This window comes from Rhineura floridana, chromosome 6, assembly GCF_030035675.1.
Source record: "Rhineura floridana isolate rRhiFlo1 chromosome 6, rRhiFlo1.hap2, whole genome shotgun sequence".
In the NCBI taxonomy this organism is placed as follows: domain Eukaryota; kingdom Metazoa; phylum Chordata; class Lepidosauria; order Squamata; family Rhineuridae; genus Rhineura; species Rhineura floridana.
The window spans coordinates 138,471,470-138,593,365 of record NC_084485.1 but is presented as its reverse complement, the minus strand read 5'-3'; the positions used below and the strand labels follow the sequence as shown (position 1 = coordinate 138,593,365).

General features: G+C 43.8%; 1 protein-coding gene across 4 annotated transcripts; it reads left to right on the top strand.

Annotated features, from left to right (window-relative positions):
• The first annotated feature begins 983 nt into the window (after positions 1-983).
• Positions 984-42,094, top strand: LHX9 (LIM homeobox 9). 4 transcript variants are annotated; one of them, XM_061633953.1, is made up of 5 exons: positions 984-1,828; positions 4,750-4,952; positions 8,729-9,096; positions 31,273-31,475; positions 34,212-34,636. In XM_061633953.1, exons 1-5 carry the CDS (start codon positions 1,655-1,657, stop codon positions 34,467-34,469), a joined length of 1,206 nt encoding a protein of 401 aa, XP_061489937.1. In that variant the 5' UTR covers positions 984-1,654; the 3' UTR covers positions 34,470-34,636. The 4 variants fall into 4 exon arrangements, with proteins under 4 accessions (XP_061489937.1, XP_061489936.1, XP_061489939.1 ...); XM_061633952.1 differs by having other exon boundaries at positions 986-1,828; positions 8,726-9,096; XM_061633955.1 differs by lacking the exon at positions 34,212-34,636 and adding an exon at positions 40,523-42,094 and having other exon boundaries at positions 994-1,828.
• The last annotated feature ends 79,802 nt before the right edge of the window (positions 42,095-121,896 follow it).

Here is a 121,896-nt window from a genome sequence, read left to right as displayed (position 1 = left end):
TCAGAAACAGAGAAGTCTTCCTTCGGGTCTGCCTAAAAGTTCTCCTTGGGTCTGCTTCAAGGAAATTAGTTTCTGCACCGCGCCCCAATCTAAAATCCCAAGCGTCTGCCACAAAAACGTCCCTGCCCGCGCGAGTTGTCAAAGCAACTCCCTCAATCCTTTCCCTTTTGGGTGGAACGGAGCGCCCTCGAAGCGAAGGCGGCTGCCTTCAGAGTCGCTGGCTTGCCACCTCTGAGGGCACGATCCCTGGGAATATTGCCATCCACGAGAAAGATGCGCAGCCCAATCCTACGCATCTTGACTCGGAGGTGGACTGGATCCGGTAGGGCTTAAAATCCTCCAACCCCCAAGTAGGCGTGCATAGGATGGCAGCCTAAGCCACGTGCTTATTCTCTCTGCGCGACTCGAGGTGCCTTAAACTTGCTTAACGATGAGTAAATGATTCTTTCTTTCTTTCTTTCTTTCTTTCTTTCTTTCTTTCTTTCTTTCTTTCTTTCTTTCTTTCTTATATTCCTTCCCAGCCTCACCAGGAGCGTTCCTCCGAGCCAAGTTTCATTCAACGAAATCCCCCTTATTTTCTCTCTCTCTCCCTTCCCCCCCTTCCCCATTGTTAAAATGCGTTTTGAACTTGAGGACTGAACGCCGGGCAGAGATTTCGGGAGGGGAGATGGGCTGACGGAGGATGGGCGGGCGGGGGAGCCGGAAGACAATTTGGGCCCACAAGGCAGCCCCCTAAAAAGACCCAGTGAGGTTCCTCTTTCTCTCCCCCCCTTCCCGATTTCCTCGCGCCTGGTGGGTGAGGGGGCTCTGCATCTCCGCCTTCCCTCCCTCCTCTGGGATATTTGTCACCGCTCTTGCCCGTCAGTGTGGGGGCTGAGAGGAGTTTGACAGCTCTTTGTTGTCTGTCTAAGATGGGAGTTTGTGGGGAGGGAGAGGGGGGGGCGAGCTGGTGGCAGCTCCCGGGCGAGAACTCCTCCTCCTGAATTATCCAAAATGGGTTGGCTTTCGCCTCGAACAAATTGGACGGCGCTTCGGCGAGCAGCAGTCCCCAAATCCAACCTAGAGGCAACTGGGAACTTTTCAAGCAACCGGGGATCGCTGCTTTAGGAGAAACTACCGCCGCCCCCTCAAAAAATCCCCCCTTACAACTCTTCTTTGGCTTTCCCTTGTGTCTTTTTTTAAAATATATATATATATATATATATATATATATATGTATATACACACATATATATATATTAATTTCCCCTTTTTATGCCCTAGTCGTTTTGGCTGATCCCCTTTGCCCCCCTCAAAAATATAATCTGCCTTGCATCTCTCCTGTCGCGGAAGCTGCAAGGCAAATCGCCACTCGGTGGGTTGTTGCATAGCCGCCGCCTCCACCCCCTCCTTTTTCTTCTTCTCTTTCTCCCCCATTTTTTTTGGGGGGGGTCCGGCGTCGTTCTCCTTCTGCCCCTCCAGGAAGGCGCCTGGTCCTCGCGCCACGAGGCTGGGGGGAGCCCCCCAAGGCCATCCCTCCTCGCCGGCACCATCCAGCCCGCCTGGTCTCGCCTGCCCGCCTTGCCCCGGAGCCACGGCCGCCGCCTTCCCGCGGGCCCTCCCCGTCGCCGCCCGCCGATTCGGATGCTCTAAGCCAAGACTCTGGGGCCTGTATATGGAAATAGTGGGGTGCCGAGCCGAAGGAAACGCTTGCCCCTTCCGTCCCCCAGCCATGCTTTTCCACGGCATCTCCGGAGGCCACATCCAAGGGATCATGGAGGAGATGGAGAGGCGATCCAAGACCGAGTCCCGCCTGGCCAAAGCCGGCCAGATGAACGGCCGCGAAGCGGTAAGGAGCGGCGGGAAAGGGGGGGGACTCCGGGGGGGGGGAAGGCAGGCATGGATCCCCAGCCTGAGAAGGGCACCACGGTGATGGGAGGGCAGGGAAAAGAGGGGGGGGGCAACACACAAGGATCACGAATTCACCAAAATCTGGAAGGACATGGGATTAACATTCCCAACCGTTTCCACTGTAAAGTCAGCTTTTGGACTTGTTTATATCCAAGCCGGGCTGTCGGAGACCGTGGACAGCCTCTAACTCTCTGAAAGTTGCATTTTTAAAAAATACAACAAACACCACCATTTTTTAAAAATCATATTTCTCCATTTTAAAATCCAGAAAGATTCTTTTCTTCCAGTCGTTTCAATATCTGTTTATTTAGATCCTACCAATACGTAGCCAGAATGAAATCCTCTTCCTTCCGACTCAAGTCTGCGAAGGATGGCAGCCTTATTTTGAATTGGATGCAAATGAAAAGAAAGGCAGGATCTGGCCCAAGTCCCCCACTTCTGAACTGAAGAGAAGCATGGGAAGGCGGTCACCTCGCGTTTATTGAGGCTTACTCCCGAGTAAAGAAAGTGAATCTCCGGCTGCGCGCCCCAATGATTGCCCCCACATGCTGCAGTCTCGCCCACGGAAACCGAGGGGACTCCAAACTGCTTAACATGATCTGGATCATGCATCCATTTTAATGTATCTTCCCATTTTAAATTATATGCACCGTCCAATATACACTTACAGCCCCTTTCTCATAATGCTTCTTTACTCGGAAGGAAGCCCAGAGGCATTTGCGCCCTGCTTACGTTATGGATTGAAGCTTCATTGGAAATCTGGTTTTAAAGGACTTCGTGAGTTTCACTTTCTTCTCTGATGGTGCAGTCTTCAGCAGACAAATTCCAGGGCACCTCGGGAGATTTCCCTCCGATTAAGTCTGATGGGGAAGTGTTTAAGGCAGTCATTTGCGCATCGGCGTACTTTTTACACTGGGGTGCCGCTTCACGATCCTAAACGTGTTTCCTTGGAAGTGTTTAATCTGGAAGAAAATTCCTCGCCGGGAAGTTCGGAGTCCTTTGCGAAAGGCTGAGGGGCCTTTCCAGTCCAAATCGCGATTAACAGAAATTAAATACCATGGGGAGGGTGAAGAGATTTTCCGGCTTTCAAACGAAAACAAAACATTCTTTTAAAGTTATTTGGATGCCGGGAATTCGACTTGATAAATCGCAGCCTCGCTTGGCAGCTCTTAAGGAGGGAGCTTGGAAAAACAGCACACAGACAGAGCGATATCGACAGAACGGGGCTGGGAGCGGGGAAGAATACACGAGTTTAGTGAAATGGATTATTTTTCCGCTTCCGGAAATGGTAATAAAAAAGTCGACTCGTTTCCCCCGGAATCGCATTTAGGACTGCAGACTGAGCCGCTTCCTTTTAGATGGTTTAATTCCCGGGGGGGGGGGTGAATGAGGAAGTTTCCCTTTGCTCCTAAATCTCAGAGTTCCCGTTGAGCACCCACAATGAACCGGAGTAATGGCCTGCAGAAAGGGGAGCGTCACCTCTTTGAACTGGCCTCAGTCCTCTCCCCCCCTTCCCCCACCAGCAGCGCAGACCAAGTTCATGAAGGAATTGAGGAGGGGGGATTACTGACCTTGCAAGCGCTTCCCTCCTTCTATCGCTGGGGGGAGGGAAGAAGAATCCCAAAGAGAATAAAGTTTTTTTGGGGGGTGGGGGTGTAGTCGTTTTAGGTTGTAATTTTACTCTGCTGGAGACTAACCGGCATTTCCCAAAAGATCTAAGTCCTCTCCTCGCTTTTGAAAAGATTTTTGAAAGTCCTCTCCTCCGATTTTCAATAAATAAACTTTGGGAGAAAACAAAAGAAACAATTAACGCCCCCCCCAGCATCCATTCCTATTTTCATAAACCGTCGTATACCAGAAGATCCCCTCCCCCGCCTTCCTGGTTAATAGCATTTGGGATGCAATTTGGGATGCAAAAATCCAGAGGAAAGGTGTGCATAAAAGGGAGACGGGTGGGAGACGACGTTTTGAGCAAACAACACCCCAGGGGAAAAAAAGTTTTTAATCTCTATCTTGCTTTTCCGCCCTTTTCACAGTTTGCCCCCCCCTCCTTTCTTTCAAAATTTCTGCAGCCGAAATCCATAGCTTTTAGGCCCAATGTCATAATCGGGATTTACTTGCCAGTAAACATGTTTTGGATCGGGCTTTAAATCTCATGGAGGACCTAGGACTGGAGCCCGCTCTTGGGGGGGGGGCGTGTTTCCTCGGAAGTAAGTCCCACTTCAGCCAGGATTCACTCCCCGCGCCCGCTGGAATTGCATCGGATCGAGCGTTTAGAGGGTCGGCCTGTTATTAGGTACAGGAGAACGAAAGTCCTTTCGGTTTCCCGCCTTCGTTTCTGGTTTTCAAGGAAGCTTCGCCTTCTCAACAGCCAGAAAAGGGGCATTTTTAAAAAAAAGATCGCTTCAAGGACGGGGGCAGGAGAACAGAGAAGAGTTAAAGCGCTGGAAAAAAGCAGACGCAAAACATTAAAATCCGATCTGGGGAAAATGATTTGATGGCGAACCCCTCCCCCCACCCCTTCCCCATCTATCCCAGTTCTTCCGAAATCTGTGCGTGGAAAAGATCGGCTCCTCTGCCTCTCAGAGGCCGCCTCGCGACGGTCCAAAGTTGGGACCCTTTGAAACTGCAGCGCGTTCGACGGGTCTTGAAAACCAACGCAAACGCTTTCTCCCAAATGAACACCTGGACGGGGGATGAGGGCGCTGCGAGGCAATTGCAAGGGGAGGGGGTGCGCAACCCTTCCAGAGTCTCCTAGCACTAGTCGGTTAGGGGGAGCCGCCCCCGCTCCACTGGGCATGCCGTTAACAGTGCTTCGTTTTGGTTTGATTCTGATGCCCTTTTGCTCGTGTTCCGCAGAGCATGCCCCCCCTGAGCCCCGAGAAGCCTGCGCTGTGCGCCGGGTGCGGAGGGAAGATCTCCGACAGATATTACCTGCTGGCTGTGGACAAGCAATGGCACCTCCGGTGTCTTAAGTGCTGTGAATGTAAACTTGCTTTGGAGTCAGAACTCACCTGCTTTGCCAAGGACGGCAGCATTTACTGCAAGGAGGATTACTACAGGTACAGCACTCCGGGGTGGGGGTTAGGGAGAGGGGGGAAGGAGGAGGGGGAAGGGGAAGGGACCCCATCTGAGGAAGACCTCATGGAACTAGGGTAAGACAAAAGACCTCTTCCTCTGATCCCGACCAGAAAGGTTCCTCCAATCTCGGGGTTTTCTTGGATAAAAGGAATCCACCTGAGCTAGCGAGCGGTTCGCACGTACGTGATTTCTCTTCACTTGGTTACTTGCGTCAGGGTCGCACCTACACGTGCATCGAGTTTCTCAGTCTGCGCTGGCGCTGTTTCTTACAGGCAGGGGTCTCTTTTGACCACCTAAACCGAAAGAGTGACTTTCACTGTGAACGGGCCCTCCTGGCAGATATGGAAACCCGACAAAAACTTCCATAGCTCCTCAGTCGCTGGGTTTGCAGCTGGACTCACTTTGCGCATTAGCGGCCAGTATGGAGAAATCTGCCGGTGCACGTGCATGTGTGAACCAGCTTCGATGCCACAGACTGAGCGTGTGAAGGGCGTCTCTTAAACGAACAACCCAACAAGCATGAGGTGATATAAAAGCCCTCTTGGGTGGCTACTTCGCAGGGGCAAGTCGTCATTTCATTTCACAGTCAAGCACGTGTGTGTGAACCAGGTTCGACCACAGCTTAACGTGTGATCTGACAACATGGAAAAATGTGAGGCTTGCAAGGGGGTCATTCACATATGCAAAGCACCCCTTGTATTATGCACGTGTGAACAAGGCCTTGCTTTGGGGCAAGATTGAGAGAAGTCATAGAATAGTAGAGTTGGAAGGGGCCTTTATACGGCCACCAAGTCCAATCCCCTGCGCAATGTACAAAGCCTGGAGGAGGGCCGTTCTGGTCTCCCACTCCCCCAGTCACGGGCAAAGGCGTTGCTAGGAGGACCAGTCTGACCTGGGTCATCCCAGCATGGGCGGCTGGCCGGGAAAGTCCTTTCCCTTCCACCGATCCCAAGAATGCCGCCTCCCTCCTCCCGAGCAGGCATCGGGGCACAACTCAAAGCACCGGAAGGACGCTTGACAAAGTGCCCAAGGTCTGCGCGGGCCACAGAGGCGCATCCTTCCAAAAGCATCCCTACGAAAAGCTCGTCCCCGCCCAACGATGCCCTGGGATTTGAACCACCGCGGCCATCTCCCCTTCTTGAGACTGCCCCAGCCCGTGCAGGCTTCCTCGGAAGGGAATCCCGCCGTGCTCAGCGAGACCCTTCCTTCCGAGCCGCAGAACGCCTCGGGGGGCAGTCGTACAGCGGGGTTCTCTGCAGCTCTGCGCAAGAAGCAAGTCCGCTTGGGATTTCAACGGAACTTCCAGGCTGCAGTCCTCATCCCGCTGACTTGGGAGGAAGCGCCGCTGAATTCATTGGGCCGCTCGGGTGACCGCTAAACGGCCCATCAGGCAAGCCTTGTTTATGTTTGGCCCGTTAAAGAGACATATCTGGATTTCGCCAGCCTCCTCTCTCCCAATCTTTCCGAGTGAATTATAACACACATTATACACCCCAGCCCAAAGCTGCTATGGAACAATTACCCATTGATTTCCATTTAGGGGGAAAAAACACTGGCTTCCAAGGGAGGTGCGCCTAGAATCAGAGATTCACCCAGAAGTCAGTCCCACGGAGCCCAAGGAGACTTTCTTCTAAGTAGTGGTGATGCTTTTTAAAAAATTATTTACATGAATTATCCATCCATCCATCCATCCATCCATCCATCCATCCACCCATCTTTCTTTCTTTCGAGAGTTTTGGAGATTCAAAGAAAGCAATTCCCAAGGAAGCCTAAACTTAAACCAATGTTAAGCTTTAGTCCCAATGCCCGCCCCCCTCGCCTTCCCTTAAAAGAGCCAATTAGCTGCTAAAGGCACAGATGAGCCCCAATTCGGTGCGTCTGATTGGGCCAAAATCTGGGCCCCCGAGAATTGCACTAGCTTTCCGCTTCCACAGGATTCTTCTTCGGAGAGAATGACCAGTACAAGGGTAATGCTTGAAACTCTTCCTCGGGATTTAATGTGCCAAGGGAGCTTATTTATGTGTGCAGGATCCGGCGTCCTTTGGCACTTGCAGTGTTGGGTTAAATGTATGGGTTTGGATGTTCCGCGGTTGTCAGCGCAGAGTCTGCCGGCGGCTCCCTGCTCGCCTCCCCCTTCGCCCGATGGGAAAGGGGAAGAAACGGATCCACTCAAAAGTCTTAGGCCTGGGAATGTTCTGGCGCTTCAGTTCCGGGTTTACAGCGCTGATAGGGATTTGTCAGGAGTTTCCAGTATATGTAGATTCAGGGCTTTCAGCTTGGGAATATTTTCCCCTCAGAAATAGTATCTTAATTGATTATGTCAGTTTCAGTCGTCACAAAGAGTGCGCCTGAGCGTGTGCAGAGTACAGTTGTCGCTACAACAGCAACTAATTCCCAGGGGCCGGCTAGGAGATGGGGGACGACTTTAAAATTTGAGGCTGCAGCTTCCTTGTACGTTTGGAACCCCTTGCCCTCCCCTCCCCTCCCCCCCCCCCCCGCCATTCAGGAGCAAAAGTGTTTGAGTTAACTCCTTGCGGGGCGTCCTCCCCTTTGCTTCTGCGTGCTTTCAATCTGTTTTATTAGGCACAAGGCTATGGGCTTACGTCCTAAGTAAAGCTACAAAGTGAAATTAATCGGTTAAAAAGATTTAAAGACACTTGCCTATATCTGGGTGCGAATGTTTCCTACAACAACAATTCATGTCTAGTATCTTTTCATACAAAAAGCCTCACGGCCCGGAAAGGAGCCTCGACCTAAGGTGAGGCCTGCAGCAACCACGCCGGCAGACTTCATCTAAACACAGGGGATACTTTCTCCCTCCTTTCAGAGTAATAGTTTCTTCATTTCCAGTGTAGGCAAGATGTAACTAATCAAAGGTCATGCGATTAATTGAAGAAGAGTCCTAGATTTGCTTCTTGAAAATAGATCTGCCATCTTGATAGCATTGCTACAATTATGTCTATTAAAGTGCAGTGCACGAGATAAAGAGAGTGGGGCAAGAAGGGGAGCCTGTTCGGAGAATTTGTTGCGATGGTGTGGGGAGCGATCCAGCCAAAAGGCAAAAACTTCTGAGCCGGATATTTCCAAAGGGCCGTTTGGACTTGCCCCCCAGTGGAAATAAACGGAGGCCTGGCCGAGCAGCCCTTTGCCTATGGACTAAGAAGCAAATCCCGCTGTGTTCAATGGGGTGTACTCGCACAGAACAGGACGCCCCAGGGAAGCATTGCAGCCTGAGACATTTTTTCCTCGGGTTAGAGCGTGTCCACGCTACTGCCTTTTCTCAATTTAACTTTTTTAAAAAAATAACCTTGAGAAATCTAATTTCTCTTCTCCTGTATATGAAATGGAGCTCCTGAAGTCCCTTTCTTTTTGTTGGATTTTAAAAGGCCCTCTTGCTGATTCGGATTTAGGAGGAGCTGAGCCCAGAACCAGGCCACAGTTTCAAAACTTTGACAAATAAATGAAGAAACAACCCCTTCTGTCCCCTTTGCCCAGTTTTTACCAAGACTCACAACTTTACAACCTCACCCCCCTTCATGCGTGACTCTCTGAGCGCATCCAGACAACCTTTTTTTAAAACCCCACTTCCTTAGGTCTCGATCTTCTGAGGCCTTGGCAGGCCGATTCCGACGACCGAGCCAGCCAAGATCAGAGAGCTCTGCGCCCGGGGTGGGGGGATTCTTGCGGTTGTCTGCATGGAGCTCTGTCTGGAGGCTCGCGGGAGGCCGCTAACTCTGTGCGCTCTTCCCTTCAGAAGGTTCTCCGTGCAGCGCTGTGCCCGCTGCCACCTGGGCATCTCGGCCTCGGAGATGGTGATGCGGGCCCGGGACTCGGTCTACCACCTGAGCTGCTTCACCTGCACCACGTGCAACAAGACACTGACGACGGGCGACCACTTCGGCATGAAGGACAACGTCGTCTACTGCCGGGCGCACTTCGAGAGCCTCTTGCAGGGCGCCGATCCCGCTTCCTACCCGCCCCCGCAGCTGAGCTACACCGAGCTGGCGGCCAAAGGCGGCGGCCTGGCGCTGCCTTACTTCAACGGTACCGGCACGGTCCAGAAGGGCCGACCCAGGAAGAGGAAGAGCCTGGCCCTGGGCGTCGACCTCGTCAGTTACAATTCAGGTGGGTAAAAAGAAGTTGGTCAGTTACAATTCAGCCTCGTCGCCTGCGGCAGAGCTCCTCGCGGAAGTGGCAGCCCCAAGCCTCCTGTCCCTTAGGAGCCACTTGCCTCCCCTCCAGCTTGGGTGTATGAGCCTCAACCTCGCCCTACGCGCGTAAAGGCCGCTTCACGCATGATTTCATGGACGCGGGTAGGATGGGGAACTTGCTCCGTTTTCCTGAGGGATGCAGCGCGCAGGTTTCCCCCTCCCTGCAGGGTAGGAGTAAAGTGCAGAGGGTCGGCGCCGTTTACTTTAGGAAGACAAAGAGGGAGGGGAAGCCGAGGAATTCGTGGATGGGCTCAGCTTTTGTGGGTCAGATGCAGTGCAGGTAATATACCCCGTGTAAAGAGGGCACGTTTGTCGGAGAACAATAAATCAAAAGGGATTTAGTTGTTTGAGGAAATTGTGTGCTCCTTTGGAGTGTTTCCCAGCACTTGAGTTCTGTTTTATATTATGGATCCGATACAGAACGAAAGAGGACAGTAGGAAGGAAAACAGGTAAACGAGTTCCTCGATGTAAGAAGGCGAGGATCGGTCTTATTTTCCTTGGGACATTCTGTTTTCGCAAACTCACTTCTTTCTGGAGAAAAATTACTTCCTATTTTACGGAGGAAATAAATAGCCTTTAGTTTAAATTGACTCGATCTGGGAAAGAGAAGTTTGTTTTAAATCAGAAAAAGCTTTTTTCCATTGATATGAGGGGGCGAGGAATGTTCAAAGCCCTTCCCATGCATAATATCTGGCTGTCGTCCTTGAAACGGCCCTGTAAGGTAGGACAGTATTATTCCTACCCCCATGTTACAGAGAAGAAGATGAAAGAGAAGGATTTTTTTTAAAAAAAGGTCTCGTTTGTGGCAGAGGGGAGGCTGGAACGAGGCACCGGATACGTTTCCTTACAGCGGGTACCTCTGTATCACTGTTCCAAAGTAAGTTCCCCTGTATCAAATGGGGCCGCTTCTTTCCCAGCGAAGGGCGTATCGCTGAACGGAATGGGGCCCACTTCGGAGGAGACGAGTGCTCACTTTTCAGCGATTTCCTTCTCCACAGCAAATGGGGAGGCCGCTAATGATGGCTAGGAATGAAGCGGCGGGAATAATGATAATTACTGAAATATCAGTCAAGTCTTGTTAACTGGAGGGGGTGATGCTTGAGGCGAAAATCCTAATGTATCTGAAACGCATTGATCACTGTAAACGAGCTACAGGCATGGCGAATGGATGATGGAGATCATCAAGATGCAGTCGCAGTTAAGCCCCATTAAATCCCATTCATTTTTATGGAAGAGGGAGTTATTATTTCCCCCTCCCCCCCCGCAATCCCGGGTTTTGTTTTTTTTTGAGACGGCGGGTCTGGCTCCTGGTTCAAGGGGCCCTCTCTTGAATCGGAAGCGGGGCGGCAGGGACGAAATAGCCGTCAGCCGGATGTGTCCAGGGGAGAAAGAGCCTCAGCCACAGCAGCAACAGGGCCGGGCAGACTATGCCGCGCGACCTTCGATTTACCCGTGAAATCGCCCTCTCAAAGGCGGTCCCTTGGCATGAAATTTGTGGTTTGCTGTAACTGAGCCACGCTTGTTCGGTTTTGTTCTTGGCGAGATGGACAGGTTGTCAAGGCGCGCGACTAATGCTGGGGGGTGGAGAATCTGAGCCTCTGGAAAGCCAGGAGGGGACATCGTGTCTGTGTGTAGCTGGAAAGGGTGATGGTTGCCGTTCTGAGCTAGATGGTCCTCCCGAATCCGGACCACGCTCAGGAAAGCAAGCAAGCAAGCAGGAGCCCCCTTTTAGAAAACGGGTTAATTCACGGGGAAAACCTATCCCGGCTCTCCCAGCGAACACAGGGACGCGGGAAGCTACGTGATATTCTGAGCCAGACCAATGGCCCATCTAGTTGAATAGTGTCTGCACTGGCTGGCAGCGGCTCTGCCGGGTTTCAGGCAGGACTGTCTCCCAGCCCTGCTTGGAGGTGCCGGGATTGAACCTGGGACCTTTTGCTCGCCGAGCAGGGGCTCTGCCACTGAGCCAGGGCCCTTCCCCCAAACGTGATGCGGGAAAGTCTGTCTGAAGGCTGTGCGCGTGTCTCCCAGCCGCGGGACGCGGGGTCTGCCTGTGGACCGGCAAGCGCCTGCCGCCCTCCTCCGGATTCCGCTCTCTTTCCTTTATCCCCCCCCCCCGCAGGGAAGAGGGAGGCAGTTTCGTGCCTCTGGTGCGAAGAGGAGGAAGCGGAGCGGTAATTGTTCGCTGTTAATTGGAGATGGCATTGGAATCTCCGGCCGCCGCGGCGAGATGGAGGAAGGCAAGAAGCGAGAGTCGGACGAGGCGCCTCTCCTCTCCTCGGGGGCTGGGCGGAACTGGAGGGTGGGCGAGAGACTGGAGGGAGGGCTGGCGGCTGGGCACGCCGCTGGGATTGTGTTCAGAACATGACGTGCATTCACACATACACAAAATCTCTGCCAATACGTTTAAGGCTATTTTAAACATGCATGCGCCAAAGTTTGCAGCGCCCGGAAAAGAGAGGATCAAGGCGCCTCTAGGGCTGCAATCCTATGCACGCGTCTTGGCAAACAGGCCTAGGTTGCCTCCTACATCCCAATCCCACGGGTGGGGGTGTGGCCTCCAGCTTGCATTTAAAAAGAGAGTCAGGTTCTAGCACTTCTAGAACCAGAGTGATGGGGCCAAGGGCACAGACACGATTTTTCTCACTCTTTGGGGGGTGAGAAAGTAGCCCGCTCCCCCATTTCAGGGTTTTGCTTTCGGACAATTCCTGCAAATGCCCAATGTCAGCTCCTAAAACATATTTGCCAGACAGCGAATCCTAATTATTTGAACCGGATTGCACCACGATCCAGTCAAAGTGGAAACTTTTTTTTTATTTAAAGCCCCAGTACGGTGGAGGTTTGGGTTGCAAACCTTGAGACAAAGTGCCCTTGGAAGACGGTGAAAGTGGCATCTCAGGAAACACGACGTTTAACAGCGCGATCCTATGCAGAAGTACCTAACACTGAGTTCATCAGCAGGGCTTACTCCTAAATCAAAGGAGTCGAGCATCCATAAAAGTGCTTCGCCTGGGCTGAATTGTACCCCAGTCCCTATCCCAACACTACTGTTTGAAAATAGTTGAGGGCTGAAGTTAGTGTCGCGGGCGCCCACGATTCGGCGTGGGGTGGGGAGGCCTCTCTTAACTCCACGGTGGCTTCACTCGAGGCTTGGTCGCGTCGAATTCGTTCGGATCATTTATTTTCGCTTCGGAGCTGCTCGGTTTCTTTTCTTCCTTTTCTTTAGCGGCCCGGTTTCTTGAGGGACAAAGCAACCCTCCATTTCCCGGAAGATATCTCTCCAAACGGAGCAGGGGACTTCGTGAAAGGTGCCCACCTTTTCAGAAGGAGGGGAGGGGGAAGTTTAGTGTTTTTTGGAAAATTAAATTAGTTTTGGGGAAAAAGTTAGGAGAGAGAAGACTGCTTGAAAAGGCGAAAAAAAGTGGATTGGGCTAATTTAAGGAGTTTCTAACTTTTCCCCAATTGAAAATCAGCTTCTATTCGTTTCTTTCGGAGGGGGGTGTAGGAGAATTTTAATTTGTTAAAGAAAAGAAATTGGATTGGGGGGGGGAAGAGAGAAGTAATCGAGCTGGCATTGTTCATCTTTTGATGCTTCCTGTAATTTTGTTGGGAAAACAACAGGCAAAAGCCCAAACTATTGGGTAGATTGTCCCTCAATTAGACATCCTGTGTCTTTGCAATAACACCCATTTATTGTGGTGCAGATCAATGTCTCCAAAGGAGTGTGTGTGGGGGGGGGGATGGGAGTTGCCTGGAATGTTGCTGAGTTAATTTTGGAGAATTAAACCTTCATCAACTACTGTACATGCTTACATATATAGAAGTACGTACTATTTATGTTCATTGTGACTTTCTGTCAAGGAAGTGCACGCTGGGTTGCAGTCCTGAGATCCCATGGTTTTCAACAGGAGAATGAAGCACCTTACCTCTTTGCCCAAATATATTAATAGGTCCTTAAGGTTGGCTGGACTGTGTGCAAAATAATAATAGAGTATCTGTTATTGGCAGGTGTAGAAATAGGCAAACTTTATAGTTGTACAGAAACGACAGCTGAATCTCAGCCAGGTGGCACACCAGGGTATACATATAAATCTTCTCCTCTGTACCTGGTCAGGGTTACTAGGAAGGAACTCTTCCAAGCACAAGAGTAGCCTCTGGAGATTAAAGGCTGTAACCCTTCTCGGTAAGTCTTGCTATTGTCTTCACTAGGCCTGGGACTGCAGAGAAACAGCTATGTTTAGTGGAAGGAAAGATGCTGCCTATGAAAGCTCAAGTCAGGAAAGCCAGTTAGCAGCATAATCCCATAGAGGTCTACTCAGAAGTAAGTGCCCTTGAGTTCAATGGGGCTTACTCCTAGGTGAATGGGCACCAACCTTGGAGAATCATAGAATAGTAGAGCTGGAAGGGGCCTATAAGGCCATCAAGTCCAACCCCCTGCTAATGCAGGAATAAAGCTTAAAGCATCCCCTGTCCAGCTGCCTCTTGAATGCCTCCAGTGATGGAGAACTCACCACCTCCCTAGGTCATTGGTTCCACTGTCATACAGTTAGGAAGTTTTTCCTGATGTTCAGCTGAAATTTGGCTTACTGTAACATGAGCCCATTATTCTATATCTTGCACTCCGGGATGACCCAGAAGAGATCCTGGCCCTCCTCTGCGTGACAACTTTTCAAGGGCTTTCAAGTGCAGGATGCCACTATATAAAGCATTTCTCATTTTCCCCACACCCATTATGCAAAGATAAAACCAGTATTGGCCAACATGGGAATTGTGTTTGGAAATGGGTGTCTTCTGCTTTCTGTTCCCCATTAACAAGATTCTGAAGTGCATTCAAAAAGGGGAATAATGAGGTTCCAAGATGCAGTTAGTGGACTGTGTGTGTGGGGAACCCATCTGTTGTCTCTAAGGGGTGACTTTAGTTTTTTTTTACCCATCCCAAATATACACACAGACTGATCTTTACTCTCTAGTGATGCAACCTTCCTGGTAAGACTGCAGGCTTGGGATGGATGCATGCTTTTTTGGGTTTAATGCTGCAATTGACCTAGCCACAGTGACACATGCATTGGTGACATTGAAGCTTGATTACTGAAACACACTCTATGTGGGGCTGCCTTTGAAAATGATTTGGAAATTGCCCTTGATTCAAAATGCAGTAGCCAGAAAATTAACGGAATTGCCGCACAGGGATCATATCACTGCTGTGCTTTATTGACTCCACTGGTTCCCAATTTGTTTCCGGGCCCAATTCAAAGTGCTGGTTCTGACCTTTAAAGCTCTAAACAGCCTTGGACCTATGTACCTGAGGGACCGCTTATGCTCATATGAACTTGCCCATGATTTAAGATGGGCTGCCTCTGCAGGTCTCCTCTGCATGCCTGGAATGAAAGATGTCAGACTGGCAGGTACATACCCTACCCCAAGAAGCCTGCTCCCTGATGGTTTTCCAGAGACTTCTGAAAACCATCTTGTTCCGGACAGCCTTTGAGAGGGAATGAAGGTAGAGCCTGAAACTGATTTTATCCCTCCCTTTTTTAGTTTTTACCTCTTTAGTCCTTTTTAATATCACTCCCCTCTATTTCTTAATTGTATTTTTTGTATTTTTATTTGTTTTAATGTTTTTGTGATTGTATTGGGCATGATTTTATTGTGAGCCTCCCTGAGTGCCCTGTTGTAGGGTAGAAGGGCAGGACAGAAATATTTGAAATAAAATAAATCCTTTACATGCCTACTCAGAAGTAAACTCCATTGAGACCAATGGACCTTGCTCCCAGGTAAATCTGTATAGGATTGCAGCCTAAGTCCCGTGGAATAAAATGGGACATGCTTCTAGGGAAATGTACATACTTCTACTGAAAAGCTAATTACAAGACTGAGAGGACATATACTCTGGTTCTCCTTAAGATCATCATTTTCCTCTGTATTGTGGTGAAGGGCAATGCTGGTTTGAAAGTGCTTCCTCCTAATGTGAAGATCTCCTTTTCATGGCAAAACTCACCTGTCAAGCAGGAAAGAACTTCCAAGTTAATGTGCTTTGTAACCTCAGACTGTTTCCAAAACATAAGGCTCATTTATTTATCTATTGCATGTGCTGTGTTTGCAGTTTTCAAGCAACATCACTTACCTTGGCTGGGGTGTACATTTGATTTTTCAGATGGCTTCCTGCTCTTCTTTCCTCCAGCATTAGAATGCTGACAAGTGGCACACTGTAAGCCAAAAGGCATTCTTGTTGCCCAAACCCTGACTGATTTACTGAGATGAAAATCCCACTGAGTTCAGTGGATCTTCTTCCCAATTAAATGAGCAAGGGATTGCCCATCTCAAGCTGTATGTTCACTTTGAAAGAAGTTTGATGGGGCTTCAACCCCAGTCAATGTGCAGCCTTTTAATCACTTGTGAATGTGCCCCTTTGGTGCTTAGGGCTGAGGAGCGTGTTCCTTCACATGGCTCAAATGAGATATCCTCATGCTGCTTTTAAGATCCATTCCCCATCCCCCAGCCAACTCTCCTTTGCATTTTGGGTCAATTTATACTCCAGGTGCAAAGGCCACATGGCAATTACTGTCAAGATTTTGAATCACTGATGTGCTTTTAAGGCCACAATCCTTTGGATGCTTGTGGATCAGCTCCCTTAAACTTGGTTTCCTTCAGAGTAAAATTTGTGCAGGGCTGGGTTGCAAAGGTGCAGAAATATGAAGTCCTTGATTCAGACCTAGGGCACAATGTTGTCCTGTAAATTTGTATTATATATTAGCAGAGAATGACAGCAGTCTGAAATGTGCACGTGCCAGTGTGTGCATTTACCTGAGTAGCAGGCTTTTACCCTGCATCTAGATCACTGAGACTTAAGAGTAAAATAAGAAAAGCTACTTTATTTATAGAAACACATAGTAGATAGGAAAGACATACCTAGTTCTAGCTAACTAACTAACTAGGAGGCTTGGGAGTTGCCCTCATGGCTCAGGAGAGAGAAAGCAGAGACAAAGGTGTTTTCTCTCTCTTTGACAGTTTATTATTTATTTATTTAATTTGTATGCTGCCCTTCCTCCCAGCAGGAGCCCAGGGCAGCAAACAAAGCACTAAAACACTTTAAAACATCATAAAAACAGATCTTAAAATACATTAAAACAAAACAGAATTAAAAACATTTTTAAAAAAACAACTTTAAAAAAGGGTTAAAAACATTATTAAAAACATTATTAAAAACATATTAAACAATTCTGACACAGATGCAGACTGGGATAGGTCTCAACTTAAAAGGCTTGTTGAAAGAGGAAAGTCTTCAAAAGGCGCCGAAAAGATAGCAGAGATGGCGCCTGCCTAATATTCAAAGTTGAAGAAGAGAAGAGAGGGCAGGGCAGAAGGAGGAGGGGCAGATCAGTTCCCTAAGACATATCAGTCTAGCAATGGAAGGAAGTCAGTCAGAGCAGCACAGGTAAAGGTAATCAAGCCTAGCCATCTGGAGGACCCTAACTCTATCTCCCTTCTGGAGCATAAACAAAAGAACAAACAGGAGTTGCTCTTGCCCCACTCCCAACACACAAAACTCTTTTCAGTTAGCAAAAGTGGCCTAAATCTTCTTTTTCCAAGACAGATGTTTCTCTTTGTGATGAATTAAGGGGTTTAACTGAGGGTAGTCTATCCAACGCAGTCCAACAGAACAGAAAGTAGAGCCAATGTGAGGTGGACTGGATTTTTTTTAAAAAAATAAAGGCCTTGCTGGACAAAATGTATGTGGCAGTTGATCTCTACTCCCCCCCAAGTCCCTTTTTGGTGTTGTAGCTGAAACAGGAGCTGTAACATTTTCCACCAATAAAAATCTGCTGTCTCCTCCAAAATTCTAACTCCCGACTGTTGGGATTGTCAAACAAATGTAGCAGTGACCTCTGGTGGCTTTTGAAGGAGAAGCCTTTCTCAGGGAGAGGAAGCAGAAGATTTCTTTTAAAAACCCTTTTTTGGCAGCGGGGATGGGAAGAACTGTCTGCTGCTGCTGCTGTGTTTGGCCTTAAATGTGAGAGACAGTAAAGTAAAGATGACATATTTTAATAGGACAACTTTCTCTCCTTTGCCAAGCTTCCTTGTATTCAGATCAAAATTTAGAAATAAACTGGATTTGAGGCTGCTGTTTGTTTACACTCTGAGGAGTTCATGTGCTTTTCCAGGGTTGTCTAGAAGGACTTTTTTTTGCCAGATATGCCCCCCCTCCATTGTAGTGGCAAGGCAAGATGGGTTCCCTAAAATTCAGAGGAAGCTTCCTTTCCCTTAATGAGTTAAATTCCTACTTTTCCTTTCCCAGTAAACATGGCTTGATTCAGACAGAGTTTTAAAATGCACATTTATAATGCTCCTCTCCAGATCAGATCGAGAACTCTGGTTGGCTAGTTCATTTGATCTATTTTTCAGCATGAGGAGGACAGTGTGGCGGCTGTGCTACTTCTCTTTCTAGGATGTGAAAAATTTAATTATTTCTTTTTAAAGAGAAGTGTGAGTTAAGGATTGGAGGGAGAAAGATAAGCTAACACAAGGCACCGGCCTATTTGTGATGGAGCACTTCCCTGCCATCTTGGGAAGGGTGCATATCATTCCTGACAACATTCTGACCACGTTTTCTTAGTTCCCCATCTAGATTTTGTGATTTATCTTATGGTTGCTTTGTGAATAAGAGATCTCTCTGGTCAAGGGTTTGTGAACCAGAGTGCAGCTTTTATACATCATCACCAAGATAAATGGTTTGGGTTCTAAGAGCATTTTCACCCATGGTATTGGGATTGCAAACTGCCCTGGCCCCTTCCTGTGCCTTTTAAACTGTACCTTCATCTGAAGCTTTTCAAGGCATGAAGAAAAATATTATTACCTGCTAATTGCTGCGGATCAAGCTTCTGTTATAAAGGGGCACCTGAGGGCTGGAAGGCCCAGTTCAAAAGCCATCAATCCTATATAATGCTCAAAATGACTTTCCTCATATTTATAATTTGTACAAAAAACTAACCTATAGTAGCTAGAATATCCATTTGGATATAAAAATGGTCCTTTCCATCTATTGATTCCAAATGAACTCTGTGTGTGTATGTATAATAAATAAAAAGCATGAGAGAAGCTCAAAGGTGCTTCCTTGAATAGAAGCACCATTCATGTGTAAAAACATTATTAAGGCTACAATCCTGTGCATGCATGTTCACTTGGGAGTAAATTCCTTTGTGCTCAGCAGAGCTCACATCCAACATATTGCTTGCATAGCTGCAGCCAGTGATCATTTATTTACCTTGTTTGTAAACATATTAGGCTGCATTCCTAACATTACCTGCGGGTAAGCTCCACTGAATTCAACAGGATTTAACTTCAAGTAGGCATGGCTAGGATTGTGCAGTTGCTCTCTTTTTTCATGAATTTTTTTTTTTAAGTAAGGTGATCAGATGAAAAAGCAAACAGGGCTCCCACTGGTCACCCTACTTTGAAAACTCTCCTCCCCATATGGTGTAAGATAAACCAATTAACGCGCCAGCCAAAGACTAAAACCGACAGCAGGAATGCCGATCATTTATGAGCTTCTATGTACAAATGTTTAACCTGGTAGAAGGAATTGGGCAAGCAGGTAGTTCACTTGCTTAATTTTTCCCTAGGCAGTGGGTGGGAAAGACTTTAAGTTAGGTAGCAAGATGAAAGATAGGCCAGGATTCCTGAATAGTTGTGCTGAAGAGGGAATTTCAGTAGGTGTAGCTTGTTGTGCAAGAAATCGCATCTTCCACGCAATTATAAAAAGTCCAGGAGGCCTGTACTCAATTTCACCTGGTCACCACAAAGGACCCTATCATGTTCTCCAGTGAATCTCACATTAGAAAAAGAGGGAATAACAGGGCATGTTCCACCCCACCCCACCTCTTTTTCTGATCTGAGGGAGTTGGGAAGTCACTTTCACTAAACTCAGTCTTATATACTATATTAGGAGTGGCTGGATACACACCAGATGTTTAAAGCACGTTCTGCACTCCCAAGAATCCTGGAAATGGTAGTTTACCCCTCACAGAGCTGTAATTCCCAGCACCCTTAACAAACTATAGTTCCCAGAATTCTTTTTTGGAGGGAGAGATGTGCTTTAAATGTATGATGAACTCATTCTCTGAGCATGAATTATGACGTAGCCAAGAACAGCAGCATCTAGACACAAGAAGGGGAGGGATCAGTAGGCTTGGGGAAAACCCAAGGCTTGTAAAAGTACAACAAAAGTTTAGAAAAAAAACCCTGAGTGAGTGTGTGTGTGTGGAGACCTACAGAGTCCAAGGCAAACTGATAATGCTCAGTAGCCATGGAATGCTGGCTCACTGTGTGCGTGGGGAATGGGATTGAATGTCCTGAAAGAAAGATTGGCTGGAATCCTGGACAGGAGCATTCCACACAGCAACGTTTTGTTGCAGGTCATGCTAGTAGGATTAAGGAAGTGCATATATGATCAGGTGGCAAATATGGTAGATGACTTTTAAATTAGGCTTTCCTCCACTTTCTGTTTTAGTTCTGATATTTTTAAAATGGGACTTTTTAAATGAATCATGTCTTCTAATGAAGGGAAGATTCATTACTCTATAGGGATGAGACTTCGTGCTTAAGGACCCATAAATGGCAGAAACTAACTGGTATTTGGCTGGCTACTGTTGGTGACAGAAGATCAGGTGGACTTTTGGTCTGGTCCAGCAAGACAATCCTTGGGGTCTGATATTCTTATCCATTATCTACACATCTGTAGTATTTTTTCTAATCTTAACTACATCATGGAGCTCAATTGCAGGCATATCTACCTGGACATAACTAAATGTGCACAGACTCTTGAATAGATTTTCTTACAGCTGCAGTCCAAGTGACTTGTATTCAAATGGACATCAAGTGGTTTCAATGGATGAATATGGGCAGGGAAAATTGAAAGGAAATTGCTGGCATTAGATTTTACTCATCATGAGTTCTGAATTTCAGAAACTCATACTGCTGTTTAGGAAGCTATGGACATCATCCAGACCTTTTTATTAAACAGAATGCAACACATTTATTCAGTGAGCAAAATATAATTATGATGGAAAGTGTGTGTGTGTATGCGCAAATGAGAAGGCAGGACCATATAGTCTCATGCAGTCTGATCTAAAGCGTCTTTGCTCAGAAGTTAGTCTGTCTGTTAAGGATTGCAGTTGCAGGTTATATTCCCCGTGTGTGCAGCCTTTTCCAATTTTTGGGTCCCCAGATGTTGTTGGACTACAATTCCCATCAGCCGGAGCTGACATGCCCAATGGTCAGGAATGATGGGAATTGTGGTCCAGAAACATCTGGGGACCCAAAGCTGGGAAAGGCTGCTTTCAAGGAAGGGTTGAGATGAATGGGGGGGGGGATCAAATGGAGGTGGTTTAGATTGCTCCCTGCAGCGCCAAAGTTGTTATGCAGGGGAAAGCTGACATCCCATAGTGGGGAGAGTCTCCATGGTGAGGAAGGGTCACCAACCTTTGAGCCTGCCCCTTACGTTCTGATCAGCAAATGATATCATATCAATTCATTTGATATCATAGCAAATGATAATGTTTTTCTCCATGCCACAAAAGGTTTCCATGAATAATTTTTGCAACTCGGAATGGCTGTTAATGGCACAAGAGCAGGGCAGATCATTTTTGTGGGAGGATGTCAGCTGGCTCTAATTGCATGGTGGAGATTTTCAGGGCATGGAGAAAGTCACTCTGCCTTCTTGGCCAGACTCTGAGCACAATGAGTTCAAGTGAACTTAACTCTGCAATGGAATGTGGTCTTCCACTATTGTACACTTGTGATGTCAATGTTAACTTTTTCTGTGATATAGTGTGTGTGTGTGAACACTAAGCATACATGTAAAGGCTCTACCACATTATGTTATGCATATTATCTGTAGTGTTTTCTTGGAGCCTATGCATGACAAGATATTGTCCAGGGCTGAGGAATCATTGTCAGGCAGAGTAGACCTTACTGGTCTAGATGTACAACAGATGTCTGAGCTGGCATAAAGCAGCTTCCTGCCTTTCTGTTCCTGATGCCAAGTACCAAAATAAGGCAATTGGTAGTGGCACATGTGGTGTGGCAGAGACCCTCTCTCAAAACCAGCATTGTTGTTGGTTACCTAGACAGGGCAGGGGAGTGGTGAGGTGGGAGCCATGTGGGTGCAGCAGCGGGAGTACCCCAGTCCAGCACTCACACTCGTGCACCCACACAGCCCCCAACCTCACTGCCGTCCAACCCCATCCAGGTAAGGAACAATGCTGGAGTTGGTAGGGGGGCACCATCTCTTGATGGTTAACTCATTGCCAGCATTTGACTGATGGCCTCTGTTTACTTTTAGGAAACCACAGAAATGATATTTCCTCTTCCTGTTTTCATAGAATAATTAAAGCGGTTCCCTATTTTTTTTAAAAAAATAAAAGCCCTGTGGGGGTCCCAATGAATTTGTATTTACAATCAGCAGGCTGTTTGTTATTAATGCTACACTATAGGGTTGGGGAACCTGTGACCCTCCAGATGTTGTTGGACTCTAGGTCCCATCATCCCTGCCCATTGGCCATCCTGGCTGGGCCTGATGGGAATTGGAGTCCAATGATATCCAGAGGGCCACCATCACCCTCTCAGTCCTGCTATAGTGCATCTCATCCATTCCTAGGACTTTAGCATGGCAATTCTGTGAGTGGAACCATGAAATGTTTTGGACCCAGGGAAGGGAAGCTGAGAAATGGTGGCTTGTTTTCCCATACTCTAGGGGAGGCCAGCACAATGTGTGCCCCTCTCACTTGAATGCAGCCCACCAGCAGTGTCATGTGTGGCTTCACATCTCCTCTGTCCTTGCAGTCCCAGGCAGCAGGAAAAAAAGAGCAGGCGAAGGCTTTGGTGGACTGCCACACATGGTTAGTGGGCTGTGTTCTGCCTGGGAAGCCTGCACTTGAATATTGATGGACTGGCACTTGAACGTGAGGTGCCAGATTCAAAGCCAGAGAACATTCATAGCTCAATGGTAGAAAGTCTGCTTTGCATGCATAACAGATCTCTGGCATCTCCACATAAAACTGGGAAAGCCACCTGTCTGAAATCCTGGGGACCCACTGCCAGTCAGTGCAGAGAATATTGAGCTAGATGGGCCAAGGGTCTGACTCAGTAAAAGGCAGGTTCCTATGGTCCTATAAGTAATATAGTGGCAAATTCAGAAGTGCAGGGTCCCTTCATGTTAGTCACAGCCATGCCCCCCACTTTTGCTGCTGGCTTAAGAATGAGATCCTTTTTAAATGTCCCACAACAACAGATATCCCTAGGAGCCAATCAGCATGAAAGGGGAGTGTGTTAGCTGCTAAGAAGAATCATCTCAGTGGCTGACTCATCTGCTTTCACTCTGATTGGCTCCAATCATCAGGAAAGGACAACGAAGCATGTTAGAAGACTCTTCTCAGTGACTAACACACTCCCCTTTCATGCTGATTGGCTCATAGGATGCTGTAGACATGGGGACCCTGCTGAGACCTTGCACCAAAAAAGTAAGGAGTCTAAGACACCCCCCCAAGACCCTGGATAACTACGCCCCTGCTTCCTATACATCTTTTGGTCCGTCTGTGTGGCCAGCCCCAGCTTCTCTTGCCCATTTCCTCCCCAGCCTTGTCGTCTACCCCATTCTCACACCTCCAAGTGCGCTATGAAGTGAGCAGGAGGAGGAGATGGATGTCAGAGCTGGGGAGGCGATGGGCTGGAGAAGCTATGCCTGCTTTCTCGCCTGCTGCATGAGGGGACTAAAAGGCATATGAAAGTCTCTTGCTTTGATTTTGAACCATGATTCCCTTCCCAAGCACTCTTATCTTCTGGACTTTAATTATTAAAGGGGAATATATGGACACCACTGGGGGACTGTGCCTAGTTCTTAATTTTGGAGGGCGACTGACATGGTGAAGTTCAGCCTACCCCAACCTGGTGCCCTCTAGGCATTGTGGACTACAACTCCCATCAGCCCAGCCTCGTTGGTCTAGTGACTAAATTGTAGTCATTGGTTGCTGGAGACCTGGGGATAAACATTGTTCACCTATAACCTCACTAGGTAGCCTTGGTGGTCAGTGTGGGATGCTTCTAAACAACACAACGTGTGTGTGACTAATTGCTATAAAATAGGGATGGGCTCTTCAACACCCATCATCCCCAGCTATAATGGCTAATGGTCAGGATTGTGAGAGTTGGAGTCTAACAACTTCTGTAAGGCCAAGGTCCCCCATCCCCAGCTGTAGAAGCACTAGCCTGGTTGCAGAACATGCAACTTGGTGCCCCCACCTTCTTTTAAAAGAAAGCTGGGGAAAATGTGGCTGCCTCTTTGAACGAGAGTACTTGCCACATTGCTGCTGCTGCTGCTAGTGGCAATCCTGCTGGCCGCTCCCTTTACGTATCAAGACTGGAGGCTTTTTGCCATTGTAGTTCTGTTGCTGCTTCTCTGGAGAGGAGCAAGTCATTGGGTTGTGTAGCAACTAAGTTCTACTCAGAGGAGACCCAAAGAAGTGACTGGCCCTTAGACATGTCAATTAATTTCAGTGGGTCTAACTCTGAGTAGAGCTGAGAGACGACATATAACCCACTCGTTCCTTAATTAGAGTTTCTGCCAGGCAGTGCTGCCAAAAAATTTCCCTCTGCCTACCCCTTAAGAATTCTGATACCATTCTTGCTGTTGCTTTGGAGAGGGAAAAAAAAAAACCTTTGCCATGTTGTGCACACTAGCACTGAAGTGAGGCTCCTGGACATTGTCTGTATCTTACTTTAAGCAGTGAAACTGACAAATCTTTGCTCCCTTTGCCTTGGCAGGGAGTCCTGCTACAGTTTCAAGGCAAAAGGAGGCAGAGCTGACACACATGCATTTAAAAGTGGGGCCTGAAATAAAATGCAATGTGGTGTGTTCCTGGGCAGGGTGCCAGCCAGCAAGCCATGTCCTTTCCTGGGATACATAATTCCATCCCCCCTTATTAAGGATGGGGACAAAATTGATTCGCATTGAATAGTGAACCTGCCAAAGCTCCATTTTCTGAAACAGTACATGAAGTGAAGCACAGCCATCCTTCAAAATGTGCACTTCTCCAGTTTTTGCAATGCACACACAAAATGCATATACTAAGATAAAGTGTGTATAAGAAAGCATATATTTTATGAAAATGACATACAAAAATACATTAGTTTAGGGATTTGGCTCTGCAAAAATAAGTATATTAAAGTTACATGCAAAAACGTGTATATTAGGAGAAATTCACACTCAAATAGTGCATGAGGACTTTAAAAAAAGAAAATTCTCAAGCTGCCATGGACACGTGGAGAAACTGAGAGCTATTCAATGTTAGTCCAACTCAGGGTAGACACACCGAAGTTAATAGACATGAGTAACTTAGTCTCATTAACTTCAAAGGGTCTTATAGAATCGTAGAGTTGGAAGGGGCCTATAAGGCCATTGAGTCCAACCCCCTGCTCAGGAATCCAAGTTAAAGCATCCCTGACAGGTGGCTGTCCAGCTGCCTCTTGAATGCCTCCAGTGTTGGAGAGCCTGCCACCTCCCTAGGTCACTGGTTCTATTGTCATACTGCTCTAACAGTTAGGATGCTTTTCCTGATGTTCAACCAAAATCTGACTTCTTGTCACTTGAGCCCATTATTCCATGGCCTGCCTAATCCAGGCTTGGAGAATGAGAATCAACAAAATCATCATCATTTAGCCTTCCATACCTATGTCTCAAGGAGATGAACAATAAAAACAGCTAAAAACCAATTAAAAACCAATATGGAAAACAACTGCAGGTAAATTTAAAAACAACACAGAGTAGACACCCAGGGCAGAGACCTATTCATCCAGCTAGGAAAACTTGTCAATTGACAATATTCTTACACTGCCATCCAGCCATAAGATCCCCCAGGTGTCTTACAGCTCGTCAGATTGAACATTATTATCTTTAAAATAATCCATGCTCAAAGATCCTCACTTTAAATACTGTTTTAAAATGCATTCCCCATCCCGTGGGGAAACTGTGGAGGGACATGCTCTGGTTTTATCTCCAGGAATTGCAAAGTGGGACGATAATATTTTTAATGTTCACCGCCCAGAGAGCTGTTGCTAGTCGGGCGGTATATAAGCTTAATTAAATAAATAAATAAATAAAATATCACATTAGTTCAGACCTCAATTGATTGGTCTATGGAAATCCGTTGTTGTTGTTGTTGTTATGCACTAAAAGTCAGTAATGCAACAATCTGGGGAACAGAGAGGCATTGGATTAGAACCTAGAGTGGATTTGCATTCTGTACAAAACCAGCCACTGCATCACAGAACCATAAAGTGTATTCTAAATGGGGTTAGGTCTTTGGGAAAAGAGATATATTACAGACCGTTGCCTCATGGGTGTTTAGCTGCTGCAGAGACTGCAGCTGTACTTGCACAGCTTAAAAAAAAACATGAGGCAGTAACCTACAGAAATTACTGGTATTCTAACACCCTGATCCTATTATGTGGAAAGAATCCTTGTAGAGATTGACAGGACTTGATACCATGCAATGCGTTTAGGAATTGGGGTGGGATTTGTTTTAACTATTACGCTTGGAAAATTATATCGCTTTTCAGGATCTGTTTAACAGAAGCAATTCAATCGTGTGGGAACAGCGAGAGAGACTTCCATGGTCCTGCTTATGTCGCAGAGCAAACAATGCAAATTAAATTTAATTGAAATGATTGGTTTTAAAGGAATTTAATTAGTCTGCATTTAAAGCATGTGTGAGTCTGTCTGTATCATCTGATTTGCACACAGAGACACCTTGGCCTACTTCCCAACAGTTGGCTGGATTTATTCACAAAGCTTAAGCCAACCCCCACCCCTGAGAAAATGATGGAAAAGCATCCATTATACTCTGCACATTACATCAGTCCACATGGAGACTAAAATGTCACAGTTTATATATTAAAAAGAGGCAAAGCATCTTATATTTGCATTTACCTTCTCCTTCTAGAAAGAAAAAAAGTTGCAGGCTCTAAATGCTATTTTCTCCACATCACTGTGAAAGGCAACTCAGCAAGTGCTAGTTCAGTGCCTTGTGCATTCAAGGAATCCCTAAGACCATGATAAAAACTCTTTAAAGGAAATGCTGAAGAGCCAGAGGTTTCTAAGATGTTTTCACTACATGAAGAGGCAAGCCATTTTAAAAAAATAAAAAATAAAATTTTTTGAAGCTGCTCGCTTCTTCAGCAGTCCAGTGGAAAAATTAAACATTAATAGAAGGGTTATTTAATGAAAGGAGCCAAGTGGGTTGCTGGAAGCTGCTGGGCAAGGGAACCTTTGTGGGACCTTCCCATGTGATGGCCAGAAGGTGGTCCACAAATAAAAGCAAACCAAAATAGTGCTCCTCAGTATCAAGTTTAAGAAGCATTATGCTATTTCACATGTTTTTCTGGAGCCACATGATGTCAGTGAATCAAGTGAACATTCAACCGTGCAACTAAAAGTGGATCAAACACAGTTCTTCTGAGACCATCAATTATTACTATTGTTATTATCATGAACATTTATTACCTGCCCTTCACCCAAAGATCCCAGGATGGGTTACAACCATTTTAAAATACAGCATTAAAAGCAATTAAACCCAACCTAAAATCACAAAATGGTGTGGGTTCTAAAGATATACATCTCAGGTATCAAAGACCAGGGTAAAGAGGTGCATCTCTTAGTCGCCATAGATTATGTCCACGATCCAGTCTACCTGTGTTAGGAATTATTATTTTACATATTGTATTTTTTGTTGTGAAGTCCTTGATCACAGAGGGATGGACTAGGAGGAATGAAATGCATTTAGGACCATGGAATGGCTGACTGGAGCATGAGTTTGTTGAGTGACATGTTGATCAGCCATTCAAAGTTGACAATGCTATCTCTTTGCCATTGGTATTCCATATATTCCATATATGTATCTTTAAAAACATTAAAACAAAGCATCTTTAAAAACATATTGAAACAAAACATCTTTAAAAAACATCTTTAAAAAAAGCTTTCAAAACATCTAAAAACATAATTCCAACATAGATGCAGACTGGGATAAGGTCTCTATTTAAAAGGTTTGTTGAAAGAGGAAGGTCTTCAGTAGGTGCCAGAGAGATGACAGAGATGGTGCATATTTAAGGGGAGGGAATTCCAAAGGGTAGGTGCCACAACACTAAAGGTCTGCTTCCTATGTTGTGTGGAATGGACCTCCTGATAAGACGGCATCTGCAGGAGGCCCTCATCTACAAAGTGTAGTGATCGACTAGGTATATAAGCGGTAAGACAATCTTTCAGGTATCCTGGTCCCAAGCTGCATAGGGCTTTGTACACCAAAACCAGAACTTGAACTTTGCCCTGTAGCTAATGGGCAGTCAGTGATTTCCATGGTTTCATCATTAATTTAAGTAGCAGTTTTAGGCTGCAGTTCATGCATACTTACCTGGGAGTGAAGTCCCATTGAACTCAATGGGGTCTGAGTAGATATGCATAGGGTTGCACTATTGTGCATAAACTAACTTTCTAAAACTTTGCACAGTCATCCTGCATGGTGGGTTATTTTCCTGTTTTACAAATGGTGAAAACCAGGGGTGTAGTAGTCCAGGGTCTTGGGGGGGTCTCAGATCCCTTACTGTTTTTGGGAGCAGGGTCCCAGCAGGGTCACTCTGTCTCCAGCATCCTATGAGCCAATCAGCATGAAAGGGGCGTGTGTTAGCTAATGAGAAGAACCTTCTAACATGCTTCCTTGTCCTTTCCTGCTGATTGAAGCCAATCAGAGTGCAAGGAGGTGAGCAAGCCACTGAGAAGACTCTTCTCAGCAGATAACACATTCTTCTTTTATGCTGATGGGTTCCCAGGGACGTCTGTTATTGTGGGAAAAGGCATGCACAGAAAGGACTGAGGAGTGTGGAGATGATGATGGAGAGCAAGTGAGTGAGGGGATGTGGCTATGAGGAGGCATGGCATGATTATCATGAAGGGATCCTGCGCTTCTGGATTTGCCACTACACTACTGGTGAAAACGGAGGCTTCCACACTGGCCCTTTTCTCAAGTATTGCTATGCATTCACTCATGAATCCAGAGTACTAATCACCACAATAAGCACCCATCCGGAAGTGCCCCCAGCCCTATCTTCAGATGCCAGGCACTGATCCTTGAGTATTTTGCATGCAAAGCATGTGCTTTGCCACTGTGCTACAGGCATTCCTGAAAGAATTCCCTGGATGGGAATCAAACCTGAGCAATAGCATTGAAAGTGATCAGTCCTAGTCACTAGACCACCAGGCATGGGCACATCAGATCCGGAGTTCCCAAGCTGTGGTCCACAAGCTTCATTCAGGTGGTCCATGGGCTTGTCTGTAAATTTATTTATTTAACAAATTTCATATACCACTTAACTATAAATAAAACCTCTATCTGGTTTACAAAATGCACTTGAAAATTATAGAGCATCTAGCACAGTGCATTACAATTGGTACAACAGGCAAAAAAATCATTATGTGGTCCACCAAGATCCACAACAATTTTCAAATGGTCTGTGGGGGAAAACAAAGTTTGGGAAGCATTGCATTAGAGCAGAAGATGCAAGACAACCCATACGCATATACCTGTAAGTATGTTGGCTTCACCCATCAGATCAATCCCTGCTGGAAAAAGGAGGGACAAGAGTGAATGAGACTTGTGGGTGTATGTGGAGCTCACGTTGCAGATTATGCTCCATATGTGGCAGGGAGGAGACCCAGGACAGAAGATTGCTTCTGTGCTTGACCAAGTGTGGCTGCACTCTAATACATGTCTACTCAGCAGAAAGCTCCATTTGATTGAATGAGACTTACTCCCAGGTAAGCAGTAGTGTAGTGGCAAATTCAGAAGTGCAGGGTCCCTTCATGATAGTCATGGCCATGCCTCCTCACAGCCACACCCCCTTCTAAGATTACACAGTATTCTAAAATTATAGAATAAACTGGCCAGGTTGGAATACAGATTTCTGCTCCTTGTTAATCCCTTCTCCCACAACAACAGAAGACCCTAGGAGCTAATCAGCATGAAAAGGGAGTGTGTTAGCTACTGAGAAGAGTCTTCTCAGTGACTGACTCGCCTTTCACTCTGATTGGCTCCAATCAGTAAGAAAAGACAAGGAAGCATGTTAGACTCTTTTCAGTAGCCAACACACATCCCTTCCATGCTGATTGGCTCATAGGATGTGGGAGACAGGGACCCTTCTGGGACCTATATGAAACAAGTCTTCATTATTTGGAGATCTGCCTGGTTTATTATGAATGTAAGCAAGGGGTCCAGAATTGGAATCTGCAAAGAGTAAGATTACTTTTTTGTTGTTGTTACTGGGTGTTTTATTTTTTAAATCCCAGAGAGGCAGCAAAGCAAAAGATGTGCCCAGCTCCTGATGGGCTGTCATAAATGGCAGCCAGTCTGCACTTGGCATCCAGGCTTATACATTGCACCGACCTGAAGAGCAGCTTATTCACACTTTGCAGAATTCCTATTGACAGCACTTCAGTTTAGGTCCAGAATGTAACTGCATTATAATCTGAGATGCAGGGTTTTTTCTACTTAGAGTGCACCCATGCTGGGGAGCTGTGGATCGTCATGTGTGCATGAAACAAAACAAAACAGTACATTTTCAGTCCTCAGACATGTGACAGTCTAAATACTGGATGCACAAAAACTGCTATGCAGAAGTGCTGTTCATGCTTGTGTATGAGAGAGATGGGGAACCTTTTTTCAGCCCAAGGGGCCCCATTGCCTTTTGGGCAACCTTCTGGGAGCCACATACCAGTGGGGGGTGGGTGGGGTGGGGTCAGAGGCAAAAGTGGGTGGAGCAGCTGAATTTTCCCTGTGTACAGTAGGCTAGTTTCTTTCTACCCGAACTCACGCTTCCCTCTCTATCCTCTGCCCAGGTAAGCAACATGATCAGAATTCAAGGTCACATACCAGTCAGGCCAAAACACTCCCGGGTGTGTGTGTGCAAAGCAGGGTCAGTTAGGGGGGTGGCCTGGAGAGAAGAGGCGTGGCTTGAAGAGAGTCCCAAGGCTGAGACTTGGAAGGTTCAAAGACTGCACCTTCTGCAATGGACTCCTGTACAAACGTGGATGTGGCGTCTCTTCTGGGTAGTGGTGGTCGCTGTGCCGGCTTCTTCTCTGAGGCAAATCACCGCCTCCTAGAGATGATGGCTCTCGGGATGTCAGCAGCGCATGAGGGTTCTTCATAACATTGTTCTTGTCACAGTTGGTCAATTTCAGGGAGTGAAGTTTCTCTCTCTCTCTCTCTCTCTCTCTCTCTCTCTGTGTTTTGCTTTAAAATAATAAGTGAGGTTGTAAACGATCCCTTGGGAACACACAGCAAAGCTCTTCCTTAACCCCCCCTTCCCTGAGAAGAGGTTTGTCTTTAAAAGTCACACAAAAGGAGTGAAACCTGGCAGGCTTGCTCTCAAAATACCAGGTCCCTTAGCTGATGTGGAAGCAGGGAACGTAATCAAGGTTTAAAACAGAGGAAAGGCCAGGGTGACCCCATTTGCACTTTTGCTTACATAGCACCTCTCTACCAACCACCCCAAATTATTTAGCTTACCATGCAGGATCACTAATGTGGAATGAAATGGTAAAATTCTGGAATGTGTCACTTCAGTCTTAGCATTATGGTGGGGTCTCTCTCTCTCTCTCTCTCTCTCTCTCTCTCTCTCTCTCTCTCATTTTTCAATGCTTCTCCATGTAGAAAAACCCTCCCAGCATCAGAGGTCTATATTAAATCTTTCCCTCTGATACCATAATATCCAGGCAACTTCTTTTTATTATTTTCCACCTGGAGGAGCATTCAGAAATGTAGTGGGACAGTCTGAGATTTGACTGCTTCATTTGGTATAATGTGTAGATGGGCTCTTTGCAGAGGCTAATAGTACTATTGCATCCAGACTATGCAACATACCATGGTATTACATGGGCCTGGCAAACATGTTTTACAACAATGGAGGGAAAAAGGCGAGTCTTAGGATGTAGATTTTGATGTGGGATCTCCAGCCAACTCTTTGGGTGTTCTCTCTGGCTTTTCCAAATAGGTTGCAATGAAAATGAGGCCGACCATCTGGACAGAGACCAGCAGCCTTATCCCCCATCTCAGAAGACCAAGCGCATGCGCACTTCTTTCAAGCACCACCAGCTACGTACCATGAAGTCCTACTTTGCTATTAACCACAACCCAGATGCCAAGGACCTCAAGCAGCTTGCCCAGAAGACAGGCCTAACTAAGAGAGTTCTGCAGGTAAGAGCCTTCCATTGCAAATCTTCCCATTTCCCTCCCACTTTCCCATGTTGAAGTAGCATATCCCTTATGTCCAAGGTCTTCCATCTCCCTTGTGCTAGCTGAACAGAGTTGTGTCCCTCAGTAGATACACAAAGGGTTAAGGGCAAAACACTTATATTTTCAGATCCAAATGCACCAAGGGAATGCTCAAGTGAACATGATGCTACCCTCCGGGGGGCTACATCTCCCAGCACTGAAGGAGCATCCAACCCTCAGAAGAGCAGGTCTTCTGTTCTGATCAGGGTGGGACCTCCCCGTAGTATCCTTCTTAACTAAAACAGGAACTAGTAGGCTTCATTTAATGAAAATGAGTTACAGTCCTTGGGCACCCAGTATGATGAGTGCAACCTTCTGTTTCCCCCTGCTTATATGAAACACGGTTTGGGTTATTGCAATTTTTCATTACTGAAGGTCCCCATTTTTTGTCAGTCAAAAGTAACCTCAAGGGGCCTCTCTATTAAACAGAACTGAGGACTGCTATGCATGATCAGCAAGCCCATGTGATACATCTGTTACTGGATGGTACAATTTGAGAATGCACGTGGAGGATAAAATGTCTCAGTGTTCCTCCAGACAAAACCCTTGTCAACATGTATAAAGCGAGCATGTGAGGCAGAGGAATCTAACCTGGCCTTCTCCCTGACATGCTAGTTTTCACTCTGTAGGGAAAGTTTTTTTTTTTTTTTTACATGAGGTGCATCAAACATTTGATCCTTCTTCAGCTGAGGCCAGAAGTGTTGTAGTCCAGCAACAGATGTATCACACAGGTCTGCTGATTACGTACACAAAATACATTTTTAATTTGTTCACAAACTGAGCATTTATTAGGAATGCACCCAACTGATCAACTTTGGATCATTCTCTGGGATGTGATAAAACTCAGATGTTTATTGGTAACTCCACTGAAAGGAATGATCCGCATGCAACGATAATATGTGAAAGTCACCTCAAGGTGACTTTTTCCCATTAAAAAAAAAATTAGGCACACCTTTAAATCACCCATTGTTGCTCATAACTTATATGCCAGCTTCATAGATGCCATCAAAAAATGAACAGATATTTAAGTGAAAATTAAAGATAGTGAAATTAAGCCAAGTATATGCTACAGGAAAGCAGAGATCGAACCAAAGCAAGAACCAACGCACCTACCTCTCTCCTGTCCCCTACTGCTGTGTGTGCTGCATGCACAGGGCTACCATAAACTAAGATGGCGGTGGAGGCTTCTCTAAGGGGCTGATGCCCCTGCTGCCATCTTGGTTGATGGCATGCATGTGGGGTATGCTACATGCATGCACGTGCCTGCCATCAACCAAGATGGTGGTAGGGGCATCAGCCCCTTAAAGAAACCTGTGCCACCATCTTGGTTGATGGCAGCCCTGCATGCACAGCACACACAGCTGCAGAAGACAGGAGAGAGAGGTAGGTGGAGCAAGAGAAAAGGTGGACGGCATGGAAGCTCCCTCCCTGTGATCTGCTTCAGGGACTCTGCCATGGATTGTGGCAGGGGAGCTCTATTCTCCCACCTGTATAAGGGGCCTTCAGGGGCCCTTGGCCAGGACCCAACCTGGCCAACCTTTGGCACCGGCCCTGGCAGCTCTTAATGGTTGCATCCAACAAAGTTATCTAGTTAGTGCAAGGACTTCTGCTTGCACAATGAAACTTCCCCTCCCTCTGCTGTTCCAAATCTGATCTGAGTTTTCCCCCAATCCTCCAGGCAGATTTTGGGGGAGCACAGGGGGAGGGGAAAAGGAGGGGAAGCTCCACTGCGCAAGCAGAAGTCCTTATGTACTGGATACAACCCTAAGCATTGTGTTTGGGTAGGGAAACCAGATGTTGTGGCAAAGATGAAAGAAAAGCTAAAGCATCTTGTCCATCAAGGCTATGCTCATTTGGAATGAATGGTTGAACAGAATTTCCCAGATCAGTTTTTTTAGAAGTGTTTCACAATATCCTGGAGAAATGCATTAATTAGCAGCTATAGATTTAGGCCTAGCATGTAAATAGGGCAAAGCAAAATCAAAAGGCAATGATTCAAAGGATGGCATGGATCAGTGGTTTGCCAGCTGTGTCCTGGGGAACCTGGGGTTCCTCAGAAGATTGTCAGGGGTTCCTCAAGGAGAAGATCATTAATGGCAGACAAGCTTTTCTGAAAGGCTGCTTGCCCACCACTATCAATGTCTCTCTGGAGTGCACAGCTATAGGAAGGTGTTGTATTGGTGTGTTTGAGGGTACATCATTGTTACAATGTCCAAATGATACAGGAGGTCTAGTGGAGGCATGATTTGAGCTATCATTTTTAGATTAGCTAGGAAGTAGGTAGGCGGGGCTTGCAGGTTTCATTTAAGGGCCCTCCTTCCCTCCTCTGTATAATTTGAGCACTGCCCTCTCAGTTCAGACAAGGCAACAATGACGCCCCAAAGGCCTTAGCAGTGCTCTATGTGAACTGATGCTGCCCTAGAATAATCTTGTGTTGAGTTCCACACAAGACCTGCAAGCATTCCTTAAAAGACAAGTTAGCGTCAAAAGAGTCCTTTCATGGTAGAAAGTCTGGAAACCACTGGTATAGATGATTTACCCAAAACCCCCACCAAAAACAACTCTTAAAATGCATTCAAACAAAATGAGATAGGGAGAAATAAAACCAACAAAAAAAGTCAAACATTGGTAAAGAAATCAATTGGGATTGGTTTGCAGGTTTGGTTCCAAAACGCAAGAGCCAAATTCAGAAGGAACCTTTTGCGGCAGGAGAATGGGGGTGTCGATAAAGCTGATGGCACGTCGCTTCCGGCACCGCCCTCAGCAGACAGCGGCGCTCTCACTCCACCCGGCACTGCGACCACTTTAACAGACCTGACCAATCCCACTATCACTGTAGTGTCATCAGTGACTTCTAACTTGGACAGCCACGATTCCGGGAGCCCCTCACAAACTACCTTAACAAACCTTTTCTAACGTTTGACTTAAAAACAAAAAAACATTATTCTTTTCTTCTTTCTCCATTATTATAGTTATATTATTATTAATAATAATATTATTTGCAAGACTTTTTCATTTTTTTAAAAAACAAACCCACAAAATATTTGGGAAAACCAGCTTGGTCTGTAGCATCCACAGCCACTTGGCAAATGAGTTTGCATTAATACTTACTCTTGTCTATAAATTGTCTTTGGATTTTTTTTAAAAAAAACACTGCCTAATTAAAGGGAAATGATCGAAATTCTATTAAGTGCCTCTTAAAATTGTATGTTCCTTATTTCCAGTTCTTGGTGGGGGGGAGAGGATGGTTACCATGGAAGTCAAAGAATTGTGTTTCCAAAAGAAAAGAAAAAGTCATGGATTGGTATCCTCAAATTATTGGCACCTTAATCTTAAAGAACATACACATGTAAACAAGTCCTACTGAGCAGGGCTGGCCAAGGTATTTTGGTGCCTGAGAAAGAAAATGCAATGCTGCTGCACAGGCAGTAAAGGTAAATCAATTCAGCACCCCAAAAAATCTGCTATTGACATCAGTAGAACGCACTTCTGTGTAAATTAGGGACAGACTTGCAGCCTTAAAAGCTGCTTCTGAATCAGGGATGGGGAACCTGCGGCCTTTCAGATGTTGTTGGGCTGCAGCTCCCATCATCCCTGACAGATAGCCATGCTGGCTAGGGCTGATGAGCGCTGGAGTTCAACACCATCTAGAGCAGCCTTTCCCAACCAGTATGCCTCCAGATGTTGTTGGACTACAACTCCCATCTTCCTGACCATTGGCAATGCTAGCTGAGGCTGATGGGAGTTGTGGTCCAACAACATCTGGAGGCACACTGGTTGGGAAAGGCTGATCTAGAGGGTTGTGAGGTTCCCCACCTCTGCTCTCAATTGAGACTGCATTCCTTTATAGAAGTGTAGTCGGGCAGCTCTTGTGATGAAGACTGTGATGTCAGGAGCATAGACCTCCTACCTGCTTGCAAGTTATGGTGATGTGTCGGATGGCTGAGCTTGTGTCTTTCCCCCCTTCCTCTTTAGTCATTGGTGGCTCCCTTTTGTGACTCTTTCCCACTCACAGAATGGTACCCGGGTGATGGTGTGTGCTGACATGCCAAACTGGCATGCAGATGCTTCTTTTGGCAGCAGGCTTCATGACTGATGGTGCTATTCAAAGGGAGCCACCAAAGGCTGGAGGGAAAAGTAGCCACCGCACAACCAGAGCTTGGAAAAGTTACTTTTTTGAACTGCAACTCCCATAAGCCCAATCCAGTGGCCATGCTGACTGGGGCTGATGGGAGTTGTAGTTCAAAAAAGTAACTTTTCCAAGCTCTGAGCACAACCACATATTATGTGAATTGGGGTGTATACAGATGACCAATGACTAGAAGCTGATTAGAGAACCAATACCTCACAGAGAGCTCTTTCACCCTGACATCATTTCCATATTACTTGGAAGAATGATTTTTCCCAACATCAGGTGCAGATGTGTGGTAAAAGAATTGTCTGCCTCCACCTTCCAATTTGGGAATATCCTGGTGGTAGGCCTGAATCGCAAGTAGGTGGGTGTTTAAACCCTTCAGATATCACCATTTGTATCATGAATTGTGGACGGTCTGTGCATTTAACATCCTGATGTCAGACATGCCCTCAGTCTGGCCTAGTACAACTATCTTCTATGACCAGGCCCTGATCCAGTTTTTTGAGGATAACTTGCTCCAGCTCATTTTTAATCAACACCCGTGTTTCACTGCTGAAACACTGTATGGGAATGACTTGAGTTGTAGACTCCTAATCCTCTTTCTGTGGTAGGGGGCAGCCAGAGGAGTGTCCAACTACATCTAAAGGGTATCATGGTAGCTACCCCGTTATAAGTAGGACATTTTAATTTTGTTCCTTTTTATTTTCCATGCATAAAAAATACCCCAACCTTGTAAGATTGTTGTTCATTCATAATAGCAGGAACGAGGGGTGGAATGGCGGTTTGTGCAGTTATTATTAGGCCTAATGTAGATGAGGATGGAGGAAGAGACTCCTAGGTAACGTAGACTAAATCCAATAAACTGGAAAATGCCTTTGCCTATTAGGAGTCGTCGTTGTGAAGTCCTATAGACTTCCTTAGACAGATGGCTGCTCCAGTGCAGGTGATTAGCTGGTGGCCTGAAGGCCAGACCCAACTTCCCAAGGAACATTATTTGCCCTTGTTGGTGTTACCACATTTTCATCACAATCTTGTAGAAAGTGTCACCAGAGTTTCCTTCAGAAGGAAAAAGCAACTTGTTTTCAAAAGTGGTGTGTGTATGAGAGAGTACAACTCCACACTTCAATTATACAACTCTTTGGTATGTATTAATGCCCCAATTGAGTATATGCACTTCATCAATGTGAAGTTTCTAGTGCTGGACAGTACCAACTTGACTATGTAGCCTGTAGTTGTGTTGCTACTGGCCTGCAGGCTACTGTCTGGAAAAAAGAGCAGCCTCAGAGAATATGAAAGGTGGCTACCCATCCTCTAATGCATCCATTTGAGATCCAAACACTCTGATCCTATGCACACTTGAGAATAAACTCCATTCAACTGTGTGGCTCTTACCTCTTACGTAAAGGATCCAGCTTTCACTGATTTTCAGTGGAACAAGTAATGAGTACAATCCCGATCAAATTAAACATTTGAATTCCATTGATTTCGGTGTGAGAGTTAAGTGTGTATGTAACTGTCTCCCATGGAAATAAAAGGGTCTTCAAACTGTTTATCTTTGGCTGGATCGCATCTGATGTGTTTAGAATCGGGGTGACAGTGAATAGGGCTTGCATCACCTGAGCAGCCTGAGGACAACATTGCTTTGTACCATCCCCCAGTACTATTAAAAGGGCTACAGTCCTCTACATGCTTGTTCTGGACTAGTTCCATTGAAATGAATGGGACTACTCTGGGTTAAATGACTTGGGAATTGCTGGTAAACAACTGAAGGTCGAAACTTTCTGCCCCCCCCCCCCCAAATTATGAGTACAGGCCATCATGTGTGAAGCACTTTTAAGTCTCAGTGGGACTGGCTGGAACATATCTGGGTTTTTTAAAAATTTTTTTTACAAAATCGGCAACACAATTCTGGTTTTAAAACATGCGTGTTCATATCCACTATTAAGGTAACTCTTGAAATTTCAATACTTTTAAGAGGGAGATGGAAATAAGCAAAATATAATTTCTTAAGACGTTTAAAAGTTGATTCCAGTATCTTGTATTCATGGCTGTTTTGAGCATACGTCTGATTTTTTCCATGAGATGGGGTCTGTCAGCCACTTTAATGTATTATGGTCAAAAGGCACAGACCAGCAAACGTTAAGGCTGCAGTTGCCTGGAAGTTGACCCATTTGAACTCAGTGGAGCTTACTTCCAAGTAAACATGCATCAGACAGGGTTACACAAGTCCCATTAAAATCAACAGAACTTCAACTAGTTGTGACTAAGCTCTATTCCGTGGCTTTCAATGGGGTGAGAGTCATGACAAACCTTTGCTGAATAATGCCTTCTACAAATCTTTTAGTGTATATATATATTGTGTGTGTATGCACACACAATGACACACATTAAGCTCATTGCCATGTACCCTGATAGACATACTGGCAGCATTGACACATAGCCAAGCATGCTGAACCCATTTAAATTAAAGGGCTCAAGTGTGTTTAAGTGTGTATTTGATTGTGGCTCCCTTCTAGGTTTTTCCTTAAAAAAGGGGGAAATTGTATAAGGAGAGAAAATGTGTTAGGAAAAACAAAACAAGAACAACATAGGGCTTTGAAGCTGGGAACCTCTGAAGCCTCCAAACTCAGAAGCCTTGTGGATGCATTGCTAATTGGAAATACCTTTCCTAGTTTACATTTGCAAGTGTTTGTTTTATTTTTTTTATTTTTTAATTATTTAAGTGAAAAGTCTGAATGGTCTGGGCAGTGGTGAATGTTCATTTGTATCTTTTATTCTTGTAAAATCCTAATTAGACACGGGAGACACTCCAGCACCACACCCAAATTCGTCAAGATCCTGGTTTGGGTGGATTGTTAAGAATAACTTTTGCACAAGTATTTTGCATTTTAGGCCCACCCCCTCACTTCCCTTCAATCAAATTTCTTTTTTTCTTTTTTCTTTTTTATTCAAAAGTGGCTGTTTGAAAAGAATTCTTTTTGTTGTTTTTCTACTAATGTGTGGATACATACTGACAGTTCACTGCCCACATTAAAGTGCATTATTGTAACTTTTGCTCAGGGTTTTTAGAAAATTAGCACAGAAAAGTAGCTTATTTTTTAAAAAAAACAATGGAAGAGATGTTAACACTGTAACAGAGGAAAATGTGTCTTTGTCGTTATATATTTAGCAAGTGTGGTCATCATCTTCTAGAAAGCTTAAGGCTGCTGACCTAAAGCGTATTTAGATGGAAGTAAGTTCAATTGACTTGAGTGGAATTTACTTCCAAGTTGATACATTTAGGATTGAGGTGCCAACCTTGGACTTTTCCTGTTTCTATTACCTTATGGGCATTTACCACTAACCAGACCAAACAACCTTGGAAAGGCTGAGATCTTTATTAATACACTTTTACAGGTACAAAATAAATATTGATACTTATATTTTGTTCTTTGACAGAACAACTATATGGTACTATAGATCTACTTTATTAAGTAGACTAATTATAACTCAGTTCTACAATGTGCCTTATGCTATAACTTGGGAGTAAGCTTGTCGGGAAAAAAATCAGGATATATATGTGTTGTTTGTTAAATTAACTGTTTTAAGCCCTTTTGACACCTCACTAGTTTTGTACTGTTTACCTCTTATTTCTGAAACTCTTTTTATGGTGTATATCCTGGTAGAGGGGACAAACATGTCATAGAAAGCAGTTGTGCACTCTTTCGGATATAGTTGATAAATTCAATAATCTTATATATTGAGCTTCGTGTTTATAGTACAGTTAAGTGGTCTAGCAAACTTGTCCATGTTTCTTTGTTTTATTGAGAAATGCATTGTATAGAAACTATTTCCCCTAAATATTTATGGACCAAACAATTGTGATATATCCTATTAAATTTGTGTGAACAAACCACTTTGAATTGAAGGAGTTTTATTTACCATCATTTTTTTTCTTTTTTAAAAATTTGGAGTCTTACCCGTGGCAGTGTGTTGTGTTGCTTTTACTCTATGTGTGTGTGTGTGATGGTGGACACAAAAATGGGCATCTATGTTAAAACAGGATCTACTCTTTAGTTTTAGCTTCAGAGTGCATATACATGATGCAATTTAAGCTTTTTATTTTCCAAAAACAGAAAGAAAGAAAAGTAATGCCCCACTGATTTGATATTACAACCCTGCCTTAGGCTGCAATGCAAAACACAATGGCTTTGATCCAATAAAAATTAGTTGTGCTTAAGTCCCATTGAAATGAAATGGATGAGTTAGTTGCAACTAGCTTAAGTCAAGTTCCAATGAAAGCAAGTGCAATTAACTTTGGGTGGATTGGGGCCAATTACTTGGAAGTTTATGTTTCATTGAAAATCATTGGGACCTACTTCCAAGTTATTGTGGGATACAATCCGAATTGTTACTCACAACTAAGCACTATTGAACTCAAAGGGACTTAAGTTAGTAATTATTTAGTTCCATGCCAATGCATTTAGTGGGACTTAGTCTGCAATCCTATACGCACTCATGTGGTAGCAAGCCCCACTGAACTCAATGGGACTTACTTTTGGGAAGACATGGATAGGATTATGCTGTAAACCACAACTAACTCTTACTGGATTGTGGCCTTTTGTGTTCAGGGTCAGGTTGATAGTTTTCTTTTAAAAGCAAAAAAAATTAAATAAACCAAACCCAAACCCCAGGCAATTTAGAAGCGGAAGTAATTGCATGAAAAATATAACTAATTATGATGAAATGCATCACAATTTAGTTGTTAGGTGTATTGAACACAATCTAAAAGTACAGACCCCTAAAAGCCAGGTTGCTCTGTAGTTTAATAAATTGTCACTATGATTTCTTTCAGGGAGAACAAATCTTGGGGCATTACAGCCAAACATCCCGACGTTTGAAAATTCCCTAAAGTATTAAAAGAAGGGGAAAGTTTGATCGGATATCCACTGCAGTGAAGACAAAGACAATATTAGGTTATGATAAACCATACATTTAAAATTTATTGAGCCAAAAATAATTTTTTAAAAATAGACTCAATGTCATTTCCTGAATGTTAACACATCATATGTTATTTGACGGTGTCTAACTAAAAATCTGAAGGCTGTGTATGGCATCAGAGCAACCTGGCAGTACCACCCACTCCAATATGAGAAGATTCTTCCTTTAAATTTTTTTTAAAGAACTCACATTTGTCAAGCAAAAATCCCTGTAAAATAAAATCCAAAAATTGAATTTCATTCATCTTGCTTGCCAATGTGTATTAGTCAAATATGTTCAATGGCATTTTTGTAAATTCAGAGAAGAACATTCTCACTAATTCAAGACAATAGGGATCAAGATTAGTATTCTTTGCTTTCTGACTTAAAAAAATAAAAATAAAGCAATCTGCATGCACTTTTTCATACCTAGAGTGTACTTTTTCTGTATGATGCATTTCGCTTTGATGTTTCTTGTACAGTAGTTTCATTAATAAACATTTTACTTGATGCAAACCTAGTTGACACAAACATAACTGTTGAAATTAATTTAATTTTTTTTACAAAAATGATGCTACAATACATTCCCTCCCACAAAGAAATAAATAAAAAGTTTTATATAGCAAATGAAGGTTGTTGCACAATGTAAAATTACTTCCTTGAAATTCTTCCTGCTCCTCATTTCCTTCTCGTTTCATGCTCTTCTTCACAATTCACATAGATAATGAATCTTCATTAAGAATTAAGAGCATGAACCAGCCAAATTGCACCTCACATTTCTGTCATTGAAATCTATGGGACTTCAGAATGATTCATTTGGCTGGATTGTACCCAAACAACTTTTAAAAATATAAAATCCCCCCCCCCAGTTTAGGAGCCAGTGAGATTTTCTAGGAGCCAGAGAGAACCAGGGGCTAGAGGGTGAGGTGCGGGTGGGGAGATGCATCCTGATTTCTCACCAGTGTTTAAGGCGGCAATAGCTAGTGGATTTTTATCCTCCTGCTAAATTATTTTACCCATCATTTTTAGGAAGGCTTATACAGTACAATATGTAATACCATTAATGGTAACTAAATGATCCCTAATAAGTTTACATTTTCACTATGCAATGTGGAAAATCACTTAACAATTAAAAATAGTAATAATAAAAACAGAAGACCTGATCTGGGGGCCATCCAGTCCATCGCTGAATTTCAGCTACCAAAGTTATGATGCTTTCAATACTACTTCAGAAATGAGGGACTGGTAATTGTTCAAAGGCAACCTCTCTTGCAGAAGATGTTGAAGAACTATATTCCTCTTGAGCTGTACATCCAAAGCATATGTTAATTTGTTTTAACAGGCTTGCCAAAAACAAAAGAAGGAAAAATAATCCCTTTTCATTTAAAATGAAATGTTATTATATACAAATGAACCCTATGTAAACAATGTAACTTTTATGAATATGAACTGACATTAAAATATTTCTCTTATGTGTGTATGCTCAGCATTTTGAATGTTTTCTTAAGTTTCTTTGGGTTTCTGGATTGTGGGGGGAAATTCAGAAAGAAAACTATGGAGCACCAAATTAACATGCAGATTAACTTCGGTAATGCTCTGAACATCAGTAATGAGATTGTAGCTGTTTGTGATAACAGTTCTCAGTTACTAGTTAACATTATGGACAAATTGTTTCAATAATATTTTACTGTGTTAAAAGAGCCCTGTTGAAAATGTGACTATAGTGAGATTAATCCTGATCAGCAAGGTGAAAAACATAAAGTATACTGCACACGTTTTAGGCTTTTTTTGGATGATTCAAACTGCAATCCTCTACCCAGTTTCCTGGGAGTCAACTGTGACGTCCTTCCCTGGCTCTCCCTGTCAGGTTCCCAACTGCTTGTGGCTACTGCCTTTCACTAGGCACCACCAGGGACACCACCAGTCAGGACTGTCCTTTATATGGTTTCTCACTCCGCTCTAGCACAGATCTCACTAGATCCCACTGCTAGGCAGCACCATCAGTCACTTCCTGTAACCAATACTCCCAGAGACTTTGCCTAAGTCTCTCTATAGCTTGTTACTTTGTGACTGTGTGCCTATGCTGTTCCCAACCCCCTTGTATCTTTATATATAAAGCATACAACTCTGGGTTGCTCTGGATACTTGACTTGTTACAATATCTCCCCTCACCGCTGCCACCATTAGATACAGTTTCTGTTCAGCCTTGGTAATTACCTTGCCCTCCCTTCTGGTCTGTATATTCCCCCAGCCAAGGATCAGGCCTTTGGTAAACCAAACAAGTATTTATTTACTAATAACAGGAAATAACAAGATTACTTTAGGAATGTTTCACAAGTGTATGGTTTCATATATGGTCACTCTTTATGTTTCTGTTCATATATATACTCTTTAAATATCAGCCAAGTACAATCGAAACTTCCCTCAGAACTCTGCAAACCAACACTCACCAAACGACCTCCCTCCCTCCAACTCAACAACTTCTCCCCCTTAACCGACTCCCCCCTCTCATCACTCACAAACCTGCATTTATACCTTCAGCCAGCCAGCCACTCAGCCCATCATCATCCAGCATACTTCAGCTTCTCACCCATGTACTCCCCCTTTCTCTCAGTCAATTACCATACATCACCTAATAGCCCTGCACTTTCCATATTTACAGATGCTTAACCTACAGGAACATCACATCCCCCCCTTAAATAACAGCAGAGTATTTCTCCTGTACCCAGGACTAATACATCGCGTTTATATACAAGTGTCCATCACTTTGGGGTAAAGTGTCCTTTATATGTTACATTTTGCTCACTTGATTGTAGTATCCGCCATCTGCCTCGAAAGTCCATCTGCCAACACGTTGTCCTTTCCCTTGATGTAAACAAAGTCTATCTGGTACTCCTGCAGTGCCCAGGACCACCTTTGCAGCATGGTGTTGCTATTTTTCATAGTGTCTAGCCACAGCAATGCGCAATGATCCGTGATGACTGTGCACTTCCGTTCCCAGACGTAGGGTCTCAGCTTTCCCAGGCCCCACACGACTGCCAGGCACTCCTTCTGGACCGAAGAGTAGTTTCTTTCCCTTGATGACAGTTTGCGACTTAAGTAGGCAATGGTGTGCTTGATGCCCTCTTGCTCTTGCATCAGCACAACTCCAAGAGCCAAATCAGATGCATCTGTTGCCACTATAAACGGTTGTTCAAAGTCTGGAGCTATCAATATCGGACCCTGACACAGCGATTGCTTCAGCTGGTCGAAAGCCTTTTGGCACCGTTCATCCCATCTCACACATTCAGCACACCTTTTCTGTGTTAACCCATGCAGTGGGGTTGCTATCTCTCCAAAACCAGCCATACCTAAAAATGCTCTCCCTTGTTTCCTGATTTTCTCAAGCACTCTTTCATTCTGACTCACTTGTTTGTGTAATGAGAAAAAAATAATCGGGCTTGGCTCCTTTAAACTACTGGGATGCTTGGGTAAGATACATGTTATGTCTGCACCATGAGGCTTTTTAACCCCATGATCTAGAGTCATTAGGATTTTTACTTCTGTAGACAGACTAGTGAAGAAATCCTTCAAGAACCTCAGGGTATCCTGATCAATATTGAGACGAAGTGGCACTAATGACACTCGTAAACAACACTCTTGTGATCTGCCCGACTCAGGACACACCTGCAATGCTTTGACTGTCAACATATTAGAATGTGCCTTTCTAAACATTTCTTTACTACAGTAAAGGTATAGAAATTTATTCATCTGAGATGTATCCAAATGATCTCTGTTCTCAAGATCTTGAACCACAACTACTTGACAAGAAACTGGTTGCTTTAACAAGTTGACCTCACATTCTTATTCGCCAGATGGATATACTTCAGGCTTGAAACTCACCCTGCTTAATTGTATTTCCATCAAGAAATCTGGGTTCCTTCCTCTTCCCCCACAGACTGTATTACTCCCATGCCTCGCGGGTGTGTGAGAAGGAGAATTCTGAGGACTAATGTTGTTTTTAAGCTGAAGATGTAGGTGGTGCATTTCCAAAGTCCTTTCCCCCATAAAGGTACCAAATGGGTGAGGTTTCTTTCACAACATAGCACACCAATGGAATAGGAAATCTCAGTGGAGCTTTTGTTTTTACCCCACTTTTCCCCACTTTGTGACATACCATACTTGATGAACAATATTGTTTGACATCTTCAGAAATGTTTGGCCAATAATAGTGTGCAGCCAATTTTTTCTTGGTCTTCTTTATTCCAAGATGCCCTGAACATGGGACATCATGGGCTACCTCTAGCAATCTGGCTCTAAATTTGCTAGGTACCACCAATTGTTTCACTGGTTAACAGTGGTTCTCCCGTTCATTAGGCAACCACAGCATGTACAGCACACCATTCTCCCACACAGTTTGATCCCTCAGCGTTTCTGTGAAGGGGATTCTGTTTTGGAGGGCTTTTTCCTTCATTACATTCAAACTGCTATCATTTTTCAGCTCCTCTCTGAACTGCTGTGTCTCTGTGGCAGACCCCATTTGTAACAATGTTTCATTCACTCTAGGCATACTAGCAGTTGTTATGGCAACCTCAGGTTCAATCACAGGTTCCACCCTGTTTTCTTCAGCCTCTGACAAAATGGCATTTGCTGCTTTGCCAAGTTGTTGTCTGGTCACCACATAAATTTTTCCTTCTGCCCCCATAATATCTCTGCCCATAATCACAGGTTCTTCTTGCTGAGCATTGATACCCACTTTGTAAGTTTCCTCCTTTCCCCTCCATTTTAGTTTTATTAGGGCCATGGGAATTCTTTCTGGTTTGCCTCTCACTCCTTGGATTACCAGCTTTTCCTGAGGTAAATTTTTTCAGATTTTATTAAATCTGGCCTCAGTAAGGTCTGAGCAGCACCAGTATCTAGCAAAGCCCAATATTTTGCCCCTTGCACATACACTTCTTCTCTCAAGCTTGAGTCCAAATCTTGGACCTTTGACCAGCTTATTTGACAGAACTGTATCTTTTTCGGTTCTCCCTCTCTCAGTTCACTCTTTACTGTCCTTCCTTGAACAGGATTACTGAGGGGGTTTACACTCTCACATTGAAAACACAGATGGCCTGGCTTCCCACATCGGTAACAGATTTTCTCCTCTGTTTTAGGGAACACAGACCCAAACTGAGGTGTCTTGTGCCCTTCTGATTTTATTTGAGGGTTTACTCTCTGTGGTGCCACATCTTTTCTGCCATTGTTATTTGGTCTAGCTTTAAAATCTCTTAGTGGTTTTGCCATCCACCCAGTTCTGTTTGAGGCAAAATGATCTGTCAGCTCCGCTGCTTCTGTTACAGTTTTAGGGGAACGATCTTTCACCAGCAACCTAATTTTGGGCAGCAATTGATGGTACAACTGATCCAATATCATGAGGTTTTTCACCTCTTCCACAGACTGAGCTTTCGCACTTGTCAGCCATTTCCCAAATATATCCATCAGTTTTGCCCCCAGCTCCACGAAAGACCTCCCTGTCTGTATTTGGCAGTTTCTGAAAAGCTTTCTAAAATAATCAGGCCCCAGTCTGAATCTTTTAAACACTGCTTCATTGTATTCAGCATATATTACTGGCCTGTCTGAGGGGAAGTACTGATACACTTCAGCCAATTCCCCTTTAATCAGATTTGATAAATACTGCATGTATTTATCTTCAGGTAGCCCCCACATCTGAGCTGCCTTTTCAAACGTTGTGAGGTAAATTTGAGGATCTTGACCAGGCTCATAGACAGCAAAGTCCTTTGGAGTAATTTTTATTTTTGCTCCATCTCTCTCTTTCCTTGTCTCCTCAGAGTGAAATTTCTCTCTATCCAATTTTAATCTTTCCACTTGTACCTCAGCATCCATTATCACTCTTTCAGCATCCATTCTCAACCTTTCAGTTTCCAACACACATTGCTTTTCCTTCTCTGCAGCTTCAAAGACCCACTGCTTGTATTTTTCCTCAGCCTCCTTTCTCAATTTTTCACTCTCCATTGTCAATTTCTCAGCCTCCAATTTTAACTTCTCTCTTAAATACTCCACATAAGCAGGATTACTTAAACACCCTTCTGTGGTTTCTTCTCTTGCAGGTTCTTTGGTTTGGATTGTCGTATATGTTATTAATGCCACTCTCAATTCATCCACCCCTTTACCCTCATGAGGTAAATGGTACTCTATACATTTTCCCACCAGCTCCTCTTTTTTCATCTTTATGAACTCAGCCATGTTTCTTGGAGCTCACTCACTCTTTGCCACTCACTCACAAGTAATCTTTATATGTTATTCCTTTATAGTCACACCACTGTTTAGGACTCTCCTTTTGTTTGTATCCCACCTCTCATTTTGTTTGTATCCCACCGCTACAGCCACCACATGTGACGTCCTTCCCTGGTTCTCCCTGTCAGGTTCCCAACTGCTTGTGGCTACTGCCTTTCACTAGGCACCACCAGGGACACCACCAGTCAGGACCATCCTTTATATGGTTTCTCACTCCGCTCTAGCACAGATCTCACTAGATCCCACTGCTAGGCAGCACCACCAGTCACTTCCTGTAACCAATACTCCCAGAGACTTTGCCTAAGTCTCTCTATAGCTTGTTACTTTGTGACTGTGTGCCTATGCTGTTCCCAACCCCCTTGTATCTTTATATATAAAGCATACAACTCTGGGTTGCTCTGGATACTTGACTTGTTACAATATCTCCCCTCACCGCTGCCACCATTAGATACAGTTTCTGTTCAGCCTTGGTAATTACCTTGCCCTCCCTTCTGGTCTGTATATTCCCCCAGCCAAGGATCAGGCCTTTGGTAAACCAAACAAGTATTTATTTACTAATAACAGGAAATAACAAGATTACTTTAGGAATGTTTCACAAGTGTATGGTTTCATATATGGTCACTCTTTATGTTTCTGTTCATATATATACTCTTTAAATATCAGCCAAGTACAATCGAAACTTCCCTCAGAACTCTGCAAACCAACACTCACCAAACGACCTCCCTCCCTCCAACTCAACAACTTCTCCCCCTTAACCGACTCCCCCCTCTCATCACTCACAAACCTGCATTTATACCTTCAGCCAGCCAGCCACTCAGCCCATCATCATCCAGCATACTTCAGCTTCTCACCCATGTACTCCCCCTTTCTCTCAGTCAATTACCATACATCACCTAATAGCCCTGCACTTTCCATATTTACAGATGCTTAACCTACAGGAACATCACATCAACCCTGTTGAATTTTTGCTAAGGCATGTATTGAAAGGCACTATAGGCACTATAGAAAACCCCAAACCTCTTGATGTCTTGAGTGAACATAGATTGTTAGCTCTTTATGGCAGGGACCTCTTCTTCTTGCTTTTGTTATTCTGTAAAGCATCATGTATGTTGATGACTCTAAACCTACACTAAGAATCCAACGAGAAAAGTGTGATTTTTACATCCCTACATAATGGAGAAAGGCTGGCCCCACTCATGTTTCCTACATTTTAGAAAGAATCCAGAATGTGCAATTCAGAGCTGGGAGGAGAGTGCAATCCTTTAGAGAGCTTTAATCCTTTAAAGTAAGGGTCTGATCAGATGCTGGTATAATGTGGATCTGGTGCTTTTTGCAGATCCTTTATTTATTTATTTATTTATTAAATTTATATACCGCCCGACTAGCAATAGCTCTCTGGGCGGTGAACATAAAATTTAAATTTGGACCGTTTACATGACGTTTTTGCCAACACGAGTTCATTCAGCTGCATTTGCCTTTAAATCCGGATTAAATCAATGCGCTAAAAGCATGAATTTGCTTTGAAAATCCGCACCTGCTTCGATGCGCACCTACTGTGTATTAGCCTTTCTTTGCTGTTTTTTAGATCCTCCCTTATTCCGCCCCTTGCACTGCCTATGGGCATCATTTTGTTTCCTGCTGCTGATGAACAAACTTCCGGTCGCTCTAGCCTTCCTTTCCCCCACTTTCCCCCCAGTAAGTTCCCTCCCTCAGTCTTTTAAACCAGCTATGCGCTCCATTTACTCGCTATTTTACTTTACGACCTGGGCGGGGGCAGCAAGGGAAGAGAAGGGGTGCTGTGCTGCCCCATGCCTCTCTCTGTGGGGGGGAGGAGGAGGAGCCGCTTTGCACTGCACCAGTTTGTGGGGAAGAGACAGGTGGATATTTAGAGCCGGTGCTTGGGGCATGGGTGGGTGAGCAGCCCCTCCTCCCCTCCCCTTCCCTTTGAGGTGGTGGCAGTGGCAGTAGCAATGGGGAGCAGTCCTGCTGGCTAGAGGGCAGGACTTGCTGCGGGATGTGCCAGGGTGGCCCTGCTTGGTTTTCTGGAGGGGAAGGAGAGGGGGGTCAACCCGACCCCCCCATCTAACACTTTCTGGCCAGGAAGCAGCCATCTCATTCACAAACACACAAACACTAAAATATATACACTGCACACTATAAACATTTCATTCCTTCTTCACAAAAAAGGGCTTTGTCTAGAGGAAATGAAACTGACAACAGAAAAAAATAATTTGGTGTCACTTGCACTCCCCACTGTCTCCCGGCTTAGCATGAAATTGACAGAAACCCCTCCCCTTCTCAATTAGCGATGTTCCAGAGGGAGTTAACATTTAAATTGGGGGGTGGGGCCACAAGGAAACAGTGATACTAATAAAAGTGAACGTGTCTGAACAACACAGCAGATTGCAAGGTAGGGAGGACGGATGTTTGTGAACCATGGAACTCTATTGCGAAGGGAAAAGCTTCAAATTCAATATGGATTTTAGCTCTCATGTGAACCTGGCCTAAAATGGAGGGGAAAGCTGCAAAGGAAATGGGGAACCATGCTTTCTGTTCACCTTGACTTTTTAAGTTACATGACTGCTCCCTAGATTTCCTCTCAATTATGATTTTCAAACTGTGTTCCTAAGAATACTGGAGTTTTCCAGAAGGTTATGAAAGATTTTCTTATTGAGAAGACCAGTAATATACAAACGTCCCTTTTTTAAACAAAATCAATCACTTCCAATCTTCCCCTGAAACGTGTAGGTGGAGTTAAAAGGTGCACTCTCAGTTCATGGCTAGGCAATGGTGAGGCCTATCTGGCTGGCCCAGAGCCAGTTCTAGGTTTGACGCTGCCCTAGGCAAAGTGAATCCTGGCATGCCACCTCCTTGGTCAGTGGACTTACCTGGCAGCACCAGTGCTGAGTACAAGCAGCACAGAATGGCAGAATATGTTATATATTTATTTTTAATGGGGGTCTAGTCCCCATTAAAAAGATTCTCCATGGCGCAGAGTGGTAAGCGGCGGTAACACAGCTGAAAGCTCTGCTCATGGCCGGAGTTCGATTCCAACGGAAGGAGGAAGTCAAATCTCCGGTACAAGGGGTTGAGGTCCACTCAGCCTTCCATCCATCAGTGGTCAGGAAAATGAGTACCCGGCATACGCTGGGGGGTAAAGAAAGGCCAGGGAAGGAACTGCCAATCCCACCCCATATATACGGTCTGCCTAGTAAACGTCGCAAGACGTCACCCTAAGAGTCGGAAATGACTCGCACTGCAAGTGCGGGGACACCTTTACTTTTAGTCCCCATTAAATTGTTGGGAGAGTTGCAGTTGGGTTGCTTGGGTTTGTATAGTGGCAGAGAGTGTAGGGTCAACGCTGGTTTATTATTTTGCATTTAGATGATGAAAGGATGGCGTTAGAGTAGGTATATTTTAGGTGGGTAGGTTTAGGTTGGCAGCTGTTCAAGGAGGCCAGGTGCTCACACTGGCCAGTTCCCCTTGTGAACTGAAGGTGCACTCTAGGATATACTCCAGAATTCTTTGCAGCACACAGGGGTTTTGCTGTCACCATAGGGGTTCCTCAGTGGATAGGTCAATGTTCCTTCAGCCACAGAAAGTCTTAAAATCACCGCTCTAAAGAACTCAAGCAACTTCACAAAATGGTGTGGAAACAGGACACAGTACATCCTCCCTTCCTGACCTACCTTGGCACTGGGCTGCTGCTGGGAGGAAGGGTGCGATATAAATTTAATAACTAACTAACTAACTAACTAAATAAATAAATAAAGTCACAAAACACGACAGTGACGGAAGACAATGAAGGGATTTGGGGGAGGGGGAAGTAACACATTATGAAAAGCTTAAGGGGAATAATATGTGGTTTCCAAAAAGAAGTAAGGAAGGCATTACTATTATTTCTTTCTTTATTTTATTATTTATTATTTGATTTATATCCCGCCCTTCCTCCCAGCAGGAGCCCAGGGCGGCAAGCTATTACTAGTGTCCAGGATTCTTTGGAGCAAGGCATGTGCTTTAAATGTGCTTTAATTCTTGCTTCTGTATAAGGAACAAAATGTATAAGGAACAAAATGGGACTGGGTTGAAGTTAACATCCACAGTGGGTGGAGGTCTTCTGTATCTTTAAAAGTTGTGCAGGGGGAAGGGAGAATTCCACCTTGTGGTTTTTCCCATTACAGTGTTGCAAGAACACCTGCACTTGGCTGAAGTTTCTCTTCTCTTAAAGATACAGAAGCATTCTGAGGCCCTGAGCCTGGCAACCCTAGCACATAAAAAGTCTAGCTGGATCAGGCCTACTAGTCCACTCTTCTGTTCTTGCAGTGGCCAGCCAGGCACTTATGGGTAGCCCTGCAAGCAGGTCCTGAGTGCAGCACTCAGCACTTTGCACTGAAGCACAAAAACCAGAAATGTGCAAAAGCTTTTCAGGCATTCTCCCCCCATGCGTCATGAAGAGAATGGTGCCACGTTCACTAGCTCCACCCCTTAGTTGCATATCCATTGGCCAGCAACACCACACCACTGAGGAGGGCGAAAGACCTAGGGGAAAGGTCTGAAATAGGGTCTTCACAAGTAGGCTGTCTGGGGGATTGAAAACCTCGATGGTGAAAACTCCTAAATTTTACTGTTTTAGGCTCACACATCAGTTTAGTCACGAGTATCATTTTCAAACAATACTCCTAGTAATATATCTATGGAATGCTTTTAAAATTCATTGTGATTTCATTAGGATTAATTTGTTTTTTTCCCTGCGTATGTAATATATTGTAAATTTTAAAAGAGAGGTTTTTTAAAGCCCCCCTTTCTCTTCATATAGCTGGAGCAGTACCAGTTAAAAGAAAAAGAAAAAAGCCAGCAACCCTAGTGAGATTCTTGGTCTATTATTTGCAGTAAAGAAGGTTGCCCCCACCACAACCAGTAAATAATTACCAGAGTGTGCTTTCCTCAGAAGATTAATGAAGGATATATATAATGAAGGCTACATTACAAACAGACTGTATATTGTGTTTATACTTGTTTAACAGTCTTGTCTTTACAAAGAATGTGTAGTTTATTGAGGGTGCTGAGAATTCTTTACCCCTGTTCCAGAAAAGCCATTGCTCCTACACAAGAGGCCTAAGCATTCCTTGGGGACAAAGAATGACTAGCTTAATGAACTTTCTAGGAGAACAATGTAAGCTTAGGTCACAGAGTCCTCTTCAGGCACAAAAGGGAATAGCATTGTACAAAATCAGCCTCTGTGATTGGTTGGCGGTATGAAGCCTCTAGATTGGTCAGATCTGATATATATGAGTTTAGCCTTCTGTTCTTGCCTGATCAACAGAGCTTTAATTTCTGCATGCTGCACTTCAGCAAGCATCCAGTCCTTAACCCCCTTCCCCTCAGCAATTTTGCCGAAAGAGCCTACTACAATGTTGGATTTCAGTACAGATACCATAGCCCCAGCCTGATTCTGAGAGGAGGGACATGCTGGCACATCCCAAACGGCAAACTGTGAGTAAGATGGCCTCCCTCAGAACCACTGAACTAGCATCTTTCATGAGCATTAAAACAGACTTTGGAAATCTTCCTTCCCCAAATACAGAGGAGAAGTTATATGATTGGTATTTCCTGGTACAGCTACAGTGCCAGAGAGCTTACCTAGCTCTAGAGCATTGATGAGCAATTATAGGCTTTTTACTTGACGCAGACTTCTCCGAACACATAACCTTATATGCATATTTTACAGGCTTGCCATCAGATACTCAGAATGTACTCATGCTAATTGAAGTCATTCAAACCACAATAAAACTTCCTTACACAGTGTAATAAAAGCTGTACTTTTAATGTTAGACATTTCCTTTTTGCTCTACAGAAAAGCATTGCTAAAAAGCTTAGATGTTTTGAACAAAACATTTGTATTTGTATAAGATTACCTTTTTTTGACAACAGACTAGAAAGTATTCATTCCAAGAGTATTTGTCTGCTGTTTAACCCCCACCCCCCACCCCATGTCTTACACACCACACCTAGTACAGTCTCTTGAGTTCAATATTATAGTGGCAAGGGAGCATTTGTCAGCACTTGTTAACATTACCATTCAACTCTTTGACAAGTAGAGCTAATGTGTGTTCAGAAAGTCAGTCTTTTCTGAATCACCCCATTTCCGGGCAGTGCTGCTTTGCCTGTTTGTCTGCCATACTTGTGCCTTTCTATGCATTGGCAAGCTGGAGTGTGGAGGGGGGCTTTGAGTTCAGGATGGGGTGGGAGGAGAAATTTGTTTGCTTCACATTTTAATGCAAACCTACCAAATTCACCCTTCCCAAATCAATATATAAATGTAGTCATCCAGGGTCTCAGGGTGGGTGGGTATTAGATCCCTTACTTTTTTGGGAGCAGGGTCCCAGGAGGGTCCCTATGTCTCCAGAATCCCACAAGCCAATGAAAAGGGAGTATGTGTTAGCCACTGAGAAGAGTCTTCTAACATGTTTCCTTGTCTTTTCCTGCTGATTGGAGCCAAAGGCTGGGAACTGGAGACACACAGAGAGGCTGGCTCCCTGCACCACAGCTTTAGGATGCCTCCTATAAGTTTGATGGAAAAGCAAGATCTATTGGACTGAATCCCTCCATCTTAAGCTCAGGTTGGAATGTGTGTAAATAAATAAACCATATTTCCTAAAGACACCACAGACTCCGTTGACTTCTTTCCAAGGAAACCAAACCCTGGATAAGCACAGGGACCCCTGGAGATGTCTCACCACTCGGAGATTGGGGTGGCACGCAACAGTATTATCTTTGGAGGTTGCTGGTAAAAAGGGTAAATTCCCCTGATGAAATAATTTCTTAATTTCAAAACACATTGGACACAATAAAACATTCTGGCATTTTGAGAATTTGTTCTCTCTGTTTTGTTCTTTCATCCAGTGTGCCCCCCCCCCTTTGGTTTTGGATCATAAGATTCAATCCCAAACTCCACCTTTTCCGATTACAGATTTTAACCTCTTTTCTGAAAAGGCTTCATAGTCACAGCTTCAGCATATTCATTTTTAATTGTATTTTTATTGCTTCTTTTGTTTCTTTTATTGTATCTTAAAGTATTACCATTTGAATTCTATGGAATGCAAATTGTAATACAATAAAATTCAATATAAGAAATAAAAGAAGCAATAAAAATACAATAAAAATCATACAGCAATGAGCACAGTGCATTACAATTGCTACAACAAACAGAACAATCATTGTGGTCCTCTAAGATGATTAACAATTTTCAAGTGGTTCATGGGGGGAACAGTTTGGGAACTCATGAACTAGAAATTGTTCAAAGTTCTATCACAAAAAGAACATTCACATCCACTGAATTCACATTCCATTCACCTGACAATTATGTGAACTACTTTCAGGTACAGTTCAGAGATTTTTGAACAATTTCAGTGAATTTTGTTGAACTAGTTCATTCCAAGCACTGGGTAGGAGTTATAGAAATCTGGAACACAAAGAATGGTGAATTGGTTATTCACAGGTCTACGATGTATCTCAGATGAATGAGTCATGGAGAAAGATGAAATGAGTGACCTCCCTGCTGTCTTCAAGCCCAGTGGCTAAGGAGGTGGGGAGAACCTCTTCTTGAGTGTCAAATTTGCGTAAGATTCAATGGTGCATTCAATGTGACTTCTGGGAAGCCACCAGGTAAGTCTAGCCACAATGGTGACTAGAAGGTACAGAGTACAGTAATGCTCAAATTACAGGAGAAAGGGTGGAGATAGTGGTGACTGGCGGCTCTGTGTCAGGGGGCAGTGGAATCTGCTCTGGGTTTTAGTCTGAACGTTCAAGGAACATTCAAACTCTTTGAAAATTTGGACTAAAACCCAGAGCAGATTCCATTGCCCCACTGACATGGAGGCACCAGCTGCCACTAGATAGAGGAAAGCTATTCCTGAAATCCACAGCCATTACCTCCTTTCTCCCCTGGTTGTTTGACAATGGGAACTAAGCCCCCCTTTCCCCCTTATTTATTTCAGTTGGGCAATTTAAAAATGGCCCAAGCACATTTCTCATTAACTGTCAAGATTTTAAAATATACACAGTTTGGAAACGAAGACCTGCATATTATGCACTGTGACATGAGGGGAGCTACCTGCCTCTCAGGTAGCAAAATGACTTGGGTTGGCCTGCTCCCCCTGCCATTTTAGCCAGATCATGACTCCCTCATAGTCTTCTAAAACCTTTCTCTCAGGGAGGCATCACAAGGTGATGAAGCAGCCCCCCCTGCCCTCCTATAATTCAAGCACAGGAGTTTGGGGCTCTTATAACTGGAATAAGTATGTCAGGGGTGGGGAACCTCAGGCCTGGAAGCTGAATGTGGCCCTCTAGGGTTCCCAGATATTGTTGGACTACAGCAATGCAGCCAATGGCTAAGGATGATGAGAGCTGTAGCCCAACAACGTCTCGGGACCCAAAGTTGAGGAACAGTGCTCTAGGCCTCTCTCTGGCTCTTGAAACTCATCCCAGGCCACTCCCTCTCTTCTCCAGGCCCCACTTGTACCTGGTCTTGTTTTGCACCCTCCTTGAGTGTTTTTGCCTTGAACTCTGATAATGGCTGTTGCTTACCTGGACAGAGGATAGAGAGGTGTATGTGAGAATGTGAAGAAGCTAGCCTACTGTAGAAATATGACATTTACATTCTTTCCTCCGCCCACTTTTGTCTCTGGCCCCACCCACCACTGGCAGGTCGGTTGTCCAGAAGGGAATGTGCCCCCCTCTCAGCTGGAAAGGTTTCCTAACCTCTGAAGTATGTAGAAGACAGATTTGGAGCAGTGGAGCTTCTCATGCCACAGTGCTGCAGGCATTAAGAAAAAACAAATCTGTCCAAAGTCCATCTGTGGAGCAGGAGCTTTGTGTTCGCCACACCAAATACAGCATAACCAGAGCTTGGAAGATTACTTTTAAAAAGTAATAAATTACAGTTACAGTTACATGGCCCCCAAAAAGTAGTAATTACAGTTACAATTACAATTGCTCTGAAAGTAACTGATTACTTTACTTTTACTCAAAAGTAATTGCTACAATTACATTTTAGTTACTTTTTTTCAAAAAAAATGCCTACAAGGTGCTGGCCTTGGCTGCTGCACATCTAAGTAGCCTAAAACAGCATTAAAAATAAGCACACATACACAGAGGGTAGTAGAATAATCATTTTTTATCTGTAAGATTAACAGAATGGCATAACAGAATCTCACATCCCCTCACCCCACCCCCAGCAATGATGATACCCCAACACACATATATATATTGCCTCCAGCTCTTTTCTCCTTCCACTCCTGTCAATTTTTAAACAATTGTTTTTTCCACGTCGTCTCACTCTCCACCTCCTCCCTAGTTGCCTCCTAAGCACCCATAGAGCATGAAGGAAGAACAACGCTGCACAGAAGCCCAATTTGAAGCACATGATTTTTATTCACAAATCAGAGGAGCAGAAGACTTCCCCTGTTCCCCCCAAGTAATGCACAAAAGTAATGCTGGAAACATTACAATTACTCCTCAAAAGTAATGAAGTTACTACTCATTCTATTACCAGCAAAATGTAATGAAGTTACCCACTCGTTACTCAAAAAAGTAAGAAATTACAAGTAATTCGTTACTTGTAACTAGTTACTTCCAAGCTCTGAGCATAACTAGCTTATAAACAAACTTTCTAACAATCATTCTTAAGGAGAAACAAAGTAGCCCACCTGACCGCACAAAAGGGTGCTGGAGGCCAAGAGCTCACACACCAGCCCTGCCCACAACATCCCTGTGCGTGCCAGCTCTGCCCTCCCTGTGCATGCTCCATTCCTGATCTCGAAGGTTGGGAATGGAGGAGTGGGGCTGTGATGCACAGGGACATGGGGTGTGTGGTTGGTGGACCCACATTTTGCTCTTGCGTGGTCAGGCTGAGTGCCTGATGAGGGTTCATGTAAAAGAGTGTTCCATATTTAGCCTTAGCCAGCCTTAATTCTATCATAAAAATTACATATACACTCCACTCCCCCCCAAAAAATCTCTCTCTCTCTCTCTCTCTCTCTCCCCCCCATACATATTCAGAAAAGACTTTGATGTGTTTGTTGATTATAGCATTCTTCGCTATGCTAACATTTTCTTTGTTGCCTGCTCGAAGAAAGTTTTCTTTCAGAGGTGAATGACATGTTGTTTTCTAAATGTCAATCCAGCCCATAAGAAAGCTGAGCTTCAGAATATGTTAGAGGCATTAAAAAGAAATGGGACTGTTCAAGCTTTTATTATAGTGGATAAGAGGAATAAGGCAGAGAACCAACTTTCTCCTTTTCACATTTTTGTTTAAGGGAGTGTCCCTGGAAATGACACAAATGAGAAAAATCAAATTATGTGTAGCCAGGATCAATCTAGGTGATCTATATTGCTGTAGTACGAATCAGAAATGACATCAGCTTATCTGCTCTGGTGACGTAGAGGCCAGCAAAATGTGACATTTTGCTGTATTCTTGGGACCTCTTGCCAGTCATTTTCCATAGGCCAAATTTGGAAAGTTACCACAAAGTTTATATGAATCTTATCAAGTGCTATCTAACACATGTCTGTCATCACAAGGTGAATGACAACACCGCAATATCTATTGCTAAGAAATATACAAATAACATGGCCAGAAGGGAAATGCCAAAAACCAGGGATCAAGAAATCATTCTGTGGCTTGGGCCTTTAAGAGGAATATTTTACACCAGGAATAGCCAATCCGGTGCTCTCCAGATGTTGGACTGCATTTCCCATCATCCCTAGCTCATGAGTTCACAAGGATATAAATCTTTCTTAGATCATGATGTCTGTGGTTAGCAGACAAAAATCCCATGGAACAAAAGTCCCAACATGGGGAGCAACTCCAAGGTCAGGTTTCACTGCTTTTTTAAATACAGACAAAATCTAGCTCATCATCCATTTATGACAGCACATCAGAATGGCACCAGAGTAGAATCTTGGAGATCATGGGCAAAGCCTGGCAGAATGTTGGGTTCTGGATAGAACCTGTTGGATCTAGGGCTGGGGTTAAACTCTGTCAAGTTAGTTCTGAAAGTTTATTTAACGTCATACTGATGTCTAGCAGGAATGTAGTGTCATTGGTCAGATTGATACAATAACAGCTATCTGGAAAGCATGCCTGTCAATAGCTCATCATTGCCATTGAGACATGAATGGAAGAAGCTGGTGAAGTTAAATATTTAAGCATAGACCCATCTACTCATGTTTCTAGAGAAAAGAGGAGACTAGCAATGCTTCTGTAGGGAATCAAATGTGCTGCAGCCTACTCGCAGGAATGAATGACAATAACATTTTAAAGAACAAACAATCCGAGTTTCTTACATGCCTCCTCAGTAGGATAGCAGCTAGTCCAGAGTGTAAAGTATCTGTTGCATGGTGATAGTCAATATAAAATGCAGTTAGAATAATGCTTCTGTTGGTACACATGCCAGTAACCACATCACCGTTCTCCTGTTCAACCTCAATGCTGACATATGTCAAAGGAACAGCTACTGTTCTGTCTCTGACTAATGGGAGAGTGGTTCCTGGGGGAGCAGTTAAAGACAAAACAAAACTCTGTAAGGCCAATAATAGTCTTGTTCACAGAGATCTTATCTTCGCAGATCCCATTAACATTGTGTCACATTTCTCCACATAATCACAATACATGCCCCACCTCCTGACTCTGCTGATCAAGGGCATGTTTACTCGTCTTCTGCAAGAACCTTTTGTATGGGATTGATTGTTTTTCCCCACTCCATGCTCAGAAATGCACAGCTCAGACTCATGTATTGCATGGAACACAACTAACTTACTGCAAGGTATAATTTTGGAGAGCGTCACATTTTGGAGCATTCAAAGCACATTGATTGGCATCAAGGAAATCACAAAGCAACTCTTTGCAGGGTGTGTGTGTGTGTGCATGAGTGTGCATATTGCAGTTTTGCAGGAGTGTAGAATAAGATCTTGGCAGCAGAATCTAGCCTCCAGAAACTCATTTTGATAGCAAGTGTCTTGCTCTTATTGGCTGAAAAAAATAGATGTCAACGTTTGAGAGATTGCCTGTTGAAATCTCAGAAGCTGAGGGTGTGTGTCTGTGTCTGTATAAAATGTCAAGGGGTTAGCAGTGTAGTCTCAGTAAAATGTGTAGCTCCTTGTCCCCTCCTCCACTAAAGAAACTAGAATAAGTTGTGCAAGATATTAAAAATGCAGAATAAAAATACTTCCTTTCTGGGCTACATCCACATCAGTGCTTGGCATTGGTAGGGAAAGGGCAGAGGAATTGTCTGCCTTGACAGCATTGCCACTGCCCCAAAGCTGGATGATTCTGCCTGAGAGGAAGTACTTTTTTCTTTCCAGTCATCTCAGGGTGCGAGCAGTGCCAGATCCCAGAAATTGATAGGATCTGTAAACAAGGAGGGGGGAAAGTGTTGCATTCTTGGGACAACAGGAAATTCTATACAAACTCCATTGAAATTCTTCTCCATCAAAGTTCTGTAGTATTTATGAAGCACCATAGCTCAGTGGTTAAATACCTGGTTCAATCCTTGTCATCTGTAAGAAGATTTGTCTGAAACTGGTGAACCACAGCCAGTCAGTATAGAAAATTGATCTAGATGGAACAACGGTCTGATTTTGTATAAGACAGGAGAGGGATCATTCAGGACATGACTGCTTTGGTGAAAATTAAATAACTAAACTTTTTAAAAAATCGCTAATCATAATCTGATGCAGGAACTATATTGCTTGTTAGAAACAGAAGTCAAATCTCCAATTATCCTTTTTTTAAAAAAATCACTGCTTCTTCTCATGAAGTCCTTTGAAAATTGACAAATATTGTTAGTGAATTTTTACACCTAGCAGCTGAGTATAGATATTAATGATTTAGTTCATAGGGCTGTTATCACAGTTAACAGAAGGACTGTATTTTAAAAAAACCCAAAAGCATTTCCCTCTAAAGAATGCTTTCAAAAATAATTAACAGTAATGTCATACAGGGCCAAGTTACAGTCTTGATAACCAATCTCATGTAGGCAGCTTCTATCCTGTAATCTAATAAATTTGATAGAATCCGAAACTTTGCTGTTGACATGCCTTGCCTGTCTCTCTCCTCCTCTTCACCTGTCTTGGAGCTTCTGTTTTCTCTGCTGTCCCCTCTGATTTCTTAGACACTTATTAGCTTCTGGTTAGATGTTAGCACTAGGTGACATGCTCAGCCATAAAAACAAATAATTTATTCGGAAGGCTGGCCACCCTGTAGTGCGGCATGCTGTGGGGACGCGGCGCTTGAGCTGTTCATTTCCGTGACATCTGCATCATCCGTCGTCTTTGAATGCCTGTTAACGGGAATAAAAATGGCACGTAGCCTCTTCTCAAAATGTCCAAAACCCTCAAACTTTTAAAAAAATTGTTGTTGGTAGTTTGCTTGCTCATTACCTAGGGTGGCGCTTGGGGCCATGAATGGCACTCTTGTTTTTCTTTTGACAGCCACATCTGAAGGAAGCAAGAAATGTAACTGGTCTCCTGATAGTGGCCATTCCCACTTATGTTACTGTGGAGGCAGTTGTCAGCCTGGGTAAAGGTGGCTCCTGAGCAGGGCAGGAGGACTGCCGCAGGGGTGAGACTGTGCCGGGACTATCAAGGGGCAAACTTTCCCACCTGCCTTGCCCCCTCACTCCTGCTCTTTCAGACATCTTTCTGGGGATTGCCAGGAAGATGAATGTTAAGATTTTATTATTGTACAAGATCTGAACAGGGTGGTTCATGACAAATGCTATTGGAGGCCACTGATTCATAGAGTCGCCATAAGTCATAATTGACTTGAAGGCACATAACAACAACAACATTTTCTGTAAACTGTATTGTATTTTTTCTTGCTTGCATTTTGTATTTGTGTGTCTTCTTTGCAATCCGCCGTATTTATTTATTTATTTATTGCATTTGTATACCGCCCCATAGCCGAAGCTCTCTGGGCGGTTTCCAACAATGGGGCCTTTTTAGCCAAAAGGCAGCCTACAAATAAAACATAACAGGAGACCATAGAAAGGTTAAGAAAGACACTCCCCCCCCATGCCACTGCTGGTGGGCAAACTTCTCCTTTTTTTCTTTTCTTTCCAAAGGGGAATGAGAAACAGCTTTCTGGGTCTTTGGTATATCCTGGTCTAGATAAGCTGAGTTGATCTCAAGCAATGACTTGAAGAGAAAGAAGAGCAGAAAGCTAGTAATCTTGCTTTTGTGCCCCATTGCTGTGGTGGGGACTGGTCCCTGAGGGTCAAAATACATGTTATGCTACCTATGTAGCTTCACCTGTAAGGGCAGAGTAGTTGGGGTTGTCCCCCCCCCCAACGGCCAGCACAGGAGGCCTGATCCAGTCTGGAACTGAGGCATGGCATAGGGGCTTTATGCCTTTGCCTCTGCTATGATCTCAACCCAGATTGGGGTTCCTGCACCTGCCATTTGCACAGGGGGGGGGAAATTCCAACCAAAGTGAATGGGGATCCTCCATGCAAATTGCAGGCATGCTCCCCCCCCATCTTGAGCAGGATCACAGTGGCAGTGGTAAGGTTAAATCTCTCATACTCCCATGGTTGAGTGCCAAGCAAGTTCAGGAACCCTGCACTGGCAATTTGTGTGGTGATGCATCATCATCCTGCACTTAAAGGCACAGTTAACATAATAGCTCCTCCCCTCCCTGCCTCCTTCCCTGTTTGGCTGGTGTTAGGAGGAAGTCTGAGATGTCCTCATACATTGAACATGAGGTTACCCAATCAGCGGGAAAGGCCTCTGCCTGAGACCTTGGAGAGCTGCTGCCAGTCAGAGTAGATAATACTTGGCTAGATGGACTAATAGCCTGATTCAGTTTAACACAGTTTTTGATTGGCAGCAGGTTCAGGAAAGACAAAAAGAGAAATAATTCTCCACACAACAATTTGTCCTTCTTTAGTGATGTATCTGCTATAAAGAAAAAGACCAATTCCAATATTTTAAAACTTATGCCATGAATATATCTTCAAACCAGAGAAGAAGAAACTGGCCCCGTGCCTTGTAGAAGTGACAGGGCAAATGGTACCCACACTGGGCTATCCGACAATGAGGCCAGAAGGGGACAAGCAAATCCAAAAGTGGACAGAATTTTCAGTTAGTTCCAACTTAATCAACCAGCAGCAGGCTCTTGTTGCAACTAAACCTTACATAACCTGTTGCTCAGCTAACCCATCCACTGCTGAGGGTCTCACTGTTGTTGTGTAAATTTGTATATTTGTTAAGCAGAGAACAACAGCAGTCTAAAATGCGTGTGTGCCACCGTGTGCGTTTACCTAAGAAAGCAGGCTTTTACCCTGCATTGAGATCACTGAGACTTAAGACTTAGTAAAATAAGAAAAGCTACTTTATTTATATTATTTATTTATTGTATTTATACTGCCCCATAGCTGAAGCTCTCTGGGCAGTTTACAGTAACTAAAAGCATTAAAAACAAATATACAAATTCAAAACACATCTTTTAAAAACAATTTAAAACACAATTTAAAAAATTTAAAACAATTTAAAAACACATGCTAAAATACCTGGGAGAAGATGATGACAGTCCTTATTTTAGAAATGCAGAAGCTGGTGGGATTTAAAAGGTCAGTCTAAGTACACAATGATCTGATAGCATTGCAAGCCATTGCCAACAAAGGGGGTCATACTTACATCACACCAAACAGGACAGCTTCAGATGTGCATCCATAATTACCCAACTATGTGTTTTTCTGTGTGTGCCATTCCCCATCTGTGTTTAAATGGATTTAAAAGTGCAAGGGCTCATTCAGGGTGACACTTTCTGGTACAGCAGCTTTTCATAGCATGTGCAGACAAACTGGAATGGGTTCAGAGGAGGACAACAAGGATGATCAAGGATGATCAGGGGACTGGAAACAAAGCCCTATGAAGAGAGACTGAAAGAACTGGGCACATTTAGCCTTGAGAAGAGAAGACTAAGGGGAGATATGGTAGCGCTCTTCAAGTACTTGAAAGGTTGCCACACAGAGGAGGGCCAGGATCTCTTCTCGAGCATCCCAGAGTGCAGGGCATGGACTAATGGGCTCATGTTACAGGAAGCCAAGTTTCAGCTGACCATCAGGAAAAACCTCCCAACTGTATGACAATGGAACCAGTGAACTAGGGAGGTGGTGGGCTCTCCATCATTGGAGGCATTCAAGAGGCAGTTGGACAGCCACCTGTCAGGTATGCTTTAAGCTGGATTCCTGCATTGAGCAGAGGGTTGGACTTGATGGCCTTATTGGCCCCTTCCAACTCTACTATTCTATGATTCTATTATTTTTAAGTTTGTTTGGATGCTCTAGAACTGATGCTGTCCAGTGGTGTCCCAACCAACATTGAGGAGATGGGTATATATTGGTGCCAATTTATTTTGCCTGGTACGATGGGAAACAAAACCAGCCATAATAAATGGTTCCTGAGAACAGGACTGAGGAATCTTTGATCTGCAGGCTCCAGGCTTTTTTGTCTGACCCTCAGGATTCTCCCCAGGCCACGTCCCTCAGCAGCCTAGCTCTGCACCCTCCTTGGATGTTTTAGTGGGCTGAAACGCGCCCTTGAACTGTGACAATTCTTGCTTTCCTGGATAGAGGATGAAGAGATGTGTGCAGAAAACGTCTGACTTTTGCCTGGCAGGAATGGAACCTATTGTGCAATGGGGAAACTCACATCAGTAGCTGTGCTCGCTTTTGTCTCGACTGGCCCCACCTATCGTTGGCATGTGGCCTCTGGAATGTTACCCAGAAGGGAATGCAGAGCTTGGGCTGGAAAAGGTTCCTTCCCCCTGGGGTGGAACTAGGCACCTAGGTAGTTAGCACTGTGTGATCAATGTCTAAACAGGCCTGTGCAACATGTGACTAGGGATGGGGGAATCTGACAGTTTTCGTTTCCCTCGGTTTCTCATTTTTACAATCTTATGTTTAGTTCTTCACATGTCCACATCAGTTTGCTGGGTTTTTTAAAAAATCCTCATGAAAATCCACCAGCATTTTAGTGGCCACATCAACACCATACATTTATTCCACTATTATTCCAGTTTAAACAGCCATGGATTCACTCAAGGAATTCTGGGAAGGATAGTTATGAAGGGTGCTGAGAGTTATTAGGAGACCCCGCTTCCCCTCACAGAGATACAGTCACCAGCGTGGTTTAACAGTCAGTCCCTCTTCCCAGAGAACTGTAGGAATTGTAACTCTGTGAGGGGAAGAGGGGTCTCCTAATAACTCTTAGCACTCTTCACAAACTACACTTCCTAGGATACTTTGGGGGGAACCATTGCTGTTTAAATTGGAATAATAGTGGCATAAATGTATGGTGTGAATGTGGCCAGTGTGAATTTCTCCTAGTATACACATCTTTGTATGAAATTTTGTCCAATATAAAGCAATTTTCACTGGCATTTCTCTGCACATTTTACCTAGTATGTGCAGTGTTGAAGACATCACTTGTCTGGAGAACCACACTGCAAAAAACCTGGAGCTTTCCAAGAATGGCCATGTTCTATTTTGTATTGTTTCAGAAAGTGTGAGTTAGGGAGGTGCGCCTATAAGGTGAATTGAACTTCTGCCCCATCTCTACTTGTGACCCACCAAGCACAATGCAGCCTGCTATCCAGGGATGGGAGCCTGCCGGAATTAATAAATGTCCTGGCATCCTGGTTTTTGTGTTTTGCAATGTTGCTTGGATTGCAAGAACAAGGGACTTGTCAGAAACCACAATATATAGCTGTGATAGGCTCCATTCATCTTGCTGGATCACAAGCCCATAGTAAGCATGGGGTAACAATTATACCACAATTATACCAGTAAAAAAACCTCCAAACCACAATGATAATCTGAGAAACCCTGCAGTGTGACGAATTATGGCTTCTGCAATCCTCATTCCATCTTTCGTCCTGTGAGTGATTAGTGGTTAAAGTGTAAGTCAGATTTGCAAGCTCTGATCTCATTAGGTTCAATTATTTGGCACTGTTAGAGCTTAACCAATAAATGATAAATTCCATTTGCATTTGGCACAGAAGACTTATTAAAGAAGACACAGTCTCTGTCCTAAGGATTTTATACATTGAGTTAGTTAACCAAAGCTCATCGTCATTAAGTCTGAAGCAAAAAAACCATTGTTATCTTAGAGAAGAGCTTTGCCATATTCTTCTGTATTTCATTTCAAGAGCAGCCCTTTAAAGGGTCATTTCCCATGTGAACAAAGAGAACTGGGAGATCTGTGGTGCTTTGTTTATTTTACGAACATGCATCATGAGTGGCTAAGAAGCAATGTGCACACACAACTATAGGTAGTCCCCCAAAAGCAACAGCACAGCCTTGCACACTCAAAGGTTAATTCTTGCCAGCCAGAAACTTCCTAACAAGCTGTCCAGCAAGCTCCCAACTCAAAGGATATTTTAATTTTTCTTTCTCACATTCATACTGAAAAAATGATTCCTTCCATGCCCACCTAGGCACACACTGTGTGGCACAAATTCCAGAGGCTTGGAGGAGTCTTTGGCAACCAGAAGCCATTAATTTGGAGACTCCTGTGGTCCATTAGGTGATAGGCTGTCCAAAAGCCTAGCTACAGAGGGCCACAAGCAACAATTTGATTCGGTTTGTATTTAAAGGCAAATCTACCTAACTCACACTTTCAGAAACAAGTTGTCATCCTCTGAAATTTGCACTTCTCTGAATTTTGCAGTGCAGTTCTCCAGCCAAGTAATGTGCACAGAATGCACATACTGTAGTGAAGTGTGCATACAAATGTTTATATTAATGAAAATAACATAACAAAAATGCACGCTGTTAGGGAAAATTGCTTTGCAAACAAGTGCATATTAGGAGACATTGCCTAAAAGCATGGGTATATTAGGAGAAATGCACACCAAAATGCTGATGAATTTTCATGAGGGCCTTTTTTAAAAAACAAAAAAACTCACAAACTGATGGGAAATGTGCAGGACTGAATTTAACGAGAGCCTGAGAGAAACTGGAATGGAAGGATTCTCCCATCCCTACTTGGGGCATGGGGGCCTGTCTAGGCCTTTCTATCTGTCACTATCAGGGGAGAGCCCTGGGCCAGATCCCATCCTCAGTCACTCCCCTTCCTGCTTTTCACTTCTCTCTGTATTGCAGGGCTGCCCTCCAGGGCTCTCTGTCTGACTCTTGGGACTCTTCCCAGGCCACACCCCCTCCCCAATCACACCCTCTCTGTCCAGGGCACACAGCTTACTCCTCCTAGAGTGGTTTGCCTGGCTGGAATGCGTCCTTGAACTCTGACAATGGCCCTTGCTCGCCTGGATGGAGGATAGAGAGGGGTGGATGAAGAAACTAGCCTACTGTGCAGAGGTGAGGTGTGCATACATTGCTTTGCCCACTTTTGCCTCTGAACCTGCTCACTACTGGCATTTATTTATTTATTGCATTTGTATACCTCCCCATAGGCAAAGCTCTCTGGGTGGTTTACAACAAGCTCTCTGGGTGGTTTACATGTGGGCCCTGGAGGGTTGGCCAGAAGGGAATGGGGACCTCAGACTGAAAAGTGTTTCCCATCTTTGCTATACAGTATCCATGCAGAGGCAGCTGGTGACCCAATGTCAGTGGGGCGGTGGAATCTGCTCTGGGTTTTAGTCCAAACTTTCAAGGAGCTGTCCAAGGTGCAACTTCAGACTAAAACCTGGAGTGGATTCCACTGCCCCATGGATTCACTAGCAGCCACTGTATCCCTGGGCTTGTTGGCTTGTTCCTAACCCAGTGATTCTCATCATGTAATTAAAGAGCACCCTGCCTCCACTCCATGTGGAGGCCACATAATTTGGGCTTCTGATCATGGGTTTTCCCCCTTGAGGAAAAAAACATCATGCATACTGGGCGTTTGAAGAGGGCATCTGCACCTTATATTATGTGTAAACGCACTAATCCAGAAGCAGCTCCTGTCCCGTTTAGAGCCGAGGAACTCAGGTGCACACCGTTCAGTAAGGTTTTCTTTTTTTTTATTAATGTTTCAATCTTAAAAGCCTTACTACTCATCCAACTAACTACACTTTCTAGGAACTATTTCCCTGACTGATGCTGTCTATACTTCCCTCCAGTCACAGACATTGACTCAGCACCCCCTCCTTGTCACCACCCACTTAAGTAGGTTTCTCTTTCACATGCAAATGTTTGTTCCTTTGAACGGCCTGTCGTTCTTCACGCCTCTGGATTCTATGAGAGTGGGGGCAGAGGGGCTGGACCTCAACTTCCCCCTCTGACTGAGGGGGCTGGTAGCCTGGGCAGGTGTGGGGATCTGCTGGATGCCCGGCTGGGAATCTACCAGTTGGTCAGGTGGTTCCTGCGCCACTGGAGAAGGGGGCGTGCTCTCAGCTGTGACTTCTGACAGCTGTCTCTGCGCTTCCAAATGGAGAGTGGGAAGCTGGGGATGCTGCAAGCCCTCCTCCCTCAAACCCACAGTCAAGTCCTCCAAGTCAGAATCCTCCTCCCTGTCCTGGGTCTCAACAGCTGCAGGGTTAAGAGAGCTTAGAGCCCTGGGGAAAGTACTCTCTGTCAGTTGTCTCCAGAGGGTTTATGTGGCAGCAGTACTCCATATTAATTTCCCACTGTATTAATTTCCCACAATGCCCCAGAGCAAGGGGATGCCAGGGGTATTGTGGAAACAAAAATGGTGGCTAGAGCCAGCTGCCTGGCACTGCTCGGAGTACCAGGCCAGAAAAAAAGAGTAAGTATTAGCTATAGGCCCTGCCAGGATGTTGTGTCTGGCTCCCTGCCATCTGCCCAAGGATCTCAGGTATTGATGCTGCCGCTGCATCAATGTTCAGAGGAGTTTTGGACTGGCTAAGCATCCATATCAGTCCTGCACTGGATCCATTTCATGAAGAAATACCGAGTAGTTTGGCTGCATGCCATGTGTCCAAGACATTAAATTTTCCAGTCTAGGTGGGCCTGTGAAAGCATAAAGCTGCGGCACCTGTTCTTTCAAGCACTGCCAGAACACAGAGATGCATCACTGTGCTTACGTTTCAGTTATTTAAAACCATTTTTAGACAAATGGTGGACAAAGAGAACAATTATTTTCCCTCCTTTACTGTTATCCTGTTAAGTATCTGCAAAACTGTCAACATATCCTTCCTTAATTGTCTGTTCCATAGGCCAGACATACCCAGTGTGTTCAGCTTTCCTTATGTGACTTGTCTTCTCATTTGTTTTGTTTAATTTCAAGCCTCCAAGTTCCTCCCCTGCAAAAAAATATGACTTTGTAAAGGGAACAAGAGGGAAAACTGTTGGCTCTCCACAGACTTAGCTGGCACAGAGCAAGATTCACTGGGTTGTCTTCAACCACCAACCAGTGTGCATCTGTCTTGGAATTGTTTTTAGATGTTTTAATTGTTTTAATGTTTGTGTGTGTTGCTAATTGCCATCCTAGGCTCCTTTGGAAGGAAGGGTGGGATATATATTTAATAAATAAATAACTATGCAAGGATTTTTCTTGTTCTCCATAAAGTTGCTCCAAGAACAGATAAATGCCATGTTTTAATAAAAAGGAGGGGCACTCTGAGCTCTGGGACGGAGGAACACACGGTACTTTCCTCCTCAAAATTCTCATCTTCAAATTATGACTTATCTGACACTGGAAATTGTGTGGGTAGCCAAATATATATTAAATGCTTGGAGCACAATCCATTCACACTACAGCACTACAACTGAATATCCCAATTTACTTCTAATATCTTTCATGGAAATGAAGACAGCTAAACCAACAGAATGAAAATGACATTTCTTACTTAGTTTATCTTCTCTATTTTATTTTAAAAGTTTGTACCCAGCCTTTCTTCCTATATGCCTTCAAGGCATTTGGCTCCATGGTCGTAATTCCACTTAAACTGTAATCCTATGAACTTTTACTAGGGAGTAAGTCCACTTAAATAGTAATGGAACTCTCTTATGAGTATCCCTGCATAGGACTGGGATGGAAGGAGGGGCGGGGGAGAAATTTCATTCATTTCACATTTACAGGCTAATCTAACCTAATTTACTCTTTCTGAAACATTATGCAAACCGAAATGCACTCATCCTTTGAAATTTTCACTTTTCCAAATTTTGCAATGCAGTTCGCCAGCCAAGGAATGTGTACAAAAATGTATATACTAAGGCAAAGTGTGCATAAAAAATACATATATTAGTGAAAATCACATACAAGAATGTATTATATTAGGGAAAATATAAATATTAGGGAAATAAGCTTTGAAAAATTGGGCAAAATTGCAGACAAAAATAAGTATTTTTTATTAATTTTTAATAGCAAATTTAACAAAAGAAAAAGAAAAAGAAAAGTAAAAGGAAGGGAGAGAAGCAATAACAAAAAGTATTGTCAGTTCACATTAAAGATACAGTAACCATCAATACACCATAAATCGCAAGTAAGGACTGATGGAATCCTTCCATATCTGTTTGGTTTGGAGAGAGGTACAAGACAGGACTGTCCTCTTTCTCCATTCATTTGTGGTCTATGTTTCGAACTGTAGGCATCCACAATTAGATAGAACAGGGAGATTTCTGGTTTTGATCATGAGCATGTAGAATTTAAGTTAGCTTTATATGCGGATGATTTATTACTATTTGTTAATAGACTTGAAACATCTATACAAGAATTAATAAAAATAATTAACAGTTTTGGTAGAATTTCAGGGTATACAATTCACTGGTTAAAAACTGAATTAATGCCAATGGCCAACTGTAAATAACCTACTTTGTGTACTAACTGATTTTGCTGGTGCCCACGAGCCATATCATATCTAGGGGTGCAATCCAATTCACCTTTCCACTGGGCTGGGGAAAGTTGGATGCTATGGACCCCTGGCTGCACTGGTACGCCCTTGGTGCCACCAGGCTCCACGAGAAGTAGACATCCACCAGCTGAGATGTGGCACTGCCAGGAGTGGTGCCACCAGGGATCTGTCGGGGACTGCCAGCCTGATGGATGGAGAGCCAGCAGAAGCTGGTGGAAGCCTCGATAATGGAATGTTCCAGGGGTGTGATGGGTTTGGAGCTGCAAGGGGGGACTTGTGCAAGATCCTCCTCATATTCAGAGCCCTCCCCAGGTCCTGATCCACCCGGAAACTCCATCATCCAAAAGGCCAGCGCAATAAAAACGTTTCCATGGTGGCCAATGGGGAGTGCTTCCACCTCAGGAGACCTATTCATGAGAGCTGGCACTTCCTGGCTGGCTCATGCATGCAGCTCATGGAGCTGGCAGCTCCCAAGCAGGCTTTACACCGGCTCCTCCTCTGCTGACCCCCTTCCACTGGCTCTGTGTCATTTGGATTGTTCTGCCTGGGGGGTATTCAATGCTAGCCCTACTCAGAGTAGACCCATTGAAAGTAATAGATATTGCTAACTTAGGTTCATTCATTTCAATAGGCCTACTATGAATAGGACTTAGATGAATACAGTCCTAGGTATTGTAGTTCCAAGGGATATCTCTCAAATGATTAAAATAAATTTAAATAGGTTGATAACAGAGATTCACTTAAGATGAATATTTTGCCATGGTTAATATAATCCTTATGTGCTATTTCTTTATATATTCACCAAGTGTATTTTTATTTATGGACTGTCTGCTTTGAGTGCTTTGGCGCCTCCTGAACTGTTGAGAGGAATTATTAGATCTTCACAGAAAGCTAAACCTATGACTGCTGTTTACAAATGCTTCTTGGCTGTCTGTTAAAGTAGATGTTCAGGAACCTAGAGTGGTGTGGAATAGGGAATTAGAATGTGCTATACTACCTAAACAATGGAAAATTTATTTAGAATCTATATGGAATGTTTCTTTAGATTTAAAATTAATATTGATCCAGTAAAAATGAATGTTTTGGTCTATTGGACTCCACAGTGTCTCTATAGGAAGGCACTGTCAAATTCAGATAGATGCTGGAGGTGCAATGCTGGAAATGCCTCTTTGTGGGTTTTATGCAGGGAATACGATGTGGACTTGTCCAGTGATACATTCTTTTGAGTCTGAAGTTGTCTGTATTAACTCTGTGCCGGCAAAATCATTGATATTTGAATGGTCTTTCAAATGACATTCCTGTAATGTGGGGATTAATGGGAGGACAACAGAAGTGGATTTTGCGAGCCCTCATGGTTGCTAAGAGACAGGCAGAGCAATCCAACTCAGGGGAAGCTGGTGTAAGTTGGGCCGACACAAAAGAAGCCAGCCTAAAATTCTGCCACATCCAATTGCCATTCAGGAGCTTCTGGGTTGGCTGAACACTGGCTCAGCTGGGAGCTGTGCACAGGGACCAGAAAATAACATCCTGCTCTCCCAGATACCCTACTGGGGAATAAGCCCTCACCATTAATAGTATTTATTTTCTTAGACTGACCTTTTCCCCAGCATAACGTTTGCCTGAATTCGGACCTGCAGAAGCGCTTGGAACACAAGTTGGATGTTTCTATGGATAGAACAGATAATGACAACCCTCTTTACTGCAGCACTGCTATTACTAGCACTACGTGTGGCTGCTACCATCCTGCTCATGCTGTCATGATAAAAGGACACTACCGCCGGTGGAGTTTGTTTTGTGATTTCCCCCCACTAGGTTTATGGAGCTCAAAAAAAAGAGAGAGCTGGCAACAATGCAGCAATGCCAGTGTTGATGTGCCCCCCTCCATGTGTGAGGCCCCCCTCATATGTGAAGCCTGGGTCGTTTGCCCCCTGTGCCCTCAATTTAAAAAGCCCTGTCTTTGACTCATATCAGTGTTTGACCTGGCACTGTTACATGCAAGTGATACCTGGCTCCTCCGGAGGTCCAAAAGAGGGGGTGAAAGAAGAAACAAGTTCCTCAGGAATGCCAAAGTCAGTCAAAATGAAGTTTTTTAAAAAATTATCAAACAGGAACTGTTTATTGAAGTCCTGAGGACCTTCTTTCCTCTTTCCCTCCCATCTTTGGTGCCTCCCTCCTGTGTTGTTTCTTTCAGGAGGTCCATCACTTAAGAATGAGCCATATTGGTGGGAGCCTTTACATGTATCCCAACCAGCACGTGATAAACAGTGAAGGCAGTCACATCCACACATGCCAAAGTTCACATATATGTGACCCTCTGCTGCCTCTGGGAAGGAGGTTCTAGAGCAATTACTGTAATGCTAGAATATGCATTATAGTTACCACAGCTCTGCCACTAAACATGGCATCTTAGTACCAAGTCCTCCATTCCTGCTGTCACATTCAGAATGCTTACGAAATGAGTGGCCATCCTATTCTGGAAATCTCCTGTGTTTGACGTCAACCAGGAACATGAAATGGTGTCATAGAGAATTTCCCCCTGGTGATACCTATCTGCATTGTGATGTGCCATCCCTTTAAATCTTGTCCTACTTTGCAGTTTTCCTTCCTCTTTCCCGTCTCACTTTTAGTTCAGTAAAAAGCTTACCATGCCTGTTGGGCTCCAGTGAATAACTTTAAATGAGGTTGCATACATAACATGCCTGGTAACAGGTTTCATATGCTACGACAGGGGGTGGAGAGTTTGCAACAGGACAGCTGGCTCTGGTGGCATCTCCATGGTGATCAAACTATGTGCCTGCCTCGTCTCTGCTATGTACATGCATTTATAATTGGGGGTTGTTACTTGTTTTATTGTAATCTCAGCAAATCAGGATGCTTCTGGGTTTTTGATTTTCAGGATGCAGGAAAAGGGGGATGGCTCCTTGGAAGCTTGGTGTGAAATTGCAACATAGTGGCTGCCTTTCTTCTGAATATGGCTCTCTAGATTTTGTTGGTGTTAATTCTTTGTCATTTTAGAGCAGGGGTGGCTAACCCATGGTTCCGTCTGACCCCCACCTCCACCCCAACAGTACAATAGGCTGGGGTCCAGCCATGGAAAAGTCAGAGGTTTCTACACAAATCTCTCCATCCAGGCAAGCAAGACACATTATTTATTTATTTATTTTTTATTTCTTACATTTATATCCCACCTTTCCTCCAAGGAGCTCAAGGCGGTGTACATAGTTCTTCCCACCTCCCCATTTTATCCTCACAACAACCCTGTGAGGTAGGTTAGAGTGAAAGACAGTGAGCTTTGTGGCTGAGGGGGGATTCAGACCCTGGCCTCCCAGGTCATAGTCCAACCCCTTAACCATTACACCACACTGGCTATCACAGTAAAAGGATTCAGTCCAGCATTGGAGGAGGGTGCAGAGCAGGCCAGGGAGGGATGTTGCCTGCAGAGAGTGAGTGCTCCCTGGGGAGAGTACCAAGGCCTGGCTAGAGAAGTCTGGAGGGCTGTAACCAGGCTCGAGGTTCCCCTCCTTTGTTCAAACCCACCAGTGGTGGCTGTGGCCCAGTCCATTGGGTCTGATGGGGCAGAAATCAGAGACCAACAATAGGTGGAGCCAGAGCCAATGACAGGCAGAGCCACCCCCTGATTGGCTATAAGTAAGAAGGCAGACAGTGGTTGGTGGGACAGCGGATGAGCGGACACCCTAACAGACGAACCTCTACTGCTAACTTCTAGACCACACTTTTTATTTATTTTTTTATTTTTATTTATTTATTGTACTTTTAGACCGCCCTATAGTGACAAGCTCTCAGGGCGGTGTACAGCAGAATAAAACCACATTAAAATACAAGTGAGTGTGGGTACAATATAACAATAAAAACATTTTAAAAACACGGTTGAGACCAAAATTAAAATAAAATTACAATTACAATTACAATTAAAATGCCTGGGCAAAGAGGTAGGTCTTTACCTGGTGCCGAAAAGATAACAAAGAAGGCGCCAGGCGTATCTCGTCAGGGAGGGCGTTCCATAATTCGGGGGCCACCACTGAGAAGGCCCTAGATCTAGTTATTGCTTTCTGGGCCTCCCTATGAGTTGGGACCCGGAGAAGGGCCTTCGATGTCGAGCGTAGCAAACGGGTAGGTACATAGCGGGAGAGGCGTTCCACCAGGTATTGCGGTCCGATGCCGTTAAGGGCTTTATAGGTAAGAACCAACACTTTGAATCTGGCCCAGAAACATATTGGTAGCCAGTGCAGTTGGGCCAGGACAGGTGTTATATGGTCAGATTTTTTAGTCCAAGTAAGAACTCTGGCCACAGCATTCTGCACCAGCTGAAGTTTCCAAACCGTCTTCAAAGGTAACCCTATGTAGAGTGCATTACAGTAGTCCAATCTAGAGGTTACCAGAGCACGGATAACTGTGGCGAGGTTCTCCCTGTCCAGATAGAGTCGTAGTTGGGCTACCAGCCGAAGCTGGTAGAATGCATTCCGTGCCACCGAGGCTACCTGAGCCTCCAGTGACAGGAGCGGATCTAATAAGACCCCCAAACTACGGACCTGCTCCTTTAGGGGGAGTGTAACCCCATCTAGGGCAGGTCGAACATCAACCATCTGGGCAGAGAGCCCCCCCACCAGCAGCATCTGAGTCTTGTCAGGATTGAGTCTCAGTTTATTAGCTCTCATCCAGTCCATTATCGCGGCCAGGCAGCGGTTTAGTACATTGACAGCCTCACCTGAAGAAGATGAAAAGGAGAAGTAGAGCTGCGTATCATCAGCATATTGCTGGAAATGCACTCCAAATCTCCTAATGACCTCACCCAGCGGCTTCATATAAATGTTAAAGAGCATGGGGGACAGAACTGAGCCCTGCGGGACCCCATATTGGAGTACCCAGGGCCTCGAGTAATGCTCCCCAAGCACCACCTTCTGGAGATGATTCTCGAGGTAGGAGCACAGCCACTGCCAAGCAGTGCCTCCAACTCCCAAGTCCGCAAGACGTCCCAGAAGGATACCATGGTCGATGGTATCAAAAGCCGCTGAGAGATCAAGGAGAACCAACAGAGTTACACTCCCTCTGTCTTTCTCCCGACAGAGGTCATCATACAGGGCAACCAAGGCTGTTTCTGTACCAAACCCCGGCCGAAAGGCCGATTGAAATGGATCCAGATAATCAGTTTCATCCAAGAGAGCCTGGAGCTGGCGAGCGACCACACGCTCTAGAACCTTGCCCAGGAATGGAACATTTACTACTGGTCTATAGTTGTCAAGGTTGTCAGGGTCCAAGGAGGGTTTTTTTAGGAGCGGTCTCACCACCGCCTGTTTCAGGCAGAGTGGTACCACTCCCTCTCGTAAGAGGCATTGATCACCTCCTTGGCCCAGCCGGCTGTTCCATTCCTGCTAGTTTTTATTAGCCACGAGGGGCAAGGATCCAGAGCAGAAGTGGTCGCCCGCACCTGTCCAAGCACCTTGTCCACATCCTCGAGCTGTACCAACTGAAATTCATCCAATAAAACAGGACAGGACTGTGCTCCGGACACCTCATTAGGTTCAACTGCTACAATGTTGGAGTCGAGGTCCCGGCGGATGTTCGTGATCTTATCTTGGAAATGTCTCGCAAACTCATTACAGCGGGTTATTGATGGTATTATTGCGTTCTGAGGACCAGAGTGTAAAAGTCCCCGAACAACTTTATAAAGTTCCGCTGGGCGGTTAGAAGATGACTGAATGGAGGCAGCAAAGTACTGCTTCTTCGCTGCCCTCACCGCCTTCACATAGAGCTTGGTAGAGACCTTCACAAGTGCATGGTTACAGCCGTTGGGAGTTCGTCTCCATTTGCACTCAAGCCGTCTCCTTTCTTGCTTCATCACTCTTAGCTCCGGGGTGAACCAAGGAGCCAATTGAGCTCTGCAAAGGAGAGGGGGCATCGGGGCGATCGTGTCAGCTGCCCGGGTCATTTCCGTATTCCACAGAGTGGCCAGGGTTTCAACAGGAGCATCAGTTTTATCAGCCGGAAAACTCCCTAGAGCCTTCTGAAAACCCTCAGGATTCATTAGTCTCCGGGGACGGACCATCTTAATTGGTCCTCCACCCTTGCAGAGGGGAGAAAACATTGTGAGTCTAAACCTCAATAGGCGGTGATCTGTCCATGACAAAGGAATAGATGTAAAATCCCTCACTCCCAGATCACCATCCCCTAATCCAGTGGCAAAAATCAAGTCTAGAGTGTGCCCCGAAATATGCGTAGGGCCAGTAACAAATTGAGACAGCCCCATGGCTGTCATGGCGGTCATGAAGTCCTGAGCCACCCCAGACAAAGCGGTCTCGGCATGAATGTTGAGATCCCCCAATACCAAAAGCTTGGGGGATCGCAACAACAAATCCGCGACCATGTCTGTCAGCTCAGTTAGGGAGGCTGTTGGGCAGCAGGGTGGATGGTACACCAACAGTATTCCCAGTCTGTCTCACTGACCCAACGCAATGTGGAGACACTCCAGACCATTAGCCACCTGGATAGGGTGCCTAACAAGAGGGATGGAACTTCTATAGACCACAGCGATTCCCCCTCCCTGACCCTCGGATCTACCCAGATGCTGAACTGAGTACCCAGGTGGGCACAGCTGGGAGAGATTAATGCCTCCCAGATCGCTCACCCAGGTCTCGGTAATAAACGTCAGATCGGCCACCTCATCCACAATTAAATCATGGATGAGGGAGGTTTTATTATTTACCGATCTGGCATTAAAAAGCAGCAACTGGAGATCCAAGAGTTGGCTGGTAGAACTACCAGCAATCCTGTGGATGTGGGGAGGACCGGAACACGGCACAGCCACCAATTGTCTGGGTCGATTTCCCCTCGACTGGCATGTCCTCCTCACAACGCCATACCTCCCATTACCCATCACTACGCTGACTTCCGTTAGTAGGTAATGATTTTACTAATATATTTCTCACAACACATTAGCAACAGTTTTCTCACAACAAATATGTTGGGAATTACAGCTATACAGAGAGGATGGGGGGTATTACCCACAATCCCCCTTTTTTAGAGTTGTCCAGATTACTCCAGTCTGTTATTCTCAGGTTAAAGGGTTGAATTAGCTGGTGACTGACTGGAGACGTTATTAGTTGTTCACATGCGTGTTAATGAACATTTATTCTCCTTTCCTATTCATAGGATTGAAAGTGGAAAAGAATGAATAAAGGCAAAACAAGCAGTTGGTGCTGTGTTGTCATGAGGGGATGTTAAAAATTTTCAACAGAGGACAATCAGGTATAGCAGGATGAGAAGCTGGGAAACAAATTAAGAGGCAATAAAACAAGATGGAGGAAAGTTTGTGTCGATGTGCTGTGAAGCACAGGTGGCACTGGGGAAAAGGTGTGTTTGGTTGGGACTGTGAGGTGTCCTGGAATCCTTTTTCAGGAGATGTAGATAAAGAGGTCAACTGCATGGAAAAGCCAGCCATTAACTGCATGGAAGAAAATGGAGAGAATCGTAGAGGAGTACTCATCACTTTCAACTGCATGGAAGGTGTGTTGTGAATCTGTCAGCATGTTTTCAGTCTGTGTTTTCCAGATGAAACAGTACAGCAAAACAGAACGAACTTCACTCATTTTTGTCTGATACCCCCCATTCCCTGGAAGAAACGGCAAGCTTATTTTACATGGTTTTTAAAAATTACCATTTCCCCACACCCCTGTATACTTTTGTTTTCTCTGTTAATTGCAGTTTTCGTGGTTTTTTTTTAAAAAAGAACCCAACTGCTAGATAGGATTATCACCTTTTTGTTCCAATAGTCTTTCCAAGCTGCCTATACATCTGGCGTTCTCCTTTATAATATGAATTTGATCTAGTTTAGAATGCAAAACACCCCCTTTTCTTAACAACTCTAAGTCACTCTTAGGCTGAAATCCTATATAAATTTACCTGGGAATAAGTCTCACTGAAGTCAGAAGGGGTTACATCTAAGTAGATACTGTTGCATGCACCCCAATCTCTGAGCTGTGTGAGATTTCCAAGGGTTCCTGTGCTTATCCAGATTTTGGTTTCCTTAGAATGAAGGTCAGTGGAGACTGAGGGGCATTTAGGATATATAGCTTTATTTACACATATATACAAACTGAGAATAAGATGGAGGGGTTCTCAGCATTAACAGTCCAACAGATCTTGGTTTCCCCATCAGGCTTCTAGGTGAGTCCTAGCTTGTTCAACAGAGAAAGCAGGGCAAGCCTCTCAGAGTCCTTCAACTCAGACTAACTCAAAATGTACCTTCTGCCCCAACCTGGGAATGGGGGAGGGGCTGCCCTCATTACTATGGCAACACATTGCTCTCCTGGCCAAATCCTTACACATGTTAAGGGAGGTACTTGACAGATTTGGCCAGCCCCATCAGCTTATGAAAGGAACTGGTTCAAGCAGTTCAGCAGTCCTTTCTACTGCATAGTCCCAGGCTATGGTCTGAAGGCACATGAGGCCACCACCTTGCTGAAGCTAAGCAGGGTCAGGTCTGGTCAGTGCCTGGATGGGAGAACGCCTGGGAACCACATGTATGCCACCTTGGGTTCCATGGTGAAAGAAAGGCGGGGTATAAATGTAACAAATAAATAAATAAACTTCATCCCTACAGATACAGAATTATAGGCTGGGAAGAGACTCACAGATATTATCCAGACCAACCCCACAATCCTGTAACACTCTGTATAAATATTGCACTAGCCCCATTCAAGTATTTTATGTGTATGAGTAAAGCAACATGTTAGGGGCTGTGTCAAGCAGCCCACCTCCAACATCACTAATGCTGATTTCCCCTCTCTCCCTGGTGTCCATGCGTGCAACACAAGCATCTGTATGGAGGGGGCAGCTCTATGTGCAAAGACTCCCCTCCCTTCAGACATTTGTGCAGACACCAGGGGGGAGACTCCACTCAGTGCACATACTACTCAGCATGGCCCCTGTCCTTACTTACATGTTGCTTTTACCCTTAAGTATAACTGCCTAAATAGGGCTACTGTTAGACTACAATCCTTTCCATATAAGAAGTCCCATTGAATACAGTGAGACTCCCTTTGAGCGAACATGCAGAGGATGGTGCTGTTAGCCTGTAATCTAGTCACACTCCCAAGTTCATTAAAGTCAATGGTTCTTACTTTTGACTACTACTACTACTACTACAACTACTACTACGACTACGACTACGACGACTACTACTATCCTGCTCTTCCACTGCCATCTAGGCCCAGCCAGCTCAGCTGACACTGGCTCAAGTGGAGCCAGCGGAAGGCCTGAAAAAGAGGCTTTCTGGGTGTGTGTTGGGAGCAGAACTGAGGGGAGGGAGACTTATGCCACATCCTAAGCACATTCAGCTTGGTCCTGCAGCCCAAAGTCCCAGTAGACAATATGCAGGAGAAAAGAGTGGCATAAGGAAACATGCACTTATTTTCCTGCCCCTGAGCTCTGCTGGCACAGCCAGTGTTTTCCTGCCCAGGGCTCTTGATCAGAGGTAGGATGTGGCAGAACCTTACGCTACCTTCCTTTCTGCCGGTTCCACGTACGCCAGCCTCCTGCAAAAAAATCCTCCTGAAAATTGTTCAACATTTTAGAGCGAATGTCTCTGAAAAAATACAATTTTGCATGCAGTTTTGACTAACTTCTCCTAATATAATGCATTTTTGTAAGTTATTTTCACTAAGATGTTCATTTTGTGCACACTTTCTCTTACTATATGCATTTTTGTAAACATTGCTTGGTTGGTGAACTGCGTCACAAAACTCAGGTAAGTATGAATTTTGAAGGATGGCTGTATTTTGGTTCTCATGTTCTCATATTGTTTTAGAAAGTAAGAATTTGATAGATTTGGCTTTGAATGCAAATGGAATTTCTCCGCGATCCCCAGTTATCACAGTGTCATGGGAAAGAGCCATGCTGCAGTGGCTTTCACCCCTCTGAGGTAGTACTGTACCAAAGTGCAGTTCTTGGCAATCTAGCATTGCCCATCCAAATCGATTTGCATGTGAACAGCAACATGACACCCCACCTTGCAGAATGTTATTTGGACTAATGTCCATTCCCACTGCTCAAATGAGACAGAAATTTGCACCACGTACTTTTGGAAACTGAACACTGGTATATATAAGGTACAGGGTATCCTCTACAATACATTTACTACAGATGCAATGAACCATTTTTATTAGTGTTGTAACTGTTATTTCACATTTTGAATCTATAGTTTTATTTTTTTATTAATCTTTAGATGTATGATGTATTAATGCTTTTAAATCCTATTGGATGTGTGATGTATTAATGTTCTTCTGTATGCTTTTATTTGCTGTGTCATGATATTAAACTTACTTAATTACTTACACAGATGCAATGATGCTGAATAGAGAGGAATCTGCTGATAACACCCATCTAAAACAGCAGAGGGCATCTGCTGAAATCTAAGGAATACAAATGCTTTTCTTATGGGAATGAACTGAAGTCTAACAGATAATTTTCATAACCATGATGGAATTTATCATTACATAGCAAGGGCCTATCTTCACATTCACAATGTTGTCTGTATCTCTCACTCTATATTTTTTAATTCAGAGTTTGTAGGCAATTGTTGGACACCTTGGAAATAATTGTGGTGAAACTTAAACTTTCTGATTCCAAGAGATTCGATTCAGAGAATTATTATGTCATGGCTCATAGAATGAAACTTGCAACATCCTGTTATCAGATGTAGACATTGTTTAATAAAAAACATCTATAGCCCACCTTTCCATTAAAAATGCTTATGACACCTTATTATGACATGATCAAAACATTAAAAAAACCCAAAATGTGTCGGCAGATAAATTTTAGAAGGTGATATGCCTTCTAAAATCTACAGCAACTCAATAGGTTCTGCTGAAAAAGGAAGGACCTCATGTGATGATGATGACCTCATGCCATGCCACCAAAAGAGGCAAAATTAAGCACCTTGGGTTAGAAGTTGGCAGTTTGGGTTTGGCAACAAAGAAGCCCCTCTCTCGCATCCTAACACATCACAACTCAGATATCGGTGTGAAGTAAAGGGCAGCCTCTCCAGAAGATCTTAATGAGTAGACAGGTAGAATATTGAAAGAGATGGTCCTTTAGGTATCCTGGCCCCTAGCTTCCATTTCCTAATTGGCCTGAAGCTGGATTGAAATAGATCTAGATAAACCATATCATCCAGGACAGTTGGAATTGAGTTGCCACCACCTGATCTAGAATTTTGCACATGGAATGCTAGAGACTGGCTGGAAATTTTCCAACTTGATGGGTTTCAAGGGGGGCCTTTTTAGTAGATGTCTCCTCTCACTGTCTCCTTCAGACTTACTGGAACATGGTTCATTAAGGCTGCAGCGCTATGACCATTCACTTGAGCATAAGTGATTTGGGTATTTCTGGAGGGCAGGGAAGAGGGGAAATTTTGGGAGTTCCAAAGGTCAAGCCTCAGATCTTGTCAACTGATGACCTATGTCCTGCTATGGAAAAGATCCTGCTGAGAATGGTGGTTTTTGAGCAAGTTCCTTCTGGTGATTGTAATGCAGTGGCCCTGTGGGGAGATGACAAAAGTGGCAGGAAGAGAAGAGATCCTGTTGTAGTGCAAGGAACCAAAGCTATAAGAATTGTGGCCAGGAGAAACTGCTACTGGTTGGTGGTGCAGGGGGGGGGACTAGAGGAGACTGAGGATGAACTGGAGCAGCTTTACCTCTTCAACATGGGTTTCTACCTTCACTGTGGAATAACACAAACGGACGTAATTGTCAGGCAAAGGCCAGCATTAGGGGTTGGTATTATTGAGCAGAGACCATGGTCCATGCCTCACAGGGGAGGGCAGCACTAACTCTCATCTCATGCCCTTCAGATATTGTTGGCCTCCAACTTCCATAGGCCATGATGATGGGAGTTGTAGTCCAACAACAGCTAGAGAGCACCATATTGACTTCCCCTTCGTGAAATCCTTCTGGTCCTGTTGTTCCTCTGCCATGCTGTTGGACTACAACTCCCATCATCACTGACCACTGACCATTTCATCAACCTTTTCTGAGTGAGTCAACAGTAGCAGGAGTAAGGAGAAGGAGCAGCTGTGTGGATTGGGCCCAGAGAAAGAGGGCAAATGCATAAGGAGGGTGAATAGGACACTGTACCACCCACTCCACTCTGCCCGCCTTCAGACTTTCAGCCAGTCCGGAGGGGTGACACTGCCTGTCATTGGCTCTGGTTTCACCTATTGTTGGTCTCCCTGTCTTCCACCCTACTAGTCCCAGTGGGCATGACAAGGATAGGGTGGGGGTGTTCAAAAAGGGCAACCTGCTCAAGGGCCCTCTGCAGCCTGGAAATGCTGGAAATAGTCTTGGGCCCAAACTTTGCTTCTGGGACATCCGTGAACATTTCTGCCCTTGTGGGTTCACCCCAATTTCCTCTAGGCGCTCTTAATGATGATTCTAGCAATTAACATTGTTCTGTTTTCCTGCTTCAGTCACAGGAAACCTATCAGAAGCCTGCAAGTGAATCCTTGCAAATGCTGGTGGGGTACAATATGTTTGCAACACTTGCTGATCCAGTGTAAGGGGAGAGAACGTTTTATGTGGCTTTTCAAATGAGAGATGTCGGGGCAGGTTTTTCAAAGAGCAAATTAAAACTCTGCATTAGAGAGTTATGGCTCAAATACCTGGTCAAGGCTCTTAATTTTTTTACATCTGTTGTTTGATCACACTGCGGGGCCAGAGAAGATGCTGATGCATGTGTCTCCGCAATGCAAAACATATTGTTAAATTTCCTTGTCTAATCAAGGAGGAGGTGAGGCCTTGCATGTATATTTAATGACAAACAATCCCACTGAAGGGAAGGTGGATTATTTCCATAGACATATCCTCGCAGAAGGGCCAGTGCTGAGTTGTATTATCCTTAGCTGCCTCCGGTGTCAGCAGCTCTGATCTCTCCAGATACCTTGAGAGAGACGGTTGAATAATAATTACTGAGACCGTTAAGAAAACAGCAGTTTCCTGTGGAATCTTCGATTTGGGTTTCCAGGATTGTCATCCTTTGTCTTGTTCAGCAACTGAACAAGAAAGGCAGAACGTCTGCTCAGAACTATGACCTACCCTACAAACCCACTAACACGATACTGTTCATGTCATGGTTACTAGTGTCGGCTGTCAGCATCTGATTGGACTGAGCTGCATCTGTGCTGTTCAACCATTAAGACGTATTTTTCTTGCTTCGTTTGTCAAAGAAAAGACAAACAGCCCCATTTCTGTAAAGTTCTTTCTTGCATTATCTTGTACATACTGGTCCTGTGAAGATAACCTTCTGTCCACAAATGGTTAAAAGCACTGCACAATGGAAACCTCCAAGAGAGCTTCACAGAAGCCCTTGTATTTAATACCTATATTTAAAATGGTAGGCCTACGGCCATTCCATTTCATTGGCCCGGGTGTGAGGGGACATGAAGTGGCCTATGGGGGATTGCCTGCCTTTTTCTTTCTCTCCTTGATATTTTTGCTGGTCCTTTTTGAAGGACTGGTAATATTGGGACAGACGTGTGTGTGTGTATACCAGAGCTTGGAAAAGTTACTTTTTTGAACTAAAACTCCCATCAGCCCAATCCAGTGGCCATGCTGGCTGGGGCTGATGGGAGTAGTAGTTCAGTAACTTTTCCAAGCTCTGGTGTATACAGGGGGTGAGGGGAGAGATAAAGACTCACTCCCTGGCCAAGACCAGATTTCAAGTACCATCTCTGTATCCAAGCAGGTAGCATGGATGTGACTTGGCCAGGGCTTGGTTGAGACTTGTTAGATACCGCGGCTCTCAAACTGGGGACCCTCCCAGCAGAGTCAGGGGATTTACTCTCTGTGTCACTGTTCTAGCTTGCCAGAGGAAGGAGCTACCATCATGCTTTTGCTTGTACTACAGCACTACCACTGCAGATGACCCGAAACTGATACTGCAGCTATCAATTAAGTAGGGTCCTTGTGACGTAAGGGGCTCTCGGGGTTATACTGGTCCTGCAATGCTGCTGACTCTGGCGTGGCTGTTTCAGATGAGCTACATGTTACTCTGACATCAGAGGAGTGAATCTGGAATGCTTGCTTGTGTCCTTGGCCACTTGTTTCCCTCAAGACCACCAGCTCAGAGAAGGGCATGTGAAAGTCTAGTTTGAATTCCTCAAGACAAACCTGGAGCAAATCCTTTGGTGTTCATTTTGCATTTCTGGAGTTCAGGTGCTCCATGCTCCAGAAAGGATACAAAGATCAGTCAGTGGGACTAACATTTGGTGAAGGAAGAGTGTTTTCTTTCATCCCCTGCCCATTGCCACCTGAGAAACAGCATGACTCCAGAGAAGAAGCATAAATTCCTCAATCCGTGTTTCTCCCCTAGGAAGAGATGTATGGTTCTTTCATAGCAGATGCTAGTGTTGCCAACTCTTTGGATTTTACCAGAAGACTCCAGGCTTTGGGGGTCCTCCCTGGGTCTCCTAGGGATTCACCCTAATCTCTGGGCAGGTGAGGGGTTGAGGGTTGCACACAGGGCCGGTTCTAAAGGGCGGCCAGGTTGGGCACTGATCTGAGGGTCCTGGAGCTACAGGAGCCCCTGAGGGGCCCCTGAGGAGCCCTCCGCTCCCCTTCCATGATCCACACCCCCATGCCCCCCACTTACCTGTCAGCCGGCTTTTTAGCATTGCCCTTAATGAAGATGGCGGCTGCAGCTTCCCTAAGGTACTGAAGCCGCTGCCGCCATCTTAGTTGATGGCAGAGATGTGCGCGCGTAGCACGCACATGTGCCATCAACAAATATGGCGGCGGAGGCTTCATTCCGCTTAGGGAAACCGCGGCCGCCATCTTCATTAAGGGCAATGGTAAAGACTAGACAGGTAGGAGGGTCGTGGGGGGCATGTGGGGGGGCACATGTGTGCGTGCATACACGCACACACACACACTGACCGGGGGGCCAGGGCAAGCTGATGCCCAAGGGCCTCCACATGCCTGGAGCCAGCCCTGGTTGCACAAGGGGTCACGGGATTGCGAGAAAGGTGGCAGCAGCAGCAGTGAGTGAGCCCAGGCCTCCCCAAAGACTGAGCAGGAGGGAGGCCTGTAAGCGCCCAACACAGGGTGCCGATGAAAGAAGGTAGAGGGGGGTAGGAAGGAAAGTGCCTGGTAGAGTGAGTGGGGTGTGGAAGTGAGTGGGGTAGGAGGTAGGAAGGTGCCTGGGGGGATGAGAGGGGTGGGGGTAGGAAGGTCCCTGGGAGAGTGAGTGGGGTGTGAGAGTGAGTGGGGTGGGGGTAGTAAGGCGCTTGGGGGACAGAGTCGGGTGGAGTGTAGGAAGGTGTCTGGGGGAATGAGTGGGGGAATAGGAAGTTGCCTGGGGGACTGAGTGGGTTGGGGGGTAGGAAAGTGCCCAAGGGAGTGAGTGGGGTGGGTAGGAAGATGCCTGGGGGAGTGAGTGAGGTGGAGGTAGGAAGGTGTCTGGGAAGTGAGTGGGGTGGGGGATAAGAAGGTGCCTGGGGGAGTGACATCACTAAGGCCCCACCCTGTGATATCACTAGGGCTGAAATCTCAGGGTTTGAGATGCTTCTGACCTGGCAACCCTAGCTGACGCAAACTGCACACACCTCCTTGCCAGGGCCAGCCCTCCCTTTAAAGAGAGAGAGAGGGAGCTGCCTCAGGTGGCAGATCATACCGAGGGGCAGGGAGTGCTGATGAGATGTTGGAGGACATGTGGCCTGTGCTGTGCCCCCTAAGCTAGCCTGTGGCCCTCAGATGCCATGGAGAATGCTGTCCTAAGGCCAGTGTTGGTGTCAGCTGGTGGGCTTCTGTATGTGAAATTTGGGTGTGTGTGCACTGCCTTGTTCTTTGCTTCAGGCAGCACAATGTCTTGGGACAACCCTGCTCCCTGCAGGTAATGTGCCTGTCTCTCACATCTAAAATTGTGGGGAGAGGGGGAAGTGCAAAGCCAACCAGGCCTCTTCTCTTAGCTCTTCTTTGGAATCTTGCAGCAAAGAATAAATATTCGAGAGGATCTCCTCTTGAGGGGTAGAAGATTGGGGTTATGAGGAAGGTGTGTCCCCCCCCCCTCATTTCTTCTCCCATTTCATTAAATGTGTACAGAATTTGGTCTTGGGCTAAAAGTGCTACCATAAAAAATAAGTCAAAATAATGTATCCAGGCACTGAAGGATGAAGGCCTTTGGAAAAATAAATCAAGTGCCCTCCAGCCTTTCTGTGTTAGATCTGAAGGAGATAATCCTCTTACTGTTCTGCTTCCTTCATTAGACGAGATTTTTAAAAATGAAATTTGAATCCTCTTTTAGCCACAGGAAAAGTGCTTTGCCTATCAACAATTCAGTTAATTGAGGCAACAGGGATGAAAGGGTAGTGGTTTAATAATTCCATCTCCACACCAAATTTGAAAGTGGACACAGTGGAGTTTGAAAAGCGATTATACATTTTTAAGTTAGGGGTGATATATCTCCAAGTGTAATGTTTCCTGACACGTTTCAAGAAACAAACGCTAAGAGAGGGTGTAGAGAAGACACAATTCCTAAGGAGTGGAGCCATTTACAAAAATTGGCAGTGTCACCCCATTCCTTTTCTTTGTCAGATTTTGGCTAAATCTGTGGAGAAAGTAACTTCTCTTAAAGCTGTCTATGAGGTGGTAAGGCATTATTTTCAGTTGCAAAATGAGTGTGTCTCTCCTACTCTTTCACATCTGCAACTCTATTCTTTCTATTTATATAGCACCTACGATGAGGTGTTTTACAAATTAAAGAAGGGAAAGCCCATAGCTCAGTGGTAGAGCATTTGCTTTGCTCAGTATCTCCAGGTGTGGCTGGGAGAGAACCCTATCTGAAACTCTGGAGAGCCACTCCCAGTCACGGTAGATGACCCAGAGCTAAACGGACCTGTGGCTTGACTTACTATAAGGCAGCTTCCCATGTCTCCTTGAGGCTTATGCTGCTTGGAGAACTTGCAGGTTCTGATCAGCTGAGGTGGCAGGGTGGTTTCCTTCCCAGTCACGTGCTTGGGGAGGGCAGGTTCAAACGACACCCTCAGCTGATCAGAGCTTGTAGGTTCTCATTTTGGTCGTACTTTTCTGCATCTATTCTGGCTCTGCCACATCATCAGCAGTCAGAACTGTACACAGTATTCCAAGTGTGGTTGTATCATAGATATGTACAAAGGCATTATGATGTTGGCAGTTTTATTTTCAGTCCCTTTCCTAATGATCCCAAAGTGTACGCAAGAGTCTTTGGTGAGAAATTTTATCAAAACCCTTTTGAACATCAAATAGCATCTATTTGATCACCAGTGGTGGCTGCTATCCACTAAACTTGGTGAGACAGCTGAAAAGGTCTTTCCAGTTTCAAATTCACTTCTCTACATTTCAAAATAGGGCTTTTTACAAAGTCAGGAAATGAATCAGTAATTGTTTTAGTGTGACATTCTTCTAATGTACACCTTTTTGTATGCAATTTTACCTAATATACACATTTTTGCAAACTAACTTTCCCCAGCATAATGCATGTTTATATAGATTTTACCTGAGTATATGCAGTTTTGTATACATTACTTGGTTGGAGAACTGTACTGCAAAATTAGGAGAAGTGCAAATTTCGAGGGATGGCTAAGTTTTGGTTTATGTACTGTTTTGGAAAGTGCAAATTAGGTAAATTCACCTTGAAATGTGAACTGAACCGAAATTTCCCCCAATCTCTATTGGAGACAGGACCAATTTGTTCTGGTTTTCTCTCATCCTCCTCCTTTGCAAAGATACTGTGGGCAGATAAACAATGCAGAAGTAAAAATAGTGGTTCTTTCCCCACCTTGCCCTAGTGACCAACCTCCCATGTTGATCACCCCTACACGCTTGCTTCTTGACCTTCTCAATAGAACTCTCAAAGGTTAGTTACACAGGATTAATTTTGCAGAAGGCATGCAGCTACTTCTTCAGCAAGGCTTTGCACTATTTCTGCCTGCCTGTGAGGGCCTTGTGTTCTTCAGACAGTGGCCCACCGTGTTACATGAGGAAACCACTTTGACCACTCAGGAGGCTCTCAAAAGCAGTTTGTGTTTTGCAACAGCAGATCTCCTCCTGCACCAGCAGCACAAAGTTTAAAAAAAATCCCTCGGGATTTGGACAAACCCTTGGATGCACTTTGGTTTGTAAATGTTTAAATGCTGACAGTGTGCGCAGAGACACCCCAAAGTGGAGAGAGAGGCAAGGTTAGCAAACAGAGGGAAGAGTCATGGGCAAATGACAGGAGTAACAATGGTTGACAAGGGGCTGACATTGCAGACAAGGGCTTAAACTCACCCACTGGCCAACTGTTACAGTAGGGTGTTACGCTAGGATCCAGAAAACTTGGGGTCTAATTTGTCCTCAGTCAGGAAGCTTGTTCCAGCCATAATCTTTCAGTCTAACACTCACAGGTTTGTTGTGAGGATAGAATGGGGGGGGGACGACGACGACCATGGAAGCTATGGAGGAAAGGTAGGATATAAATGGAATTATAATAATGTAGGCATATTTTATCATCCAGTTCACATTCATTCATAGCAAGTATGAACATCACCTCATACTGCAAGCAGAGCAACTTGGAGTTCATTTTCAGCTAAGCTGTTAATTCTACAAACAAAACCTGCAGGAAAATGTTGCAGTGTGGAACACTCTCATTCAACCATGCCCTCTATTCCATTCCATTTCCCCTTCTTCTCTCAATAGTCAGCCAGCATTCCTTGACCACTGACCATGCTCAGTCCTCATAAGGCTGTTTGGGGAGTCCTCCCCCCTAAGATTTTTTGGACTTCTTCAGACCTTGGGGTTTTCCCAAGCCTGTTGATGCTTCCTTTTCATGCATGGATGGTGCTGGTTTGGCTACATAAGCATCGGCACTCACCTCTGAACACTGGAAAAAGAGTGAATGTTTAAAAGTAATGTACTGAGAACTCTTAAAGTTGTAGAAGTCAATTTTCCCCATTAGTCCTATAAACATGATTAAAGGAGAAGGAAAATAAATTCCAGTACTCCTCCCTCCTAGTTGTTCATCACAACCTGAATGCTCAAAAACTTGAAAGTTCACTTTACAGAGGCAGATGGAGCACTGGAAATAAAATAAGCGACCTTTAGACGAAACCCTCTTTCAACAGGCAGATTTGATGCTTGAGGGATGCATCATAGCTATGCGCCACAGTGAGATCCAGTAGTTGTTTCTGCCATTCAAAAAGTTTTTAAAGCTCCCTGTTTCATCTATATATACAGTGTTATTGGTTGAATTTGGTTTTAATGATCCAGTTTTTCCAAGCAATTTCTTCAACAACTTTACAGTGGGGAAAGAGCAAGCATTAAAGTGATTCTGATGTGACAGCCATTAGAAGGGATGTTTCCATCCTGGCTTCATTTCTAAGTGGCTATACATGGACGTTTGAAATCAATAAAACTAGCTCCTACATAAATAATTTCGAATGGGATGTCTGTGTTAGAATCTTCAAACCCCATTGGTGCCACAAAGCCTTTTGCTTAACCTCTGGGGGCCAAGCTCTGTGCTGCACTGAGTCATGCGCATATGTAATGTGTCAGTTTTCTTCAAAAATAGCAGCAGTGGGTGGCATCTCATTAAGTTCTACTCTGACTAGACCTATTGAAATAATGGACTTAAACTGGTCAAATATTCCTGAGTGGACAGGAGTGGGGAATCATGACTGGGGCCATGGCATGAGTGGAGGGAGTTATAACTTTTTCCTTTCATGCTGTGCCTCCTACTCACCAAAATTATATTTGAAGTTGCTATCCACACATACATCAAAATTTAGCTTAGGTGCACCTGGGGGGCAAGGGCTTGACCATTGTGATGATTGTGAATGGGCCGATTGCTACTGCTTTTCTTGGTAGCAATGAATGGGTTATCATCCACTTAACACAAGGAGGATACCAGGATCCTTATATTCCTGGAAGCATAGTGGGGGTACTTACGTTCCTGGAATTTATTCCAGTTTTTGGGATGTGATACACCCAGGATTCAGAGCAGGGCAGGAAGATAGCTAGAAGCAGTTTGGCCATTTCAATCAGGATACAGACGAGTGCAGTCAGTTAATTACCCCTCCCCTGAGTTGGTTCAAATGATTAATCTTTGGGATGCTGCTGCTCATTTGGGAAATCTGATGAAACAGATTCCTTCTCCAAAATAGGGGGTGTTTATCCTGCTCAGCTGCTGATTGTATTATTTTAAAGGATGACATTTTTATATTTTTTTAAATTTCTATTTCTAACATAATATGCTAGTGTTGTATCTTGTTTTCTGTTTGTAATGTTTTTATGATGTGTGTATACTGCTTAGAGATTTGCCAGAAATGTTATGCAGTATACACATTTTTTACAATAAATAAATAAATAAATATTACAAGGGCACCAAAATCTTTCAGGATCTTCTCCCGTCCAAAGGAAACTGAACACTGTAGCCCTGATCTTGACTTTTTTCTCACTCAGAATGCCCAACATGATTATCATGAATTGTTACTATATTAGCTTGCTTACAGAACAGATAACACTGAAGGATTGCATTCCTCCTGAATGATGCTTTGGATACCAAGCATTGTTGAGAATTAGACTGTATGTGAGTGTGTTTGCCTGACTGTGTGTAGATCGGGGATTGGCAGTGGGGACATTTTGTGTGTGTAGATTGGGGGTTGCACATTTTAAATTTTGATGAAATGCCATGGGGTGTGTGGCATAACACAAAATAGCGGCAGTGGGACTGTGGCACCATACAAAATGGCTGCCATATTTAAAAGTGCAGAACATGAGACAGGATCACAAAATAGCGTGACTCCCCCCCAATAGAGAAAAAGATACCTATATCAGCCATTGTTGTGCCCACTCCCAAAGAGAAGCTCTTTGCGCTTCTCTGCTTGGAATGGGAGGGTGGGTGTCTAAAGCTGGTGTCAAATGTGGGCATATTTAAAGGGTGTGTTCAAAGGAGAAGCTGAGCCAGTGCACACAGGAACTGAGCAGGAAGAGCATACTGTCTCTCGTGCATTGTGGATTTCTGAGGAGATTTTCCCAAGAACCTTTGTGGGCACCATAGGATGTACTGATGGGCACATTGGCAGGAGCCAGGTGGGCAACCCCCTAGTGTAGATAGTCAGATAGTTTTCTATCCTGCCTTTCTATGTACAAGTGCCTTTGGTAGTTTACAAAAATAAAATATAATACACCAGAATAAACAAATGCTGCAGACTAGCATTCTTTAACATTAAGTTCTACCAGGCTGTGGCATGGCCGCAGTCATCATTATTGTCTTTATTGCTCTAGCTTTGGAGCAGTGTGAATTTACCCCCACCCCTGATCAGAGCTTGGAAGTAACTCGTTATTTTTAATGAGTTACTTGTAATTCGTTACAATTTTAAATAACGAGTGGGTAATTCCATTACATTTGGCAAGTAACGGAACGACTAGTAATTTCCCTACTTTTCAGCTGCAACTTTAACATTTCCACATTAGGTTGCACGTTACTTGGGGGCGGGAACAAGGGGAAGACAGCTCCTGGCTGTGATTGGTTAACACAAGACATGTGCCTCACACTGATTGGACCTCTGTGCAGACTCTCTCTTCCCTCGTGAACTGTGTTAGGATGCACGAGGGAAGAGGTGAATAGGCAGGGCCTGCTAGCGTCTGAGAGGACAAAATGGACGCCGGAGGAAAAACCCAGGGCAAGGACAATGGAGGAGAAGGCAGCAGCAGAATGGCGAAGAGCTGTGGAGGTGAGTGACGATGATTTGTGTGTGTGTGTGTGTGTGTGCCCCCATGGCATTTTTGCCCCCCCGCCCCCTGTGGCATTTTTGCCTCCCCACCCCCCACGGCCCCTTCTGCCCCCCCACTGCCTCTCCTTGCCTCATTGCCACCCCCTCCATCAATCACAAGGCACTTCTAAAACTTCGGCCTACACTTCTCTTCCTTCCCCCCCTTTTTGAACTCTCCCCCTTGTTCCCATGTATACCTGTGTGCTGTATTTATCCAGACAGAGCACTCCTGCCTTTTAAAATGCCGGCTAGCTTTTTATTGTATATTTATTTGAACTCCATCTTTCTTTTTATTTGTATTTTTGTCCTGTTTAATCACAAGACTGAATTGTATGTGGGACAAAAACTGTCTCAGTAATAGTAATAATAATAATAAAAATAAAAAATCATTAGGCGTATAATAAATGGCTTAAGGCTGATTTTTTTTGTTCTTGGCAGAGATGAGGTGAGAAGTAGGGTCCTTGCAGCTCCTCCTTTCAGTCCCCCAGCTCTCAAACTCATGTTCTGTGAGAGAGAGATTCCCAGTCCCAGAGAGAGATAGACTGTTGACAATCTCTGCTAATATCTATACAAATGTACATAACATGCATCGCCTGAACTCACATGATCTAGAGTTACCTTAGATCTTGCAAGATTTGCAAATGAGAAGCAATAGGGTTTTATATTAGTTCTGATTGTCTATTGGGCTATCATAGGTTATATGTTTTTTTCATTTTCTATGGCAAAAACTCCAACTTCAGTGGAATTTATGTGATGTGTTCTAATCATTTGAATTTGGCTAATGAATGCTTTATTCTTTCATCAGAACTTTAGCAGTAGTACTAAAATATTAATAAAAAAGAAAAGGGAAAGAAAAAATACTTTACATACATCATTCAGCTGTATTGCTAATTATAGATATAGATATAAAAGATAAACGGCATTTTGTCAAAAGTATTTTTGTCTACATTTTATACCTCATCCTTGGTTTTCCAAGCTTGGCATGGAATGCTTCTCATACAGAATTAATTTGAAATGCTGCATATTTATTATCATCATCATCATATTCAAAATAAAAAATATATGTACCGCCTTCAAGTTGATTCCAACTTATGGTGACCCTATGAATAGGGTTTTCATGAGGCTGAGAGGCAGTGACTGGCCCAAGGTCACCCAGTGAGCTTCATGGCTATGTGGGGATTTGAACCCTAGTCTCATTTTGTTCTCACAACAACCCTGTGAGATAGTAGGTTAGACTGGCCCAGGCAGGGTTATTCAGTGAGCAAAAATGATGCAAATAGGATCTCTTTTAATTGTGCTATCGACCTGCTTACTTCCACTCTGACTGGGGGATCTTGCAGCATGGGGAAGAGATGGGGGCACATCACAGCTGAAGTTCACCCATATAGGAGCATTATCTCTTGTTTATTACAGAGACGCCTGTTGCAGGTTTTGCTGCTGAGAGCAGCAGTCAGTTAGTGCGGCCACTTGAGTCACAGCTTGTTGATCCTGAGGAGGCAAAACTAGAAAGTGAAGTTCAGAAAGGAGGCCCTGTGCACGAGGAGGAGGAGGGCATGAAGCAGTGCCAGTTGCCCACAGCCACATCTGCAGAACAGCAAGTACTATGGTTTGGCTTTGAGAAAGCTTATACATTTGTGAGCCAGACTGGGAAAAATGTTGTTGTACGATGCAATTACTGCCTTCCAAGGATCAAAAATCTGAGATCAGCTGTTTCCTCCTCATCCAATGTGAAGAAACATTTTGAGGTAAGCCTTTGTCATGCTGGTCCTCAAAGAGTGTCCATTGTTTATTTATGTTTAAATTGTGAAGTTCCTCTTCCATTTTTTCTTGGATTCATGCTTTGTTCTTCTTCCTCAGAGGGCACACCCTGAGAAGCTGAGAGCAATTGAAGAAGCAATAAAGGCAAGGAGACGTGGCCTTCCTGAACCAATGCATGACACCCCTCCTCCCAAAATGCTGAAGCAGCAGCAGACAACCCTTGAGAGGTGGGGATCTGGCAGAGAGCCTGTCACCCAGAGCAATTTCGACAGGAGAATCATTGATTTCATTGTAGAGGAGATATTACCACTTCAGACTGTGGACAAACCATCATTCATTAATCTGGTTCGCATTGGACTCCCCAAAGATCTCACCATCATAAGTGCCAAGACTCTGAGAGACAGAATTGAGAAGAGAGCATGCCACATGAGAGTAACTCTTGCAAACCGAATGTGTGCTGTGGCATATATAGCAACCACTGCAGATTGTTGGACCACTGGCAAGAAGAGTTACTTTGGGGTAACAGCCCACTAACCTGAGAGGTGGCCCTAGAAAAAGATTTCTGGATCCGCTGATTCAAAAGAATGAAGATCTAAATGAAGCTCAGATAGTAGTATTTCTTTTATCCACAGACCAACCTTACATAATGATGTCTACCGCTAATTTTGCTCTGGCGGCAAAGAATCTTAGAGCCAGGCATATTAAAGCTTCCAATTCATTTAGGCGCTAAGTTTATAGAATTTTTTAAACTAAATATGCGTGTATAGTACTACTAAATGTTTTTTGTATTTTATTGATGTTTTTTAACTACTGTGTTCCTTCTGTAACAGCCAATGGCTATGCACAGATTTAATAAACTACTATATATAACCTGAGAGGTACACATACTGTTTTCAGCTGCTGAGAGGTGTGCGCGAAGCCCTAAGAAAGCGGTTTGCAGCTATCTGGGAGGACAAGAGGCTTCTTCTGGCAGCCTGCCTACACCCTCGCTTCAAACTAGATTGGCTGGAATCGTGTCAGGCCGCCACCCATACCAACAAGTAAGAACATTAGGGAAGCCCTTTGGGTGGATTACTCCAAGGGAAATGTTGTCTCAAGGGAGGCATCAGAGGGCTTAAGGTGGTAGGCAGGGGCTGGGCCTTTTCTTCCTGGGGCTCCTCATCACAACCTTGGGTTGCTGCAGGTAATCCTTAAGGGTCTGCTGTGCTGCCCCATGAGTGTGGTGACTTGGTCACCTTCCTACCTTCCATGTCATCATCCACAGGCTCAGGCTGGACCCTGAACCAGGGGACATGACAAGCATCAGGAAATGAAGAGCAGATGATGGTTTCCTAACATATATGTGTTAACATATCCTCTCTCTTTCTTAGATACACAATGGAAGCCTTGTTGAAAGCTGAAATAAAGATGGGTGTACTTAATGAGGACAGTGATCAGTCTTCAGATAAAGACCAGGAAGGAGATGACTTAGAAGATGACTTCTTTAACTTTCTGCCCAGGGCAAGAAGTCAGCAGTGGACACTGCTGAGGAGGAACTGGTGAGGTACCTGAGGTCTCCCAGCAGGGAAGTGTCATCACTCCATGGCTTTCCACGTGTGCTGCGGTGTTTTTTGCAGCATGACACAGGCATGCCTTCAAGTGCCGCAGTAGAACGCCTGTTCAGTACTGGTGGCAACGTAATGACTGTGAAAAGACATTCCTTGTCTGACATGATCTTTGAGCATCTTGTTCTTTTGTGACATAACAGAAACATATTATAAAAGCATTTCAAGTGTAAAATTTGATTTCAAGAGTTGGGGTATCTTCATTGCTTGGGGGGATGTGAGATTCTGTTATGCCATTATGTTAATCTTAAGGATAATTTTTTTTATTCTACTACCCCCTGTGTGTGTGTGTTTATTTTTAATATTGTTTTAGGCTTCTTAGATGTGCAGCAGCCAAGGCCAGCACCTTGTAGGAGTTTTTTTTAAAAAAGTAACTGAAATGTAATTGTAGTGATTACTTCTAAGAAAAAGTAAAGTAATCAGTTACTTTCAGAGCAATTGTAATTGTAACGGTAATTACTACTTTTTTGGGCCAAGTAATTGTAACTGTAATTTATTACTTTTTAAAAGTAATCTTCCAAGCTCTGCCCCTGATCTAATAGGACTGAAGAAGTGTAGAAACTATTGCCCGTAGGGGCTGCTGCCATCTACAGAAAGTTTCTCTTACAACTGGGATCCCTTCAATCCCATATTGCCATATTGGGTTACGATAGCAGTGGTAGCATGGTTTAATAGACCAAAGACAAAGACAGGCTGGAATTACTGAATGAAAATTGAGCAGCGGTCTAAGCTACAATCAGGGTGAAATTTTAAGTGGTCATTGATTAATAAACACACTCACAGACAGTGTCAAACTAATGCCATGTTCCCTTGTGTGCCTATTTTTTTTAATGCAAACAGTAGCTAGCAAACTGGCATGCCTAATTGAACATGGCAATAATACTTCTAATTGAATGTTGTTGTATAATTAGCAATGCCCCTTCAGGGAACAGGGGCAGCAGGTTGAATGAAGAGGAGGCAGAAGCTAGGAGGTAAACAGGTAAGGAATAAGGCGGCAGCAGCAGCAAACTGGGATGTGCAAGAACTAGGACCATTTTATTTTATTTTTTAAAATTTTATTTTTGCAGATATAAGTGAGGGAGAAAGAGGGGGAGAAAGGAACATTATCAGCCGACAAAAGCAATACAAAATTCCATCAATCCTGACTTAAACAAATACATTGAAGTCGAATCTCCGGTAAAAGGGGTCGAGGTCCACTCAGCCTTCCATCCATACGTGGTCGGTAAAATGAGTACCCGGCATATGCCGGGGGGTAAAGAAAGGCCGGGGAAGGAACTGGCAATCCCACCCCATATATATACAGTCCGTCTAGTAAACGTCACAAGACGTCACCCTAAGAGTCGGAAACGACTCACACTACAAGTGCGGGGACACCTTTACCTTTTCAAATGTACAAAGGGCAGTTGTAGTAGTACTAGTAGTAGATGGGGGATGTTCATCCCTCCAGCCTTGTGGTATGAGTCTCTTTGCAACTACAAGGGCTCTCAGGGTCCACTTTTTTTTAGTCTCCACTCCACAGGTATATAATGTCAGAGTCCACAAATATCAAGGATGTTTCCAAAACAAAGTTAATGTAAACAATAATTTTCAACCAAAAAAAAGACACCTCAGGATGCACCAACATCATTCCATCACCAGCATCTTTCTGAACTAACCATTCCCTTCCTATAGAGTTGCTGTAGAGTCCAATATACTGTACCTAGAGAGCGAGGGTGTTTCAGCCCAGACTGATGTAACTGGGAGTGGTGACCAGGGGCTATAGAATGGTCATGTTAATACATATCACCAGTAGAAATGCCTAGTAGACCCACAGCACTATGGTGTGGAGGGCATTTTAACAGAATTGAAAAGCCTTCCGTCATGACAGGTGTCTGTACGTGTGAGAGTTGAAAGGAAATAAAAATGTTTCATGACTGCATTCTTAAAGGAGGTGGAAGTGTTTGTTGTTATTTGTTTTTATATAGGGTGCAGGCCTGCAAGGGATTTGTGCCATTGTCTCCAGAAGAACTGCTCCTTAATTTTAAATGGGTGGGATGAAATTTATTATTATTATTATTATTTGATTTATATCCGGCCCTTCCTCCCAGCAGGAGCCCAGGGAGGCAATTTTGTGGATGCTCAGATCCAAACACATTTGAAACCTGTGGAGGGCATTGGGGAAGCAGCTGTGGGGCAATTTGGACCAGGGATGCCATAGCTACGGGGAAGACTAGGGTCACGGGACCTGAGTCAGACAACAGGTCCATCTAGCCTAGTATTGTCGACACTGACTGGCAGTCACTCTCCAGAGTTTCAGACAGGAGTCTTTCTCAGCCCTAGCTGGAGATGTCAGGAACTGAACCTGGGACCTTCTGCATGCCAAGCAGATGCTCTGCCTCTGAGTTATGACTCTTCCACTTAACACCTCCAGTTCCTGAAGCTACTTTTATATCCTTTTCTTGAGGGCCAAAAAGGAGCCACTGGAGGGTTTGTTATACTCATTCACTTGTAATGTCTGTTTTGACCCTTTTGAGGGAAAGGCTCAGAGGGTGATTTTATTTATGATTATTTGATAGTTGTCTGTAAAGAAGCATAGCCACCGATGTGAGCAGCTGGTACCAAAGGGCATAGTGAAATGCTGTAAGGCCAACAGTACCTGGCAGTAGGGATGGGGGAGAAATTTGGACCAGTTTGCATTTCAATGCAAGCACTCCTGAAACAAGAGTCACACTGAAAATGCAGCTATTCTTCAACATTTCCACTCCACTGAATTTTGTGATGTGGTTCTCTAGCTAAAAAATGTGCACAAAAAAGTGCATATTAGGAGAAAGGTGTACATCAAACTCATAGCTTAGTGAAAAGAATGCACAAAAATGCTTTATATTAGGGGAAATTGCTTGTAAAATCGGGCAGCAAAATCACAAACCAAACTGCCTATCAGGAGAAATGCACCCAAATGCTGACAGATTATCACAAGGATTTTTTAAAAGTTGCATGCTGTTGCAGAAATATGGCAGATTGAATTTAAGACTGGAAAACTGAGAAACTGATATAAATGAAAAGATTTGTCCACACTCCCCTGGAAGTGGTTTTTTTTAAAAAATTCACATCACTGCCAGCAGGTAGAAGACTCAGCACGCACAAGCCTCCCCATGTTCCAGTGTTGGGGGCAGGTGCTGTCACTGCTGAAGACAGGAAGGCAAGATGAGATGAACAAGGCCCAGCTTGATCCAAACCTCTCCTTACAGTCCTCTCTAAATGGCAGCAATAGCCAGGCAGTGTTTCCACCATCACTGAACAGGAAAACAGGCCATCTATTCCAACTGATTGCTAGATGCAGGAAACCCAAAGCTAGAGGATCTCCCAAAACATGGCTCTTCAGCCTCTGCCTGAAGAGACCTTCACCACAGAGGGAGGGAGGCAGGGAGGGAGCTACCCTTCAAGATCCCCCATCCCTGCTCTAATGCTATGCCAGTATTAACCTTGTCAATGCCTGGTGGGAATTTAATATAAAGTGATTCTGGACTTCCACAAAAGAAAGCAGAGTAAGTGTAATAGAAGCCAGCATTTTTGCTTTAATTTCTGCTTAGAATCATAGAATAGTAGAGTTGGAAGGGGCCTACAAGGCCATCAAGTCCAGCCCCCTGCGCAATGCAGGAATCCAAATCAAAGCATTCCCGACAGATGGCTGTCCAGCTGCTTCTTGAATCCCTCGAGTGTCGGAGAGCCCACTACCTCTCTAGGTAATTGGTTCCATTGTCATATGGCTCTAACAGTTAGGAAGTTTTTCCTGATGTCCAGTCGAAATCTGGCTTCCTGCAACTTGAGCCCATTATTCCATGTCCTGCACTCTGGGACGATCGAGAAGAGATCCCGGCCCTCCTCTATGTGACAACCTTTCATGTGCTTGAAGAGTGCTATTATATCTCCCCTCAGTCTTCTCTTCTCCAGGCTAAACATGCCCAGTTTTTTTCAGTCTCTCCTCATAGGCCTTGGTTTCCAGTCCCCTGATCATCCTTGTTACCCTCCTCTGAACCTGTTCCAGTTTGTCTGCATCCTTCTTGAAGTGCAGAGACCAGAACTGGATGCAGTATTCAAGGTGAGGCCTAACCAGTGCTGAATAGAGGGGAACTAATACTTCACGCAATTTGGAAACTATACTTCTGTTAATGCAGCCTAATATAGTGTTTGCCTTTTTTGCAGCCACATCACACTGTTGGCTCATATTCAGCTTGTGATCAACGACAATTCCAAGATCCTTCTCACATGTATTGCTGAGCCAAGTATTCCCCATCTTATAACTGTGCATTTGGTTTCTTTTTCCTAAGTGTAGAACTTTGCATTTATCCCTGTTGAATTTCATTCTGTTGTTTTCAGCCCAATGCTCCAGCCTTTCAATGTCCCTTTGGATTTTGTTTCTGTCTTCCACGGTATTAGCTATGCCCCCCAATTTTGTATCATCTGCAAATTTGATAAGCATGCTCTGTACCTCCTCATCCAAGTCATTAATAAAAATGGTGAAGAGTACTGGACCCAGGACCGAGCCCTGTGGTACCCCACTCGTTACTTCTGCCCAGTTTGAGAAGGAGCCATTGATAAGCACTCTTTGAGTACAATTCTGGAGCCAACTGTGGATCCACCTGATAGTTGTTCCATCCAGTCCACATTTAGCTAGTTTGCTAATCAGAATATCATGGGGCACTTGGTCAAAAGCTTTGCTGAAGTCGAGATATATTATGTCCACAGCATTCCCACAGTCTTCAAGGGAGGTTACCGGATCGAAAAATGAGATAAGATTAGTTTGGCAGGATTTGTTCTTCATAAATCCATGTTGGCTCCTAGTAATCACTGCATTGTTTTCAAGGTGCTTACAGATTGATTGCTTTATAATCTGCTCCAGAGTTTTTCCAGGGATTGATGTTAGGCTGACTGGTCTGTAGTTCCCAGGTTCCTCCTTTTTGCCCTTTTTGAAGATAGAGACAACATTAGCTCTCCTCCAGTCATCTGGCACTTCACCAGTCCTCCATGATTTCGCAAAGATAATAGACAGCAGTTCTGAGACTTCTTTAGCCATTTCCCTCAATACTCTAGGATGCAGTCTATCGGGCCCTGGAGATTTGAACTCGTTCAAAGTGATTAGGTATTCCTTGACCATTTGTCTATCAATCTCAAGCTCCAATCCTGCCCGTTGTACTTCATGTTTCCTGGGAGGGTCACAGACCCTTTTTTTGGGAGAAGACTGAGCCAAAGTAGGAATTGAGGACTTTTGCCTTTTCTTTGTCATCTGTTTGTCATTTTGCCATCCTCATTGAGTAGTTGTGCCACCGTTTCTTTTCTCTGTCTTTTTCTATGGATGTACCTAAAGAAAGCTTTTTTGTTGCTTTTAGCATCCCTCACTAACCTCAGCTCATTCTCAGCTTTAGCCTTCCTGACACCATCCCTGCACTTCCATGATACCTGCCTGTACTCAGGGCCGGTTTTAAATGGCGGCCAGGTTGGGCACTGGCCCGACGGCCCCGGAGCTACAGGAGCCCCTGAGGGGCCCTCCACTCCCCTTCCATGATCTGCCCCCCCCGCCCCCCTGCGCGGCCCCCCTACCTGTCTACAGTAGTCTTTACCATTGCCCTTAATTAAGATGGCGGCCGCAGTTTCCCTAAGGTACTGAAGCCGCTGCCGCCATCTTAGTTGATGGCAAAGATATGTATGTGTAGCACGCACATGTGCCATCAACAAAGATGGCGGCGGAGGCTTCATTCCCCTTAGGGAAACTGCAGCCGCCATCTTAATTAAGGGCAATGGTAAAGTATACTGTAGAGAGGTAGGGGGCCGCGCGGGGGTGCGGGGGTGCGCGTGTGCGTACGCACATGTCCGTGCACACACCCACCCACCAGGGGCCCAGGGCAAGCTGATGCCCAAAGGCCCCTGCATGCCTGGAGCTGGCCCTGCCTGTACTCTTTCTTTGTGGCCTGGCCTTCTTTCCACTTCCTGTATATGTCCTTTTTTGTTTTCAGGTAGGGTTGCCATATTGCCTGGTTAGCTGGGTTTTACCTGGATTCTTTGCATGCCACCCAGCTCCTGTTTAGCCCCTTAGGTGGCCTGGATTCTCAGTTTTAATTTTTAAAAAAGTAAGTTTCTAGGTGGTCCGGTTCTCGAGATATACATCAAAACATAAGCCACCCCCCCAACTGTTAAATCTTTCTTTAAACAGTACTGTATAGCACTTCATAGCTTTAACCCCGCAGGATTGCAGCCAATCAGTGAAGCCAGGGTTGCATTTGGTTGACCTGAGGCAGTGTCTAGAAAACCTCATTGCAATGCCAGAAAATGGTGGTTCCCCCCCTGTTTATCTGAAAATCTCATAAATTGGGTAAGTATATACATTTCAGTTTTTTTTCCTCTTGTGTGCAGGAGTCAGATCCTGGGCAGTGTTTTGAAAACCTTCCCAATACTTGCTTTTGTAAAAGCAATGCTAATCCCATATGCCCCCCACCCCCATCATGAAAGACCCAGTCCTGGGCTCAGAAAGAAAATAAATATCTGGTCCTCTTCAAAGTACTCATAAGCCTCTTGTTTTAATTAAAATAATAATTATAAATTCTTGCTCTTATCACTAATGGGAGTTAATTACCTTGCATATGCTGCTGTTGCTTCTATGGCTGTAGCGGAGTGAGGTTAAAGATAAGTGCAATGCAAATAGGAAGAAAACAACACAAAAGGCAGTAACACTTTCCTAAATGTAATACCATACCAACCACAACAAGATTCCTATGAGTAAGGCAGAAAACTCAGCATCCCACAACCAGTCAGGATTCATAACCAAAAACCCAAACTAAAAAAATCCTAGCAGCCAGTCAGCCAAGGTCACAGAAATCCCCATGCAGCACAACCTGACCTGGGGACTGTAGTTAATGCAGAATGCTGCAGCACGATTACTGACATGAGTGAGATCCTATCAGCACAGTACGCCTCTGCTCTGAAATCTGCATTGGTTGCTGATTTGCTACCAGGCCAAGTTCAAGCTGTGCTTTCCATGTTATGGGTGCCACATATTTGCCGTGGGGTGCTGCAGGGTATCATCTTGTCCCTGTTTAACATCTGTATGAAGCCCTTGGGGAGTGGTCATCAGGAGATTTGGGGCGAGGTGTCAGCAGTATGCTGATGATACCCAGCTCTATTTCTCTATAACATCTGAATTGGGAGAGGCTGTCCAAGCCCTGGACCGCTGCCTGGACTTGGTGGTGGGCTGGATGAGGGCCAATAAACTGAGTGTGAACCTTAGCAAGATGGAGGCACTGTGGGTTGGTGGTTCCTGAGTTTGGATGATTGGTTGGTTGCCTGCTTTGGATGGTGTCGTACTCCCTCTGAAAGAGTAGGTCCATAGTCTGGGGGTGCTCCTGGATCCATCTTTGTCGCTAGAGGCCCAGGAGACCTCAATGGCTAGGAGTGCCTTTTACCAGCTTCGTCTGGTAAGACAGCTGTGGCAGTTACTGGACTGGGATAGCCTGACCACTGTTGTCCACACACTGGTAACCTCCAGGCTGGATTACAGTAATGCGCTCCCTTGAAGTTGGTCCGGAAGCTGCAGCTGGTGCAAAATGTGGCATCGAGACTGCTCACTGGGGCAGGGTATTGTCAACATGTCACCCCGCTGCTGAAAGAATTATACTGGCTACCTATTAGCTACCAGGCTAAGTTCAAGGTTCTGGTTTTGGTGTACAAAGCCCATACAGCTTGGGACCAGGATACCTGAAAGACTATTTTATCCCTTATATACCCAGTCGATCACTGTGCCTCCTGCAGATACCATCTTATCAGGAGGTCCGTTCTGCACAACACAGGAAACAGACCTTTAGTGTGGCGGCACCTACTCTTTGGAATGATGGGGAATTTTGTAGTTTGTTGGACTGGGGGTCCTTGAGTAAAATTGAAGAACACAGGTTTGCAGCAAAAAGGTAGGCCTTTATTGGATGACAAGCATATGCTTGGTCAGTCTGCCTCCAGAGCTTGGAAAAGTTACTTTTTTGAAGTATAACTCCCATCAGCCCCAGCCAGTATGGCTACTGGATTGGGCTGATGGGAGTTGTAGTGCAAAAAAGTAACTTTCCCAAGCTCTGTCTCCCTCATAATGAGTGGAGAACTGCAACCTGGCACTGGTTGCCTGGGGTTTTATATACATTTCAGGACAAAGACTTTAGCATCTACCAATCAGGAGGTTACACATCAGTATGACACAGTATGACACAGGCATTACAGTATTGCAAAAGGCATTGCACAGGTATTGCACAGGCATAATGGTCTAGTGAATTTGGCAATGTTCAGTACTTCACATACAAGTACATTTTCGCTATGAGCTGTGTACTCCCGCTAATGAGCTAAGCAATTTAGGTAAGCATTTTAGCTACTGCAATTTTCCTACGTTTTGGAGAGTTCAGTTTCTGTGCAGTGTTATCTCGTTTCCAAACAAACCAGCACAGTCAGGGAAGACAGCTCTAAGAAGAAAAAGGGTTCTGGCTGGCTACTAAACTTATTAAATGTTAAACTAAACTATTAACATGTTATAAACCTTTATAGCTTTATAAAAGAATATATTTTGTTTATTGTTTGTATATAAATAATTTCCTCAACAGGAACTCCCTCACATTAAATATTAGGGCACCACTTCTGCTATTTTTTCGGCCCCTACTGAAGACCTTCCTCATTCAACAAGCCTTTTAAGTAGAGACCTTACCCCAGTCTGCTTCTGTATTGGAATTGCTTTTTAATATGTTTTTAAACCTTTTTTTTTTTAAAAAAGATCTTTTTAAAGCTTGTTTTAAAAATGTTTTTTAAAGATGTTTCATTTTAATATATTTTAAAGTCTGTTTTTATGATGTTTTAAAGTGTTTTTAGTATTTTTGTTTGCTTACCTGGGCTCCTTCTGGGAGGAAGGTCAGGATATAAATCTAATAAATAAATAAATAAATAAATAATGTACTCCCAGGGCAGGTTACAACCATTTTAAAAGATAGCATTAAAAACAATTGCTTGGAGGAAAGATGAGATATAGTATAAAATAAATATTATATACTGACTGGCAGGAGTCTCCAGAGGTTCAGACAGGGGTTTCTCCCAGCCCTACCCGGAGATGCCAGCGATTGAACCAGGGACCTTCTGCATGTGAAACAGCTGGTCTACTAGTGATCTGTGGCCCTTCCCACAGGGAACCCCCATGGCTGAAGGTGGTCTATGATCCTCCAGAGCAATGATAGTTTGTTTCTTCAAGCCACAAGGGATGCCAAACCAGCTGCATGCAGACAATATGTAGATTCCATGGCTAAGCAAAGAAGAAGAATCCGGTTGTTTCAGAAACCCACATGCTCTTGAAAAGTTCACCTGGCTTCACATTTTCTACTACCATTTACTACCAAGAATAAAAGCTTCTTCTGAACTTTTGGTTCATATTAGAAACCAAACACAAGAAACATGCGTGTGTTTTGCCAAAATCATTCTACTGAAATTTGCTGTGCTGCTTATGTTGTCCTCTGTGCTGTAGAAAATGATCTCTCACTCCCCCTTCATGTAAATCCTGCAGTGATGTCTGATCATCTCTGCATTTTGCACTCATTTTCATTTGCCTGTCAACAAAACATTTAAAAAATTATTAAAAACATCCAGATGTAAAAGCCCTGACAGTGCATTTTTATTCTTTTACTTCCCTGCCTCCAAATTCACAATCAACGAGTGGCTGGCAACCCTGATGCAATCTGAAAATTGATCAGTTAGTCATTAGTAAAGCGCAGCAGTGTTTTGCACCTTAGACAACAATGTGATGTTCATAGGAAGCTGTCTTGTACCAGGTCAGACTATATGTGTACATTGCAGAAGGGGTGGGAGGCAGACTTCAGGATTGGGGATTTTTTTTTTATTAGAGCCATGGGACCCACCAACCATATGGTTAGCATTAAAGAATTCTGAGCCCAGGAATTTGTTCTGAGTGCCAGAAATGAACTGAGCTCACAATCCTTCTGTACAAGTTACCCCAAGCTTTCTTTCTTTCAGCCATCTAATTGTGGGGTTTTTTTTGGGGGGGGGGAAGAGTCATATGGGATGCCTTCACTGTCACTATTTTGCTGGAAATGTAGGTCTGTGCAATTAAAGTGTACTGAAGAGTTCTGTTGTCCTAGCACAACAAATCCATTTTTTTTAAAGTCTTTTTGCAGTTAAGAAAGTGCTGGGGAAAATGTACTGAACAAATGACTAGAGGAAAAATGTGTACCTCCTGATAGGGCTGGGAATGTCCTGCATCTGAGGGGAAGGGATGTAGGTCAGCAGTAGGGCTTTTGCCCTGCATGCAGAAGGTCCCCAGTTTCCAGATAGGGCTGAGAAAGACCCCTGTCTGAAAAATAAAGACTAGCCATTGTCTGACCTCTACCTAAGCTTATGCAAGCAAATCATCTTATCAGGAGGTCATAGGAAACGGACCTTTAGTGTGGCGGCACCTACCCTGTGGAATTCCCTCCCCTTAAATATTAGGCAGGCGCCATCTCTGTTATCTTTTTGGTGCCTATTGAAGACTTTCCTCTTTCAACAAGCCTTTTAAGTTGAGACCTATCCCAGTCTGCGTCTGTGTTGGAACTGCTTTTAATATGTTTTTTTTAAAAAACCTTTTTTTAAAACAATGTTTTTTAAACCCTTTTTATTTAAGATGTTTTCAAAGCTTTTTTAAAGAATGTTTTTAAAGTTTTTTTTTTAATTTTAAGGTCTGTTTTTGTGATGTTTTAATGTGTTTTTACTGCTTTTGTTTGCCGCCCTGGGCTCCTGCTGGGAGGAAGGGCGGGATATAAATTAAATAATAAATAAATAAAATAAATGAATCAGGATGAATGCTAAATTAACAGGTCATCTAGAGGAGCCCTTAGTTGCTGCTATTACTCAGCAATTGAGACTCAGAAGCCCTTGCCAGTCCACTGTAAATCACCCAGAGATCTACCCGCAGATCCTAGTCTGCTCTCTGGGCCCACCCCAATGCATCAAGGCTGATACTGTCTAATAATAAGGCTGACCAACAAAGGGTTCTCCAGAGTTCCAGGCAGAGGGCTTTCCCATCACCTGTTACTATCTGATCCTTTTTTAAATAAAAGAAGGCATGTGCTCTATCACTAACCTCTGGTCCCTCCCCTCTTGTGCTCCAGTCCTGTGCTTGGCTCAAGATTCTTAGTGGTTCTTAGGCTTTGTGAAGGCCCTCTTAAACCTGCATCAGGTGTATTGTGCAAAATGCTAATTCTTCCACACCACGTTTGACCTACTGTGTGCAAAGTGGGAATGGCAACACTGTCGGGGTGATGGACCCTTTGCCAATCTTGGAGCACTGGCAAATGCCCAATTCTGAACATCTTCAGGAGTTGGTGCTGCAACAGAGAATATTCCATCTCACCCCAGCAGCTGCTTCTCACATAGACACTTAGCTGCACTCCTCTGCTGCATACTTGTGTGCTTGAAAATGCCTCTCTGGCACATTTGACTCTGAGTGGGCTGTACAACCACATCTAGGAACTGTGATGGACATCTGTGATGCATATGCTTAGCTCTGTGTGTCTTTGTGTGGTTTCTGCTCAAATTACAGGCTTGAAGGGAGTATATTTGGTTAAAGTGGTTGTGGCTTGCATATATTTACAAAGGTAGCTGCCCTGCCCGCCTCCACAGTACAGCTGCATCCTTGTTCGGAATAGTAAAACCAATCTTGATGATAAAATATTATGATTAGGTACTGTTAGATATTTGCTATCAGATAAGCTTTCAGTGATCTTTTTCCAAAGGGAACCAAACATGGAGTGAGGTGGATTTAGGACTACAAGTGGTTCTGCAACAAAAAGTTGCAGTGTGGAGTGCTACTGCTTGAGGTTCCAGCCAGTCTGCCATGCTGTCTCCTAGGACACGCTATTCCATATCTCCTCCCAACAGTCTATCAAGTTTTTGTGGCCACTGAGCATACTCAATCCTCATAGGGCTGTATTTGGATTCCCTTGTCTTATGGCTCCCTTCCCCAAGATTCTTTGTACTTCTGCAAACCTTGGGACCTTCCCCTGCAAGCCTTTTGTGCCTGGATGATGCCATTTTGGCCACTTAAGGATCTACCCTGTGAGGATGTGTCTGATATTAGAATACAGGATGGTGAGGTTCAGTGGGAGCTTTTCTTCTTTTTTAGCAGAGGTCTTTACCACTGCCTCCTTCACATTTGCTGGAACATGGTTAATTAAGGCTGTAGTCCCATGCCATTATTCCCATGGGAATAAGTGACACTTGGTGTTTCTGTAGGCACTGTTGATTCAATTTCCAGTCTGGTTGGCTTTTGAACATGGAATGGGGGTGGCACTGTCTTGTACTTTGCCTCAGGCAGCAAAATGTCTGGGGTTGGCCCTGTACGTATATACGTGATCACTGCATGTAGTCATCATGTTCCTCCCATGCAGGAAATCCATAGCTTTTGAAGCAGCTCCAAATCATCCTAATTATCCAGTCAAATTTCACAGCACAGAATTTCATGGTGAAGTGCAAATGTCAGCCTCATTAACAATCATTATTAACTGTCAGAAGAAGAAAAAGCCTTGGGGGAATGCTAATTTTTTGTTTATGCAGATGCATGCAGATGTTTGATTTGTATATATATTTCTTCTGTTCTCATTTTGACTGTAGTCTTCTGAAGCAGATGCAAGCTGGGTGACTGAGAGCATGACGTGAGACATGTGTGGCACTTAGGCTTGTAGCAGAAAGGGTTAACCTCTTGGCCTTGTGTAGAAATGATGTCATCAAGAGCAAGCAACCTTATTTGGGAAGTTAGAGCCAGACCTGTCTCAACTCACTGGGCTAATAATACAAGACCTTCCACATATGAGGTAGGAGATGCCGAAAAAGTTAAGTTGGCTGTATCAGAGATGCTCAGATTCCTTAAAAGATGACAGATTGTGGGGGAGAGATGGTCTCAATATGGCAGGGCTCTGGAACCTCAGGCCTGGTAGTTAAATATGGTCCCTTAGGCCTCTCTGACTGGCCCTTGGGACTCTTCCTGGGTCAAATGCCCTCCCCAGCCACACATGCATACCCCAGGCTGCACCACTTACCGGTTCTCCTTTGCACACTCTTAGAGTGGTTTTGCCTGGTTCGAATATGTCCTTGAACTCGGAGAGTGCTTTTTGCTTGTCTGAACAGAGAATAGAGGGGTGTGCAGATTGAAATGAGCCAACTGTACAGAGGTAAAATTTACATTCATTGTTCTGCATACTTTTGTCTCTTTCCAGACCCATTACTGGCATGTGACCCCTGAAAGGTTGCCTAGATGAAAATGCAGCCCTTGGTCTGAAAAACATTCCCCATCCCTGTTTGAAGGCACCCAAAGCAATCAAGTTCACATGCCACCAAGGACTATATGGGAATGATGCAGTGAGACACTCCCATAATAGATAAAATAAATCCACATTCTCATGCCACTCTGGGCAGTAACAATTTTACAAAAAACAACAACACCTGTTTCCAAACAGACCAAACTCACATTGTATAGCACTCAGATCTAGTGACTAGATGGAAATAATGTAACTGTCAAAGAATCCATGGCTTTTACACACCTTCCTACCTTCCTCTGGCATTAGAGGAAAAGATTAAGATTTCCCTCCCTGCATGAGTCCAGCTCTGGTCTCTGCACTTCAAGAAGGATGTAGACAAACTGGAACAAGTTCAGAGGAGGGCAACAAGGATGATTAGTGGACTGGAAACAAAGCCCTATGAGGAGAGACTGAAAGAACTGGGCATGTTTAGCCTGGAGAAGAGAAGACTGAGGGGAGATATGATGCAAAATGCAAACATGGCAGTCTCTTAGAGAAGTCTCTGGGACCAAAATAATGTTTTATAACAAGAATCTTGTGGGATAAGAAAAATAAAAACATAAACTTGCACCCTGATCCTCAGTGCAATTCTACACATATCTACTCAGAAGCAAGTCCCATTGAATTGTGTGGCATATTCCTAGGTAATTGGATACAAGATTGCAACTAACTTAAAAGTAAATTCCATAATAATAATAATAATAATAATAATAATAATAATAAACTTTATTTCTACCCCGCCCGTTTTCCGATAGGACTCAGAGCGGCTTACAACTAAAAACAACACCATTAAAACATACAGAAATATACAATTAAAATAGAATTAAACTATGAGCATTTTGGTACTACTTGTATCTAACAGAAGAGTATTTTTAACTGCAGTCATGCCACCCAATTTGAAGCATATTTACACATAACTAATTCCCACTGAGAACAAAGTAACTTCACTGAGGTGAATGGAACTTATGTTTTAGCAAGTGTGCTGTTTCAGCCTTAGCATGCTATGTTTATAAATCTTTGTACCCAAGTGACAAACTGGTCCTAAATATGAGGTGAGGTTTAGGAAAAAGTCATTTCTTTGCTCTAGTCTTGAGAGAGGCCATTTCCCTCCCCTTGCCCCCAACTTTAATTTTGCAGAAATTGCTCCAGGCTGTGAATGGTACACAAGCTAATCAAAGCCCAGGAGGTGAGTTGCCTTCTGGCATGCAATTAGAAAATATTTTTCAGACACCTATTCCATTTTTTAAAATTGCAATGACTATTGTTGGTACTGAAATAGCCTCGAACCATCTCTTTCTTATACAAACACAGGATTGAGGGTTCTTGTGTACTCCCCTAGTTTGTATCGACACAGACAACTTTTATGACAAATGCTGTGTTCACCTGAGCTCCAGTGGTTTTTGCTAGCAGGTATGTCTAGGAGAACTATGGTTGAGGTCCCACCAAATAACATACTGAGGTTTAGGGATATCTCAGGAAAAATCATGGGAATTCAACAGCGGAAGGATTTTTAAAAATCATATATTTATTTGTTCTTTATACATTAATTACACAAATACAAGTACACGTGTCTCTGGCTTCAGCCAGTAAATCAGAATCATATAGGTCAGGTTCAAAGTCCTGACTGGTTATACGCACATAATGGCATAGAGTGGCCTTAGCCAGTAGCCCTCTTATATATTACTATTCAGCATTATATATTAGGCTTAAACATCAGTATACATTTCAGTATACAGTTAATATATCTTAAAGTATAAGGTTCTATTAATTTATAATTTATACAAATGACATTGCAATATTTATGAAGTTATATTGCAAGGCATCAACATCATGTAAGTTACATTTCCCTGTTAGTACATTTCAATACATTTCTATCTCTTATTCATAAAGGAATTAATCTCACCCACAGGGAGACAATCCTCTGTTATCAGCAATGTAACTTTGCAGCAGTGTGTCTTCAGCTCAGTCTCCAGCAGTGAGCTAGGCAGCAATTGTTGGATCAGTCAAAAAGACTGATACTGAATGCAGGAACGTCTCTCTTTTATAAGAATTTCTCAAGGTTGTGACCTTGGTCCACAGCTGTGTTCTTCTCAGTTGCCATCTCTACATACCTCCTGCCAGAGACAGTAAATGCCTTGTCATGCTGCCTGCCAGGGACAGCAAACTGGACTTTATCATAACAGCTAGTCAGTTTTACCAGAAACAGATGTTGTCTACGCTATATAAGGAGCTTCTTCCTATGGCTCCTACATGTCCATAGGCAGCTGGAGCTTGTAGCGACATGCCATTACCAGTACTTTCTGACCACCCAGAACTAGACAAAGGAGGGGGGGAACAGAAAAACCTCTTCCCTTTTGAACTCTTTAAGGCTATAAGGAGGTCTGTATATCTGGACATATAATATCCTATACATTAGAATTAATACATATATTATAAAGACTCTTAGATGTGAAATACATATGCATTGAACATGGAGCCAGCCCACAACAGTACCATTTTTATTTGGAAATGCATTGTGTGAAGCCCATACGAAGATTGCCTTTGGGTTGATTACATGCAAAGTAACTTCAGAGAAGTGAACCATCCAATGAATGATTCCAGTGAAGCAGAATAAACAAGAAGTGCTTTCAGGGAACTGATTTCTGCTTAGAAGTAGCAGAAGCTGACATTGCAAGAAGATAGCTGTGACTTGTCGTAGCAGACTTGACTTATGCATGGCAGGTTCAGAAACCTGTAATTGAAGGGGAGGGATGGTGGATGATGGAAGAAGGGCTGCTTAATCCTTTTCTCTTCCAGCCATTTTCTCATTTAGAATCCCTCTCCCAATGTGCTTTTTCATCCACAGGGGAAAAAAGCAGCTTGGAATAGGGGAAGTTTTGTGCAAATAAAAATGTAAAATGGCTTCATCTGGAGAAAGTGAACAGAGAAAAGTTTCTCTCTCTCTCATAACACTAGAACTTGTGGACATCCAATGAAGCTGAATATTGGAAGATTCAGGACAGACAAAAGAAAGTAATTTAGGTAGTGGTAGAGATACCCACCAACTTAAATGGCTTGAATAATGCTGGTCATTGACCGAATAAACTACTGTTATTAAATGGCTTGAATAGAACATTAGTCAAATACATGGAAGATAAGGCCTGAAATCCTGGAGAGCTGCTGCCAGTCAGTGTAGGCAATATTGAGCTAGATGGACCAATGGGTGTGACTCAGTATAAGGCAGCTTTCTATGTTCCCAATAAACAGCTGGCATTGTATAACCTCCCTGTAAAATTTGTGCTAACAAATCAGGATGAATCCTCAATGAATAGGTTATCTGGAAACATCCTTGAAGAATGCATCTTCTTCAAGGTTTCTACTTCCCATTATGAGAAAACAGAATATTAGCACTGTACAATTTGTATAGAAAGAGCTTGACTGAAATCGAGTGACTGAAGTCAAGCCACATCTATGAAAAGTGCATCCATCAATGCATGCCTTTATACAGAAGTTTAGATGTGCCTTCTAAATGACTGGCAGAGGAAATCAGGTGAGCGTCATTTTGAATTCCACTACCTGAGGTGCCACTATGGAAAAGATACTAGATGGAACACCTTAGATGGAACATGGAAGAAGGTCTGTCTCATGAGTCTTAAATGGCAGAAGGTGACAGATGACATAGAGAATAGCTGGAGAAAGCACTTTATGTGCTGCTTGCACTTCTACAGGGGAACAGGAACTTCTGCCAGCATGTCACCACTGGCATTTCAGGTTGTTTGTCATTTCACAGTTGACATTGAGAACTTGGCAAACCAATTTTTCCAGAGGGTTAAAGAGTCTGCAGACAAGACTTGGACAATGGTCACAGTTGTTTAGGCCTTATCCTCCATGTAATTGTTTAATTCTCTTGTAAAGACTTTGTTTGCTGTCAGTCAAGTAGGATTTCATCATGGAATGGGAAATAGGGTTTTTAGGTGAAAGACAAATGATGGAACCAAGTAGATTTGCTGCTACTTGATTTTTCTTGCAAAAATAACTTGTAACCTCCTAATTCAGTTTCTACCTTCCCAATATAGGAATTATTAGATACAGAGGCTGTTTTGAAAAGATGGCAAACTGTCACTTTACTGTGAGTGGAACTACACTTTATCTCTGCAAAACTTTGTTCCCAAACCTATAGCTCTCTAGTTAATACAGGGTCATTTATAGGAGAAAACTGGGCAGGAAAAGTCATACTTATATCCCCTCTCTTAGGCTGGTTGTTCCTTAAACCCCACCTAGACTTCTAGATTTGCAAGCCAAATGGGGAAAATTATTTTAAATGGCTTTAAAGGAGGGTATCTTCAGAGGAGAATCATAGGTGATGAAAGAGTTAAGTGTCTCCAATGTTTTCCTTGTTATGTGTGATTTTGTTCTTTCATGCTTAAAAGGAAGATTCAGAGTTCAGATACATAACATTGCAAAGGAATGACGGGATGGAAACTGATGGAGTCTTTTGTGGGAGGGAGTAGCAGCTCAGGCAACCAACAGTGCATGTGTAGCCTCACTTAACACAGATTAATTATGCCTTAACTGTTAAAACATCCTGATTATCTACTCTCACATTGTAAATATAACATGCAACAGCTTAATGCAGAGATTCTACGGGAAAAAGCAGGCCACTGAAGTCAGCCCATCCCTGTTGTAGGTACCAGCTTGAGGGTTGACTGGATTTGCATTGGTCTTAACACAGCAGCAGTGCTAAAACCCAGTCATACCATTACCAGGAGACCAAAGTAGCTTTGGGAACATACTCTCAAACATCACTTTCTCCCCAGAATATAACTTCACTTTGTTTCCTCAACACCAAGAATTACAGGTAATTTCCACCACCACTTCCTGTGGAGTATTTTGAATAAGCAAGAAATATGGAACCCAAAAATGATTCTTTCACAGAAGTTACATTTTGCAACAAATACAAACTTGGCCTTATACAGAGATTTGTTAGCATCTCTGTACTATGTACTTTTATGTCCCATCTTTGAACTTCTAAAGATCACAGCAAATCCCATAATTAGCATATAATTGGGTTACATCTCTTCTAAGTTGAATAATTATTTTAATGACTGAAGTTAACAGTATGTCACCTAATTTCTCAGTGTGATTGCAAATACACACTGTTAAACTCCATGCCATATCCTATATTTTAAATTTAAGGGCATGAAACTTAATTTTGCCTGTAGATCTTCTATGCTGCTTGTCAGATGTGTACACTTCAGCATCATCTGTTTGCTTTATTTTAATAGCTACATTATGACAGGCTCATTGTTCTTTGTGGGGAATAAAATATCCCACATTTGGCTTATGATTCGAGTTGGCTTACAAAGAAAATATATTTTAAAATCCCTATGAAAACTCTTAACGCAATCACTTTGAACTTGATGGGCTTCCTTGGCTGATTTTTAAGGATTGCATTTTTTATTTGCAATCTCTTATTAAAGAGCTGGTGTACACATGCATGTTCATCAAATGATGACCACAGCATTAGGTGATGGGTTGAATGTGTGAATGAGCTACTGTGCACTCAACACCACAGATAGCACTCTCCTATCATTTCACACCATCTCTGACAACCCCTATATTAGACTGAGAAATTGTTTTCTTTTACTTTTGCAGAAATTTGCTTCTTTTGTCCTTAACATTTCCTAAAGTCCATTTGGGGCCTTAGCTAGTTAGTTAGCTAACTTTCCTCTTGCAATCACTATGTGTGTTACTTTTTGAAAGATATGAATGCATTCAGAGAAGTGACATCTGAGCCTACAGTCACATCAAAGTGTATACTGTAAGGCAGGGATGTTGTTGGAATCCAACTTCTGTCAGTCCCAGGCAGCATGGCCAATGATCACTGATGATGGAAGTTGGTTCAACATCTGGAGGGCCAAAGGTTTCCCATCCCTGATGTAAGGACTGGTTTATTCATGCATGGTTTTGTTTATCACTCCATGATTCAGCATCAAATGAAACTAGCGTGTATGAACAAGCCAAGACATAAAGGGAAGCAACTGGTAGAGGACACCTCCCAAGTGCACTGGAACCTGTTCACTGAGGCCCAGTATGTTTCTTGTTCTTCCTATAGTTGATTCCTATGCATCTGTAAGGTTTCCTCCATTCTGGTATATGAACAAGACATTGCAGATCAAATGTTGAATAATCAAACAATGAGAAATCAAGTAGCGCATATGAATGTGAGAACTGACTGTGTTAAATCAGAGGAAAAGGCATTAAAAGATCAGGGATTCAGATTGCATCTGTATATCTTTGCTTTGCAATAGGCCAAAATTGTAAGGCAAAAGAATTCAATCTTTGAGCTCAGATCTTAGGTTTTCATATAGTTTCAGATACGGATGTGGGTCAAAAGTAAGGGCTGATTTCCACTATCTGGCACAGACATTGATCCACCTCAACTGAAAGGGGATTTTCTTACTTATTGTATATATTTCATGTTCACATAATAATGGGTCTTTTTGTATATTTCACAGGTTCATTTCTATGTAATAACATTGGGGAAACTATGCCAACAAGTGATATGTGTGTGCCTCCTGTTAATAGTACCAGGTTTGTCTCATTAGCAACATTCCCACAGTAAACTTGTTTGTGAAATTGCATGACTGTGTGAACAGACCTTCACCTGACAGATAATATTTGAATACGCTTTTGGTAAATAAATATTTTATTTTATATCCCAGACTAAGGATATAATGAAATTCATTCAGGTATGAATTCTGAGATCCACTCCCAAACTAATATAAATGAAAGGATACTTTATTTCGTTGTTTTCCCTCCCAAATGAGTATTCTAAAAGATGTAAAGAGTTCAAAAAGAAGTCTTATGTATTACCTTAAATAAAATAAGAAACCTGTGTTGTGTAAATATGCAATTTAAATATGCAGTTCTTCTATGGAGCAATCTATTGCAACTTACAGAGTAATTTTTAAATAAAGGTTTGCAATTATTACACATATGTCAGACATGAAAAAAGCATTAAATATTTTAGACATGAATCTTTGCCAGATTTTCACCTTACCAGGCAGTCTTTGCCTGGAGTTTAACCATCTGAACCAGGGAGCATTATCTTCAGGTAAAGATTTTTCTGGTATAGTTCATTGCTTCAGTTCCAACTTCTGCTTTTTCTTCAGACTTTGCAGTTTTTAGGACACATTCCAGCAAGGTGGAGGATGAGGGGGGTGGGACACCAAAGCTGATCTGTCAAAAGGGAACATTCATATTATAACGCAACATTAACATTTTGGTAATTAACATGGCAGTTAATGCTTTTAGCAGATGTAACAACATTAGACTTGTAAATTTTAATTAAAGTTAATGGTTCACGATAGCTGTAGGGATCAGGCATCCTCTCTGGATACTGAAAACATGTCTAATGTGATTAGAAATACTAATTGAAGAAAAAGGGCTGCAAGAGTAATGACTGTCTTCCTTCATAATCTTGCTTCATCATTACAAACCTTCAGCGATCTTTTAAAAAAGCTTTAGTGGAGGTAAAAAACCCAGAGAGTAAAATATTCCCCTTGAAGATTTTGAAATGGGGTCAATGGAAAATCCAGAGGGTTCGTGTGCACACAAAGCATTAAAGTAAAAGTCAAATAAGATAAAATAAAATAAAGTATTAAAAAATTAATTTGTATAACCCTTTCCCATGATTAGCCTCATGAGATCAAAATCCCAAGTAATACTGTGAACATATCTGGTCACATTTCACACTATGTTTGTGTTTAATTAGGAAATGAAAGTATTGCTATTTCCCTCAGAGACTGTAAATTCAAACGGCGGGCAGTGTGATGGAGTCATTCCCCACAGCATGATTCCTTTCCAGGGCAGTCTGCCTTAAAAGCAAGGTAGATGAAAATCATAATGTGGAAATAGTTGACTCATGTCCACCTGTACACCACAGAATCTGGGTGTTGGTTTGCATACTCAGGAGCTGACTCAGAAGTCTCATCAATTTCCCAGTAAATTTTTTGTCACAGACGTGAATTGTGGGAGCAACTCCTGTGATAATTTATAATGGTTATCATTACCTGGGGATGAGAGATCAGATATGGAAAGCCATTTTTTGGTCATAACATTATATTATATCTAATTTCATGAACAAAAAATGACTTTCCACATTTGATTTATTATCTCTTTATAATTTTAGTACAGGAAAGGACTGTAGATGAATGGGAGAACACATGCTTGGCATGCCATGGGTCCCAGGTCCAATCCTTGACTCTAAGTAGGGCCTGTCTGAACACCTGGGGACTCACTGCCAGTCAGCATTGACAATACTGAGTTAGATGTACCAATGGTGTCACTCGATATAAGCAAGCTGGCTCAAGATATTTTGCTGCCAGAGGCAAAGAACAAGATAGCAACCCCCCTCCCTGCATTTCTTCTACAGAATGGAATGGGCTGACTGGACGGGGCATTTATTTATTTAGCAAGTTTTATAGTCCACTCAATACACAAAAAAATCTCAGTGGTTTACAAAAAATAATATAAAATATTAAAATATTGTTAAAAACAAATTGGCATAAAAATTGTCACGATATAAATGAAATCAGCAGTTTTAAAACAAACAGAATACAATTACAGTTTAACATTACATGTCAGACTTGCCTAAACAAGTAAGTTTTTAGCATACAGTAGAACCTAGCTATAATGCATCTTGCTGAACCGCGGATTTGGATATACAATGTCCCCCGAATAAAATACTGTTTATAGAATGCAGATTTCTCTATAATGCGGGTGCATCCTTTGTCCGCTCACCCCCCGCAAGTTATAGCTGTCAAGAATAGCTAACTTTGGTCAAGCTGAAATGGATCAACCAGAGAGAATTCTGGGAGTCTGTGGATCCCTGGGACACCCTACTGAGGGAGATCTGCTGCTCAGAGCCAGACAGACAATTTGCAACATTGCAAGAAGATGCAACTGAACCTTAGCTGTTATCTCTTATCAGCTTCCTGAGATCAAAAGTCAGGAAGAGGGGGTGTTGTAGATCAGGACCCCTGGGTGGGGCTGTCTAGCCCCCTTATCTTCAAAGGAATTGATCCCAGCAGGGGCAGAATATGGCTATTTGCACCCCCCCCAAGGTGCCTGCTTAATATTAAAGTTGAATCTTACTCCAACACTGGTAATGGGGCAGCATTTCCCACCACACCTGAGGGCAGCAGGGAGTTTAGCTTAGGGAGTGCAGGGGTACCACATGGCACACACAGCCACTCCTCATCACTCAGAATCTGCCAACTGAGGCAGCTGTCTCACCCTGCCTAATGACAGGGCTGTCCCTAGATATGAAGCAGCTTCACGTACAGAGACATTCATTACAAAATACTGTTATAGGATTGCTGGGTTGGTTTATAGATGGTACCTTATCCCAGTTAAATTTAACAGAATGAACAAGACAACAGCTAACACTTGCTGGACATGTACAAATGGGAATGCGTTATTTCCATATGTTGCTGCAGGGTGTCCTAAGCCTGTGGGTGATTGGATTAATGTGGTAGAGATTCACAGGGACATTTCTTCCCACATGCTTCTGTCATATTTATATTTGGATATATAAGACCTTGTAGAATTAGGTTTTTGAGGATTAATTACTAATTTAACATTGTCAGTCAAATTGAACTAGTTTGTAAATGGAAACCTATAAAAGGGTTTCTCAGTTGAAGATCGAGAAAATAATATCCAGAATGATTTATATATAGTTAACACTGATTAGATTTTGAAAGAAGAAAATGAGGACAAGTTTAAAATTCACTGTCAGTACTTGGATTTGTTACTTTGATACTGGACCATTTAGGGTGCTCCTGTTCAATTTTGTCATTTTGACGTAGACTATAATTTATATCCACATTCTCTGTATTTTTATTTAAAATAATTGCATAATAATCTAGGAGACAGCTGTAAGTGACTGCCTGAAAACGAACATTTGCTATCATGGTAGATAAGAGTAGATTCTTCTCTTGGTCCTACCTTTGTGGGAATTGGGGAGAAATTTGATTTTGTTTGCATTTCAATGAGAAACTAACTAAGTTGTATTTCTTAAACTGATATGCTAGCCTAAACACAGCTATCCTCTGAAATTCTCATTTTTCCAAATTTTGCGATACTTTTCTCCAACCACACAATGTGTACAAAAATGCCTATTTTAGGGAGATATGTGCATAAAAATACATATATTAGTGAAAAGTACATATAGTAATCATTACATTAGGGGAAACTGCTAGCAAAAATGTGTATATTAGGCAAAACTGCATACATAAATATGTTTATTAGGACAAAATTGCCCTAAATGCTGCCATTTTTTTAAAATTGCATATTGCTGCATAAATATGGAGAACTGAATTTAAGACTGGAAAAAAGAGAAATGGAGACAATAGAAACCAACAGATTCATCCATCTTTACACTGTTGTGTATCTGCTTCTGCCATTCAGGAAAAGTAGGGGTGAAGGAAAGTCAGAAAGAAAAAGATATTACAAAGAGTAAAAGAAGCAGAAAAGTGACAGAAGGAGAGGGCTAGATGAGTCACACCTACAGCTGTAGGATGAAGCTTGACATCCCCTTGAAATCAGTGAGATCTACCTTTAAATAAATGTAGTTAGTATTGGCCTGAGGAGGGTAGGGTACATGCCCCCAGAACTAGCCCCAGCAGATGGATTGATTGTGCCCCCTCCTCCCGCAGTCCAGAGTATCACCTCAATGTTTTTCTTAGGGTGCTGGAATGCCCAGAACCCACTGCAAGCATGTGGCTATCTTTTAACAAACTGTTATAAACTGAAAGCGCAAGAGCAAATGAGTTTGGGGGGGTCATTATCCATGGCACTCTGATACACCGGGCAGACTTTCTCCTCCCCCCTCAAACACAGATGCAGTCACAAGTACAAATTGTCGCCAAGCCATCCCTTGTTCTATGCTTGAAATTGGTTGAAATATACAAAGCCCAGTTGAAAGGCTCTACTTCTGTGTGCTTCAGGAGAAGGCAATTACTTTCTAAATTCTTCCCAGAATTCATATTAAAGACATAGTTTATCTGGCGTGTGAAGAGGCAATAGAAACACCATTTTCCAAGGTGGCATGGAGAGAAAGCACAGAAGGGGGCTGCATATGCCAAGGTCCCAAAGATGAATGGTTAATCCTGTTCAGTGGTGCATCAAGCTTTCAGTAGGTGAACCCTTTCTTTCATATATAATAAACAGAGCTTGGAAGATTACTTTTAAAAAGTAATAAATTACAGTTACAATTACTTGGCCCAAAAAGTAGTAATTACCGTTACAATTACAATTGCTCTGAAAGTAACTGATTACTTTACTTTTTCTCAAAAGTAATCACTACAATTACATTTCAGTTACTTTAAAAAAAACTTCTACAAGGTGCTGGCCTTGGCTGCTGCACATCTAAGAAGCCTAAAACAATATTAAAAATAAACACACACACACAGGGGGTAGTAGAATAAAAAAATTTATCCTTAAGATTAACATAATGGCATAACAGAATCTCACATCCCCCCAAGCAATGAAGATACCCCAACTCTTGAAATCAAATTTTACACTTGAAATGCTTTTATAATATGTTTCTGTTATGTCACAAAAGAACAAGATGCTCAAAGAGCATGTCAGACAAGGAATGTCTTTTTACAGTCATTACGTTGCCACCAGTACTGAACAGGCGTTCTACTGCGGCGCTTGAAGGCATGCCTGTGTTGTGCTGCAAAAAACACCGCAGCACACGTGGAAAGCCATGGAGTGATGACACTTCCCTGCTGGGAGACCTCAGGTACCTCACCAGTTCCTCCTCAGCAGTGTCCACTGCTGACTTCTTGCCCTGGGGCAGAAAGTTAAAGAAGTCATCTTCTAAGTCATCTCCTTCCTGGTCTTTATCTGAAGACTGATCACTGTCCTCATTAAGTACACCCATCTTTATTTCAGCTTTCAACAAGGCTTCCATTGTGTATCTAAGAAAGAGAGAGGATATGTTAACACATATATGTTAGGAAACCATCATCTGCTCTTCATTTCCTGATGCTTGTCATGTCCCCTGGTTCAGGGTCCAGCCTGAGCCTGTGGATGATGACATGGAAGGTAGGAAGGTGACCAAGTCACCACACTCATGGGGCAGCACAGCAGACCCTTAAGGATTACCTGCAGCAACCCAAGGTTGTGATGAGGAGCCCCAGGAAGAAAAGGCCCAGCCCCTGCCTACCACCTTAAGCCCTCTGATGCCTCCCTTGAGACAACATTCCCTTGGAGTAATCCACCCAAAGGGCTTCCCTAATGTTCTTACTTGTTGGTATGGGTGGCGGCCTGACACGATTCCAGCCAATCTAGTTTGAAGCGAGGGTGTAGGCAGGCTGCCAGAAGAAGCCTCTTGTCCTCCCAGATAGCTGCAAACCGCTTTCTTAGGGCTTCACGCACACCTCTCAGCAGCTGAAAACAGTATGTGTACCTCTCAGGTTATATATAGTAGTTTATTAAATCTGTGCATAGCCATTGGCTGTTACAGAAGGAACACAGTAGTTAAAAAACATCAATAAAATACAAAAAACATTTAGTAGTACTATACACGCATATTTAGTTTAAAAAATTCTATAAACTTAGCGCCTAAATTAATTGGAAGCTTTAATATGCCTGGCTCTAAGATTCTTTGCCGCCAGAGCAAAATTAGCGGTAGACATCATTATGTAAGGTTGGTCTGTGGATAAAAGAAATACTACTATCTGAGCTTCATTTAGATCTTTATTCTTTTGAATCAGCTGATCCAGAAATCTTTTTCTAGGGCCACCTCTCAGGTTAGTGGGCTGTTACCCCAAAGTAACTCTTCTTGCCAGTGGTCCAACAATCCGCAGTGGTTGCTATATATGCCACAGCACACATTCGGTTTGCAAGAGTTACTCTCATGTGGCATGCTCTCTTCTCAATTCTGTCTCTCAGAGTCTTGGCACTTATGATGGTGAGATCTTTGGGGAGTCCAATGCGAACCAGATTAATGAATGATGGTTTGTCCACAGTCTGAAGTGGTAATATCTCCTCTACAATGAAATCAATGATTCTCCTGTCGAAATTGCTCTGGGTGACAGGCTCTCTGCCAGATCCCCACCTCTCAAGGGTTGTCTGCTGCTGCTTCAGCATTTTGGGAGGAGGGGTGTCATGCATTGGTTCAGGAAGGCCACGTCTCCTTGCCTTTATTGCTTCTTCAATTGCTCTCAGCTTCTCAGGGTGTGCCCTCTGAGGAAGAAGAACAAAGCATGAATCCAAGAAAAAATGGAAGAGGAACTTCACAATTTAAACATAAATAGACAATGGACACTCTTTGAGGACCAGCATGACAAAGGCTTACCTCAAAATGTTTCTTCACATTGGATGAGGAGGAAACAGCTGATCTCAGATTTTTGATCCTTGGAAGGCAGTAATTGCATCGTACAACAACATTTTTCCCAGTCTGGCTCACAAATGTATAAGCTTTCTCAAAGCCAAACCATAGTACTTGCTGTTCTGCAGATGTGGCTGTGGGCAACTGGCACTGCTTCATGCCCTCCTCCTCCTCGTGCACAGGGCCTCCTTTCTGAACTTCACTTTCTAGTTTTGCCTCCTCAGGATCAACAAGCTGTGACTCAAGTGGCCGCACTAACTGACTGCTGCTCTCAGCAGCAAA

Excerpts from the sequence above, each read along its gene's own strand:
- LHX9 (XM_061633952.1), top strand. The coding sequence starts at position 1,655 with ATGGAAATAGTGGGGTGCCGAGCCGAAGGAAACGCTTGCCCCTTCCGT. Across the intron at positions 4,953-8,725 it reads TGCAAGGAGGATTACTACAG|AAGGTTCTCCGTGCAGCGCT; the intron begins GTACAGCACTCC and ends TCTTCCCTTCAG. Across the intron at positions 31,476-34,211 it reads TAACTAAGAGAGTTCTGCAG|GTTTGGTTCCAAAACGCAAG; the intron begins GTAAGAGCCTTC and ends ATTGGTTTGCAG.